The sequence below is a fragment of the Vipera ursinii genome (genome assembly GCF_947247035.1).
Source record: "Vipera ursinii genome assembly, chromosome: 4".
NCBI classification, from domain to species: domain Eukaryota; kingdom Metazoa; phylum Chordata; class Lepidosauria; order Squamata; family Viperidae; genus Vipera; species Vipera ursinii.
The window spans coordinates 12815006-12959184 of record NC_139514.1 but is presented as its reverse complement, the minus strand read 5'-3'; the positions used below and the strand labels follow the sequence as shown (position 1 = coordinate 12959184).

Genomic DNA, 144179 nt, shown 5'->3' with positions numbered 1-144179 from the left:
CAGATGTGGAAAATATGTTGATTAAAAACAAAGAGCACCCGTGTGGTTATTATGAGGTTCTGTTCTGGACACTCATTTGTCTGAAATGGTATAGGGTTTTTTGCCTTAGCAGGGGGTTGGACTAGATGACCTCCAAGGTCCCTTCCAACTTATTATTATTATTACTTGACAAGATAGCAAAAGAATTTCTGTTGGTGTGTGTGTATGTCTCTTGCTCTGTGTATGTCTCTGTGTGTGTATCATATCACAGAACTTCACTTGGAATCTTTACTAAAAACTCTGCACCCTTAGCTGAAATCTGAAATTGTTTTCTTAATAGAGGTCAATTGTCTGGCTCCAGAAACTTTGGTAGCAAAGCACACTGTTAAAGATTAATAGCAATATAAAAAAATGACTTCACCTTGCCTTAAATGTCCTATCCATGCACTACCATCGTAACTATGATGATCAAAGGCCTGGAGACTAAAATGTACGAAGAACGGTTGCAGGACTTGGGTTTGGCTAGTCTAAAGAAAAGAAGAAACAGGGGCAACATGATAGCAGTATTCCAATATTTGAGGGGCTGCCACAAAGAAGAGGGGGTCACGTTGTTTTCCAAAACACCAGAAGGCAGGACAAAAAACAATGGTTGGAAACAGAGGGAAGCAATCTGGAATTAAGGAGAAACTTCCTGACAGTGAGGACAATTAACCAGTGGAATAGCTTGCCTCTAGAAATCGTGGGCACTCCATCACTGGAGATTTTTAAGAAGAGGCCAGACAGTCACTTATCTGAGATGGTATAGGTTCGCCTGCTTAAGCGGAGGGGGAGGGGGGGTTGGACTAGAAGACCTCCAAGGTCCCTTCCAGCTCTATTCTAATGGTCATGCAATAAAGCAATTGCCCATTCCTGAGAACCCAAGTGGAAAATAAAAGTGGGGGCATATTTTCAATGGAAAATTTAAATTTTCTTCCAGGCTCTCTATCCCTATTAGACCCACATGTATATTTTGAATCAGGATTAAGACTGGTGGGAAAAAAAATAAATCCTTCAGGCATAAATCTTCAGTGTGGACTGAGTTGGTTGAGAAAATCATGGGTGATTTATTGGAGATTAGCAGATCAGAGTTGAGGAAGGTAAAGAGCTTTATGCCAATATCCCTCCATGAAAATTTGGTTCAGACTTATGCCTGCTCAATTACATGCATACAAGAAAAGAAATGGAAAATGAGACACTCACATTGCTTCTCCCTTTTTACAGGAATGAAAACAGATGTAAGGAATGAGGCATGGAAAGCATCTCCTTTCCATACGTTAGTTCTGATCTCGTTAGTTTAAAAGGAGTGGGCAGCAAATGCTTAAAATATATCTAGGTTAGAGAAAGCATTATTGTAGCTAAGTATTCCTTGTGGACGTTGTGCTCGAAACACTGCACATTGGTCTTTCATAATCTCAGATGAAGTCCTATAGACCAGAGGTCCCCAACCTTTTGGGCACCAGGGGCCGGTTACGTGGAGAGAGGTTTTTCTGCAGCCCGGAGGGACATGGTGTTGTGTGCTGCCTGCATCCTGCAGATGGGGCTTTCCTTGTTTGTGCGGACCAGTTGCTGGCATGCTGCGGACCGATACTGGCCCACAGACTGGGGGTTGGGGACCCCTGCTATAGACAGAATGGCTTGGCTTGGCAATCATGGAACCACCATGTCTGGATGGATTCTGGAGCAAATGACATTGGATGAGATCTAGGATTGTAAACAATGTGGCCCTTTAGTCAGGCCTGATTTAGGTTACAATTATAAGAAAGGAAGGGCAGGTGAGATATTAGGAGTAAGTTTCCTAAGAATAAGAGCTATTGGCAAGTGGAATCAGCTGCCACATTAAGTGCTGAATTCTCATTCACTAGAGCAGGGGTGTCAAACTGCCGGTCCGCGGGCCGTATGTGTCATGGCGAAACCGTGCCCACCCCATTGCCAGCAATGGGGAAAAAAGTCACGATACGTCATGTCGCGACATGTCACGTCACGCTGAGAGTTTGATACCCCTGCGCTAGAGATAGTCCTCAACATACAACTGATCACTTAGTAGCCATTCAAGGTTACTGCGGACCTACCAGGAGGGCTAATTATGATCCAGATTCAAAATTATAACAGCTAGTCTCCTCCATGCTCATACATCTACAGCTCTTGGCAATGTACCATGATCACATGACTGCATTTTATAATAGTTTTGCCCAAAATCTTCATTTATTTCTGATTCAGGGGAAAAACTCACCCAGCATTGTCCGAAAACATTTTCTGTGATCATGTGGGCAGCACGACTATAAGCCAAAGGCGTACAGAATCCTACTGCCTTCCCACCAAAGTGATACTTATTTATCTATTCGCATTTGTATGCTTTTGAACTACTAGGTGAGCAGGAGCTGGGGCAAGGAACGGGAACTCACTCCCTTGTGCTGCACTCCGGTCTCAAACCTCAGCTGTCAGCTTTGCAGCTGACCAGCTCAACATCTTTAACCTTTGAGCCATTGAACTCTCTCTTTTTTTCCCACGATCTCCAATTAAATTGGAGACCACTTTGGAGTGCCTGAAAGGCAAATGCAATTATATTAATTGCAATCACTTTTAAAACGATAGCCACGATCTAGAGGCAGTCCTGTGTGCAAACACATTATTGTCCAAAAAGGCTAGGAATATATCAGTGTTGAGAAGAGGGCAATGGAAATTTGACTGTCCCAATGTGAGTGCTCTTACCTTTTACAACCAGTTTGGCTGGTTTATTCCTTGTCGTGCACTTTCTAATTAAAACCAATTGCTGAGCATTCATAAAATATACAATCGGGATTCTGATGACTGCAGGCAGATGCATAGCCTGGTTTTTTTTTTCTTTCCGGTGAAAGGAGCTTCAGCAAACACAGCCACGTCTGGTCTCGTTTCTTTCTTCACATTTCACTACAGGCCTTTGTCAGGTCAATGACTCTTTTAAAAATAAGGAAAACATGGATCCGTGCCCAGCTCAGATCTTGCTGACAATGCAGTTCCTTTAAGTAGGTATGGAACACTGCTACAACCCAGCGGAAGAGAGAAAGAGAGATTAAGTTCTGCAATCCATTATGTTGCATTTAACGGTACATTTAAACCTATAACCTTATCCAGACATTTGTGAATGGTAAAACACGTGGGACATGCCATATAAGCAACAAGCTTTTTAACTACATCAATGTGGATTTGTTTTTTGACTGTTAATTAAAATTTAAAAAAATATTTTCCCAGTCTGGCTGTGGTTGCCTTTACTTCCTCGTCTGCCTCTCCATTCTTCGTCATTTTAACAATTCTGAATCTAATTATTGACAGACAAATATGATGGTTCATCATACAATCTTTTTTTTAAAAAAAAGTATTTTATTAGTTTTTTTATCATTACAGTTCATTTGGGCTTAATAAACAACGTGTTGTCTGGGTTAATTTTTGCTTAGTCATAAATGTTAAGTTCTTACTCTCTGTCTCATTTTTCCAACCATTGATAAAATAAGTTCCCTGTTTGAAAGTATTCTGCATCTTCTTTTCCTTTAATTCTCAATGTGAGTCTATCCATTTTTGCACACTCCAGTATTTTTTTAATTATCACTTCCTCCGATGGTATTCTCTCATTTTTCCAGTGCTGCGCAAATACAATTCTCGCTGCTGTTAATACATGTAATGTTAAATATACATTTTGTTTATCAATTTTTTCTGGCATTAAAAGTTCAGGTTTAAAATCTACACGTTTCCCTAACATCTTTTCTAACAAAGTGTGTGTTTTTTGTCCTTTTTTTTTTGCTTTAATACATGTCCACCACAAGTGATAATATGTGCTGGGATTTTGATTACATTTCCAACATTTACTAGACATATTTTTAAACATTTTTGCTAATCTAAGAGGTGGAAAATGCCATCTATAAAACATTTTATATAAGTTTTCTTTATACGAAGTATAAATTGTCAATTTATAATTTGTTTCCCAAAGATTTTGCCATTTCTCTAATTCTATATTATATCCAAAGTTTTTTGCCCATACAATCCTTGTTTCTTTCACTTGTTCGTCTTGCATTTTTAAATTCAATAAAAAATTATACATTTTTTTAAATCATATTTTCATCAGACGTCAAACATTGATCAAACATTGTCCGGTCTTTATAAAACCCATATGTTTTAACATCTTTGTCATACTTTGATTGCATTTGTAATTGGGGCCACCATGATAAGTCAACACCTTGGTCTTCTAGCTCTCGTTTAGATTTTAATTTTCCATCTGTATTCAAAATATCCTTATATGTTAAAAAAATTTCAAATTTAACTAGGTTTAGGTGAGCAAAAGCTTCCATCGTTGATAGCTATCCTGGGATAAATTTTTGGTTTTATCTTTTCCCATACAGATAATAATCCATTTCTTATATCATGGTTTTGAAAATATCTATGAGTTTTATTCCTTTCATACCACAAAAATGTGTGCCACCCACGTTGTAAGTCATGTCCTTCTAAATATAAGAACCTTTTGTTTCTGAGGGTTATCCATTCTTTTAGCACATGCTTGGTAGTATAGAACCCAATTTGGAAAGTCCAAATCCTCCATTTTCTTTGGTTTCTTATAGCATTTTCAGTTTGATTCTAGCTTTCCTTGCTTGCCAAATAATTTCAAGATCATTCTATTCAAATCATCGAAAAACTTTTTTTTCTATTTTTATAGGTACTGTTTGGAATAAAAAAAAGTTTTGGTAAAATATTCATTTTTACATTAGCTATTCTTCCTAGCACTGATAATTGTAGGTGTTTCCATTTTTCCAAGTCTATTTTTATTTGGCTTAGTAGTTTTATGTAATTATCTTCTTTTATCGTTGCACATCTTGCTGTTAAATATATTTCCAAGTATTTAACTTTCTTAACTATTTGTAGGTCTATTTTTCTGACAATTGTGTTTTTTGCTTATCTGTGAGTTTTTTAACGGTAACTTTGGTTTTTTTCTCTGTTTATTTTCAATCCTGCTGTTTCTCCAAATTCTTCTATCTTTTTCAATAATTTGGACGTTGCCTCCAATGGTTCTTCTAAAATAAATACCAAGTCATCAGCAAATGCTTGTAGTTTTTAGTGCATGGGCACTAGCCCTGCCCCATTTTCACTGCATGGGTGCTACCACTGCCCCATTTTTGCTATGCACCACCCTGTCTTTGCCGCAGCAGCAGCGCTAGGGCAAGTGGGGTGAATGCACACACATACGTGTGCATACTGGCCAGCCTGTTCTGCAGCCCGGTGGCCAACAGGCCATGGCCCAGGAGTGGACCCACAAGTTGGGGACCCCTGATCTAGTCATTAGCATTCTGAAGATTGGTTGGTGGTTAGGTCTCTGAGAGTCGTTGAGGCTGTCTTTAAAAGAATGACCTTTGTCTTTCAGATGTAGATGGACTACTGAATCTTGTCCTCATGAGAAGGAGGTTTTCAAGGAAAAAAAGTCAAGAAAGTCCAGTTACATACATACATACATACATACATACATACATACATACATACATACATTCATACATACATAAATGGATTGTCATGGAATCTTAAACGAAGCTAAAATGACCAAGCTATGAAATATAGAAAGGGTACTTGCATAGCAAGTGAAAATCTACATATAGATTCCATTCAGAACTTTACAGACAAAACTTTTCACAGCTTCCCCTTTTCCATGGATTGGAGTGAAGCCATTTCATACATCAGTGGACCCAAACCAAAACATGTCTGACTGGCGCTTGTTATGCCAGCATCAAGCTCCTTTTAAAATATATTTTGGATTTTAATTTCCCTATCATTTGCCTGTATTTATATTAGGCTGCAATTCTGCACTTCCATCGTTGATGCAATTCATTTTTTTAATTACATAAAGATAAGATAATATTTTTACTAATAAAGCCCAGGCTACATAACTCAGGGTTCTCAGCTGAAGCGTCTTAAACACTTTAAAGACAGCCCTGCACAAAAGGCTTTGTTATAAGCCCTTTTCCTTCTTCTTACTCCCTTTGGAGCCCACCAAGATTAAATTATTGTAATGGAGCTTTCCCCCTTATACTGAATTTTGGTAGTGCAATTTTCTGATTTACTATATAAAAATATGCAATATAACTGCTAATGTGCTTAATAAAATCATGCCTCTGGAAACAAAAATGGGGGAAATGGGGGGGGGAAAGTGTCACAGCAATTCTTACCATATTCCATGGCAAACTTTTAAGGTGTAAAGAAAAGAAAATGTTTACTTTCTTAAGTACTGGGCCTATTATTCTCCATGGAGGATGATACCAAAATATCTATAATTGTATTCTGTTCTAGACTTCTAAAGCTAAAGAGATTAAGATAGAGATAAATAGATAAAGATAGACAGAAGGAGAGATAATAGAAAGGGACAGAAAAGTACAGGATGATAGATAGATAGATAGATAGATAGATAGATAGATAGATAGATAGATAGATAGATAGATGGATGGATGGATGGATGGATGGATGGATGGATGGATGGATGGATGGATGGATAGATAGATAGATAGATAGATAGATAGATAGATAGATAGATAGATAGATAGATAGATAGATAGATAGATGGATGGATGGATGGATGGATGGATGGATGGATGGATGGATAGATAGATAGATAGATGATAGATAGATGGATGGATAGATAGATAGATAGATAGATAGATAGATAGATAGATAGATGGATGGATGGATGGATAGATAGATAGATAGATAGATAGAAATATAGATAGATAGATAGATAGATAGATAGATAGATAGATAGATAGATAGATACATGATAGATAGATAGATAGATAGATAGATAGATAGATAGATAGATAGATAGATAGATAGACAGACAGACAGACAGACAGACAGGATGATAGATGATAGACATGGAGAGTCTAGAGAGCAAGCGAGCGAGAAACAGAGAAAGAGACAGAACCAAAGCAAGATAAAGAGAGACAGAGAGAGAGATCAGCTGCCTGATCTCATAAAAGCTAAGCTGGGTCAGGCCTACTTAATACTTGGATGGGAGATGACCAGGAAATCCTGAAACAGGCCAGGCCATGAAGCTGAACAGAGTACCCCAGAAGAATATTATGTCAAGCCACTTTCACACTGCTTCCAAGAAAACACGAATGTATTGATTTAACCACTACCTAAAATTCTTTATCTTTTATCTGAAAGTAGATTTGTTTTGATCCAATGAGGTTAATTCATGGTAAAATCAGACAGTCCATAAGCTGCTGAAAAACATGTGCTATCTCCATTGCTGGTCTGTCTCGGTATCCAGGCTGGGGAATAATTCTGTTCACACAGTTTCAGTGAGGGACAACTTAAAGAAAGCAATGGGTGAGATCCATAGTTTTGTTTTTCTTTCGATTGGGCATTACCTGCCAGTGGTGAAAAAAAAGTTCATATCACTCTCCTTAATGGGGGAATGAGGTAAGGTTGGGTAAATGTAGATAGGTTCTTGGAACACCTGGTTTAGTTACCTGACAAACAGGACAACTAACAAGTTCCAGGCTCAGAGGTGATATGAACTTGCAATTTAAACCCAGTTTCAGCACTTTTTTAAAAAATGCTAGACTTGCATAAGAGCTCACCAGCCAATAAGATAGCTCTGTGAAAGCCAGGTGTTTGGTCTTTCTCCAAGCCAAGTCAAAACACATGGAGGATAGATTCCCAGAAGGGATGGGGTGTGCCTGCAGCAGCAGAAAGTGACCCATAAGAGCTAAGGAGCTCAGAAGATCTCCTGACTACTTTAACGCTTTTGCTTCAACAGCCAAAGAATAATTGACATTGTTTATTAGATTATTTGCTACCCATCACTCTAGGTGGCAGAGTCATTGCAAGTGCTGGTCTGGGCTGTGTCAAAAGTAACAACATGTGGACATATCATATGAAAATAGCTGTTAGGGGCACATTTGACCTCTATTTAGAAGGACAGTTAAATGGACAAGGCTCTTCCTGGAGGCCATCAAGACATTAAATCGGGTAGAGAAGGCAAAGTTCCCTCCAATATTTTTTCTTCCTTGCCAATTTCTCCCATTATTTTCCCTGCCTTCCAGTCTGATGAAAAGTTGAAGACAATGAAGTCTGCCCTTCTTACAGTTTTCATAAGATATTATGATCGGTTATGATCATAATCCAACTTACAATCAGATCAAACCTATGATCGCGTAAGTTTGAGAAATACTGATCTAGGCTGCAAGCCCTGTTGATGAGCTGATCCTCGGAATACGTAATTTGGTTTTTAGTAAAATATGAAGGCTGTCTTGCCACTGACATCCATTTGCCAAAATTTAAGGAGGATTGCTCCAGCCAATCAAAGACTGCTTTATATATTCCATTTCATTGGTTGCTCTGTTGCTGAGATCTTTCCTCTTCCTCCTCCTCCTCTTTCATCTATTTATATTTTAGCTCCCTGTGCTGCTATCACTAAAGCCTATTTATCAAATGCCTGATCTGTATAACAAGTCTCTTTTGCTAACCATGAAAAGCTCAAGGGGCACATTGAAATTCCAGATGTGTGCAACCAATCTACAACTGGAAACTCAAGCACTGATTTTCGAAAGAGAATTGAGCCCTACCCAGATTTATAACCCAATTCTAGTAGCTCTTGTTATAATCTTTGAGATCAGAATCCGAAAGAACAGCCCTACATGTTTGCACGTTTGGCATAATTTCAACTAATACAAAAAAAAAAGATGTATAAAGGATTCCTTGCAACTGCAGATCTGTTCCTTTAATGTTTAATTCCCACCTTTTGTCAGAAAATGGGACATTATCTGAATGTCTTTTTACACAGACTGGACAGAAAATGTTGGCACCAAAGTTCTACTGTTGCAATTATTGCGTGCCTGCAACTGAGGAACTCCGAAATCTGGTGAGAGTGGATTTTTGCCAACCCAATTCACAGTGGGATAAAAACTAGTCAAAACAAAATTTGCCTGGTGTTCATCCTTCTCCAGGGGGAGAGGGGGGAATCTGGTTCAGATTTGGAAAGTGACTAGATTTTGTCTTTCCTTGTAGAAAGAAAATGTCCTACATTCTCACTCAAGTGTTGGGTTATCTTGTTTCTGCTGCTTCTTGGAATAGAATAGAATAGAATAGAATAGAATAGAATAGAATAGAATAGAATAGAATAGAATAGAATAGAATAGAATAGAATAGAGTAGAGTAGAGTAGAGTAGAGTAGAGTAGAGTAGAGTAGAGTAGAGTAGAGTAGAGTAGAGTAGAGTAGAGTAGAATAGAATGGGTTGGAAGGGACCTTGTAGGTCTTCAACCCTCTGCTCAGGCAGGAAATCCTATACCATTTCAGGCAAATGGTTGTCCAGTCTCTTCTTAAAAACTTCCAGTGTTGGAGCACCCAGAACTTCTGGAGGCAGGTTGTTCCACTGATTAATTGTTTAACTGTCAAGAAATTTCTCCTTAGTTCTAAGTTGGATCTCCTTGATTAGTTTCCATTCATTGCTTCTTGTCCTGCCTTCAGGCGCTTTGGAAAAATAGCTTGACTCCCTCCTCTTTGTGGCAGCCCCTGAGATATTGGAATGTTTCTTGCAATGTTTATGTGCATGTGGCCAAAATACAGGTCAGGACATGCTTTGCAGGAAAAGAAATGGCCATGGTGCAGAGTTCACTATTGCTTAGGAGTGCATTTAGGAGCATTTTCTTTCTAAAAACAAATGGAAAAAGCTGAAAACACCTTGAACATCTAGAGTACAAGTAAACCTTCCCCTTCCTCCTAAGTAGACAACGCAATCATTGTCTGGATATTTTAAGATGTCCTCCCTGGAGAAGGCTCTGATGCTGGAAAAGGTGGAAGGAAAGAGAAAAAGAGGACGATCAGCAGCAAGGTGGTTGGACTCTGTTACAAGGGCAACGAGTGCACTGTTGAAAGGGCTGAGGGACTAAATCATTGTGGAGAAAAATCTAGGGGGTCACTAGAAGTTGAAAGCCACTTGATGGCATTTGTCATGCACAAGAAACCAGGAGCCAGGATAGAATTCAGAAATCACTGTGAGTTTATTCCAAGCAACCTATACACAAGAATCTGATCTACTAAAGGTCAAAAGAGCCTTGGTGGAGCAGTGGGCTAATGCCTCCTTAAGTAACACCAGCTGCCTGCAATTAGTGCAGGTTCGCATTCCACCAGGCTCAAGGTTGACTCAGCCTTCCATCCTTCCGAGGTAGGTAAAATGAGGACCCAGATTGTTGGGGGCAATTAAGCTGACTTTGTTATAATGCCGCTTGGGGGTGTGTGTGAAAGCCCTAATAAGCAGGCATATACATAGAATGAAGGCTACTGCTAAGCTTGTAAGCCGCCCTGAGTCTTCGGAGAAGGGCGGGATATAAATGGAATTTTTAAAAAAAAATCTGAGGGAACACCTGCTGCCGGCATCAAGCTCCCTTCGTCCAGTGCGCTCCCACAGGGAGGGTCTTCTCAGGGTGCCGCCGGTAAAAGATTGCCGGCGGACAATACCCAGGGGGAGGGCCTTCTCTGTGGGTGCGCCGGCCCTTTGGAACCAGCTGCCTGTAGAGCTTAGGACTGCCCCTGACCTTCGCTCATTCCGCCGGGACCTGAAGACCTGGCTCTTTGAGCTCTCTGGCCTGGTCTGAGCATATTAATTGGGATTTTAACTGTTTTTTAACTGGGGTTTTATAGCAAGGTTTATATAATTCTTTTTAATTGATTTTAAGTTTTGTAATTGCTGTATCTGTTTTTAAAAACCTTGTGAACCGCCCTGAGTCCTACGGGAGAAAGGTGGTATATAAATTGAATGAATAAATAAATAAATAAAATAAATAAAGGCAAATTGGTGCCAGATAAGAGTCAACGGACTTTAAGGGGGCTGGACTTAGGTCTCTTTCAGGGGCATAGAGACTCCAACTGATGATGCTTTTGACCCCACCCTCAGGGTCAGCCTGATCATCTTCTACAGCAGCAACCCCCAACCTTTTGGGCACCAGGGACTGGTTCCATGGAGAGCAGTTTTTCTACAGACCAGGGAGGGTGTGGTTTCGTGTGCTGCCTGGATCCTCCCCATGCACAGATGGGGCTTCACTTGCTTGTGCAGACCAGTTCCTGGTGGGCTGCATATCAGTACCAGTGCATGGAGCAGGGATTGGGGACCCAATTACTACAGCATGTAATCAATCAATCAATCAGTCAATGTACCTAGAAAAATTTTGGGGATTCATGAGGAAGTTAGTCCTAATGAGGAAGTTTACCTCTAGTCAAACCAACTTTATTGTCAGGATGCAAAAGAGCATAGCACAGATAAACAAATGCCATTGTGCTTATGTGGATGCAAGGATGCAATTTGGGTGTGATGGAACCGCACACCACACCACGAAACATTGCCTGTAGATAAACAGAACAAACCCTACATTAGGTTGCTGTGGAAATGCCACTGATATGATATGTCTTTGCAAAAATAAACTGGGGTGCGGAGAGGAGATTTTCCATTTGCTTAGAAATGTTCAAGTGGCCTGTGTCAGCCAGTGTGATTGCACCCTTTGAAATGTCTTCTGTGACACTCACTATATACTTTTTTGTGGATCCAGGGTCTTTCACCTGGGAACGTTTCTTAATGGGTCCTTGCGTGTCTGACCAGATTCTGAAGGTGTTTCATCCAAGTCCTCAAGGGCTGGAATGGGTCCAGATCTCCTTGCCCGTTGGCACTGAAGGGAGAAAGACAGAGTTTCTCAGGGTATTTCTCCAAAAATATTTTCTTTAAATGGAGACATAAACCATCTGAACAAATTTATTCCTTAGGCACAATAGGACTAAACAATGCCTCTTTTGTCTGTAGCAGGTTTTTCTCAATCTTGCCAATTTTAAGATTTAATGAAGAGAAGGGCAAGGGGTGACATGATAGCAGTGTTCCAATATCTCAGGGGCTGCCACAAAGAAGAGGGAGTCAAGTGCATGGGGCATAGTTGGAAGGGACCTTAGAGGTCTTCTGTCTAGTCCCAACTAGCTGCCCAACTAGCTATTCTCCAGAGCACCCGAAGGCAGGAGAAGAAGCAACGGATGGAAACTAATCAAGGAGAGAAGCAACCTAGAACTAAGGGGAAACTTCCTGACAGTGAGAACAATTAACCAGTGGAACAACCTGCCTCCAGAAGCGGTGAATGCTCCAACACTGGAAGTTTTTAAGAAAAGACTGGACAGCCATTTGTCCAAAATGGTATAGGGTTTCCTGCCTGAGCAGAGGGTTGGGCTAGATGACCTTCAAGGTCCCTTCCAACTTCTTCTTCTTCTTCTTCTTCTTCTTCTTCTTCTTCTTCTTCTTCTTCTTCTTCTTCTTCTTCTTCTTCTTCTTCTTCTTCTTCTTCTTCTTCTTCTTCTTGCTGTTGCTGTTGCTGTTGTTATTATTATTAGTAGTAGCCATGAGAGTTTTGGCATGTATGCAAAGCATGCAATCCAGCATGCATTAAAATCAGCTTTGACAAGTGTTCCTCAAACTGCCTGTAGACAGAATACAGCATCTTTACCAGAGAATTGACCATCTCTGAATAGGTGAAGGAAATGTAACAAACTCTGTGCCAATTATGGTTGAAAATCTTTTGTACCAGTTTATACTGCTGCCTCCAAAATAATAATAATAATAATAATAATAATAATAATAATAATAATAATAATAATAATAATAATAATAATGGATGGAAACTAATCAAGGAGAGAAGCAACCTGGAATTAAAGAGAAACTTTCTAACAGTGAGGACAATTAACCACTGAAATAGATTGCCATCAGAAGTTGTGAGTGCTTCATCAATGGAAGTTTTTAAGAAGAAGACTGGACAGCCCCTTGTCTGAAATGGTATAGGGTCTCCTGCTTGAGCAGGGGGTTGGACTAGAAGACCTCCAAGGTCCCTTCCAACTCTATCCTGATTTGATTAAGCCTTGAATTTTTCCACTCCTCATCCTCTCCACTGGAGACAGTTGTGTGTTAACATTTTCTGTCTCCCAGTCTAGATAGCTACTATAATTTAGGCTGTGATTTCCCTACCAATAGCAGAACCCTGGCATCATGTCTGTCAATTGATGAACAAAAGACAGAATATTATGGTCAAATATAATGGTAGAATCTGTCAACAAAATGGAACAAACAGAAATCCAGTCTTTAAAAGGTAGGCTACCCTTTTCAGAGAAACAGGTCTAAGTCATAATGTTCTCAGGCATTCCAACTTGTTGTTGTTGTTGTTGTTGTTGTTGTTGTTGTTGTTGTTGTTATTATTATTATTATTATTATTATTATTATTATTATTATTATTATTATTATTATGCATTTCAACACCCAGAATTCCCTAGCCAGCCCTGGATCTGCATTATACAAGTGTTCATAGCAGAATCATCTGGAGTAGAAGCTAGAAAATAAAGCTGTGTTCTTCCTAGGGAACTAATTAATGTTTGACCTGAGCTTCACATGAAGTAGAACATTAGTTCCTAGTGTTTTTGATAATCTTTTGAGATTGCCAAATGCTATTATTAAACTCCTGCTAAACCAGTGTATCTAATTCGTTGAGGTGCAGGTTGGACTCCCAGTTGGGGTTTCAAGTTTCTAACACAAATATCCACACAAGTATTTTAGTTCTACCTTTAGCACTGCCTTTTTCTGTATTTCAACTTGAGATGCCCTGGGATCTTTTAAACAAGGATAAATACAAGGTAGGCACGCACACATTGCTAAATATAAAATGGAGAGAAAAAATGTATAAAATATGCACATAACAGTTTTCAGGCAGACAGGAAAATTTCATCCCGAGTCAGTTTTCTATTTTTTATGCCATTCTTATTCTATTTGATAGGAAATAAAATTAGTTGGTTTTTTTTCACTCCCAAAGAAATGATATGTTGTGGTGTAATTGTCATACGTGGAGTAAATAATTTTTTTTTTTGTTGAAATATGAGAATATCATGTTTTTCACCACTCAGTCATCTTCCCAACATTCTACTGTTTTATGGAGAATCCCAGCAACAGTGGAAAGTGTTTTTTGTTCTTTTTTAAAAAAAGATAAGATGACCTTTATTGACACTTTTTTCTGTGAACACATTAATATACATTAACACATCTCTCTCTTTTTTTACCTGAAATTAAATTCCACACTGCCTTATTAGTTCCCTATCCCTTGCCTTCAATGTTGCTGTTACTTTCCTATCATTTTTTTTATTTTTCAGAAAGATAATGCAGTCTCCAGAAGCCCTTGAGAAAAGGCAGTAGAAGATTGAAGCTAGCATTTTCCTCTGCAGTACGTTGTGACTTTCTAATCAATCTGTATAAAATTGAATGAGAAAATATACAACCCAAACAGGTGGATAAGGGACCTGCCTTACACCATTAAATGTATCCATGGTACATTGGCATCCCACTGGAGATCCATTCATCACTATCTGAATAGAAGACTCTGTGACCAGACTAAGCTCTTATTTCTACCCTTTTTTCTTGTCGAAATTAGCCTCTTTACAAGCTGCAGTCTTTGACTCTAGATGAGTCTCTTCAGGTCATCTAGAGTTCAATCAATACCAATTGGAAAGCAGATGTAGACGTCCCTGCACTCAAACAAGGAAAAAAGCACACTAGAAAGTGAGCCATAGTTAGGAGGACCAACTATTCTTGCATACCAATGGAGTTTTCAATCACTGTGTTATAACAGTTGAAAGATAGGTGACCTCTTGGGCCAAATGCAGAACTGCAAGGGCACTGTGATCCAGGAAAGCTAATTCCAGGGCAGCTTGGGAAGACAACATTTCTGAAAAATGTTAGTGATGGTGTGGAAGAATTAACTGTCACTGTTTTCATTTCAAATCAGTATCTTGTTTATAGCCTTTGTTGGCTCAAAACCTATGAATCTCAGCAGCAAAATGACCAAATTTGAGGGCCATAATTGTTCCATTTTTTTTTAATTTAAGAAATAAGGGTGGGAATGAAAGCAAGAGAATCCTGCCCTCAGTTCTCCTCTCAAAGCTCAAAAATAGCCAGATTTTGGAGGGAAATTTTTGGCAGCTCATGGGGAGAACGTTAAAGGTTGCAAGAGGCAATTTACCCATAGAAGCCCTTATTCATGGATAGGAATTGTCTGGTTCTTTGTGAGAATTTGAGTACTTTGAGTACCCTATTGCAATAATTCATATCGTAATACAAGTCAATAATGATAAAACTTGCTTTACAAGACCCATCGAATTTCAGTCGTGTTTTGATGAGAGCTGCAGTCCATTTCAGCACTGAACTGATCCTGAAAGCCATCCACCTACCTTATTTCTCCTCTCTCTTGCTGTAACTCAGCTTTCATTCTTTTACGGGTGTCAAAAAGACAAACTCCATGTTATATAAGAAAAGTATCTGGATTTTAGATGCAAAGATTTTACTTCAATTACTGTGTGTTTCACTCTGTATCTATTTGATATATGTGTGTATATATAGTGCGCATAGATTGCAATGCAAGGAACAGATGGCCACGGTTTGTTAAGACAAAACTTGGAAAAATTCTTTTTTTAAATTAAAGCTAACATGACTCCAAGATAGATGGAGGGACTTTTGAAATTGTTTTCTTTTCTTTACCTTTATCCAAGTAAAGCAGAACAGATGCTCTGAGGCTAAAAGGTGTAATAGCCTGTTTGTTAGTCACTGGGTGTTACATATTAATATTCTGTATTGATTCATTCGGTGAGATGCATTTTATCTGACTTATAAAAGTTACTCTCTTCAAACTGAACTTCTGATTAGACAATTTGCTTCTTCTTTTGTGCATGTTCAATAAATACTTTGCAAACTATTCTCCCTTTACAAAAATATTTAAAACAGAAGGAGAAACCATTAAAAAAGAATGAAAGAAAGATAGTAGATGGCTATTTTTGAAATCTGATTTGACTTAGACTTCTAGAAATAATGAGAACTCTGGTTTTCTGTGAGTGTGTATGTACTGTATATGTGGTGTGTGTGTGTGTGTGTGTGTGTGTGTGTACATATATGCATACAAACACAAATATAAAAATTCCCTTCCCACATTTATGGGGGGTATGTGTCTTTATATTATTTGCTGTTGTAGCATGCAGAAACCTTTTCAAAAGAGTAATCAGTTCAGAAAAGTGATCTAGATGTTGATAAATAACATGCCAATTACTTAAATTACCTGAAGGGATTACAAGGGATTATTAAAATATTTAAAACAATAACTATTATGTAATAGAACATATTAATAACACAGTGGGGAAATATGAAAATGAAAGTATCCAAAAAGCCGATAGCCCAGTTTAAGGGTGGGCATTTAAAATCAAAACCAAAACTATATTAAACATTAAAATTAAAATAAAAACTGAAAACCAATTATGGAAAATTGTGAATTATTCACATCTGTGAATAAGACTCCAGTTTCAAATTAAAGCATCAGTGCCACTGATAGGGCTGGGCCATAAGATACATTTCTGAGCTCCTACACTTGGAGAACATTTCTGTCAAAGGATATTTGCACATCAAAGCCTTGAAACACTTGGGGATCAGCTCTGAATCCAATTTATCTCACATTTATCTTTGTTTTGGAAAGCCACAATTTATTTTTGTCTTGGCTTCAGTCTACTGGAAACTGCAACAATACTGGCATTTTCTTCTAAACCACATACTTGGTGAACAGTCCATTTTTCTACTGCAATGAGAGAATAGAATAGAATAGAATAGAATAGAATAGAATAGAATAGAATAGAATAGAATAGAATAGAATAGAATAGAATAGAATAGAATAGAATAGAATAGGACAGTGATGGCGAACCTTTTAGAGACCGAGTGCCCAAACTGCAACCCATAACCCACTTATGTATCGTCAGGTGCCAGGTGGATGTGGCCCATTGGGTGGGTGTGGCCAATTGGGCGGGCATGGCTGCGGTGGTAACAGCAGATTGGGTGGGACTAAAAAGTTCAATCAATTCCAAATTTGTGAGATCTTTTTTTCCCCACGAGAAGTTGAAATTGATTGATTGATTGAACCTTTTTTTTTTTTGCACACAGCGGCGGAGGCCTAAAGTGAAAAGGTTTTATAAAACCCAGCTGAAGGCCTAGGACTGGAGCGATGGCGCGCGTCCCCACAGAGAGGACTCTGTGTGCCACCTGTGGCACGTGTGCCATAGGTTCGCCACCATGGGAATTGGACCTTGGAGGTCTCTAGTCCACCACCCTGTTGAAGCAGGAGAACCTACACCATCTCAGACAAGTGACTGTCTAGCCTCTTCTTAAAAATCTCCAGTGATGGAGCACCCACGATTTCTTGAGGGAAACTGTTCCACTGGTTAATTGTCCTCTCTGTCAGGAAGTTTCTCCTTAATTCCAGATTGTTTCTCCCTTTGATCAGTTTCCAACTATGGTTTCTTGTCCTGCCCTCTGGTGCTTTGGAGAATAACGTGACCCTCCCCCTCTTCTTTGTGGCAGCCCCTCAAATACTGGAATACTGCTATCAAGTCTCCCCTATTTCTTCTTTTCTTTAGACTAGCCAAACCCAAGTCCTGCAGCCGTTCTTCATATCTTTTAGTCTCCAGGCCTTGTATCATCTTAGTTGGTCTTCTCTGCACTTTTTCCAAACTCTCAACATCTTTTTTTTGATATGGTGACCAAAACTGGCTGCAGTATTCCAGGTGTAGTCATACTAGGCTTTTATAAAGTGGTACTAATACTTCACGTGATCTGGATTCTATGCTCCTGTTTATATAACCCAAGATTGAATTAGCTTTTTTGGTTGCTGCTGCACACTGCTGGCTCATAGTCAAGTGATCGTCCACTAGGACTCCAAGGTCCCTCTCACAGTTACTGTTTTTAAACCAGGTCTCGCCCAATCTGTATTTGTACCTTTGGTTTTTCTTTGAAGATGTTTCACTTGTCACCCAAGAAGCTTCTTCAGCTCAAGATCAAAACACAGGAATTGGAAGCATTCACCAAACATATCAAAAAGAGTTGAAGAAGCTTCTTGGATGAGAAGTGAAATGTCTTCAAAGAAAAACAAGAAAGTCCAGTTGCTTTTTGAAAGAGCACCTTTGGGACAACCATGACCTGGATGATTGAGAATCTCCATACTTTTTCTTCTGATTCCTTTTCCAGGAAAAATGCAAGGAATTTTTGCAGCCCCTTCTATGCCCAACCGCATCTCATCTCATAGTAGACCTTTATGTCAACAGCTATTGATTTATCATTGTACTTCTTTGACTAAGCAAAATGGTCAGGTCAGTTGCTCGCAGTGGTAATAAATAATCTGCAGGATTGCCACCTGGCTGGTTTTAACCTTGTGTGTGTGTCCTATCTATTCCTGAAGTCTTCAGGATGTTTTTATTTTGAGTTCAGGTTCACAGCAAGCCAATGAGGAAGTTAAATTTACTGTCTGTGTGTGCAGGCAGGCATGTGCCTGCACACCCTAAAATGTTCATTTGATTGCTCAGCTTGCCTACAAATGTAGTTCTCCAGAAGATTTCCTTATCATTGAGCCAGCCCTCCATCACCTTGGTTGGCAATAATGCAACAAAGATGATGCTGGAAGTTGGCTTTTATAGCTGAAGGACATCCAGGTTGGAGAAGATAAGGCGCTCTTTTAAAAGATGCTGTCCGTTATTTTGTTCACACAAGAAAAGAATGCCTCTGTGTCTTCGTAGCAGCAGTGGTAAATCCATGGGTTGTTTTCGAAGAAGGAGCTCAAGATATGTACTTCAGCAACTTTGCTAAAACTCAGCAGGTCTGGAGTGTCAATGCTTTATTGGTAGAATACTTAGGATGCCTATGTTTCTGGCTCCTTCCAGAGGCAATGATTATTCTGTTAAACATTTTATTATTGTTCAGGCAGTTCTTAAGTTATGCAAGCCATGACTGGCCAAAAAAACGACTTTAAGGAACATAGTAGCCATGAGAGTTTTGGCATGTATGCAAAGCATGCAATCCAGCATGCATTAAAATCAGCTTTGACAAGTGTTCCTCAAACTGCCTGTAGACAGAATACAGCATCTTTACCAGAGAATTGACCATCTCTGAATAGGTGAAGGAAATGTAACAAACTCTGTGCCAATTATGGTTGAAAATCTTTTGTACCAGTTTATACTGCTGCCTCCAAAATAATAATAATAATAATAATAATAATAATAATAATAATAATAATAATAATAATAATAATAATAATAATAATAATAATAATAATAGATGGAAACTAATCAAGGAGAGAAGCAACCTGGAATTAAGGAGAAACTTTCTAACAGTGAGGACAATTAACCACTGAAATAGATTGCCATCAGAAGTTGTGAGTGCTTCATCAATGGAAGTTTTTAAGAAGAAGACTGGACAGCCACTTGTCTGAAATGGTATGGTCTCCTGCTTGAGCAGGGGGTTGGACTAGAAGACCTCCAAAGAGCCTTGGTGGAGCAGTGGGCTAATGCCTCCTTAAGTAACACCAGCTGCCTGCAATTAGTGCAGGTTCGAGTCCCACCAGGCTCAAGGTTGACTCAGCCTTGCATCCTTCCGAGGTAGGTAAAATGAGGACCCAGTTTGTTGGGGGCAATTAAGCTGACTTTGTAATAATGCCGCTGGGGGGGGGGGCGAAAGCCCTAATAAGCAGGCGTATACATAGAATGAAGGCTACTGCTAAGCTTGTAAGCCGCCCTGAGTCTTTGGAGAAGGGTGGGATATAAATGGAATTAAAATAAAATAAAAATAAAAATAAAGGTCCCTTCCAACTCTATCCTGATTTGATTAAGCCTTGAATTTCCTTTTCCCACTCCTCATCCTCTCCACTGGAGACAGTTGTGTGTTAACATTTTCTGTCTCCCAGTCTAGATAGCTACTATAATTTAGGCTGTGATTTCCCTACCAATAGCAGAACCCTGGCATCATGTCTGTCAATTGATGAACAAAAGACAGAATATTATGGTCAAATATTTATTTATTTATTTATATTTATATTTAAATTTATATACCGCCCTATTCCCGTAGGACTCAGGGCGGTTTACAGGGAAAATTAAAAGTTAAAATACATCATATACAATTAAAAATGATTAAAACTAAGATTAAATTAATCCCTGAACTTAACTAAAACCCCATTAATTAAAAATTAAAACCCCTCAGTCTGGGCCAGACAACTCAAAAAACCAAGTTTTCAAGTCCCTACGAAATGAGCGAAGGTCGGGGGCGGTCCTAAGCTCCGTGGGAAGCTGGTTCCAAAGGGCCGGCGCGCCCACAGAGAACGCCCTTCCCCTGGGGATAACCCGCCATCTGTCAACAAAATGGAACAAACAGAAATCCAGTCTTTAAAAGGTAGGCTACCTTTTCAGAGAAACAGGTCTAAGTCATAATGTTCTCAGGCATTCTCTAGCAGCCTGTTTTTTTTTCCCCCAAGCAGATGTGTTGGATATTCAGTTGGTCTTGATCATGGTGGCTTTTAGAAAATCTGCAGAGACTTGGGTCTTTCTCTGGGCTTTTCCTGATTGCATGATGGCGGTCCCCATTTTATTATTTTATTGTTTCATTATATTGTTTATATTGGTGGGGAGGTTTGATTGTTTTTGTAAGTCACCATGGGTGGCCACCTAGATGTTTGAAATAAATGAAAAATATTCTAAGGTTTAGAAGATTACTTATTTAATCTTGAAGTAAAGAATGCCTATCTGGATTAGACTACCTAGTCAAGATGGCTTTGAGCCATGTTCTGGAAATCATAGCCCCAAAACATGTGGTAGACACCAAGTTTAATGAAGGTTGACTTGTGATTACCCATACCACTTTTTTAAAAAAAATAAACAAACAATAGTGCCTGACTACTGAAAGAAAATCGAATTTGTGTGTGTGTGTGTGTGTGGAGAGAGAGAGAGAGAGAGAGAAAGAGATAGAGATGCTCACATTATACATACACACAGACTGAATGCAGAACCCTAAATTTTGTGATAGCAAATTCTACAGTTTAACAGAAGTTGTGAATGCTCCAGAAGTTGTGAATGCTCCAACACTGGAAGATTTTAAGAAGAGATTAGACAACCATTTGTCTGAAATGGTATAGGGTTTCCTGCCTAAGCAGGGGGTTGGACTAGAAGACCCCCAAGGTCCGTCCCAACTCATTCTATTCTAAGACAGAAGACACATAGGGAAAACAAGAAATTCAAGGAAACACAAGGAACACCATGCAACAATTTTCTCCCAGGTTCATCAAAGAATACATGGTTACTTCTTCTAGCAAATGAGTAAAGTGCCTGAGCCATCTGAAAGGGTCCAAAGATAGCAGACACCATGGGAGGCAATATATGAATACACAGACCCATATATAGATAATCGTCGACTTACAACAGTTAACATCTAAAAACTTATTTATTTGAGCAATCCGGCCTGGTTTGATGGGTTAGGGCTTGGGGTTTTAACATGGTTTTTTAATTACTGTATATATCGGGCATAATATTTAATTGTTTTTTAATTTTTGTACTTCGTTTTTAATATTTATTGCCATGTACACCGCCCTGAGTCCTTCGGGAGAAGGGCGGTATAAAAATTTAATAAATAAATAAATAAATAAACATTTAGTGACAGTTCAAAGTTGCAACAGCACTGAAAAAAGTGACATGACCGTTTTTCACACTTATGACCATTGCAGCATTCCTCGTGGTCAGGGGATCAAAATTCAGACACTTGTCAACTGGCTCCTATTTAGGACGGTTACAGTGCCCTGCTGTCACGTGATCACCTTTTGCAACCTTCTGACAAGCAAAGTCAATGGGTAAGCCAGGTTCACTTCACAATCGTTTCACCAGCTTAACAACCGCAGTGGTTCACTTGAACAACTGTGGCAAGAAAGGTCATAACAAATGTCTCACATACGGTAGCAACAGAAATGTTGGGTTCCATTATGGTCATAAGTCGAGAACGACCTGTACGTATACATTTGATTTGTAAAGAAGAATGTGGATTCCTTCAAAACCTTTTTTCCATTTTCTTAGTCCATTAAAATCTTCTGTTCTTCCTCATCTTCCTCATCATCATCCATAGCATGCCTGTACTGTGGCCATTTAATAATTTTGCTTTTGCCAGGGCAAAAGCATTTTTCTAAATTGCTATGGTTAATGCGGTTCTTAACCTAGTTTTGAAAGCAGGGCTGAATTGCCAATTATAAGAAAGGGGGAAAGAGATCCCATTTTTCATAGGTGTAAGCCATGAAAGGGACGCGGTGGCTCAGAAGGGACGCGGTGGCTCGGTGGGTTAGGACGCTGAACTTGTTGATCGGAAGGTCGGCAGTTTGGCGGGTCGAATCCCGAGTGCCCCATAGCAGAGTGAGCGCCTGTTACTCGTCCCAGCTTCTGCCCACCTAGCAGTTCGAAAGCACGTAAAAACGCAAGTAGAAAAATAGGGACCACTCCGGTGGGAAGGTAACAGCGTTCCGTGCGCCTTTGGCGTCTAGTCATGCTGGCCACATGACCACGGAGACGTCCTCGGACAAGTGCTGGCTCTTCGGCTTTGAAACGGAGATGAGCACCGGCCCCTAGAGTCGGAAACGACTAGCACGCATGTGCGGGGGAACCTTTACCTTACCTTTTAAGCCATGTGGTGGTTAAAAAAACCTTTTCCCCCCCCATATACGTATATACACAAAAAGAGGGGGAGAAAAAAGAGAGCAAGAGAAACCAGATGTTTGCTTTAGTGATTAAGGAGAATGTGTCTCTTCCATTGAAAAACATATTTAAATCCTGAGGTTGTGCTATTGGGAGTTTGTTGTTGAATAAACAGCATATCTGCATTTTTGCATACATATTACCAAAGCCAGATCAAGACATTTTACTTCCTAAGACAAACAGGGTGGTGACCAACTCCCATTTAAAAATTGCATTGCAACAAAGCTTGAACAATTACACTCAGATAAAGAAGGGGGAAAGAGAAAAGTCTATTTGAATTGCCAGAGGGAAGTGAAAATCAGCATTGGCTTTGCATTGAACACTCTTTCTCTGTAATAGGATGTGAGAATGACCTTGAGAGACAGAAGGAAGATTCACAGCCTACATAACACTCTGAAAAAGAGACCCTCAAGGGACCTTCCCTAGGTGTCTGGAAAGTAAAGGCGAGGGAGGGAAATGCTTTCAGATCTGCTGTATTTCTGTTACTGTAACTGTACAGTAAAGGTAGCCAATCTGGTCTAGCACCATGCTGGAAACCAGGAGATTGTGAATTCTAGTCCCATCTTAAGCATGAAAGCCAGCTGGGTGACTTTGAGCAGCCCCTCTCTTTCAGTCCAATCCACCTTACAGTGTTGTTGTTGTTGTTGTTGTTGCTGTGGGGAAAATAGGAGGAAGAAAGAGATTAGATATGTTTGCCACTTTGGGTTGTTTATAAAAATAATGAAGGCAGGATATAAAATAAATTAAAATAATCATCATAATAATAATAAAGTTGGAAGGGACCTTGGAGGTCATCTAGTCCAACCCCCTGCTCAGGCAGCAAACCCTATACCATTTCAGATAAATGGCTGTCCAGTCTCTTCTTAAAAACTTCCAGTGTTGGAGCATTCACCACTTCTGGAGGCAGGTTGTTCCACTGGTTAATTGTTCTAACTGTCAGGAAGTTTCTCCTTAGTTCTAGGTTGCTTCTCTCCTTGATTAGTTTCCATCCGTTGCTTCTTGTCCTGTCTTCAGGTGCTTTGGAGAATAGCTTGACTCCCTGTTCTTTGGGGCAGACCCTGAGATATTGGAACACTGCTATCACATCCCCCCTCGTCCTTCTCTTCATTAAACTAGACATACCCAATTCCAGCAGCCGTTCCTTATATGTTTTAGCCTCCAGACCTCTAATCATCTTTGTTGCTCTTCTCCGCACTCTTTCTAGAGTCTCAACATCTTTTTACATCGTGGTGACCAAAACTGGATGCAGTATTCCAAGTGTGGCCTTACCAAGGCATTGTAAAGTGGTATTAGTACTTCATGTGATATTGATTCTATCCCTCTGCTAATGCAGCCTAGCACCGTCTTGGCTTTTTTGGCAGTCGCAGCGCACTGCTGGCTCATATTTAAGTGATTGTCCACTAGAACTCCGAGATCCCTCTCACAGTTACTATAAATAAATAAATTAGTTTTCATAGTTTTGGTTTCCTGTCTGAATTACCTTGAAGGGTTGACTGTCCCATCCTTTTCTATGTGTGAACATTTCTCTCTCTTTTTAATCTCTCCATCTCCATATCTATCTATCTATCTATCTATCTATCTATCTATCTCTATCTCTCCATCTATCTCTGTCTCTCCATCTATCTCTGTCTCTATCCATCCATCCATCCATCCATCCATCCATCCATCCATCCATCCATCCATTCACCTGATGGAGGGGAAAAATCCAGGAAACCAAGCAAAAGGAAATATTGAGATAATCTCCCTGCCTATCAGCTCTGGAGCAACTTGGCTTTCCAACCTCTATACAAGCCTGACATTGTGAGCAAACTGGGGTTAAGGTGATATTCTCACATGTGGAAGAGACCTTACTTTGACATTTGTATGGAGTTAGTTATTTTAGTTGTGCACATGAAAGATACCTGTCACACCCCTGGCAGCCACTTACAATTAAAAAAAGCAAGAATTGTCAAGTCTTCTTCAATCAGATTTCTTGAAAGATAACCGGAATTAGGTTACAGAAATTTTGGCAACTGAGCAATTTTGAGCACCCGATTTTTTCCTTCAAATTAATTAGGATAGAACTTCTTTTATCTTCTTGCTAATTGATTGCTTGATATAGTGTGGAGATGAATACCCATTTTCTTGAGGCAGAATACACTGTGCTTGTAATAGTTTGCAAACTGTCATCCCTTTCCCAGGCTCAAGGCAGCCCACTGAAGTACCATTTCTAAATTTTGGTTCATTACTGGAAAGAAGTCAGCTAAATAGATCAATATTTTTTCTCATTCAAGCATAACATTAAGATATAATCTGTTGTAAAAATTGGGGAATCCTATTAGGTCAGAAAAAAAAGGAGGGGGACATCTGAAATGAATGTATCTTCTGTAGGGATTTTGGATTCTTAGGAATTTAAACACTTTACTTGCACTATAAAATAAAATGTGATCCTAGGCTGCACCAACACGAAGTGCAGTATTAAGGTCATGTGAAGTGTTAGTAGCACTCTGAGTAGCACACTTGGAATATTGCATCCAGTTTTGTTCACCACAATACAAAAAGTATGTTGAGACTCTAGAACAGACATGTCAAACACAAGGCCCGGGGGACTGGATCTGGCCCACGAAGTGGTTTCATGCGGCCCACGAAGCCATCCTGGAAGCCATCCATGAAGCCATCCAAGGCAGTGAGGGAATGGCCCCCACTGCCTTGGCCCTGGCCCAGAGACCCTCCTCCTGCCAGTGACCCTCAGATCTGACCCACTTCTGCCCAGGCCCCCATAGGCACCCTTGATGTGAACGATGTAGAGCTGGCCACGCCCACCTAGTAGGCCACACGGACTCTAGCCATGCCCACCCAGTAGGCCACGCCCACCCTGGCCATACCCACCCGGCCCCCTGAGGGCAACCACAATGCTGATGCGGCCCTCAATGAAATTGAGTTTGACACCCCTGCTCTAGAAAGAATGCAGAAAAGAGCAAGAAAGATAATTAGGGAGCTGGAGGCTAAAATATACAATGAATGTTTGTAAGAATTGGGTATGTCCAGTCAGAATGGGACAACTCATTGCAGCCAAGTCACCATGACCAACTGACCACAGGACAACTAACTATAGCCAACTCACTGTGGGACAGCTTGCTACAGGACAATATAACAATTTAGTTATTTAAAATAAATAAAGTATGCTAATTTTTGTCATTGTCATTTGATTCTATTCCACCACTTCTTTGATATTAGTATAATTTTTGTCCTGCTGCAAGTTTGTCCCATGGCAAGTTGGCTGAGGTGAGTTGTCCCACAGCGAGTTGGCCACAACCAGTTGGCGGTGGCGAGTTGGCCGTGGTGAGATGGCTGCGGCAAATTGTCATAGAGCCATGTCCAGTCTAATGAAGAGAAGGACTAAGGGGTCACATGATAGCAGCCTTCCAATATTTGAGGGGCTGTCATAGAGTAGTGTGTGGGGGGGGTCAACCTATTCTCCAAAAGCACCAGAGGGCAGGTCAAGAAGTAACAAATGAAAAGGAGACATCCAACCTAGAACTAAGGAGATACTTCCTGACAGCAAAAACAATGAATCAGGCTTGCCACCAGAAGTTGTGCGTGCTCCATACTGGAAGTTTTTAAGAAGAGATTGGACACCCATTTGTCAGAAATGGTATATAGGGTCTCCTGCTTGAGCAGGGGGGGTGGACTAGAAGACCTCCAAAGTCCCTTCAAATTCTGTTATTCTGTACTCTGTCTTCATGCTAATTTAGAAACCCAAAAGGAAATGAGGGGCAGTTGTATCTCCAGGCATTTCCCAAACATTTGTGATCTTAAGGAAATCACTTCAACCTTCCCAATAATGCAAACAGGCCTTCCTGCAACATTTCTTTACTTCCAACACCATAAACAAAAGTGTTGCTGCTTGATAGCAATTTTTCATTATTTGGGAGATTGTATAGCTCATTTAATGTGGACATTCTTGACCAGCTAATAACAGAGTGTCCAAAGTGTGTTCTGCAAGGTGTGACACCGGCTCAAAGGGCTTGCTATATTTGTGTGATGAATTTTCAGTGGTGTGTCTATCACTTCTTTTAAAAAAAAAAATACCTATGAGAGTGCAGATGAATTTGCTATTTTGCTATTTGCCACTTGCTATTTAGCATGCATTTATTCAGTTATTACATAACTTGTTTTTGTATCCTGTGGCTATATTGTCACATGGGTCTCAGTGGTGGAACCAAATAAGATTAGAAAAACGTGACTACTGTACTTTGATGTTTGTTCTGAAGAAAGAATAAATCCCTAGTTGCAGACACACAATGTAGAAAATGCAGTTTGGGGTTTTGTCTCTTCCATTACTTTTTTTAAAAAGAGGGGGTGGTGGCTTTGGTACACCCACGGGGTCTCAAAAAATCAAGAGGGCATCTGTTGAAAGTTTTTCTCTTCCTTTTCATAAATTGCCTCAGTGTGGTGGAATGTAGTCTGGATTCCCAGGAGGGAGGGGCTGCATTCCAGAGGACCAAGAGACAGCAAAACTTAAATATTTGGGTTAGGAGAGAGAGAGAGAGAGAGAGAGAGAGAGAGAGAGAGAGAGAGAGAGAGAGAGAGAGAGAGAGAGAGACCCTAGCAATTCTCAGAGTATATCTTTTAGTGATGTAAATGGTTGCTTTAGTTTGATAAGATTTCTGTCTATAGATGAGGAAAAATGCTCAGAAGTAACTTTACACGTCTCACTTCGTTCCTGGGGCCTGACAACTTGTAACACATGTAAAAAAGGAACAAGGCTTCAGTCATGTGATCGCAGACATCATTTTGATTTGTTGATGTCCCTGGATATACCATCAATGCTCAAGAAGAAATCTGGGCCACAAAACGTTGTGCCACCTGCTGTGAGAGAAAGCTCTTCTTAAAATTTGAAATCATAACAAAATGGACCAAACCACCGAAAGATTTCTAAATAAACTACTGAAAGAAACTCCTGACTTATTCCCGATATTATTATCCACAATTTGTATATGTTTTGCAGACAGTCAGATGGTATACAGGAAGTCCTCAACTTACGACCACAATTGAGCCCAACATTTCCGTTGCTAAGCAAGACAGTTATTGAGTGAATGTCACCCATTTTATGACCTTTCTTGCCACAGCTGTTAAGTTAGTAACATGGTTGTCAAGTAAATCTGGCTTCCCTACTGACTTTGCTTGTCAGAAGGTCGCAACAGGTGATCACATGACCCCAGGACACTGCAACCGTCATAAATACACACCAGTTGCCAAGCATCTGAATTTTAATCACCTCACCATGCGGATGCTACAACTGGGCCGCGCTCGGCGGTGGTGGCGATGGCGGCGGCGGCCCGGCTTTGGTGGCGACAGGGACGACGATATGCTCCGGACGCTCGGGGATTCATCAGTTGGCTTTAGGGCCATTTTTGTTTGTGCCGGCGTTTCTGAGACTGTCGCCCCGTTCGCGGGGGCCGGCTGCTGACTCTGGTGCCTTTGGGCTTTTGATCTTTTCGCCGGCGGCGGGACTTCCATGTGGCCCCAAGCCACCTTGGCCCGCTTTGGTGGTGGTGTCGCCCTCGGGCCGTTTTGGCGGTGGAGAGGGTGACTATTATTACTCACCTTGGCGACGATGGTGGACCTATTCCCTTGCTTCAGGCCGCCTCTTATGGCGACGGCGTCTTCGGACCGCTTGGCTGGCGAAGAAGACGACCAGGAGTCATCTTACCGGAGCAAGGACGACATGGGGCTCCTGCATCGTGTATCATCTTTGGACTGCTCTTGCAGTGACGCCGGTGATTTAGACTACTTTTACTCTGGCCTGCCTATCCTCCTTGCCTTGGACACACTTTTTACCATCTGCCTACCTATCCTCTCCCCTCTCCCTTTGGACTTTCCACATACCTGGGTATCGGCCACGGTGGGAGAGTGGCTGGACTTTTCCATCTGCAACCTCATAGAGGTGGGAGCTCTATGGGGTTTGCCTACCCATAGGATATCTGGTCCACCCCCAGGAACGGAGTCTCTACCCGTTGTGAGAGAACGGGCTGCGGCCTGTCTTGGGGGCCACCCAACTGAGTGGCAGTGAAGTTGGGTGGATCCAGACTTCTGTCATGTTCAATCCTCCCATGGACAACTAAGGGATGCCTATCCTGGACTGTTTGGACTTTTTATACTTATGCGGCAATATACGAGTACGCGTTTGTACGCCCTCAGGGGTGCCCCCCTCTCCTGGGTGCGACCTGCCTCCTTAAACGTTGATGACCTTGATGACGGGCCCGAGTTTTGGGTCTCTGAGAGATGGCTGGGCAGGGGCAGGGGCTATCCATGTAAATCTAGAAAGCCTCTGATTATTTTTTTATCCAAATTTTTTATAAGGTTAGGGAGCGGGGTGGGAGATAGCGGTGGTTTGGCTATGGGGGGTGGCCGATCTACCATGGTTCAGACCAGCCTTGGGTCTGATAGCACGGGGGGAGAACGGGGTGGCGTTGTCGCCGGGGCTCATGAGCGGGTCGTGGGATTATCAATTCCCACGACGGGGAATGGCAGCAGGCGGATAGACAGGGGGCCGTATCATTACCGGGAGGGCCGTCCCCGCTATTTGCAAGCGGTGAGGCGCTCCGACCCTCTGCTTCTTCCCCGAGATCCCGGGAGCGAGGATGTGCAGCCTCCTGAGCTCCGGCTGGTGTACCTGAATGCCAGGTCCGTGGTTAATAAAGCTCCCCTCGTTAGGGATTTAGTTGAGGGTGAGCAGGCGGACCTGGCTTGCATCACGGAGACTTGGTTGGGCCCAGAGGGTGGGGTCCCTTTGGTTGACCTCTGCCCACCAGGCTTCCGGGTGCTACACCGGCCACGAGCTCATGGTAGGGGTGGGGGAGTGGCGGTTACCATTAGGGAGACCTTATGTCCGCGGGAGACCACCGTTTCTCAGATAGTCGGGTGTGAGTCTCTCTTTATGAGATTTGGTCCTGGGGCGCAGCTGGGCTTGCTGCTGGTGTACATTTCGCCTAGTCGCACAGCGGCAGCCCTGCCCGAGCTGCTCGATATCCTCTCGGGCTTGGTGGTTGAGTTTCCCAAACTTATAGTTTTGGGAGACTTCAATCTACCATCCCTGGGAGGTTCATCTGAGCTAGCTCGGGAGTTCATGGCTTCCATGGCGGCCATGGACCTGACGCAAGTAATTTCAGAGCCAACTCATGAGGGAGGCCACACCCTTGACCTGATTTTTTTATCTAGACGGTGGTTGGATGATCTTGGTGGGGGCTCTCCATTTATTATGCCCCTGTCATGGACCGATCATCATCTCCTGCGGCTGGTCTTCCGTTTTGCCACCCCCTGCCGTGGGGACACGGAGCCAATTAGATGGTACCGCCCCAGACGCTTAATGGATCCTGATAGATTCCAAGCGGCGCTGGGGTCCCCACCTGCCTCCATTTCTCACAGCTCGGCGGATGCCTTAGTGGAAGCCTGGGAAAGGGCAGCCACTGAGGCTCTTGACCGGGTTGTACTCTTGCGGCCCCTGACCCGGCGCAGATCCCAGCGAGCTCCATGGTTTTCCGCGGAGCTCCGGGAGATGAAGCGTCGGAAACAGGGCCTAGAGAGCAGCTGGAGGTCTAGCCGATCCGAACCCGACCGGTTGCGGTTAAGAACCTATATTAGGTCTTATCTCGCAGCGATGAGGGTGGCGAGGTGCAATTACTTCTCCACCCTCATCGCGTCCGCAGATAACCGCCCGGCCGCCTTGTTTAGGGTGACTCGCTCGCTTCTTAATCAGGAGGTGAGGGAGGATCCCTTGCAGGGTCGTGCCGAGGAATTTAGTCAACATCTGACGGATAAAATCACTCGGATTCGGACCGGTTTGGACTCCAGCTGGGCAGAGTCTGGCGATCAGGACATGGGCGGTCCTGTCAATGTTATCTGGGAGGAGTTTGATTCTGTGACCCCTGATGAAGTGGACAGGATTGTGGGGAAGCTGAGTTCCACCACATGTTTATTGGATCCGTGCCCTTCTTGGCTGGTTTATGCAGCTAGGGAGAGACACGAGGCTGGCTCCAGGCGGTTATATCTGCTTCTTTGAGTGAGGGTTATTTCCCCACCGTCTTGAAGGAGGCGGTGGTGAGACCTCTCCTCAAGAAGCCTGCCCTGGACCCAGCTGTATTGAACAACTTTCGTCCAGTCTCCAACCTTCGCTTTCTTGCGAAGGTTGTTGAGAGTGTGGTGGCGCATCAGCTCCCTTTGGTCCTGGATGAAGCAGATTATCTGGACCCTTACCAATCGGGTTTCAGGCCCGGGCACAGCACGGAGACGGCATTGGTCGTTCTGGTGAATGATCTCTGGAGGGCTCGGGATAGGGGATATTCCTCTGTCCTAGTCCTATTAGACCTCTCGGCGGCTTTCGATACCATCGACCATGGTATCTTGCTGCGGCGTCTCAGGGGATTGGGAGTGGGAGGCACAGTTTTTCAGTGGTTCTCCTCCTATCTCCTGGGACGCTCGCAGTCGGTGTTGGCAGGGGGGCAGAGGTCGACCCCTAGGACTCTCGCTTGTGGAGTTCCTCAGGGGTCGGTCCTCTCGCCCCTCCTGTTCAACATCTATATGAAACCGCTGGGTGAGATCATTCGTGGTTTTGGAGTTGGGTATCATCAATATGCCGATGATACCCAACTTTTTATTTCTACCCCAAACCACCCCAGTGATGCCCTCGCTGTGATGTCCCGTTGCCTGGAGGCGGTTCGGGTCTGGATGGGGAGGAACAGACTTCAACTCAACCCTGACAAGACTGAGTGGCTGTACATTCCGGCATCCCGGGACATTCAAAACGTTCCATCTCTTTCTATGGGGGGTGAGCTCTTACCCCCCGTGGATAGGGCTCGCAACCTGGGAGTCCTCCTAGATTCACGGCTCACCCTGGAAGATCATATAGTGGCCGTGACTAGGGGGGCTTTCGCCCAGGTTCGCCTGGTGCGCCAGTTGCGACCCTATCTGAACCGGGATGCCCTGTGTACGGTCACTCATGCGCTCGTGACCTCTCGCCTTGACTACTGTAATGCTCTCTACATGGGGCTTCCCTTGAAGACCACTCGGAGGCTCCAACTGGTACAGAATGCGGCCGCAAGAGTTGTCTTGGGAGTTTCCCGGTACTCCCATGTTACACCTTTGCTCCGCGAGCTGCATTGGTTACCAGTTGTCTTTCGGGTGAGGTTCAAGGTTTTGGTTACGATCTTTAAGTCCTTACATGGCATGGGTCCGGGATACCTCAGGGACCACCTGCTGCCGGCATCAACTCCCCTCCGCCCTGTGCGTTCCCACAGAGAAGGCCTCCTCAGGGTGCCGCCAGTCAAGGAATGCCGACTGGTGGCCCCCAGGGGGAGGGCCTTCTCTGTGGGCACTCCGGCATTATGGAACCAACTGCCGGTGGAGCTCCGGACGGCATCAGACCTCCGAACTTTCCGTCGGGGCCTGAAGACCCACCTATTTGAAATGGCTGGTCTGGCCTGACAGGGGATTATGGGTTTTAATTCGTCGTTTTAGATTTGTATTACTGTTTTTAACTGGGCATGGGTTTAATCTTTTTTAATTTTTGTATTGTCTTTTTTATATATGCCCTGTGAACCGCCCTGAGTCCTTACCAAGGAGAAGGGCGGTATACAAATTAAATAAAACTTAAACTTAAACTTAAACTGTTGTGTGAAAAATATTCATAAGTCATCTTTTTCAGTGCCATTGTAACTTCAATCACTAAATCAATGTTTGTAAGTTGAGAACTACCTCTTTTTATTTATTTATTCGATTTCTGTTGCCAGCTAACTCAGTCAAGACATTTTCCCAATTTGGGAATTACATCCATCTTTTAACTGAATAGCTTTTTGGCAGGTTGAATGAAAAGTGGGCAGCACATAGGATCAGTAAGGAGGAGCTATGAAGATATGGCTCTTAAAACCAATTGGCCTTTTGTCTTAGGGCAGGGGCAGGCAACCTTGGCTCTTTTATGACACGTGGACTTCAACTCCCAGAATTCCTGAGCCAGCATGGCTCAGGTTGGAAACCTCTCCCTTTCCCCTCAGCATGGCTGGCTCAGGAATTCTGGGAGCTGAAGTCCACGAGTCATAAAAGAGCCAAAGCTGCTTACCCCTGTTAGGTGATTCAGTTCTGAAGCAGCATTTACTCCTTCCTCCAGAGAAGTGTAAGAAGTCATAGTGGAGAAAGTGGATGCTGTCGTTTCCTTAACCTAAAAAGCACAATCCATGCTGCATTTGCTGGATGGAACATCCTTTAATGCCTCAGCATGTAGGAGATGTGATGTGTGCCCCAGATGGCACAACAGTGATTCAGCCACCAGATGGGTACACCTTATGGATGGTTTGTTTTTCAGCATAACAAGGCAGTATTAAATGCAGATATCAGTGTTTAGGTCAACCACAAGTACATGCAGTCCTCAACTTACGACCGCAACTGAGCCCAAAATTTCTGTTATTAAATGAGTCGGGTTTTGCCCCATTTTACAACTTTTCTTGCCACCCTTGTTAAGTGAACCACTGTAGACATTCAGTTAGTAACATGGTTGTTAAGTGAATCTGTCTTCCCCATTGGCTTTGCTTGTCAGAAGTTCTCACATGACCCCCAGGACATAAGTAAACCCAGGGACTGTCATAAGTATGAGTCAATGGGCATGTGTCTGGATTTTGATCACATGACCATGGGGACACTGCAATGGTCATATGCGTGAAAAACAGTCATAAGTCAGTTTTTTCCATTGTCGTTGTAACTTTGAATGGTTACTTTTGTAAGTCTAGGACTACCTGTATTCAAAAAAGCTGCCTAGAGTTTAATATGTAAATAAATAAAGCTCAAAAGTACTTCAGGTACTATGGCTGGAATAATATACTGCTCACAAAAATAAAGGGAACACTTAAACAACACAGTGAATAGTTTTGTGTTCCCTTTATTTTTTTAAGCAGTATATATTTCATCAGATTTCTACATCCTCAGATAAAATGGTGTCTGAAATTATTTTTTTCTAGATGGAATAGTCAGTGGCCTACTTGAAAGCTGATGCGTGATTTGAACTAATTTTCAGTAGCATGACTCAGCCATCATCTAAAGGAAGACCTTTTAAAAAAAATAAAAGTCAAAGAGGAGCTAATGAACAACATTCATTTAAAAAAATCCAAGTTCCAGAACCTTCTGAAAGTATAGGTCACTGATTCATAACGTCACCACTTTTATCCAGGGATATTAGCTTGCCCTTGACGCAGGAATTCTTTTTCAATTTCAATACACCTTTTTTTTTAAAAAAAACAGTTGGTTTTGTCTCCAGAAATGGCTTTATAGGGGTTCTTAGAAAATAAAAATTGAGCTGTTGAGATTAACAACAGTTGTGTGTATGCTCTCATTAGAGCCCTCTTGAAATCTTAATTTTAAAGGGGGCAAACAATATAGAACTCCTGAAATAAAATCTTGGGAAGAAATACCATAACCTAGGGTGTTGGCTATTCCTCCCAGCTTAGTATCATCTGCAAATTTAATAAGTTTTTTTTTTTGCCGGCTCCAAAGATGGCGGACGTGCTGGGGAGAGCTCCGTAACCCCCAGTGGAAAGGCGTCCCCCCAGGAGCCCCCCAGGGATGTCAACAGACCCCTGGGGTGGGGTCAGAAGTTGGGCAGCTGAGATGGGCAATGTGCCGTCCGCTGCCGCCCCGAATCAGCTGTAGGGGTGCCGGGACATCTCCGCCCCACTGCCTGGGCCGTTGGCGGCCGTTTTAAATGGGGCCAACATCCTCGCTCTGCCTCAGCCGCCTGATCTACTCCGGGTGGCGTCGTCGTCTCCGAAGGATCAAAGGAGACGCCGCAGATCATCTGTGAGGCGGAGGCGGCAAAAGCGAAAGCAAGTACAACAACAGTGGCGGTGAGAGCGCTCCAAGCCCAAAGCCGATCATCTTCCCCAGGGGGCTGGAAACAGCGGTGGCGGTTGGCGGTGACATCTTCGGCCCACCCCCTGAGCCGCTGCGGCTGTACAGCCAGCTGAATTGAGGCCGACGCCTCCGCTCTACCTCGGCTCCCCTGGCCCGCTCCCGGGCAGCGGCGGCGTCTCCGAGGATCAGAGGAGGCGCTGCGGATCAGCTGGGTGGTGGAAGAGGCGGCAGCGGAGACGACGGCGGCCGGGACTGCTTCTCCAGGCCCAGTCGTTCGCCTCCCAGGGGCCTTGACAGCGGCGGTAGCGCTGGCGGCGTGGCATCTCCGGCCCGCCCCCTGAGCCGCTGCTGCCGTTGCAACCATCCTGAGCGGGGCCGGAGTTGCTGTTCTGCCTCGGCTGCCTAATCTGCTCCCGGATAGCGGCGGCGTCTCCGAGTGATCAAGGAGACGCCGCAGACCAGCTTTACGACGGTAGCGGCAGCAACGAAGACGCGGGCGGTGAGACAGCTTCTCTGGGCCCCGGTCGACCGTCCTCCGAGGGGCCTTGACAGAGGCCTTGACAGAGGTGCTAGCAGCAGCGGTGTGGCGTCTCCGGCCCGCCCCCTGAACCGATACAGTCTTCTTGAGTGGGGCTGCTGCCTTGTTCTTCCTCGACCACCTTGGGCTGCTCCTAGGTGGCGGTGCCTCCGAAAGATTCACACCAAAGGAGACGCTGGGCAATGGAGGCGACGGCGACGTGGGCCACAGCAGCAGCGAAGGCTTCTCCAGGCCCCGGCCGACCACTCTCACCAGGATCCTTTGACGCCGGCAAAAATGGACACGGCGTAGCGTCTCCGGCCTGTACTCTGAGCCATTTGCAGCCGCCCCGAATGGGTGCCAATGACTCCTCTATGCCCTGTACGGCGGAAGCGGTGGCAACGAAGGCGAGGGCGGCGGTGACAGCCTCTCCGGGCCCCGGTCGACCATTTTTGCCCAGGGGCCTCTGACAGCGGCGGTAGCGGCGGCGGCGAGGCATCTACGGCCCACACCCTGAGCCACCTCTTCGAGGCACCTTGAACGGAGACGGCAACAGCAGCGACATAACACCAGGGACTCCCATACCTCTGGGAGGCCATGCTCCGGACGGTCCCCAACCAATAGGGGCCTATGGAGCTGCGGCCGGGAACAACGCCCAGAGGATCAGGGAGGAGACTGTTTGGGCGGCTGAACCACCAGAGCTGACGCCAATTAATGAATCCCTCCACCTTGCCTTCTGCCCACTCTCAACCATCCTTGCCCATTCTCTCCCCACAGGACATAACGGGCCTGGGTGCAAGCCACGGTGGCAGAGTGGCTTGGCCTTACACCTGCAACCCCATAGAGGTGAGAGCTCTATGGGGTATGCTTCACCCAGAGTACGTTCTGGACCACCTCCGGAAGCAGAGACACAACCCATCGTGAGGATGAGGAGTAGCCTGCTTCTGGGGGTTCGCCCGGCCAAGTGGCAGTGGCAGGGTGACGATCCAGAAACCCACCTACCCGACTCGACCCTCCTGCAAATTCACCATCCAGGGGACTGCCTTCCCGGAACCCCTTGTGACTATGCTCCTTCAATACTCCAGCACAGTACTGCACGCCCTCAGGGGTTCCCCCCTCTCCTGGGTGCGACCCGCCTGCACTACATCCAATCTCGATGACGGGCCCAACCACTGGGCCTCTGAGAGATGGCCGGGCAGGGTCAGGGGCCTCCAGCATAAGCCCAACAAGAGGCCCCTGATTAAGTTCTTAGTTAAGTTTTTTGTGGGGTTAGGGAGGGGGGGTGGGAGAAGACTATGGTTGCGCGGGAAAGGCACACCTTCCAGCCACCATAACGCATGCCAGGCCTACAACCATTCGCGACGGTGTACAACGAGGACCAGTCGCCGATAATACCCAGTGGCGTACTGACAAACAGCCCATTCCCAGGATGGTGGGGAACGGCAGAAGGTGCACAGACAGAGGGCCGTATTGTCACTGGGAGTGTCATCTCCGCTCTGTACAAGCGGTGAGACGCTCTGACCCTCTGTACTCCCCCGGAGGACCCGGGAGCGAAGGTGTGCAGCCTCCCATGCTAAGGCTGGTCTACCTGAATGCAAGGTCCGTAGCTAACAAAGCTCACCTCATTCGTGACCTAGTGGAGAGCGAGCATGCGGACCTGGCTTGCATCACGGAAACCTGGCTGGGCCCAGAGGGTGGTGTCCCTCTGGTTGACCTCTGCCCGCCAGGTTTCCAGGTGCTGCACCAGCCTCGGGCCCATGGGAGGGGTGGGGGAGTGGCAGTTATCATCAGGGAATCCCTTAGCCCGCGAGAGACCACCATCCCTCAGATAGTCGGGTGTGAGTCTCTCCTACTGAGATACGGCCCAGGGGCACAGTTGGGCCTGCTGCTGGCGTACCTACCACCTAATCGTGCAGCGGCGGCCCTGCCCGAGCTACTTGATGTCCTCTCAGGGTTGGTGGTTGAATTCCCAAGACTCATGGTCTTGGGCGACTTTAACCTACCGTCCCTGGGAGGATCGTCCGAACTGGCTCGGGAGTTCATGGCTTCCATGGCGGCCATGGACCTGTTGCAAATAATTTCTGGACCGACTCATGAGAGAGGCCACACCCCAGACTTGGTGTTCTTGTCTGGACGGTGGCGTGATGATATCGGTGGGGGTGCCACAACTGTTACGCCCCTGTCATGGACCGATCACCACCTCCTGCGGCTAGACTTCCCCTTTGCCACCCCCCACTGTGGGTGCACGGTGCCAGTCAGATGGTACTGCCCTAGGCGCCTAATGGACCCTGATAAGTTCCAGGCAGCGCTTAGGGACACACATGCACTCCCTGCTCACAGCTCGGCGGATGCCTTAGTGGAAGCCTGGGAAAAGGCAGCCACGGAGGCTCTGGACCGAGTTGTACCCTTGCGGCCTCTGACCCGGCGCAGATCCCAGCGAGCCCCATGGTTCACCGCGGAGCTCCGGGAGATGAAGCGTCAGAGACGGGGCCTAGAGAGCCGTTGGAGATCCAGTCGATCCGAATCCGACCGATTGCGATTAAGAATCCTCACCAGGTCTTATCTCGCTGCGATAAGGGTGGCAAAATCCAACTACTTTTCCACCCTCATCGCGTCCGCAGATAATCGCCCGGCTGCCTTGTTCAGGGTGACTCGCTCCCTATTGAACCAAGAGGTGAGGGAGGAACCCTTGCAGGGTCGAGCCGAGGAATTCGGTCAATATCTGCTGGATAAAATTGCTCGGATTCGAACTGGCCTGGACTCCAACTGGGCTGAGCTGGAAGAACAAGACATGGACAGTCTTGTCGACGTCATCTGGGAGGAGTTTGATCCTGTAACTCCTAAGGAAGTGGACAGGATTATGAGAAGGTTGAGCGCCTCCACATGCTTACTGGACCCGTGCCCTTCCTGGCTGGCCTATGCAGCTCGAGAGGGGACACGAGGCTGGTTCCTAGCGGTCATCTCTGCTTCTCTGAGTGAGGGTCACTTCCCCACCGCCTTGAAGGAGGCGGTGATGAGACCTCTCCTCAAGAAGCCCACCTTGGACCCATCCTCTTTGAATAACTTTCATCCTGTCTCCAATCTTCGCTTCCTTGCGAAGGTTGTTGAGAGCGTGGTGGCGCACCAACTTCCTCAGATCCTGGATGAAGCGGTTTATCTAGACCCGTACCAATCGGGTTTCAGGCTGGGCTACAGCACGGAGACGGCATTGGTCGCTCTGATGAATGATCTCTGGAGAGCCCGGGACAAGGGCCATTCCTCTGTCCTAGTCTTATTAGACCACTCAGCGGCTTTCGCTACCATCGACCATGGTATCTTGCTGCGACGCCTCAGGGGACTGGGAGTGGGAGGCACGGTTCTGCGTTGGTTCTCCTCCTTTCTCCAGGGTCGCTCGCAGTCGGTGCTGGCAGGGGGACAGAGGTCGACCCCGAGGCCTCTCGCTTGCGGAGTCCCTCAGGGGTCGGTCCTCTCGCCTCTCCTGTTCAACATCTACATGAAACCGCTGGGTGAGATCATTCGCAGCTTTGGAGTAGGGTACCATCAGTATGCTGATGACACCCAGCTTTTCATCTCAACTCCAAACAATATCAGTGATGCCCTCGACGTGATGTCCCGCTGCCTGAAAGCGGTCCGGGAATGGATGGGGAGGAACAGGCTTCAACTGAACCCGGACAAGACTGAATGGCTGTACGTACCGGCAAGCCAGGATATTCAGAACGTCCCATCCCTTAACATCGGGGACAAGTTACTACCCCCTGTTGATAGGGCCCACAACCTGGGTGTCCTCCTAGACTCGCAGCTCTCCCTGGAAGATCACATAGGAGCTGTGACCAAGGGGGCCTTCTCCCGGGTTTGACTAGTTCGCCAACTACGGCCTTATCTGGACCTGGATGCCTTACGTACAGTCACCCATGCCCTTGTGACCTCTCGCCTAGAATACTGTAACGCTCTCTACATGGGGCTGCCCTTGAGATCCACTCGGAAGCTTCAACTGGTGCAAAGTGCAGCGGCACGTACACTCTTGGGAGCCTCCCGATACTCCCATATCACACCTCTCCTCCGTGCGCTGCACTGGCTTCCGGTTGCCTTCCGTGTGAAGTTCAAGGTGCTAACAATAACATACAAAGCCCTACATGGCATGGGTCCGGACTACCTACGGGAGCACCTTCTGCCAATGTCAGCACCCCACCGTCCTGTGCGCTCCCACAGAGAGGGCCTCCTCAGGGTGCCACCGCTCAAGGAATGTCGGCTGGTGGCCCCCAGGGGGAGGGCATTCTCAGTGGGTGCGCCAGCCCTCTGGAACAGCTTACCAACCGAAATCCGGATGGCCCCCGACCTCCGCACCTTCCGGCGCGACTTAAAAACTTACCTGTTCCAGCAGTCCGGCCTGGCCTGATAGCTTTAATTGGGGTCCCAGTTTGTTTTTACTATTGTTTTTTATTGTTCAATCTGTATACCTTCCTTCCTCTGTACACCGCCCCGAGTCCCTCGGGAGAAGGGCGGTTTATAAAAACAAACAAATAAATAAACAAATAAATAAATAAGTTCCCCTTCTATTCTCTCATCTAAGTCATTTATGAAAATATTGAAGAGTACTGTGCCTAACAGAGAACCTTGTGCTACCCTATTTGATAAGTAAATAAAATCATGTCACTCTAGGGAAGCATCTTTCAAACTGTTACCATTTTCCAAACACTTGGAAAATGTATGACCAGTTAAATATCCTTTCTCATACATTTTTGTGTTTGTTTTTAAAGACCAGGGGAGGTGACAAATAAGATCATTGTGGTTGCATTTAAGCAACACCTTCCCATTCCCTCCATTAAAAAAAAGCCTTTTAAAACTAAATTTCACACCAAACCATTTAATCCAGAATTATTTCCTTACCAATGGAATCATGTTATGTTTCCCAATGCCATAATAACAATCCTAATAACACACATTTGCCAGTCAGGAATATTTCAGTAGAAACTTTTGGACAATAAAGGGCTGGAGAACAGTAGATCTCCACTCCGTGAAATACCATGTTTACATTTTCATTGCCATCTTGCCTATTTGCACTTGTCTTTGGAGAATGCTTGGGCAGATTGCTGTTGCACTTTGCACAACACACACTGGGTAACGTACACTTGAGAACACTCTCTGTTGTCAATTTTCTGCATGTCAAGACTCATGTTATTGCTTGTCTTTTCGTTTCTATGCTTCAGTGAACCAGTTTCTCAACCACTGGTCCATTGTTGCAAGACAGGGACTGAGTCAGAAACTGGGGCAACAAGCAGGATCTTGTGCGAAGCCCAAGACACAAACAAGTCAGAATAACACCAACTTAGACCATGGAACATAGAATCATATAGATGGAAGGGAACTTGGAGGTCTTCTAGGAGGTCTTCCAGTCCAACCCCCCGCTTAAGGAAGGAAACCTTATACCCGTGGTGGCGAACCTATGGCACGTGTGCCACAGGTGGCATGCAAGGCCCTATCTGTGGGCACGTGTGTCGTCATCCCAGTCCTAGGCCTTCAAGCTGGGTTTTATAAAACCTTTTCGCTTTAGGCCTCCGCCGCCGTGTGCAAAAAAAGGTTCAATCAATCAATCAATTTCAATTTCTTGCGGGGGAAAAAAAGATCTTGCAAAGTTGGAATTGATTGATTGAACTTTTTAGTCCCACCTAGTCTGCCATTACCACCACAGCCATGCCTACCCAATGGGCCACGCCCACCTGGCACCCAACGATACATAAGCGGGGTTTGGGTTGCAATTTGGGCACTTGGTCTTCAAAAGGTTCGCCATCACTGCCTTATACCATCCTGGTCAAATGGATGCCCAGTGTATTTTTGAAACCTTCCAGTGATGGAGCACCAACAAGTGTGAGAGGCAAGCTATTCCATTAATTAATTGTCACTATCAGAAAATTCCTCCTTACTTCTAGGTTGGATCTCTCTTTAGCAAGCCTCCACCTATTACTTCTTGTCCTGCTCTCTGGTGCTTTGGAGAATGAGTCAATCCCTTTCTTTCTGTGTCAGTTTCTCAGGTACTGGAAGATGGTTATCATGTCCCCCCTAATCCTCCTCATCAATTAGCGACATACCTAGCTGTAATTTCCATTAGATGTTTTTAACGAAGGGGTGAGGTTTCCAACATTTTGGAAAGCGTGAAGAGGAACTTACAACCTTTGTTTCCAAGTGAGTTTGCTACAGCAGAGTCTCTGAATAATTTGAACCACATTTTCTTGATATTTTTTTTCCTTTTTCCCCAGCTTGGACTGATCTATCATTTAGGACAGGGGTCCCCAACCTGTGGGCTGCAGCCCACTACTGGTCCGTGGCCTATTGGCTACCGGACCATGGAAATGGCTGGCCACTGCATGCACATGTGTGAATGCACTCCCCCCCACTCATGCTAGCCACAAGCATCATGCAGACACTAGAGGCCCCATTTGTGCATGCGTGCAGGCCCTAGCACCACTGCAAGTATAACGCAGGTGTGTGCAGCTCCGTTTGCACATGTGTGCGGGCACTAGTGCCGCCACAAGCATCATGTGGGTGTGTGCTGCCCCATTTGCGCATGTGTGCTCATGCACAAATTTGCCTGCTCCTCCCTTTCCTCCAGGCTGCCAGCGCAGAAAGGTTGGGGACCTCTGATTTAGGCGGGACCAATAAATTCCTTATCTTTCAGCTATTTTTGTCCAACATTTTTGCCTATTACTTTTCCAGCCTCCTGCCAATCTCTCACATGGAGTTAGCTGTTGGCATATGCGGGGAGTTAAGGCTGAAACTGGCCTGTGAAAATGGAAACATTGCAGTGCAGGGGTCCCCAACCTTTCTGGGTTGGTGGCCCAGTGGGAGAGGGAGGGGCATGCCCAAACGTGAATGTGGCCACATGTGCACATGCATGTACAAACAGGCCACAAACATGTGCACCACAAAATGGGGGTGCTACCATGCGCATGAGACTCTTCGAGATGCCAGCACCTGTGTGAGGCTTGTGGTGCTGTTCTCTGTGGGTGCACCAACCTTCTGGAATGAGCTGCCTCCGGAGCTGCGGACGGCCCCTGACCTTTGGTCCTTCCGCCGTGACCTGAAGACCTGGTTGTTCCAACAAGCGGGCCTGGACTGACTACGATTTTTAATTAGGCTTTTACTGGGTTAAATTGTTTTGTAATTTTGTATTTATTGTTTAATTCTCTTTTAAATTTTTTACTCTATGTTTTTTAAATTTTTATTGTTGTGAGCCGCCCTGAGTCCTCAGGGAGAAGGGCGGCATATAAATTTAATAAAATGAAATGAAATGAAATGAACGATGATGCTACCACTGGCGCGAGGATTGCACTGCCATCCCTGCTTGAGGCTCGTGCCATAGCCCGCAGTGATGCCACCACCAGCGCGATGATTGCACTTCCAGTCCCGCGCAGGTATTGCACTGCAGCCTGCCTGCCATTTGTGGCGCTTCCCCCTCCTGTACAAGGTTTGTGGCAACACCACTGCCCGCACAATACTAGCGGTGCTGCCGCCACCTGCACAACACTAGCAGCAATGGTGACACGAAGGTGGGTTGAGCATGTGCACATGTGTGCTTGCACTGCTCAGCTATTCACGTGGCCCGGTGGCCAAGAGGCCACAGCCCAGTAGAGGGCCATGGCCCATAGATTGGGAACCTCTGTTGTAGTGGATCACTTGCACATCACCAGCAATTTATAAGCTATACTTTGAGAATCACTGCATCAGTCTGAACTAAGAAGCAGAATCCAGAATGGGGGTTACGCAGATGTGACTTGCAGCAGTTGGGATCAACTACAGAGGCCAAGGAGAAGTTTTCCCTAAAGATTTTACAAGTGAACTTTTGCAAAAACAATCTATTTACAAATCAAGGTACCCCGTTTTTTTTATAAAAATGTCATTTGAGCAGTTATAAATTCAGTGAGTTGCCATGCCAATTTCAATATAAGCCTTCTCTACATTTTCACTTAGCTAGACAACAGTTGTTTTCTTTTTTAAAAATAATTAAGTATTTTGAAGAAAAGGAGAAGAAAAAAGATTAAAAAGGGGGAGAAAATAGGCCCAAAGAGAAAAGGAATACACAAAAGTGGATAAACAACAATTCTACAAGTTATCTAAAGTTAGGTTAACATTTTCAGTATTTTATTCATCAGTTTTAAATAAATTTCAAAACTTATGAATCACTGGTAAAATCCAACATACCGGTATGCAAATATCAGGAACAATAATCAATGCATATAAATCATAAAATGAGATTAAGAATTATAGAAATTTCAATCCAAGCAGCTGTTTATGTTGAAAGAAATGCAAATTCAGAGAACAAGACACCAGCAATTTTCCTGCTTATCCATACAATTTTATTATTAACTATTCTTAATTCATTATTAACTGTCATCATTAGTTTATGAATGAGCTATTTATTCATTATTAACCAATTCCATCATTAATGGTTCCAATGTTTAAACAGCACATTCCCCTTATTCTAGCACCATCTAACAATGAGGTCTTTTGTAGACCATTTAGTCCAATACCCTGCTCAGAGCATGGGAATTAAATGTGGCTTTCTTCCCTGAAAATTCCTGAAATTCTGGGAATTGTAGTCCCCACAAATCTGGAAGTCTTCAGGCTGCGGAATCATCTATATGCCACTAAAACTCTCATTATAATGACTTTTAATTCGGCAAAAGAGTGCATCATAGGGCACAATTTATCAACCAAGGTACTCAAATGGGCTAACTTAAAGAATGTGTCCAAAATCCAGGACTCCTAAGGAATGACACTTAAGGAAGTTGTGTCTACTTCAGTGCTTCTGGCTGTTGCTGGACTTCTGCTGTGTGCTGGACCAATATGTAACCATTTGGCCAGAGCTTATACTTAAGAACTGTGTTAGTATACAGTATTTAGCATTTACAGGGTTAATACAGCATCTTTAGCAGCATTGTATGTAAGAACATGTAGCATTTACCGGGTTAAACGCTATTTCCTCAGGAGATGGCTTATGGAAATTGTAGTCTACCTGTTTAGTGAATACCATGCTTTTTAGTTAAGTGGGTGTTCTTACATACAATGCTGCTAAAGATGCTGTATTAACCCTGCAAATGCTGAATATACTGACACAGTTCTTAAGTATAAGCTCTGGCCAAATGGTTACATATTGGTCCAGCACATGCTGCAAACACATGATCTTCATTTTCAGTGTTCTGTGATTCCATGACAGTTTCCCAGCCACTCTCTCGATCCCTCCCCCACGCAGTAGCAGTCATTGACCTGTCTGAAGGAAAGGGGATAATTCTAGAATGATGGGAAGGGAGGGAGGGTTGATTTCTGATGCTCCCTACCAGCTTCTTATAAGGAAACTCAGTGGGGAAGCCAGCAGGAAGTCAGAAGTTGCTCTTATTTCCTTTGCTTTTTTGCCCACCTGTGATCATTCTGTTTCTCTTCTTAGGTAAGAAAAATTCTCTGAAACAATAACCCAACAGGTAAGGGTTGTCTAGTGTTATTCTATAGCTTGAATGTAATGGATTGACAGTGATGGACTTGGAAAACCATTTCATTTCCTTTATATGGAGTAAAGCCCTGGACATCTGTATGTCTTAGCATTCTGCAATTATGGTTCCATCAAAGCTTACAAAGATAGGCAACTCACAAGAATGGTCTTGGCAAATAAGATTAATCTATTGGAGCATAAGAAGTTATTTTTGCTTTCCAGGAAACACTTCAATTTAGACTCATGATAACTCTGAGTATCCATCTAGTCATCGTTTATAAAATGTATAATTCCATGAAGAGCTGACTAAGATTGTGCTTACCTAGGAATAAAATAGGGAAGAAAGCAATGGTTCTGAACAAAGTTTCTGTGTCACCTGATGCAAAGCCAATCTTGCACAGTTTATCAAGTAGTGGCCAGAGACTTCCCGTTTGTGCAGCAAGGGCAAAGGAAGTGTGGAGATCCCTTTTTACAATGTACAAAGCTGCTGCTGAGTTTGCTAGGAAACAGCTTAAGCAAAAATCTCAATAATATCTGATGTATTCGTCCTCCTGATTGGTGACTTTCCTGTATAACTTGACATCATCTTGTTACCAGGCAAAAATCATCTGAAGCTCAAGCTTTGATGATATTGCACAATGAGCCAGTTGGGGAAAAGTAATATTTTTTCATTGAAACAAAACAAAACAAAAAGTCGTCTTGTGCAGACTAATTAAAGGTTAGTCAATAAAATGCTCTTTTTAAACCTATAGTTTAATATTAGCAGATCACTATTACATGAAGAGGAATTGGGGCGCAACTTTGGTATTTTTTGTTCTTTAGGAAAGTAGATAATCACACTTCACATGTGTTGGACAATAAACACCATAATCCTTACAAGGTAGCCAAGAGTTTTGGGATGATGAATATTGTAGTTTACACTTCCATCTGTTGCCAAAGAGTTAAACTCTAATGAGCTAAAATATACTATCAGTGTCATAATTGCTAAACAAACTTTGAGAAACAGATCATATACCTCAAAATTAACCCCTGCATATGCAGAAATACTCAAATTATTTTATTCATATACCCCCATGGTGTATATGGATGCATAAAAGGATACACTACAGACCAAAATAAGCATAACAGCAATATGGAGATAACAGGCACTGAATTGATAGGAACTGCTGCTTGAACTAGATCAGTGTTTTTCAAACTTTGCAACTTTAAAATGTGTGGACTTCAACTCCAAGAGTAGCCCCACCCACCAGGATGCAAGTTGGTAATGTTGAAAAGGAGTAATACTCTTTCTAGAAATATCACTGGAGCAGAGAGGAAAAAAGCTAGATGTTTTTCGACAAAGAATAATTAAATTACTGTATGCTGGGAGTTAATTTCAGTTTCTTCTTTTCCAATTCAAATCCTTATGAAGTCTCAATGCCAGGTCAGGACTTCTATCACACCAGTGGCTAAACCCACAAAATATATCTGGGTATCTTAGCATAGTGAAGTTCTATTCCCACTCACTGCCCCCAGCCAAAATAATGGATCATTTCTTCCACCGGCATCAGGTAAATGTTAAGCAACCCACCATATGGTGCCCACATTGGAAGGGCTAACCGATAGACTTCTCTTATCCAACACCACCAATTGGACCCATTAACTCAGGAAAAGAGTGCAGTTTCTAAATAATAGAATAACAGAGGTGGAAGGGACCTTGGAGGTCTTCTAGTTCAACCCCCTGCTCAAGCAGGAAACCTATACCATTTCGGACAAATGGTTGTCCAATCTCTTCTTAAAAACTGCCACAACGTCTGGAGTTAAGTCGTTCCACTGGTTTATTGTTCTTGTTGTTAGTTCTAGGTTGGTTCTCACCTTGATTAGTTTCCATCCATTGCTTCTTGTCCTGCCTTCTGGTGCTTTGGAAGATAGGTTGACCCCCCCCCCCCTCTTTGTTTGCGGCAGACCCTTAGATATTGGAACGCTGGTATCATGTCACCCCTAGTCCTTCTTTTCATTAAATTAGACATCCCCAGTTCCTGCAGCCATTCTTCATATGTTTTTTAGCCTTCAGTCCCTGAATCATCTTCATTGCTCTTCTCTGCAGTCTTTCTAGAGTCTGAACATCTTTTTTATATTGTGGAGACCAACGTTGGATGTAATATTCCAAGTGTGGTCTTACCAAGGCATTACAAAGTGGTATTAACATGCTCATGAAGGCTTTAGAAAGATATCTTAGTCAGGGGTACTGAGTGCCAAGATCTAAGGGAACTAGAGGCAGTGGACCTCCCTCAACCAAGCCCCATATCAGAACATCGACTAGCATAACCAATGAAGTTTCCATCCCACATCCATGTCTGCACTCTAATTAAAAAGCATCCAAAGAGGATTTGAATTGGCAACTAACCTCAGACAAATTAGAGAATTATCTGACCATGGCCTACTACCAATCATGTTCTCTTTTTCCAGATCATTATGCAACTGTTCTGAGACGAAGACTAGATCTCACATACTGATAACCATTGATCTGGGCAAACCCATGATTGCCGCCTGATAGCCACCAAAGTTACTTAGAGGATTATCACTATTCACCCTGCTCTGCAGAACCCAGGAGAGCAGATTTGCTAAACAGTATCACTCTTGCTCAATCAGGTTTTGCTAATAGAGGCTCAGCCAGGACATTCTGGATCAACATGGTCTTATTTCATACTAATCTAGCAATTACCAGCAGCACTCTGAGGTCAAGACTGTCTGTAGTTTCATAAACCTGCCCCAGAATGAGATTACTGGACCAGAAATACATACTGGTACCAAAATAAAGATCTTCTTTCCCCTGGAATTGCCTACCTAGAACCTTACATTTTCCCCTATCCATCCTGCAAGATCCATCAGCCATCAGCCTGTGGACTCTTATAATACCACCAGATCTTCTGATTTTTTCCTGTCTTAATTTGTACATAACAAAGCTGTTTCTATGCCTAATTCCAATCCTCTGGGTGCCTTTTTTCTTCCATCTCCTTATCTCAAACTCACTTTACACTTTTCTGGAGGGCCTGATCTTCTGCCTAACAGTCCTTGTCACATGTCTTTCCCACATACAGTCTACACATTCATTTTGCTATCCTGCTAGGAAGCTCCGGCTCCTAAGCAGACCGCCCAATATTGTTTGGTGCTTCTTCAATGACTATGGTCCCAGTGACAATCTGACTGATGTGCCTGGTCTCTGAAGCGATCCATTCTCAGTAGGACCTGTGGACTGCTCTAACCTCCTGCTTGGATGTTTGGTTGCCAAGTCCTTCAACAAGATGACGGTTTGCTTTTCTTGTGACCATTCTGTTTGTCCAGGCCAGGGGGTCCCCAAACTTGGGAACTTTAAGATTTGTGGACTTCAGCTCCCAGAATTCCCCAGCCAGCTTTGCTCATCCAAGAAGCTTGGAGAACTTCATCCCAGAAGCGGTCAGAACTGAAGAAGCTTCTTGGATGAGAAGCGAAATGTCTTCAAGAAAAAGCAAAGGAAGTCCAGTTGCCTTTTGAAAAACCTTTGGGGCTATCAGTTTGCAGTGTCCATTGACATAAACTGTAGGAACCAGATTCTTTTTTTTAACCTGGCTGTGTAGTATATGTATATGTGTATGTGTATCTTGTCTATGTGTATTTTGTTTTTCAGGAAGCCATTCTTGATCCATCTCCATTACACTCCTTGGGAGGAGTGTAGATTTAGATCACATCCATCCTGGTCATTTATAGTCTAATCCATATCCAGCTATTACTGTCCTCATTACAGTCCTGAAATATTGGCAGACAGATGGCTGGATGACACTAGAAGTTACTATACATTAAAGGTAAAGGTAAAGGTTCCCTGGCACATGCGTGCTAGTCGTTTCCGACTCTAGGGGCCAGTGCTCATCTCTGTTTCAAAGCCGAAGAGCCAGCGCTGGTCCAAGGATGTCTCCGTGGTCATGTAGCCAGCATGACTAGATGCCAAAGGCGCACGGAACACTGTTACCTTCCCACCGTAGTGGTCCCTATTTTTCTACTTGCATTTTTACGTGCTTTCAAACTGCTAGGTTGGCAGAAGCTGGGACGAGTAACAGGCACTCACTCTGTTACGTGGCACTCGGGATTTGACCCGCCAAACTGCTGACCTTCTGATCGACAAGCTCAGCATCCTAACCCACTGAGCCACTGCGTCCCTAATTATTATACATTAGTAGTGTGGAAAAGACCCAGTGACTCTTCCAATGTCCTGCCAACCTTTCCTCCCTTCCCTCTAGTTTATGCAGGCACTTTCAACTCTTAGTCTCTGGCTTCAGTTCAAGAGATCCTACTTGCTTTACTACCGATCAACTCTCCCTAAGCCAGCAGTTTTCGAATGCGTTGGGCTACAATTTCCAGTATACCAGTACACCAGCACAGACACACAAACAGCCCAGCCTCTGAGTTTGCAATTATTGATCCTGACAATTTGTGCATGGTCTCTAACGCACTTATTTTCCAAAATGCAGACAGATCAATGGCTCAAAACCTTGAATTAAGAACCACTCACATCCTTCTCAGAGGGTGGGGCTATACTTCCTCTCATTCCTGGTCTGCATGGCTAATGATTTGTTGAATTTGAATTATGGAAGCTGTAGTTCAAGAAATATAGGCCTGGGGACAGCTGAGCAGGTAGAATATTACTGTGGTAGTCTCATCACCATGACCACCAGTTCGTACCAAAAAACTCAGCTGCTCAGGAAAAATAACTTTTTATACTAAAGAACACAATGATTTTATATGCTCATGAGCTCCATCTTGCTTTTTCTCCAACAAAATCTTAAAAACCTATACTGGCTATTGGAGTTCTTCTATTTCAATTCCTATTTTTCCTCAGTTCTGCTTCTCTCCTGCACCACTTCCTCATCTACACTTTCCATGGTACCAGTCATTTTTAGATTGCGAGCCCAGAGGCAAAAAAATACTTTTAATAGAGCATGCCTCTGGGGAATTAAAGCAGCTTTTTGGGGGGGGAACAAAAAACAGTGATTGCTGTGGCAGCCACTGAAAGCTATTTCTGTTTTCAGATTTCCATACCCTGTATTGGGCATCAGTTAGCTGCATTGCCTTGCTTTCCTGACTGAGTACCCAGCGCTTTGAAAAACAAATAAAAATAATAAATTGTACCTAATCATTGGAAGTCAAGACTGACTTGAAAGGCCATGAAAACAACAATCAATACTGAAATGTTCATGTAGTCAAAAGTCAGCTCTAGAACCAAAGAGACTTATCGATAGTTCTCTTTGTTCAAATGAGCTGTCGAATGATGTACCCTATTAGACAAACTTTTTTGCTATTCCATTTTCAGGGCTGGGTGTGATTACAAAAGCGGTTGGTGATATTTTGTTTACCTTTGTTAACTTTTAATCGGTCTTGCTCCAAGGCAACTGGACTACTGCATAATGTTCTTTCCCTCCCCTGCCCTTTGCAGTGTTTGTCTCACAAGGGTCCTGTGATATTCATCTGAGAAGCTGTCATTGTGTTCACACAATAGAATCAGAAACAAGTCAATGCAGATTTTAGTTTCTCACATGTTCAGTTGTGATATGCGCAGCATTTTGTATGAGCCTAGAGAGTCAGGATTCTCAGCCAATTAAGATTGGTCAGACATGGGTGTTTGATTTGTGCAAACACAGTTAGATTTATAGTCTGCCTTTCTTCCAAAAGCACAAGGTGGCTTAGATTTAGATCTTCTTTAATTTTAGTCAGTGGTGGGATTCAGCCAGTTCGCACCACTTTGGCAGAAACCGGTAGCTAATTTTTTGTTGCCCAGGCCCAGAATGGACTTCCGGAAGCAGCATCCACACAGAGAACCAGTTGTTCACATATCTAAATCCCACCACTGATTTTAGTCCCCAATATTTTTAACAAATAGACGATGATCGAGGGAGGGAGGGAGGGAGGGAGGAAGGAAGGGAAGGTTATAGAACTTGAATGTATTGGAGGAAATAGATTATCTGGACACTTCTTTAGTCATAATTCAGTCTAGATTTATTACCAGAACAGCACTAACTTCATTTTTCAATGACCTCTGGTGGGAACAGAATGAGGATGATATATCCATCACAGTTGTCCTCGATCTCTCTGCAGCTTTTTGCCTTATTGATCAAGGTGTCCAGGTTCTGGACAGGCTTTGAGGTTAGTAGACACAGTATTATGGTGGTTCTCTTCCTTCCTTTGGGCCCAATTTCAACCAGTCTCAGAGGGAGCAGAAATCTAATCCAAGCCAAACAAAAAAGACAAACAGGAAGAAAACAAGGAACACCAGAGTGCTGTTAGAAGAAACAAAAAGCAGTGTTACAACATCTGCAAAAAATGATGATAGAAACTGAAACAGAAAAAGCGGATAAGTCTTCCAAAAGAAGAAGTTTCCAACCTCAATTGGTACACTAAAAAAACACACAGAGACATATGTATAATGATTTAAAGAAAATTGAACAAATCGAACAAAGGTGGAAAATGAATACTGAATACTGAAATTCCATAAGAAATTCCAAAGAACTTCTAGCACTGGATAATGAAGTTTGATTAGCTGTCTAGTCACTAGACCAGGGGTAGGCAACCTCGGCTCTTTTATGACTCATGGACTTCAACTTCCAGAATTCCTGAGCCAGCCAAGCTGGCTCAGGAATTCTGGGAGTTGAAGTCCATGAGTCATAAAAGAGCCGAGGTTGCCTACCCCTGCACTAGACTCTAGTGACTAGTCACTACCACATTGGAAGGCTACAGCAACTTGATGGTATATTTACAGAAACGTGGCAAGTAGCAGAAGAATTTGTAGAAATTCCAGCTAAGCTACACCTGGAAAATTATACTGCTTGATCCATTAGGTCTTTTTTTTTAATTTATAAAAGCAGCAAATAATTAAATAATTATGTAGCTAATATAAAACATTGATCGATGGTTGACCAGCCTTTCCTAAAAGCAGCCCGAGCATTTGTTAAAAGTTTCTCAAGGTAAGAGGCTGTTTCCCAGAACTAATTACAAACTAACTGGCCTATTATTGACAGGGTCTTCAATTTCTCCCTTCTTATATAGGGGAATTATTATAGCCCTATTCCAGCGTAAAGGGATTAAATCAGAACTATCATTTGGGTAACCCGGGCTGTTAATAAAGGGCACCACCCATCTGGATTTTATTTAATGAGTTCAAAGGATATATTATCCTAGCCAGGAACCTTATCAGATTTTTACTTTGAAATACGGTCAACAATCTTTTTGTCTGACACTGGTGTGGACGGTAAACAACTTTGATTTCATCTTCTTTGTCATATTTACAAAAGGCTGTCCCTGCTCCATAAAAATTGATTGGAAATATTTTTCCCAGTTCTTAGATGGCATACAGCAATCTGGGACACAGGGAGCAGTGAAAGCTCTGGAAATTAAATTCCAAAAGGTTTCAAATTCTTTGTACAGAGAAGCATTTATTAATAATAATCAGGATTTTCTCTCTGTTTTCTGTTTCTTCTGGAGTATTAGCGTCTTTATAATTTTTCTTCATAATATCTCATAGGAAGCTGTTGTAAATTAGACATTCTCTATGCTAAATATAAAGTTCTTAGTTTCTTTTTAGAAGTGGCACAAGCCACATCAAACCAGTTAATACCCAGCCAAATATTTCTCTGATTTGATGTAGTAGATGTTTCAGATACTACAATGCTGTCTGCTTGCAATCAGAAATAAACCACAAGGATTTATGGACATATAATCTCTAATGAGAAAAAATTACTGTGTTGGAACTAGAGAAGCAAAAGGGAAAGTGAGTAGATTCTTAAACTGGTATTTGAGTTTCTGTCTGGAAATATATTGCACACATATCTTTCTACAAAATATTACCAAAAGTGTACATCCTACCACAAACTTTGGGGAATTTGGACTAGAACATGCTTTTTTTAGCTACCTAAGAATCAACAAATGGAGAACCAATTCTCTTAGTATAAAGAACTTGATGCCCATAAGCTAAAAGGGGAAAAAAATCAATGAAATGAAAACAAATTATAGAATTGCAAACATAGGAGAAAATATTTCCCCAGTCAAGATATGTTCTACTTGTATGGATTTCAAGTTCTAGAATTCTTAACATAGACTATTTAAGCTAGAGAAGTCTGGAAAGTTAAGTCAATACATCTGGAAGGCAGACAAATTGAGCAAGTTAAGTTAGACTGTAATTCTCATCATGTCTCACCATTGGCATGCTGGCTGGGGAATTCTGGGAAATTGAAGGTCACACATCACTGAGATTGAGAACCACCAGCCTAGAACATGTGAGCAGTGGATAATAATAATAATGATAATGATAATAATGATAATGATAATAATAATAATAATAATAATAATAATAATAATAATAATAATAATAATAATAATTTGGAAGGGACCTTGGAGGTCATCTGCCCTGCTCAGGCAGGAAACCTTATACCATTTCAGGCAAATGGCTGTCCAGTTTCTTCTTAAAAACTTCCAGTGTTGGAGCATTCACACCTTCTGGAGGCAGGTTGTTCCACCGATTAATTGTTCTCACTGTCAAGAAATTTCTCCTTAGTTCTAGGTTGCTTCTCTCCTTGGTTAGTTTCCATCCATTGCTTCTTGCCCTGACTTCAGGTGCTTTGGAGAATAGCTTGACTCCCTCTTCTTTGTGGCAGCCCCATGTTGACCACTTAGGCATTAGAACAGGATAATAACCACAACCTCCCATAGCAGGTTTTGTGTGGAAATACCTGTGGTCTGAGATTCTGGCTGCTATCTGTTGGATGGTATCATATAACTTCCAGCCTCTTGGAAAAAAAATCTGAATGTCTTTCAGCTACAGGAAGTTTCATTTGCACAAAATTAATTAGAAGCTTCTCTGGCTGTAAAACAGCTTGGCATGCTGAAATTAGGAATTGTGACTCAGCACACGCCCCATTCTTGAACTTGGAGTAATCTGAAAGACTTCTGAAGCTGCTGCCAGACAGTTAGAGCAATTGCCCCTTTGCCAAGATGAGTTGCTTAAGAATGGAGCATGATTGATTGGGATTGTTCAAGATCTCCCTGAATTAGTTTCTAGATCAGATGAAAGGAAAAATGCGTGATAACAGCATTTTGTAGCTTATGCCCTGCTGTTAAATTTATCTGACACAATTCTGCAGTTTTCTGGAATGTTCACTCAGATATTTATTTACTTTAGAAAATTCATCTGGCCGCCCCCACTCACTCTCAGTAACTCCAGGCAGTTTATCAATAGGACCTTATCTGTGAATGCAGATAGTCTTCTATTTATGACCACAATTGAGCCCAAAATTTCTGTTGTTAAGTGAGACATTTGTTAAGTGAGTTTTGCCCCATTTTACAACATTTCTCACTACAGTTGTTAAGGGAATCGTTGAAGTTGTTAAGTTAGTAACCTGGCTGTTAAGTGGAACTGACTTCCCCATTGACTTGGCTTGTCAGAAGAGTGCAAAAGGGGATCACATGACCCTGGGACACTGCAACCATCATAAATATGAGTCACTTGCCAGGCCTCTGAATTTTGATCACGTGACCGTGGGTGTTAAATAGCGGGTTCTTTGGCGCAGGAATGAAGACGCAGAACGGAGTACAGGGTAACTCATCGTTTTATTCGTGCTGTGACTGTACTGAGGAAATGGCTGCAACTAGCCGCAATATATAGTCTAGCCCCTAGGCGGCAGCCAATAGGATTGAACCAATCGTTGCCGCCTGGAGCTAGCCAATTGCAGCACAGGAGACTTGTAGTCTGGGTTGCTGGAGAGCCATTAGCTGCTCCAGCAACCCACGTGGTATTCCCTCAAAAGCCCAGTACATAACACTGGGGATGCTGCAAAAGCTGTAACTGTAAAAAATGGCCATAAGTCACTTTATTCAGTACCGTTGTAACTCTGAATGGTCACTAAAGGAACTGTTGTAAGTCAGGCTGTATTCTATTTCATTACAGGCAGTCCTCGACTTATAACCAGAACTGAGTTATAAGAATTTCCGTTGCTAAGCAAGGCAGTTGTTCAGAGAGCCACTCCCACTTTTACAACTTTTTTGCCACAATGGATAGTGAATCATATGGTTATTAAGCAAATCCAACTTCCCCTACTGACTATGTTGGAAGTTGGCTGGGAAGATCACAAACAACGATCACATGACCCCTGAACACTGCAACTATTATAAATACATACAGTATGCCCCTTGCCAAGTGACCAAATTTTGATCATGTAACTGTGGGGATGCTGTGACATTTGCAAGGCCCAGTTGTAAGGCACTTTTTTCTGTGCCGCTGTAAATCCAAGCAATGTCTAAATAAATAGGTATAAGTTGAGGACTATCTGTATTCTCATTTTTCATCTTCTATTCTTATATTGGAAAATAAAACAGTGTAAAATATATGTTTGCTTCTTGCTCTGTCTATAAGAGCAGGAAAGAGGCAGAGAATTTTTAAGTTTTTTAAAAGGTGGGCTTTAGTATTACCTTACTGGTTCAAGGAAGTTTGGGGGATAGAGAGTGGGGTGCAGGATGATTGCAAAAACTGGTATCCATTCCCCTATATTTGAAAGATAGTCTGTCCAAGCAATATCTTTGGTTCCTGTACTATTTCATTTAAATAATCAGATGCAGTTTTAAAATACTTGTGTCAGCATTTCTCTGTCTTTTCACAGACAGGCCTTACGGAGAGTTTCATCATTTTAACTTGTTTTAACTTCTCCATTCTTGCTGAAAACAATGTTAATTGGGGAGGGGAAGCAGCAAGATTATCCTTACTGGCCCATTTTTTTAATTTTTTAGCAAGAGGTTGAAATCCAATCAAAATAAAGCTTTTTATTTATGTGTAAACCTCCTCATGGATAAAACTTATATACGCACACACACGCACACACACACACACACACACACACACACAATAACAACTGCTGCATTTTGCTGGTAGCTTTATCAGATGTTTAGATCTGCTTGGTTTAGCCATTTCTCATTCCTGTCTGCACCAAGTATGAAAACAATTAATTTCTACTCAAATCTTGAAAATATTATACTCAATGCAGATTGGTGTGAAATGGCTAAAATAAACCAGTAAAGTCCACAGAGCCAAACACAGTAAAGTTGGTGGGTGATGACTATGGCCATAGCACAATCTATCAAGACATCAATCAGAAAAATGTTTTAGCTTTTCAGACCTCAATTAACTTGGCAAGGAAGGTGTTGACCGGTGCTCAAAACCAATAATATAGTGAACAGCTTCCTCCCACAGAAGTGATTGATTCTATCCAGGAAACAAGGTACAGTCTTTGTTTAAATCAGCCCTGATAGCAGCTTTGTGCAGACTTGAATTTCAAAAGCTACCCTCTGCCTGCTCTAGGGATAAACAGGAATCTCAAACAGGCAAAAATGAGTCTTGAAGAGATCAATTTAAATTGTAAATTGGGTCAGCCCAATTGTAAATTGGGTCAGCCCGTGCCAGTCAAAATCATATTGTGTCCTTTGACATTGATATAAAAATCAGAAGAGACGATGTTCATCCTGGTTCTCACTTCTCACATGAGAATATCATAAAAAGGCATAAAAATTTGATAAATAAATAAATGTCAAATAATACTTCCCTTTTCTATATTTCATTCTGTTCCAGCTTCACAAAGAAGAATAAGACAGAGGTGTAGGACAGATCAAAACACATTTTTGCAGAGGGAAGTCAGCTCATTAACTTGACAGATTCTACCCTACTGAAAACTCTTAATATCCAGGTCACAATTTATTGTTACCCACTTTCAAATGCCTAGGTCTTGATTTGGAGGCAAGGTTTTTCTACCCTATAAATAACCCACTCTATTGCATTCCCTATGGAACAGAGAAGGCTGGGATCGATAGGAAAGTAGGCAGTTGTGAGAAAATGCCTTTTGGCTTGTGTCTATGGAGATTCTCAATCATCCAGATCATGGCTGTCCCAAAGGTGCTTTTCAAAAGGCAACTGGACATTCTTATTTTTTTTTCCTCCTTGAAAATGTTTTGCTTTTCATCCAAGAACTGAAGAAGCTTCTTGGGTGAGAAGCAAAACATTTTTAAGGAGGAAAAAAAAAACCAAGGAAGACCGGTTGCTTTTTGAAAAACACCTTTGGGATTTTTTTGGGTTGTACTTCTACACTACACATTCTAAGCCAGGGGTATCAAACTTGCAATGTCACATGATGTGTCATGACCTTTGCTTCTTACCACTCAAGTTGTAATCTAGACTTCAATGAAACTACACAAGTTTGTGATTCACCCACTCAATAGCATCCTCTAAGGCAATATTTCTCAACCTTAGCAACTTTTAAGATGTGTGAACTTCAACTCCCCACATGCTGGCTGAGGAATTCTGGGAGTTGAAGTCCATACAACTTATAAAGGTTGGGAAACAATGTTCCTGGGGAAATGGAAAAGGCTGACATGATAGCAGTGTTCCAATATCTAAGGGGTTGCTGCAAAGAAGATGCGGTCAACCTATTTTCCAAAGCACCTGAAGGCAGAACAAGAAGCAATGAATGGAAACTAATCAAGGAGAGAACTAGCCTAGAACAAAGGACGCATTTCCTGACAGTTAGAACAATTAATCAGTGGAACAACTTGCCTCCAGAAGTTGTGGATTCTCCAACACTGGATGTTTTAAAGAAGAGATTGGACAACCATTAGTCTGAAATGGTATGGGGTTTCCTGCTTGAGCAAGGGGTTGGACTTGATGACCTCCAAGGTCCCTTCCAACTTTGTTATGCTGTATTCTGCAATCAATAGGTAAGTAAGCAATTGTGAATTAGCTCTGTTAGGCCTGCCATCTCTGTTAAAGACCGGACAATGATTACTGATGATTGCAGTTTCTTCCCAAATCAAAACACAATTTAAATCTTACCAAATCTGAGGATGAATTGCCACAAAAACTCAAAACAGAGAGAAAATAACTTTCTCTTGATATTTTACTGTGCGATTAGCCTGTCCGGGAGGTATTGTGAGGTGGCTCTTCAGCATTAAAAAACAAGTCCCCATCAGCTTTGTCCTAATTATATCTTCTCACTGATTAGTACAGAGACCAGGTCCTCTGACTAAGGATTTTCACTAACCCTACAACCTGAGGCAAACAGCCCTCACATCCACTCTCCAACTTTTTCAACTTCCCCCAAAGCCAATATCTAATCTCCTGCTGCCTTGCAGCACATCTATCTTGTTTCTACATGTGCAAGCAAGCTAGGCTGTAGCTGTGGTTATTAATTCTTTTATTCTTTTGCCAAAGGCAATGGCTGTTCCTAAAGAAGTAACATGAGGCTCACTTGTGCAGTGCATGGTTATCTTCTCTAACCTGCTCCCTAATGTTATTTGTTACTGTCTGCGTCTTCACAAATTCACTCTACAATAGGACTAGATTGTCGACATTCCACAAATCAATTTTTTTTCTGTTCTAGTGGGATATTAACTTTTGCCAAAGGGAGTGATTGTAAAGTTACAGAAAAAGATGTGGGTAATTAAGGATTACCTCCAATGCCTTTCCTGAAAGGCAAAGGTGACAGGAATAGGCAACGAAATGGAATTTTCTATTTTTAACTGGATTTCGTTATTTATTTATTTATTTATTTATTCGGTTTATATACCGCCCTACTCCCGAAGGATTCAGGACGGTTTACAAGGCAAAATTTAAAAACAATACAATATAAAATTAAAATAAAATAAAATTAAGTCTAGCCGCAAAAAATTAAAATCACAATTTAAAAACATTAAAACCCCTCAGTCCAGACCAGATAGCTCAAAGATCCAGGTTTTTAGGTCACGGCGAAATGAACGAAGGTCGGGGGCAGTCCGGAGTTCCGTTGGCAGTTGATTCCATAGGGCAGGCGCACCCACAGAGAACGCCCTCCCCCTGGGGATCGCCTGTCGGCAATCCTTGACCGGCGGTACCCTGAGGAGGCCCTCCCTGTGGGAGCACACAGGACGATGGGAAATTGATGCTGGCAGCAGGTGCTCCCTCAGATAATCCGGACCCATGCCATTTAGGGCTTTATAGGTCATCACCAGCACCTTTGAGGAAAATGCTTATTTCTTCATGGGTGTTTAACTACAAGTAGTCCTCGGCTTACAACAGCTCGTTTAGTAATTTAGTAATTCCATTCGGAATTAAAACAGCATTGAAAAAAGTGACTTATGAACCATTTTCATACTTACAACCATTACAACAGCATCCTCATGGGCACACAATCATATTGACTCATATTTATGACGGTTGCAATGGCATGTGATCACCTTTTTATGCAGTGTTCTGGGGTCATGTGATCACCTTTTGCAACCTTCTGACAAACAAAGTGAATGAGGAGGCCAGATTCACTTAACAACCATGTTATTAATTTAATAATTGCAGTGATTTACTTAACAACTGTGGCAAAAAAGATCATAAAATAGAGCAAAACACACTTAACCAATGTCTTACTTAGCAACTTACAATTTGGGCTCAGATGTGGGTGTAAGTCAAGGCTGTATATCAAGCCTGTATGGGTTTATAAAACAGTTTTTATGTATTTTCTGCCTCAGAATAAGACACTTAATGGAAGAAAATACAAGAAAAGAAATTTTGTGATATATTTAATGCTACATTTGGAAAGAGCTATAGCAGTGGACACAAAGCTGGATTTAGAGAGATGCAAATTGCCAACTTCCATTATATAACTTTTTTTGCAGTATTTCCTGTCCTTTTCATTTAATCTCAGGCAGGGGAGAAAGGATTTGCAAGCAGGAAATAATGGGTTATTTTCTTCTTCTTTTTTTGAAGCTGCTTTTCATGTTCACCTATGCAGCTGCATAACTGTGAATAACCACACGCTGTTTTCTGACTCTGTATCCTGCACACATCGTACAAATATGTAGCTGGTTGTCAGACCGAAAATGAGAACCACTTCACTTACAGTGCTTTAATAGGACTTAGTGAAAGTACATAAAATATCAACCAGACATGACTTTAAACTCACTACAACTACCATCATAGGTATTATTGTGGTTCTTGACTGAGCGATAATCACAGAGGATACTGTATTTATGCCCTTTTTAACCTATACTTTTATTTTACTCAAGACAAGGTTAAAATGCAAAACTCTGAATAAAACATTCCACAGAAAACAAAAAAGAAACAGCAAGACAAAAAAACACAGATCAATGCATGTGCATCAAAAAACAAGAACAACACATATGCATTTATTATCGCCTCTGGTTGAAGACTGATTAATACATTACTACATTAGTTCCCAGCCCTTGCAAAAAAATAAATAAATAAGCGGCTAAATCTATTTGCAAATAGGTCTTCTATATGTTAGATTAGTAACAAAGTAGTTAACAGGAAGAAAAACAATACTGAAAAAAAACAAAATTAAAGTTTCAAAATTCTCTGTTAACAAACTGTAAATTGTAATCCACTCGTAGAAAATATAACCAACCCAAGTCATCCCAAAAGTTACAAATAGTATTTATGCCTTTGGAGGACCCATAACATTTGGGGAAAATACCTATGCAGAAAGAATCCCAGAAATAAAAAGAAATTTAGCATAGCAGATGTTTATCCAGCTGCATATTCATTTTATCTTACTTTATACTTTAATTAGTCATTGCAACTGCACAGTTGATGATAGGATCTTGAAGAGACACAGAGTACATAAAATTGTCTGAATCTACAAGTTCTTGCATGGTCCCATGGCCATGCAACAGATGGAGAGTCTGAATTGTTCAGCATTCTCATGTAAAGATCCCACCTGTATTCTGAAGTGATACAGTCCAGAAAGCATTGAGCAGACTGTAAAGCATTACCCAGGCCAGCTGCTACTGTTTCATTGCTTTAAGGTGCTGGTACTTACCTTTAAAGCCCTAACTTTAAAGCCCTACCTTTAAAGCCCTACCTTTAAAGCCCTACATGGCTTAGGCCCGGGATACTTGCAGGACCGTCTGCTACCGGGGACGACTTCCCATCGCCCAGTGTGCTCACACAGAGAGGGCCTCCTCAGGGTGCCGTTGGCCAGACAATGTCGGCTGGCGACCCCCAGGGGGAGGGCCTTCTCTGTGGGAGCACCAGCCCTTTGGAACCAACTCCCCCTTGAGCTTCGGATGGCCCCGGACCTCCGGTCCTTTCGCCGCGACCTCAAAACTTTTTTCTTCCATCTGGCTGACCTGGATTGATGATGGGTTTTTAAATATGTTTTAATTTTTAACTGCAGTTAATTTATTTTGGGGCTGTTATTTAATTCTTTTTTAATTTTTGTATTCTTGTTTTTTATTGTTGTAACCCGCCCTGAGTCCTTCGGGAGATAGGGCGGCATATAAGTCCCAAAAATAAATAAATAAATAATAAATTGCTAGAAGAAAAAGCTTTCAACAAAAATGAGATTTATGTCATTGCGATATTAATACAAGAGTTGCATCAAGTATACCAATGCTCTTTGATGTGTCATCCAAAGCACCCACACTGGGTTTATGCTCAGGCTGTGCTGCCAAGGACATGTAAATTCTTTCTTCTGTACCCCAATATGTTTTGGGTTAAATTAGGCCCTCAGGGCACAGCATTTGTGAATCTCAGCTTTATTCCAATGGCAACTGGATTCTCAATCTCTTGATTTTGTTTATTGTTCTTCCTGGTTTCCTCCAGCATTCATTGACCCAGCATTGCTAATGGCAGTGATTGGGTTAAACACACTCAGTTAAGCCCAGTCTTTGTGATCAGAAAAGCCCTGTCATTGTCTGCCTCCTCTTTAGCATTACAGGGTTCCTCTTTGTTTTTCTCAAGAGACACCGGGAATTTCCCCATGAGTACCTTTGAGTTCGCTCCTTTTATTTGAGCAAACATGCTCGAGCATTTTAAAGGTAGATAGACTGTAGAATCATCCTACACACTGGCATTGTTCCTGGATTTCAATGGCTTCAGTAAAGTCAGGTGTTGGTTGTTGTTTTTTTTAAGATCTTTCAATAATCTTCCTTGAAAGACTCGAATGTGTGCTTCTGTAACAAACATCGTACTGTATTTCTTTCTTGGGATCATTTTTGTCCAGCCCTTCAGGAGTGCAAGTCCAACACAACTGGCGACAAGAACAACAAAAAATAATAAAAAGAAACTCATGCAAATCCACGCAATCTACCTATAAGTGGAACCTTCTTCATGGGGGTTCTTGCATTCAATGGGCCTTACCACCAAGATAGCAATCTCAATTTAGCTGGCCTCAGCGAGACAAACCCAAGGTAATTCACGCATTTTATTCGGCTATGACATGGTTTGGGGTTTGTTTGTTTGTTTTTTAGTTTAGAGCACTGCATTCTAGTTTGTAAATCACGGTTTGCAGCTTCCCTTTGTTTTATTAAAGCCTGCTACGGATTAGCAAACTGTCAACCCAAGGATAGGGTTTTGCAAGCGCCAAAGAGAGAGAGAGAGAGAGAGAGAGAGAGAGAGAGAGAGAGAGAGAGAGAGAGAGAGAGAGAGAGAGAGAGAGAGAGAGAGAGAGAGAGAGAGGAGCTTTTCACAACTTTGTGTCTTCTAGCTGCATCTGACTTCAGTTCCCCCCCTTAACTAAAGCTAGAAAGCTGAATTGATTGGGAATATTCGGAGTTGGAATCTGAATAGTTTAGACCAGGGGTCGGCAACCTTGGCTCTTTTATGACTCGCGGACTTCAACTCCCAGAATTCCCGAGCCAGCATAGCTGGCTCGGGAATTCTGGGAGTTGAAGTCAGCGAGTCATAAAAGAGCCAAGGTTGCCTACCCCTGGTTTAGACGATTTGCGGAAGAATGGAACAAAGCATCGCGCATTTAACACACACACACACACACACACACACACACACACACACACAATCCGAGATTGGACTTCAACAATTTTCTGCCCCCTTTTCTGGAAGCAGCAAAACTAAGGATGATCCGTTCCCGCAGTTTTGCTTTAGGATTTCGACAGTTTCGTAAACAAAGCTTCGCCTTCCCTCCTCCTCCTTCCCGGGAGCTGCTGCAAAAGGGGGGCGTAACCGCCTCGTGCGCTCTCTCTCTTTCCCCCCCCCCGTCTCCTTGACCGCCTCTGATTGGTGGGCGGAAGCCCAGCCTCCAACCCTCCAGCTGGACGTCCGCCTCCTCTTCGTCCCGCCCCTCTACCCTCTGGGTTCCCGCCCCTCACTCGGAGACTGCCCGGAGATGAGGACGAGAGAGAAGCGCCTGGATTGGTTTGCCCTCTTGCAGCGTTTCTACTGGCCGGTCGGGTAGAGAGGGGGCGTGGTCGGAGAGCGGCGATTGGCCGCGGCAGAGGGGTGTGCGCGAGGGGGAATGGAAGCGGCTGTTCCTGGGCTGGAGAAGCCAAGCGGGGCTGGAAGGGGCGGGGGAGGGGGGCGGCGGCCCGAGGCGCTTCTGCTGGGGCTGCAGTCGCCGCCGCCGCCGCCGCCGGGCTCCGAAGCCAGCCGGACGCTGAGCCCGCCGCCGCTTCCCTCCTCTGCCCGCCGCTCGCCGGCTGCACCATGAACAGAAGCGGCGGCGCCACGTCGTGCCCTCCGGCGGTGCCCGGCGACGGCCACAGCAGCGGGCACGGGCGCAGCAGCGAGTGCCGCCGGGTCTGTAGCAACTGCCGGAAAGTCCTCAGGCAGGTGGGTCTGCCTTTTCTCCCCGACACGGCGAGGGGCTGCTCCGCCTGGGTTCGGCTGCCTTTCTCGGCGCCCTTCCGGAAACGCGGGACGACAGCATCCATCATCCGCGGCACTGGCTGAGGATGACGGGTTCTAGTTTGGCACCCGGGGGTGGGGTGGGGGTGGGGGTGGGTTAGGGGAAATCCGGCTGAGGGAAGGCTATTGGGCTGCTTGCTCCGGCCACACCTCCTCAGAAGGGCTTTGAGAGGGGGCTGGGTAGAAATCTTCTCTTTAAAAAAATAAAAATCTGCGGGTTGTTATTGTTTGGGTAGGGGAGGTTGTTCCTTGGGAGGGTTTTGCAATGATTTCCTCAAAAAAATCTATAAATAGATGCACATGAGCATATATAAAATTTATTGCAACTGCTTCTCTGCTGCTTCATTCAGATATATGTACACCCAGACATACAAGAAATATATAGACATGTATGTATTAGCTTGCTAGGTTTATCTGATTTTTTTTATGGCAATAAATGTACACTCACGTTTCCCTATATCTCTTCTCATGGTTCGAGGGATATAAAATAAGACACAGGTAATAAAAACACCTAATAATTTTGTGTTGAATTATGTGCTGATTGCGTGTTGTGTGAATATCTGTACTGTTTGGTAATGTTGCATTCCCATTGTGCCTTTCCTGTATGTGGCGCTTCTGGTTTTGCCTTTTCTCAAAATGTGTTCAAGGGGCTTTTTTATTAAGACCTCACTTCTTTAAAGGAAAAGAGTTTGGGGTAATGCATAAGAGAAATGGCTTTGAATAAAACAGTGCATGATATTCAGGATCAAATATAGTAGATAATCATGTTCATTAAAATCAGAAATTGAGTGGAGGAGATATTCTTTTGATCACCTCTAAGTGATAACTTGATATCCAGGAATTGAGTCTTTGTGAATGCTAGTAATCCTTGCCCTAGTAATAAAATACAAGTAATGCAAATAATCCTTTCTAGTAATGTTTATACTGCAATAAAATACAAAAATAGATAATGCCTAAATAACTCTGAGCACTGCAGTGTTTTCTGTACTTCCATCACAAAAAGATAAATGGTATTTGTTGTGTCATAGATCCAAGTGCCAAAACAGCAGATTCATGATTATCAGGTTTTTTAAATCATACTGTGAATCATTTTATATCTTAAAATCAATCTTCACCAATCTGGTGCCTTCCAGATGGACCACAGTTTTTATAATCACCTTATATGGGTTAAGATGGGGAAGGCTGTATTAAAAATTATCCATACATATCTATATTTCATTATTATAAGCACATAAATCCCACTGATTTCAGTGAGAGACTAAACTGGCATGTGTTCATATTTTAATAATAATGTTTGTATTGCTGCATTTCTATTGTTTTTTGATACTATTGCTTTTCTTCCTAATATTTCAACTCTGCCCTATTGACCCTGAAGATTCAAGCTTGGAAAATTTGTTTGGATTGTGTATTCCCCCTTTCAAAGCTTTGACCTCTGTAGATATTGTCTCCTATATCAAATTCTCCCTAGCATAATTGTATATGTCTGAAAATTTCACTGTATTTTTTCTCATCTCAGCCTTCATTATATAGTTATTGCTAATGAAAATGCTTTTGGACAATATTAAGATTTTTCATCTGATGAACTTTTAACAAAGGACCCTAACGGACTAACACAGTCTTCAGTATTGATTGTTCCTGTATTATCCATCACAATAATAAATTCCTTCTGATGAAAGAATGAAATTGAAAAAGTGAGGAATAGCTGGGTAGTGGGTACAATCAGGCTGAGTGATATGTGTCTTCCAAATATTGTTTTCAACACAAGTCTTGGGGGAAAAGGATATGTTTGTGCAGCTGACTGGTTATGCTCCATCAATGTTTTGTGAGATCTTTATTGTGTTGAAGTATATAATTAGGGGAACATTCCTTGCTCCCTGCATATCATTGGCTGGGTATATGCATTGTACTGGACCACAATGATGCAAACCATATTATACTCTATCTTGTTGTCTAAACCGGGCATTACATCATATAGTATATGAATCCAGTTGTTTGTTCAGTAAACTATAGTTTAGCAGACTGTGGCTTAGTTGATATATAAATATGCTTATTGTATTAATAGCAGTACAGGTGAGTATTTCCTCTGTCCAAATAAATGTACTATAATTACTGGAGAAAATCTATGCTATTGGAAAAAGTCAACACTATCTTGATGGCACATACAGTAATCAGTTTAATAAAAACTTCTACACTATAATTGATTGGACAAGAGAAATCTATGCATACTGTCCATATTTGGGTTTTTATGTAATCACAGAAATACATATCTAAGACATATGTAGATTTGTCTTATCCAATTAATAAAAGTTGCCCTGAATTTAAATAGATCTATTATTTTAAATATATGGAAGACGTTAAAAACTATAAATTGTTAATATCTTGAGAGACATTTTCCACTTTTTTCCAAAGGAAATGAGTCAAAAGACATGCCTGCTATTGTCCACGTAGATGGCACCTAACAACTTATTTAATTTGCATTTTTAAACAATCTGGTTCTAAATGTGAGCAAAGCCACAATGTGATTGGTTTTTCACTTAGCATGGTTGTATCATCCAAGTCCCTAATGCCTTGGGGAAATCATGATTGTCAGTATGTTGTGTGAATTAACCCAGTTCAATAAACCTTGGTAAACAAAATCAAGTCTAAGCACAGAAGGCTTCAAATTTGGGGGGATGGTGATTACAACTGGAATTTCAAGAATATGGCAGGCATTCTTCCAAAGTAACTGCTTGTGAGTAGAGTTTTCTGTTCATAAAATACGTTGTGTAAATCCCTGATTTAACAAACACCTTGCTACCACTTCATAGAAGTACCATCTATATGGCTTCTAGTTTATGCAACATTTATTCTTTTCAAGCAAGGGTGTGTACCTGCATCAAATCACTTCACAATGTTTATTTTACATCCAAGAAAATTTCTGGGGCCCATTTCAATTACAAAGGCATTTTATAAGTAAAAAGTCATGATGGAGGTTGACATTTTGTTTTCAGTATGTCAGCTTTTAATTGTTGGTAAAGCCATTTCCCTAGGTGGGTGCCAAGGAAAGGAACTTTGAATCATTGTGTCTACCCATGTGCAGATTTCTTCAAAAGAATGACATATTTGGATTGCATCCTTTTTGTGTGATAGAATATATACTGAGGAAAAGAGAACACTGTGCCCGCCCTGAGCTTCTGACAAGGTGGGACAAAAATCAGATAAATAAAATACAGTTTAATTTGTTTACCAGGTGAAGCTCAGTAAAAGTCCTTGCAACTGCATCCACACTGTATTCCATTAGTTGGCAATAGGTGCTATTGCAGTAAGTGGAATATGAGTTGTACACAGGAGGAACTTTGGTTCAAATCTTTGTTCAGCAATGAAAAATTCACTGGTGATTCTTCAACCACCTTTCTCCTAATTAACCTTATCTTCCACTTCTCTCTGGAAAACAGGCAGGGTGGAAAAAAAATGATAAGAACCCTGGCTAGCTTGTAAACTGGCATGAAGCTGAAACACTCCAATTAAACTTCTACAGGGTCTGTTAACACAAGTAAGAATCTAAGCTAAGCAGTGATTGAGCACACGAGGGAAGGAGGAGTACTTGGCTGTAATGCTTGTTCCCAGCTCTGTAAGTGACATTGAAAACTTATAAACAATAAACCAAACCCTGCTAATATCTGCTTCCCTCCCCCTCCCCCCTTGCTCACCCGCCCCAGCCCCAACCCACTGGAAAAACCAAATTTCTTACAGCACATTCTTAACAATGTTAACATCCTGACCATCTACAGGTTAGCAATATTCTGATCTCTTAGTACATGTGGCTAACTGAATGCATTAGCTGAGATGTTTTTTATTTGTCTAGTGCAAATGAATTAAAACTGCTGAGCTGTGCAAAAGCATCAACTTACAGCAAAAGTTTTGTTTGTCTTTGTTCTGCTCTGTGTGTGTGTGTGAGAGAGAGAGGGAGAGGGAGAGGGGAGGGAGGGAGGAAAAAAAACCTCAAGTCTTGCTTTGGCAACCTCTTTCTAATTATATCTTTGCATCATGATTTCTCTTGTAAATATGAAGAAACATGTAAGTCAATGAGCTCAAATATTTGTGCTCTTTGTCCCAAAGCTGTTTTTCTTTTTTCCTTCCTCTGTGAGGCCAAGTGCCAATCAAAGTTGTTTTTCAAGCCGCGAAATTGTAGAATTCTCTCTTCCGTTCTCCCAAAGGGTTTGGCTCTGGAAAGCAGGCATGGGGGTAGGGATAAAACATTTTTTAAAAAGCTGTACTGTAAGTGCCTTAGACTCATAAAAACTGTATCCTGTGCTAACAAATGTCTATGTTTGCTACATGTATTTACTTCTAGCTCTCCATACACTCATGAACTCTTGGATCATATTACACATCCAACTTGATCTTTCCCCCTCACCCCTTTGCAACTTGTGAGAAATATCATGAACTTGACAAGCACAGAAATGTACAGCTGAATTTCTAACTTGGCTGACTTCTCCCTTCACTAGAGGTCTTCTGTCTTGGATAAGCTCCACTGCACAGAATATGGAATAGACCTGCAAATCCGATAATCCCTGATTCAGATTTTATTTTAAAAAACAATCTGCAGATAAGGGTAGGAAACCTGAACTATTGCTGCATGACAAATCCCTGCAATCTTCAAAAGTGGCTGACGCTTTCTGGGAGTTGTAGTTCATAAATATCTTTGTGTCACAATTTGCCTATTCCAGTGTAGATGTTCTTCAACACTTCCCCACACCAGTGTATTGTGGGAAATACAGTTAGTTCACAACTTTCGACATCAATTGAGCCCAAAATTTCTGTTGCTAAGTGAGACAATTGTTAAGCGAGTTTTGCCTGATTTTAACAACCTTTCTTGCCAAAGTTGTTAATTGAATCACTGCAGTTGTTACGTTAGTAACACTGTTGTTAAGTGTTACTGGCTTCCCCATACACTTTCCTCAGGAGCATTTTAGAATTGGTTTGTCATTGTTTTGTTCCAGATTTTTTTTAATTCTTCAGGTTAGCCAATATTCCTGGAATTTCAGGTGATCATATACTAACCAGGATCAACCTGCTTAATTTCCAAAATTAGACTACTGCTTAGATCAGGGAGAAGAAATCTATGATCTTCCAGGTGTTATAGGTAGTCCGCAACTTACAACAGTTCATTTAGTGTTCATTCAAAGTTACAATGGCATTGAAAAAAGTGATTTATGACTGTTTTTCATAGTTATGACCATTGCAGTATCCTCATGGTCGTGATCAAAATTAAGACACTTGGCAATTGCTTCATGTTAATGACGGTTGCAGTGTCATGTGATCATCCTTTATGAATTTATAACACAAAATCAATGGGGAAGCCAGTTTCACTTAACAGCTATGTTACTAACTTAACAACTGCAGTTATTCACTTAACAGCTGTGGCAAGAAAGGTCATAAAGTGGGGCAAACTCACTTAACAAATATCTCACTTAGCAACAGAAATGTTGGGCTCAATTGTGGTCATATGTCAAGGACTACCTATACCAGGGGTGTCAAACTCAATTTCATTGAGGGCCGCATCAGCATTGCGGTTGCCCTCAAGGGGCCGGGTGGGTATGGCCAGGGTGGGCGTGGCCTACTGGGTGGGCGTGGCTAGAGTGCATATAGCCTACTGGGTGGGCATGGCCAGCTCTACATCGTTCACATCAAGGGTGCCTATGGGGGCCTGGGCAGGAGTGGGACAGATCTGAGGGTCTCTGGCAGAAGGAGGGTCTCTGGGCCAGGGCCAAGGCAGTTGGAGCTGTTCCCTCACTGTTTCTAGGATGGCTTTGCGGGCCACATGAAACCACTTTGCGGGCCGGATCTGGCCCCTGGGCCTTGTGTTTGACATGTCTGACCTATACTAAAGTAAAAAAATTTACAGCCAGCCAATATGGCCACTGATAAAACATAAAGAGTTATAATATAGAGGACCAGATTCTCCAGTGCGCTCCCACAGGGAGAGCCTTTTCAGGGTGCCGCCTGTTAAAGATTGCCGGCGGGTAACACCCAGGGGGAGGGCCTTCTCTGTGGGTGCGCCTGCCATCTGGAACCAGCTGCCAACGGAGCTCAGGACCACCCCCGACCTTCGTTCATTTCGCCGGGACCTGAAGACCTGGCTCTTTGAGCTCTCCGGCCCAGGCTGAGAGTTTTTAATTGGGGTTTTATATTTTTTCAGGGATTAAATTTAATTCTTTTTAATTGTTTTAAATTTTTGTATCAATGTTTTAATTACCCTGTAAACCGCCCTGAGTCCTTTGGGAAAGGGCAGTATATAAATAAAAATAATAATAAATATACTTGAACATTAGTCAAGTTTATAATTACATTCACTTTGCAGCTTTGAGATAGCTATTCCCTTTATCATTGTATCACAAAGGGAACTTTAGAAATCATACTATCCTTGCCAACATTATTTTGAGTTTAAGGGCAGCTGGACTGCATCCATAGCTTATCAGAGCCAAAAGCTACCAGACCAATCCTGGTAATCTTTTAAAACATAGAATAGGTAAAAGACGTGCATCAATTAGAGGTAATATCAATCTCTACAACAATAGAACTTGGTCTTCCAGCTAAACTATATCTTACATACTTTACATGTTAGCACTTGTTTGCCTTCTTTTTAAAAGCTTTATTATATTTTTTTTAAAAATAAGCAAACAGTAAACAAGAGATTTTAAAATATTATTGGTATTGTTTTTTCCTGCCTTCCATTAACAAGGAAGATAATAGCAAGAAAAATGTAAAGAATCATTATTCCCAGATTTGGGAATTATAATGGTAAATATTCTAAGAAGGGAAAAGCTAAAACTGCCATAATTTGGAGGAACTGCTATGGGAAAAATAAATATTTTGCCAAGGCTAAACCTTCTTATATATGGTCTCTAATAAAAAATTGAAGGCAAGATATTAAATGCTAGACACAAATAACTATCTTAATATGACCTAATAAAAGGCTGAGGATCAAGCTTTTTACAAGGCTTAAAAGAACAAAGTGGACTGGCAGTATCCAGTTTTAAATATTAGCAAGATATCTGCTTAACTTGGACCACATCTGAATGAAATCTCTTTAGGGCTAGATTGCTTCTACAGTATTAAGGGAGCAGGATTCTCAAATGGTTTACACAAATAATTTTGTACATAGAAGTTTTACCAGTTAAGAGACAATAACTTACAGAGAGTCCAAGATCTAATTAATAAGGCAACGATGATGAAATCTTTTGAGATGTTTTGTTTGGAAAGATCATAATCACCTCACTTGTTTCAGTATCTTCAAATAAACAGTATAGTTGTAAATGAAATATGAATGTGTTAGTAGACATAGACTTGTGGTTATGTTTGTTTAATATTCTCTCATTCTGGAAACATTTATGGGGCTGTCAGTATCTAGCTTTTCCCACAGTTTCCAGTACTTTAAGCAGCAGCAGTAGAGCCTAGCCAGAGCAGATACTTGACTCTCGATGATCTTAAAAATTGTCTAGAGTTGAACATGTTTAGTATTTAGTAGAAGACCACCAAAGTACCAAGTCATAAAATCATCCTGGGTGAAGGCAATGGCAAACTATCTCAGTATTGTTGCCCCAAAAAGTATATGGACGATATGGAGAAACGTATGAGAAGTTGAGGTCATTTTATCTATACAGCTGTTGCTGCTACTGTTATCTTAACAGAGGCTGTATCTACTGTTATCTTTAACAGAAGCTGTATCATCCACACTTCATTAGCTTTTACAAGTGGACCATCAGAGGAACAAATGGGGATTCATACTGAATGACTAGTGAGTTACAAGTGTAGGCTTACCTGTCAACCATTTCCAGTTGTCTTGAAAAAGTTGCTCATTTCTTTGGTGGTTATATGTAAAATAATAGTAATACTGTCCTGCCACAGAGGATTACTGTGAGCATTTAAAAAATGATGGTACCTCTCTGTTTTGCTTTAAGGATAAAGTGGACTGTGAATCTAATTATTGAATGGGTTTATTTGCTTCATAAAATAGGTTATGAAGACTGGTATAGACATCAGGCGACACTCATTCTAATAAGGTAATGTTTGGCTCCTGCCCAACATTAACTGTATTAAATATATTTTTTGGCCAATGGGATTTGTATATTAACTAGTATATCATCAATACCATATGTCTATTTAGTTATGTTAACATTTAGAATGACTTCATGTATAATTTTAGCAGTCATTGGTTTCCCATTTGGACACTACGATTGCAGACTAGATAGAAGAGTGAAGTATGTAGGTACAGTAGTAACTTTAGATTCAGGATTTAATGACATCATATGAGTTCAATTCCAGTAAGCAAAACCTACTGTTTTTGGGTAGGACTTTGGTCTTCCCTAAAGTTTTTGCACTGTAGCACCACTGTGTGTTTGTAATTGATAACAGTTGCATAAGATAAATCTGGTACAAATTATTCATAGCTATGCTGAATTGCCAATTTGATTTCTGTGGTTCTCATACTAGGTTCATCTATAATTCTACTAAGTTCCAGAAGCAGGGTAGCTTATATATTACCTAATTTTTGCACAGTGTGCATATACAAAATGGAATTAGAGTCTTGTGCCTCTAATTAGTATATCTCACTAGAACACAGATGTATTTTCTGATACTAATGTCTCACTTCCATACTTTATATTTTTTATTGGGAAGTGTTGGGTATGTATCTTAAATGTGATCTGAACAACTTCTATTTCTACCTTCTAAGGCAGACTGAAAAAAAAGCAAGGATAGATAGATGTTTTCCCTAACTCTGTCACCCCCCCCCCCGGGGAAAGTTGAGCTTCTTTTACTATAATCTTGCCATTCTAGGCAAAGGGTAAACCAGTGTGAGCTAGTGATTCTTATTCTGTCACTTTTCTCATCCCCCCCCCCAACAATCCAGAGCCCAACAGTCTTTGAAGGACACTGAATTATTTTTTTTTAGCAAAATTCTCCAAAAAGAAGTTTTATTGAAGCAATTAGACATGTTCTCTTCAGACTCTTTGGAAAATGGATGGCTTTTTAAAAGTATTGACCAAGTGAATGCCACCCCCAGTTTGCCACAATGCAGTCGAACCAATTAAATTGTTATTGGCGAGAACCAAGCAATTTGAAAAGATCAAGTAGGTAGGGTGGAAGAGATATGTTGGCATTCTTTTATTTTACAAGAAGCCTTTTGAGTGGTTGATCAAGGAAGATAAGAAATTCCATCTTGTTTAACTGATTAAATAGTAGCAGTTAAGAGAAGGCTGTGGTTTTGATGGGGATTTTAAGAACACCGCCAAATATTTTACTTTGTAGACTTCATATTTGACTTGAAGGAGTCATGATGTATTTTGCTATAGGAGTGTTTTAAGTACAGAACTCTAAAAGAAGCTTAAATGTTTAAGTATTTGCCACTAATTTGCTGCTTGTTTTCATTTTACATTCCTGCCGAAACATTTTGACAGCTGTAACTAGAAAATTATTTGTGAAAGTTGTTGGAATGATTTTAAAAAAAAAACTATTAAATTAGATTAGCCTTGTTTAATTCCGCATATAGATGAAAGCAGAATTATAAGAAAACAATAAATAAAAAAGTAATCAGTGGTATAGATGCAATCCCTCATTATATGCAGTGGGTAGGTGTTTCACCAGTCTTCATTCCCTCAGTGTTTATAGAATCATAAAAATAGAAAGATTATATAGCCCACTAAGTCAGATGAATATCCTGGCTCAGGTTGTAATGGAGTTTGAAATTCAGAAATTCTTCTACTGGTGAACCTCTGTTATTGTCAAGATGATTTTCATAGCATTTAACTGCTACTTTTAATAGTGTTATTCGTTTCCTATTCCTTCCATTTGTTTTCATTTCATTTCCTTACCCTTGAATGTTCCCATTGCTCTTCTCCGAATATTTGGATCCTTAAAGTGTGGTCTAACCAATGCAAAATAAAGTGCAACTCCTTGTTCCCTTGATTTAGAAACTTATGTTCAGCTGGCAACTGCGTTTCTGTATTTGACAGCCAAACTCGGTATTCAGCTTCTGATCCTCTATAACTCCAAGATCACTTTTTTACAGATATGCCTTGATATCCTACATCAGACATGTCAAACACAAGGCCCGGGGGCCGAATCTGGCCCACGAAGTGGTTTCATGTGGCCCCTGAAGCCATCCTGGAAACAGTGAGGAAACGGCCCCCACTGCCTTGGCCCTGGCCCAGAGACCCTCCTTCTGCCCAGAGACCCCCAGATCTGTCCCACTCCTGCCCAGGCTCCCATAGGCACCCTTGATGCGAATGATGTAGAGCTGGCCACGCCCACCTAGTAGGCCATACGCACTCTAGCCACGCCCACCCAGTAGGCCACGCCCCCCAGGCCACGCCCCCCCAAGGGCAACTGCAATGGTGATGTGGCCCTCAATGAAATTGAGTTTGACACCCCTGTCCTACCTACATTGTATATTTGTGCCTTGATGGCTCGCCCTAGCATGAAAACATTTACATGTATCTCTATTAAATTTAAATTCAGTCTTGTTTTCCAAGCTATCAGAACATCTGCGTGTTTCATTTTTGCCTTCAAGACTACGACCACAAATTGAGGCCAGAATTTCTGCTGCTGAGGGAGACATTTGTTTCGGTGAATTTTGCTCCGTTTTACGACCGTTCTTTCCACAGTTGTTAAGTGAATCAGCGCAGCTCTTAACCTAGTAACATGGTTGTTAAGTGGAACTGGCTTCCCCATTGACCTCGTTTGTCAAAAAGTCACAAGAGGGGATCACATGAGCCCGGGACACAGCAGTTGTCATAAATATAAGCCAGTTGCCAAGCATCTGAATTTTGATCATGTGACCGTGGGGATGCCGCAATGATTGTGTGAAAAATGGTGAAAGTCACGTTTTTCAGTGCCAGTGTAACTTCAGACAGTCACTAAACGAGCTGTTGTAAGTCAAGGACTACTTGTACTCCTGGACGACCAGCATCTTATCTTTGGGAGTGTGCCTCTCATCCCACATAGATTTGAGTATACAAATACACTATAACAGAGTTGGAAGGGACCTTGGAGGTCTTCTAGTCCAACCCCCTGCTCAAGCAGGAGACCGTGTTCAGTTCCAGACAAATGGCTGTCCAGTCTCTTGATATGACTTCTTATAACCATACTATTTATCCTCCCAATGTGCTTATAATATTTGCTTGGATATGCTGGTTTCACTCCCCTCTGGCAAGGGGAAATGGAATTCCCCATAAATTTGCCACATATAGCACCAGATTTTTCTAGCTTTCAGTATTAAATAAAACTTTGGGAAAACAGAGAGAAGGGAGTTGCCATGGAAAACCAGTGTATAGAAATTAATGAGCGCATGTGCAAACATATGCCAATTTTCTGTTAAATAATAACTTAAGTTAATGCTAAACATAAATATGAACACATTAGCTGTGTAGTCTCTAAAATGAGTCAGTGCAGCCTAACATGTAGATTACCCAATATGTGCTTTTTAAAACTTTTCTCTATATTATGTACCCTACATGTTAAGTAGTTGTAAAGAATCTCTATGTAGAATTATTTAACAGACATTCTATACTTTTAAAATAAGACGTATATACAGTATACATTGTCACAAAGATTCAAGACTTGGTTGTTAAAAAATGAAAAATAATATGTCCTCATAAACATTTTTAGTGGTGACATTGGCTCCATTGTTTAGAAAAGAGATGGTGAATATTTTTGGTCAGGTTAGTTTCAAGCAATGCAGAATTAGTTATATTAGGGGTTTTGTTTTTGTTTTTAAAAAGTACTAATTTTTAATCATGGTTTTAAATTCGCTTGATTTAAATTTATCAGCCTTAGAAGATAGGAGATTCAGCATGTTGCTTCTCTGCTGAAAAATCATTTCCACCTTTTTTTATTAACAGAAATGAGCCTTTAAAGTTTGTTGCCCATGTCTTCATATTTTGTAGCCAGCATTACGTAGCTGTGATCACTCCTAGTCCAACATAATGTATATCTGAATGCCCAAAAGGTGATACAGTTCAGAAAGATTGCCTTTTATTGAATTCATACCTGGCTTGAAAACTTCTCAGTGACATTTAACAAGTCATAATGGTGTGCTCTTATTTCTTAACCACTAAGCAGCTCTAAAACACAGCTAAAAGGTTTGGAATCAGATTAGTTTGGAAACCCCCATCTTCGAGTGGAGAACCCATAATTTGTCTTTTGCTGACCACGTGCCCAGGCCCCCAAGAAGGACAAGCCCTGAGAGCTATTAAGTAATTGCAAAAGAACGAACCTTTTTTTTAAATACTAAAGGCAAACAGATATGTGTGTTTTTATGCTTTATTCAGTCCTCTTTCTTCAATAATCCCTCACTTCATACATTTCTGAGCACTGCAAGCAAAACGTCCATTGTGATGTGGAGGAAGAATGCGGCATGCTTCCTTCTGCAAATTTTCTCAAAATGGTGTGTGTAAACCACCTTCCCTTAGGCTCTCAGGGACACAGATGTTACGATATACCCACCTCCTAGCTCCATACCCTCTTGGAGCTGAGGAGAAATTCTCTGTTTTTACGCAAAATATATCCTTTGTGGAATCTTCAGTTACTCTGATCACCAGGAGGCACTGCATGACAGATTTTATTGGAGCTCTCTAGATGAGGCTGGCCAGATTTTATTCTAATCTATGTGGTTCAAATCCTCTTCTACAAATTAAAAAAGAGATTTTTAATGTTTTGTGAAAAGCAGACAAGTGGCAGCACGGAGGAACCTGTGTAGTTATATTAAAAAGAGCAGCTTGCTGTTGTTAGCTGCAACGGTGTTGTTGCCTCTGTGCAGTGGTGGGATTCAAATATGTGAACAACCTTTTCTCTGTGTGGATGTCGCTTCCGGAAGTCCGTTCTCGGCCTGGGTAACAAAAAATTAGCTACCGGTTCTGCCAAAGTGGTGCGAACTGGCTGAATCCCACCACTGCCTATGTGTGTTAATTATTTGAAGTCATGAACTACGTGCAACCTTGTTTCTATTAAACAAATATTAAAAGAGTAATAATATCACTGCACTTCTGTCTTGGACAGTCCCTTCGTACATTATTTTTAACTTTCTTCTTTGCATTTTTTTAAACTTGCATATTATGAAGCCAAGCTTTTATGCAGCCTTTATATGATTCTATATCCACTGTTATTGTATTAACCTTTGCTGTCGCTATCGTGTTATCCACTTCATTAGATTCAAAAGAAGAGTATCCATGTCAACACAGTTAGGCAATGTTAACATAATCAGGATTTGTTGAAATGCCAAGAATTGTAAAGGTACATAAAGATGCTAGATTTAGGCACACTCCTTAATAGCTTCATTTTTGCTAGCTGACCTAGGCCTGATAATACATCCTCTGATTCTGAAGACACGGTTGACTGCTGTTGTATAGTTGAAGCTTCCTTATATAAAAGTAGTCCTGAACTTATGACCACAATTGAGCCCAAAATTTATGTTGTTAAGGGAGAGATTTGTTAAGTGAGGTTTGGCCCATTTTATGACCTCTCCTGCCACAGTTGTTAAGTGAATCACTTTAGTTGATAAGTTAGTAACCTGTTTGTATGTGAATCTGGCTTCCCCATTGACTTGTGAGAAGGTCACAAAAGGTGATCACGTGATCCTGGGACACAGCAGCAGTCATAAATATGAACCAGTTGCCAAGCAACTGAATTTTGATTGCATAATCATGGAGATGCTGCAAAGGTCGTAACTCTGAAAAAAGGTCATAAGTCACATTTTTCAGTGCCGTTGTAACTTTGAACGGTCACTAAACAAACTGTTGCAAGTCAAGGATTACATCTGTACAAAATGGTCTATTTTGTCTGATGAAGATAGACTTGAATTAATTCAAGGTAAGATCCATTAAAAATATTCCAAAACAGGATTAAGTCATTTTGTCTATTGCTCAGTCATCCTTAACGTTACTTGATATGTTTTTGATTTCCCTCAGTATTTGCATTGACTATTTTTTCTAGTCTAGCCTAAGAGTTTGTTGGGTGCTTTCCAATTTTAAGTTCGTTACCCAAGAGCCAATATCACCCATGAACCATCCACATGCCTACTGGACCAAATATTTTCCTTCCAAATATTATATGAAAATAAGCCAGCACAAGTGTGGCTGCATCCTTAAGAAATCGCTTGGAAGGTGAAAGTAGGGATCGTTTAAACTATTAGCACAAGGAACACTAGTTGTTAGCAGGGAGCTCCATTTGGCTCTTTATTACTGCGTGAATTTAGAATATACCCCATCATGTAATTTAAGACTGTCTAACCCCCCCCCCTTTTTTTTTAAAGAATGGTGGCCATTTTGAAATGTGCCATTTTGTTTTGATACAAAACATATGTCTTTCAAGTTGCCAGGCACAGTCAGTCTTTCTTTATCCAAACAAGCTGGGGGTGGGGGTGGGGAGAGGGATTGGACTCCAACTTCTGCTTCTCATTCCCACTGGGGATAAGAGTAAAGAAGGAAAGGGACGCTGTTATTCTACTTGCTGAGCTGAAAATCTGGCTCTGAATGGGTGGGTCAGCATACTTTGTCTGGAAGGCTGCCAGGCTTGAGCGCAAACCACAGTTCAAAGTCGTTTCTCCTGTCTTCCCTTTTCTTGCTTGTAAAACTGGGAAGTCAAGCAGAGGTTTTGGAAAACTCTTCTGACCTTCCTAATACTGAAATAATAATAATAATAATAATAATAATAATAATAATAATAATAATAATAATAATAATAATAATAATAATATAATATAATAATAATAATAATAATAATAATAATAATAATAATATAATAATAATAATAATAATAATAATAATAATAATAATAATAATAATAATAATAATAATAATAATAATAATAATAATAATAATTTTATTTGTATACCGCCCTTCTCCCGAAGGACTCAGGGCGGTGAACAGGGCAAACATATAAAAGTACACAACATCCTTCACCTTGCGTTCTGGCTGAGCTGAATACAGGTAGTCCTCGACTTACAACAGTTCATTTAGTGACCATTCAAAGTTGCAATAGAGCTGAAAGAAGCGAGTTATGATGATTTTTCACACTTAATGGCCATTGCAGCATCCCCATGGTCACGTGAACAAAACTCAGGTGCTTGTCAACTGACTCATGACGGCTTCAATGTCCCCGGGGTCATGCGATCACCTCTTGCAACCTTCTGACCAGCAAAGTCAATGCAGAAGCCAGATTCATTTAACAACCATGAAACTAACTTAACTGCAGTGTTTCATTTAACAACTGTGGTAAGAAAGGTCGTAAAGCGGGGCAAAACAACAAATGTTTCACTTAGCAACAGAAATGTTGGGCTCAATTGTGGTCGTACGTTGAGGACTACCTGTAATGCATACCATCTTCTAGATCTATCGGGCATTCCAATTGTCTAGTGTTTTAAAGTATAATACCTACAACTGCTTATGCCTGAATCTTTGCTAGGTGCAGTTTAAGAGATCACTAATTGCATTCATAAAAATAAATTATAAATACAATCTAAAGGGCCACACAGCAGGTTGTGGTGGGGAGGGAAGAATTCTGCATTGCCATTCCACAGTATAACTAAATGCCCAGCAATTTAAAAGTATTGCAATTCAGACTATTCATTCGGAGAGTGGTTTTGCACATCATGTGGTTATCTGGCTTTAGCTTAGTGTGCTATGGAAACCAAGATCTTTTTTGTTTTATGGTTAATCAAACTATGACTTAATGCCATCTCTGAACCCAGCTTGGCTCATTGTCCTGACTTTGTGATAATAGTGAATCAGCTCTTCAGCATTGATTTAAATAAGCACAGGCAATTCTTACTGAACTCTGAGATTAACATATGAATATTCATCCAAGTGTGCAATGCTGGATGAAATAAAGTGTTTTACTTAGGATTTGGTGTCCCCAAACCTCAGGTTTATTATTCTAAACTCCTTCCAAAAGTCCAGGACAAATAATAGTAATTTCAGATTAAAGCAGACTCGTTATTCTTTGTACATTCTAGCAGAATAACTTGGGAGCCCTTGCTAGTCTCCTAATTATTCTGTAAATTGCTGTCTTGAAATCACAGATGTAATGTCTTAATTCAACCCATTCTACCAAAAGATTGAAAACTGTCTGCTTTAATTGTGTTGTTTGTATAATTGTTTTGTGTTTCCATGGAGATGAGTGCTGCTTTGCTCTTTTATGTCTTACCTATCCCAGATCTTTCAAGCCAGATGTTTATTCTTAATATCCCTGAAAACTATTGGGAATTCAGTGATATTCCTGGAGACACATTGCTTAGAAGAAGCATGCATTGTTTACATGTATTTTTAGCATTCACATGTATAAATATTGAGAAATAAGAGGAAAAAAGGAGTGTGTGTGTGTGTGTGTGTGTGTGTGTGTGTGTGTGTAAATCAAAGCAAGAACTGTCATGCATATGAACATGAAAAAAAAATGCCTGAAGTAAGATGAAGGAAGCCTTTTTCCACACAGTCTACTGAGGATCAAAGTTACAATTTCTGGTGCTCGAGGAGACAAGCAACATGGCATCTTGGTCCCATTGGATATAAAAAAATCCCCATATACACAGATAGCCTAGTAACAGGCAAGCATCTTCATTCATAGTGGACGATCACTTGACTATGAGCCAACAACGTGCAGCAGCAGCCAAAAAAGCTAATACAATCCTGGGTTGCATAAACAGAGACATAGAATCAAGATCACGCAAAGTATTAGTACCACTTTATAAAACCCTAGTAAGACCACAACTGAAATACTGCAGCCAATTTTGCTCAACGTGCTGCAAAAAAAAGATATTGGGACCTTGGAAAAAGTTCAGAGAAGAGCAACTAAGATGATCCAAGGCCTAGAGACTAAAACATATGAAGAACGGCTGCAGGACTTGGGTTTGGCTAGTGACTAGTCTAAAGAAAAGAAGAAATAGGGGTGACTTGATAGCAGTATTCCAGTATTTGAGAGGCTGCCACAAAGAAAAGGGGGTCAAATTATTCTCCAAAGCACCAGAGGGCAAGACAAGAAACAATGGTTGGAAACTGACCAAAGAGAGAAGCAACCTGGAATTAAGGAGAAACTTCCTAACAGTGAGGACAATTAACCAGTGGAACAGCTTGCTTTCAGAAATCGTGGGAGCTCCATCAGTGGAGGTTTTTAAGAAGAGACTGGACAGTCACTTGTCTGAGATGGTGTACATTCTCCTGCTTGAGCGGGGGGTTGGACTAGAAGACCTCCAAGGTCCCTTCCATCTCTATTCTATTCTAATTCTGCTCAAGAAAAATAGAATTGTTCAAGAAGTGTTGGCCAAGCCAGGCACCTTAGTCCTCCTGGTACTTTGATGTCATTCACTCACTTTTGGTTTGCTGCCTATTTAGACAAATGGTGCAGTACAATATGCAATCATGCACATTACAATGCATGCATTATGGGCAAAGCAACACACGCCGGGTAGTTGTTTTGAATGCATGGTATGAAATGTCTGCTTCCTTGTCTGTCTGCTCATTGAATTAGGCTGCTTTCTCAACAGTGGTGTCTATCATTAGTCGGGAGGAAGTGAGTTAATGAAGTGCAATTCAGCAACAAACCAGCATTGCTAACCATAGAGACATTAGCTCACGAATTTGGATTGAACGGGGGTTCTCCAACAGTAATACCATCTACTTGTGGCTTCTGCTGACTAGGTTGGTCCTAGAACCTGCCCTTGTCCTGCTTTAAAAGGCACTCTAGGTCCGTCATTAATAATAATGCTGTGCTATAAAAAGAAATAGCTTGGTGTTTAAGAAGTGCTTCTGATATGTTGACTTTCAGTCTGTTGAGAAGCAGAAGTATGTCTTTATGGCAGGGGTCTTCAAACTTGGCCCTTTTATGACTTGTGGACTTCAACTCCCAGAATTCCTCAGCCAGGCACACGTGCCTGGCTGAGGGATTCTGGGAGTTGAAGTCCACAAGTCATAAAAAGGCCAAGTTTGAAGACCCATGGTTTACGGCAGACATGTCAAACACAAGGCCAGGGGGCCGGATCCGGCCCGTGAAGTGGTTTCATGCGGCCCACGAAGCCATCCTGGAAACAGTGAGGGAACGGCCCCCACTGCCTTGGCCCTGGCCCAGAGACCCTCCTTCTGCCCAGAGACCCCCAGATCTGTCCCACTCCTGCCCAGGCCCCCATAGGCACCCTTGATGCGAACGATGTAGAGCTGGCCACGCCCACCCAGTAGGCCATACGCACTCTAGCCATGCCCACCCAGTAGGCCACACCCACCCAGTAGGCCACACCCACCCAGTAGGCCACACCCACCCAGGCCACACCCACCCGGCCCCCTGAGGGCCACCGCAATGCTGATGCGGCCCTCAATGAAATTGAGTTTGACACCCCTGGTTTACGGGATCTATAAAGGACTACAGGGAGGAAATAAAATTGGAGTCAGCTGAGGCCGGACAAGCAAAAGTGGTGAAAAGCACTGGCAACAAGGCCTGCAGACCCTGGGAACACCATTTGGAATCCATCCTTCCATGACGTATTAGTCACTGGGCAGCACCGGCTCTGAAGCAGCCAGCAAAGTGTATGCTAGTCAGAATATTGGCAGCAGCCCTCTATAAAACCAGGGTAGTTTTGAAGCTGGAAATTACAGTATGGCACCCAGCGATTCTGTGGATTAGCAAGTCTTATCTCCATCTACTTCGTTGAGAGCATAACAGAGGGAGATAGCATATAATGGAGGAGGGAGATGTTCATCGAAGTCTAAATTTATCTACAAAGAACTTTTGTGTTTCAAGTCACTTACCTTTACCTGCCTCTCCCGAGTGATGCAACCTGCAGAGCTGACTAACATGTAAATCCTGAAACCAGCTCATGAACAATGGAGGCCATCAGGTAGGAAGAGAGGGAAATCTGCTGCCCTTATTTCCATAATCCTATTCTTCATTTTCTTTCTAGTTCATGAAAAACAAGGTGGACAGTACACGGTTCAGTGTGCTGCTGTCATGTGCACAGTCCGATTTATATCAGCTGAAAATCGTGGCTCTGCACTCTGGACTAATTGAGGTTTTCAGGTGGTCTTCACTAGCAGCCTTATTCCCCTTGTTGTGTGATAAGTCAGCAAAGATGTTGAGCCTAGAACCAGGCCCAGCAACCCTATTCTGTGTCTCTTAAAGCAGGGCTTTTCAACCAGTGGTACGGGTACCACCTGTGGTACATTGGCACCTGGCAGGTGGTACGCAACCATCCTAGCAAAGTGGTAGCCGGGGAGGGGAATGAGCTGAACCGGTGGCAGCACCGCACAAGCCTGAGCGAGAGATGGCTGGAGCTGCAGGGCTGTCAGGGCTTAGCGGAAGCGCCAGGATCAGCGCCAGGCTCTAGCTGAAGCTCGGTGCTGGTCCTGGCACTTCTGCTGAGCCCAAAAGAAGCACCGATCAGCTGGAATGTTGCAGCATCTCCAGGGTCTTGTGATTTACATACAGATGCTTGGCAACTGATTCATATTTATGACGGTCACAGTGTCCCAGGGTCATGTGAAGTGACCAAAACCTGCGGCAACCACCCAGAAGATGGGGGAAATAAAAAAACAAACACCCCCCCACCCCCATGCCAATCCTCAACAATGATAACCTCGGAGAGGAGGAAGAGCACCGCCGGGCAGGCGGGCAGGCAGGTGTCTTGCTCGGCTGTGGATTGGGGGGCACTTTTTTCAGTGCCATTGAACTCTGAACAGTCACTGAGCGAACTGTTGTAAGTCGAGGACTACCTGTACTTCATCACTTTTTTCCTTTTTTTTTTTTGGTCATCAAGTTTTTGACACCTTGCTAGGCGACTGGTGGTACTCGGATGTTGCCATATCCTAAAAGTGGTACAATGGGTGAAAAGGTTGAAAAGCCCTATCTTAAAGGATTGCAAGGACTGTATTCTCTTCAGATTGTAACATGGATTTCAAGAGTGTTCTTTCCAGATTATTTCACAGAGATCCTCCAGAAGGAAGGGATGGAACCAGCCAAGCCCACGGCACCCTCCACACTAAAGGCCTCCTCCAACTCTGTTATTCTATTCCGTTGCTGCTGAACAATCCCTTTCTCCTACCCAAAGAGATCGTGAAATAGTTAACTATCCCTAGGATTTACAAGCCAACAGCACAACCAGTGGCGTAGCGTGGGGGGTGCAGGGGGGGCCGGGCGCACCGGGCGCAACATCTGGAGGGGGCGCGCTCGCACTGAGCTGCTCAGGGAGCCCCAAGGGCTGCACAGAGTTGGCTTGGCTCCGCTCTCGAGCTGCTCTTTCTTGCAAAGCGAAATGAGTCCGGCAGGTGAGATGGGCGGCCACATAAACTGAATAAAATAAATAGAAGCGGCCAACTCTCCGCCCAGGCTCAGGCCAGCCGCAAGTGCCCCGCAGGCGCCCTGGCAGGTTTGGCCGAGCGAAGACGGACCCGCTGGCCAGCCCGCCTAGCTTCGTGCGCATGCGTGGCTTTATTTAGCGGGGCTCACGTGCGAGCTTGAATGCAGCGGCTCTTGCAGGTCGGAGCCCTGCCCAGCCGCCCTCAAGAGGGACCCGGAAGCATCCCGCATGCGCGCGACTCTTCTTGGAAAGTCTACGCCGCTGCGGGGCGTGTCTTTTCAGCAGTGCCGTGACGTCACCGCCCGCCCGCCCCTCTATTTCCGCTTCCGGTTGCCTTGCCCCGGGTGCTGACAACCCACGCTACGCCACTGAGCACAACTTATTTTTAGTGACATGGAGGAAGGGTCATAGACCCAGGAGAATATAGAACAGACCACAGTCCCATGAAGCAGCTATGCTGGGAGCCAGGACTGTAGCTGTATCTCCCATTGCCCAGACTTTGATGATATACCGTACACTTATGACCAACTCACAGAATCTGAACAAAACCCAGATGACTGAGGCTGGCACAAACTAGATAAAGAGGCAGAGTTTGAAGCATTATAGCATCCACGTATAATGTACAACCGGATTTTTGGCTTCTGGAGTACAGGTAGTCTTCGACTTACGGCCACAATTGAGCCCAGAATTTATGTTGCTAAGGGAGACATTTGTTAAGTGAGTTTTACTCCATTTTACAACTTTTCTTGCCACAGTCATTAAGTGAATCACTGCAGCTGTCGAATTAGTAACACTTTTGTTTAAATGAAGCCGGATTCCCCGTTGATTTTGCTTGTCAGAAGGTTGCAAAAAGATGATCACGTGACCCTGGGACACAGCAACTGTCATAAGTATGAACCCAGTTGTCAAGTATCCGAATGTAAATCACGTGACCATGGGGATGCTGTTGTCAATTTGAATGGTCACTAAATGAAGTATTGTAAGTCGAAGCCTACCTAAAGTAGCACGGCAAGGTCTGTGTGAGTCTCAAAGTAATTGAGACTCTTGCAACAAAGTCCTTCGGAAGTCCTTCTCTATAACTATTTGAATGTTGTTGCCGGGGTGACGGGTGTATTGGATTTTGTATTTGGGCTTTTGTTTTTGTAAGCTGCCTGGAATCACCATGAGTGAGACTGGCAGCCATATAAATTTCTTTAATACGTAAATAAACATAACATTGGGTGAGTTAACAAACTCAGAACAACTAGAAAGTAAGAATGACAGAAGGGTGGGGGGGAACCCTTCTCTTCAGCCTTGAAGGAGAAAAACAGGTACAGACAATTGTTGTTCTTTTGTTCTAGGGATTATAACATTTGGGGGGGGGCAAAAACTTTGCCAAAAACACACTCATGCCCTTGAAGTAGATTCTGTACCTGAAGCTGGTTCAGAGTATAGCAGCTGGATTAAGTGCTTCCTTTGCTGCTAATTATCTTTTTGTCTGAAGGCAGGGCATAGAATTTGGTCTTTAAAGCTTCAGGGTGAAAGGCTGGCTTCTCTCCAAGTAATCTGTCTGTGGTTTTAAAACTCTGATCTCAAACAAATTGTGTCTGCTCCAATAGTGGGGACTAGAACACCCTTGCAGAAATAAGACGTTTCCTTCTAGTCATCTCTAGGTGAGATCTAGGCCAGGGCATTGCCACCTAGTCTTCACCTGCACTTTGATTCTCATTGTTTCATTTAAAAAAATGTATTCTGTGTATTCTTTTTTTTCTTCTCTGACACTGTTGTTCCTCTCTTCCTACTTCTCAAAGCTGGCATCACCAATTCTTGAGTGTTCCTTGGCCTCAAAGGTCTGTCACTGTCTAGATTTTAAAAGGTAAAGTTTCCCCCGCACATGTGTGCTAGTCATTTCCGACTCTAGGGGCCGGTGCTCATCTCCGTTTCAAAGCCAAAGAGCCAGCGCTTGTCCGAGGACGTCTTCCGTGGTCATGTAGCCGGCAATGACTAGACGCCAAAGGCGCACGGAACGCTGTTACCTTCCCACTGTAGTGGTCCCTATTTTTCTACTTGCATTTTTATGTGCTTTCGAACTGCTAGGTTGGCAGAAGCTGGGACGAGTAAGAGGTGCTCGGGATTCGACCCGCCAAACTGCCGACCTTCTGATCGACAAGCTCAGCCTCCTAACCCACTGAGCCACCGCGTCCCTCCTGTCTAGATTTAGGCACCTTTAAAGCCAGCGCTGTGTGTGAGTTTAGGTGCAGTTGTTGTCTTTTTTGCGTGTTTACACACACACAAATACACACACACACACAGAGAGCTCTCATGTACTTGTTTCACAGCTCAATCATAATTCTTCCTTTCATTGCTCTCATTATATTACTTGAAGAAAGTTGCATCTTCTCCCCATGTTTCTTACTTTATCTCCTGAGAAACTGGAACTTCCTGAAGTCAGATGGCTATTTAGCACATCACCAAATTTTAGAACTTTTGCACGGGAATCTAGATGGGGCTAGGGGTGGGGATAACGTGGAGAAAAACCATGCAGGTTTAGAAATAATTACTGCCATTCAAATATAAATGTGGGAAAATCTATAAAGGGAAAGTCTGTAAATGAGTCTTGGATGCTTCTCCCGAGTTGACTATTCAAGAGTTAACATCTGATGATGAGATTTCAGCTTTCTGCTCTGCCCTGTAAAGGTTGCTGGACCTCAACACTTCAAAGTGAAAAATGTTTCAAACCAGGAGAGTCCCTAATAATAGGTCTGTTGAACATTGTGTGGGGAGCACTGAAGGCAGATCTGTGGGATAGGGCGATGAGCAGGTCACTTGCAAAATATTTTTTTTTCAAAAATAGTCCACTGATTATGAAATGTTCCCGACTGCCTGCCTGCCTGCCTGCCCTTTGGGAAAATTGTCACTGTTTATTCATTCTTCTTTTCTGACAAAAATAGAACTCAAGTTCGCTTCTCGGGAATTGGGGAGAATCTAGTTCTTGAATTTCAGGCTTATGAAGTACAGTATTATTATTTTTTTGCACACCTTGAATTGCAAGATGGTCCTAACTGGTGATGAATTTGTACCATCGCTTCTCATTGAAGTTCCAACACTGAGAAAAGAGGTTACTTTTTACTTGATACGTCTATGACTTTCACATTGTATCCTTTAGTACAGAGGCCCAGAACCTTTTGGGGCACCAGGGACCACTTCTGTGGAGAGAGGTTTTTCCGCGTACTGGAAGGGGCGTGGTTTCACCTGCTGCTGGCATCCTGCGGGTGGGGCTTTGCTTGTTTGCGCAACTCAGTTTCTGGCATGCCATGGACCGGTGCCGGTCCGTGGACCGGGGGTTGAGGACCCCTGCTTTAGTGTAAACATAATTAACATGTTGGAAACTAATAGACAGAGCACCGCTACAAATTATAAATGTGACCTACAAGAGAAAAGCAGAAAATGGTAACATCCTAGATCCCCGCAATCTGTGCATTGAGTATAAATACAGAGAGTCCTCAACTTACGCCAGTTCGTTTAGTGACCGTTCGAAGTTACAGCAGGATTGAAAATTGTGACTGACGACTGTTTTTCACACTTATGATCATTGCAGCATCCCACATGATCCAAATTGAGACACTTAGCAACTGACTCATATTTATGACAGTTGCAGTGTCCTGGGATCACGTGATCACCTTCTGACAAGCAAAGTCAATGGGGGAACCCGATTCACTTAACAACCATGCTACTAACTTAACTTCAGTGGCAACAAAAGTTGTAAAACGAGGCAAAAGTCATTTAACAACCATTTCACTTAACAACAGAAATGTGAGGCTCAATTGTGGTTGTAAGTAAAGCTTGCTTAAAGAACACTGATTTGTTTTTCAGAAAAAAAACGTTACAACTTTAGAATATCCTTATTTAGCTGTGAAATTAAGTTTATATCGGTGTTCAAGAGATGAAGTCACGCAGTTCAAATTTTGGGCATTTAGGGATGCATATATTAAATTACTTGTTTGAACTAAATCAAATTATGTAAAGAAATACACAGATGGACAACCACCACTATAGAGTGAGCTAAAAACCCAGTAAAATAGAACAGATCCAACCTTTACTTCGGGCATTCTGGGTGATCTAAATAGCATTCCCTCTTCTGTGTGCCCATCCCAAGGCCATAATAACCACCCTGTGCAGTGGGTTGATCTGAGAGAGAATGACTGGCCCACTAAACCAGTGAGCTTCCATGACTGATATTGGCTCTTCCAGTTTCTAGCCTGACACCACAATTGCCATACCATCCTGGCTCTCCAGAGTGTATGCTAAGCATTTTTCCTAACTAACTTATTTTTAAATATATATATATATATCATTGATCCATTTTGGGAAAAAAGAAACTTACTATTAAAATATTTTCTTCTTAAAATGGTGCCTTTTTAAAATAAATGTATTCTGGGCCAGATTGTCAGAAGTTATTCTGCGCTGTGATTTAAAAAATTATACAATATCATATACACTCAGAGTATTTTTTTTGAGGGGGGGGTTCATCTGTGGTATGGGATAAAAGGTTGGAATAATATATATTGTATAAGGATTGTCTAGCTAAAGAAGAGAGGCAAAACGCCAAGGTTTAAAACAGTGTAGCTAAATTACATCTTAATTCTGTAAAATGGAATATTTGGATAGTTACTTCTTAATTCCTATCAGTTTCAGCAGAAGATGCCAAACAGAGCTCAAGAGCTCTCTGAGTAAAATGAAAGCCATCTGCAGCAATTAATATGGAATTCTGTCCCTACTCTTCATTATGAGAATACAGCTTTTAAAGATAATTTTACCACTGTGAGACTTTTGTTTCTTTGGCTTCTGTCTGATGCAGATTGTTCTAAAATTTTCAGGTAGGGCACGTATTTTTACCCAAAAGCTCTTAAATTTTTATTTTAATATTTAAATCCAGGCCATTTCAGATATATTCAGCAGCAAAACTCTTGGGACTTTTGGTGGATTTGAATACTTTGAATATCTCCCTTGTACTTTCTATATTCAATCTGTTCGCTTAAAGTTTCCTTTCCTCCTAATACTGTGAGGGGAAACCTAAAACTAGCTTCCTTCTTTTGAATGAGAAATACATTTTTGCATGTTCTTTAGGGCACAATGGAAGGATATTTCCATTCATGTGGTTGGCGGGTGGGGGGCAAGTCCAAATAATAATATAATGATAGAAAACCTGCCTGTTTCATGGCTCCAGCTGTTGAAAGTTTTATAAAAGGCAAGCAGTACAGCTTGCATATCCATTGCCATTAAGTTATGGTAGACAGTAATAGCAGTAGTAGTAGTAGTAGTAGTAGTAGTAGTAGTAGTAGTAGTGGTGGTGGTGGTGGTGGTGGTGGTGGTGGGAAATTATCAATAATAAAGACAAAAAAGTCTGGATAGTGGATGTGACAGTGTCTGGAGACAGCAGAATAGATGAGAAAGAACTGGAGAAGATAACAAAATACAAAGACCTACAAATAGAAATAGAAAGACTGTGGCAAAGGCAAGCAAGAGTAGTACCAATAGTAATAGGCGCCTTGGGTGCAATCCCAAAACAACTGGAGCACCACTTGAACACCATTGGCACTGACAAATTCGCCATTAGTCAATTGCAAAAGGCGGCCTTACTAGGAACTGCTTCCATCCTGCGACGATATCTGTAATACCATCAAACATCCACATCTACCTATCCCAGGTCCTTGGTAAGGCCTTGATAGGTAGACAAAAATGCCAAATCTAGTCTGAACATCTGGCTGACTGTGCGAACAACAACAACAACAACAACATGATAATGATAATGATAATAATAATTAATAATAAAAATAAAAATTGGAAGGGATCTTGGAGGTCATCTAGTCTAACCCCCTGCTCAGTAGTAGAACATGTCACTGTATTTATCTGCTCATTAGAAGTTGGCTTTGAACTGCAGCTATGGGAAGTTGTCTTTTCTTGAGCAGAGGAATAGTGGTCAGCAGGCAGTTTTTAGATGTGACTGGAACACATGTTCTTACTTGGATATCGGCTGGGAAGTAAAAGGCTATCTTAAAGCATCTTAGATATCAAGTGTCCTTTTGATGAAAAGAAATGGATAAACAAAGATTACGATTAGAACACAGAGGGCATTTTTGCAGAATAAACTTATCAATTTCTGTTTTCAGCTTTGTAAGAATCATTTCATATATCACACGGAGGGACTCCTGAGTTTGTCAACAAATTCCCAGTCCATAGGGAGATGCAGCAAACTGAAAAGTTTTTGATAATGGTAGCATAGTTATGTTTATCTTCATAAATGCATGATGAAAGATGGTTTTGGAAGGGATCTTGTTCCAGTCTACTTAACTCAATGCAGGATTTGCAGTTCAGGTTGCAGTACTTGGCTAATGGGTCTCTATTTAAATACCTTCCTTGAAAGAAACCCCATCAATCTCCATGATGTATTATGAGGCTTTTTCTCCCAAGGTTTAATTGAATGCTGCTTTCTTGCAATCAGTTCTGTCCTGCCTCTGGATCAGAAAAAAGAACAAACTGTCTTCTTCCTTACAGTATATTTAGATATATAAAGATTTACATTGTATCTTGCCTGCAGGCTAAATTTGCACAACTTTTCTAGATTCCTCCTACATCAGCCAAGGCAAGTGGATCAATGCCATTCTTAAAATATGGTGCCACTTCTATGTGAGTACTTTTGCTCTACATTGTTATCTGCACACCTAAAAAATGAAAGGTTAAAGTGGAGTCCATGTTGGCTCAGTTTTCTTCACCAAAAGGAAGCAATGTGTTAATTATTTCTCCATCTTAAGCAGAAATGCTTTGAGACAAAGGGCCACCCACTCAAACCAATTTTTTTTTAAAAAAAATGCAATTAACGAAGCAGGATGATTGCATGGTAGAAGTTTCAGCTGAAAACAACCCGTGTTTTCTGGAAAATAAATCGCATTAACTTAATGCATTTAAATTCTTCAAATTAGAAAGCTTTAATAAATAAGCTTACTATAGTTTTATTCTTTATTAAACTTGTTTATGAGAAAAGCCTTAGGATCAACTCGATGGCAATGATTTAGTTCCATGCACCTCTATTCATTTTTTTTTGTTTTAAAGTTTATACAAGTGGAAAACTACAAACTACAGTTTGAAAAAGAAGACTTGAAAGGAAAGTTGTACCTTTTTGCTTTATCCTATTCTTCTGAAATTCACAGAGAAAAGAACCATGAGTCAACCATGCAGCCTCAGCAACTGTGCTGACCAAAGGGAAACCCATCCCTGCTTGCAGAATTAACGTATAACAAACATGAAGTTAAGTTCTTCCTATGGCAGTTTAATCAAGCTTTTTCTTGTTGAAATGAAATAGATTTTGTATATTAGGGGAAACAGTCTTAATTGCTTATAATGTATATGTTTTTTTGGAAGGTCTAAAATTACTTTCCAGGAAATCCACCTGTGGCATTCAAGATTTATTGAACTATTCTGTGGGGCACTGATATTTGCTTTAGAAACTCTTAAATGTGATTCATGTCAAGGTTTATGTTGCAGCATTTGTGCCAAGATGCAAAGCTGATTTCTTAATCTGTGAAATAGAGAATTGTTTAATGAGTGAAGTATCCTAGGATTCCTTTCAATTTGGAGCTGGGGGGGAGGGCAGGGGGGTGGGTGGAGGTGGAAGTGGAACAGCAGGCTAGTGTTCTCAAAGGTTTGTCAAAACCATGAACTTCAGTTAGTCTTCTAAACTTGACTTCTCCTAAAGAATCCTAGTTTTCTACCAATTTCAACTTTTGTGAATGTATGCCGAGGATTCTCAGCTGGAGAGAGAGATGCATACATTCCCCAATCAGCACTATAGAATAAATTCTTAGAAGTGGTGCAAAAAAGCCTTAAGAATTCATCCTTTGTCTATAACTGCTCCCAGGTTACTTACTGAGCCTTACAAAGATGGCTTGGTGATAGCACAGCATATGGTGAGGTATAATGTCGGTAGAACACAGAACAGAGTTGGAAGGGACCTTAGAGGTCTTCTAGCCCAACCCCCTACCATTTCAGACAAAAGGTTGTCCAATCTCTTCTTTAAAATTTCCAGTGTTGGAGCATCCACAAGTACTGAAGGCAAATCGTTCCACTGATTAATTGTTCTGTCAGGAAATTTGTCCTTAGTCCTAGGTTGCTTCTCTCCTTGATTAGTTTCCATCCGTCGCTTCTTGTCCTGCCTTCAGGTGCTTTGGAGAATAGCTTGACTCCCTCTTCTTTGGGGCAGCCCCTGAGATATTGGAAGACTGCTATCATGTTCCCCCCTCGTCCTTCTCTTCATTAAACTAGACATACCCAATTCCAGCAACCGTTCCCTATATGTTTTAGCCTCCAGTCCCCTAATCATCTTTGTTGCCCTTCTCTGCACTCTTTCCAGAGTCTCAACATCATTTTTACATTGTGGCAACCAAAACTGGATGCACTTTTCACAAAACATCACCAGCACTGTTCGATAGTTCTGGAAATAGGCTGAGATGTATTGAAAGATACGATGTTTAATATTCTGTTGTGTTTGTCAGTTTAAATTCTGGAAGCATTTTTTGGACTAATTTAAGAAATACATATCCAGAGGTCATGTGTGGAGTTTCAGTTCATTATAAAGAGAGGAAAGGGAAGGGAGAGAGAGTGGGCGAAAGAGAACACAAATTCTGGTCTTTGTCACTCCTCATCACAATCAACTAGTGTTTTTTTTTAAAATAAAAAATAAAAATAGGAAAGTACAGTATACCCAGTTAATTTGTCTCAACTACTATTCATTTTGTGGTATGCATATCTTGTACCTATTTGCACAGTTAGCCTGAGTTAGAAAAATGAAATTTTTTTGTTTAAAGTATATCATCCTTGTCCAGTCTCCATGTTGTTCTAGTTTCTACACACAAAGAAATTTTCTTTTAAAGAAATGTGGAGATATATTAAACATAGTATTTCTATGTATTTATACCCGTGCAGACAGAAATCCATGGTAATTTTTTCATTTTGTTTCATCTGTTGATCATGCCCAGCTGATTAGCGCTTAAAAAAAGAAAAAGAGCACACTCACCCAGAACCAATTCTCCTATTTTGTTTACTTGGTTCCCAGTAGATGCAAGTTAAAAAGTACCTAGAGAGAAATGTAATGAACCCTAACCAGGAGAACTTTATATATTATCCAATGAGTTCATAGCAATAGCTCATATTGAAAGAGCTATTGGATCGTCTGCTGTTCAGTACTAGGCATGTTTTACATTTTTTTAATGGCCTTCAGAGAGATAAGATGTGGTATGATATTGAGACGTCTGTTCAGTTTCCTGGAACATATGGCAAGAACAATTTGTGAACTCTGATCCATATAAAAATAATCCTCCCAGGTTGGTGGCCCTCTAGTCAGCTTCACGAAGCTTTGCGTGGCACCCGTCTGTGGCAGTCAGGACCCACACTGTGGAAATGATTGAACGTGGAGTGGCCTGACTCTCCTACGTAGTCTTGAAGTGCCTGTCCTATTTCCTGCTCTGGTTAATGTAAAAACAAAAAAAGATTACATGGAGTTTCGTTATTAGAATTACTTTATTATCTGCCAGAGGCAGGAAATGGCTTTGCACTGTTGCCTTTGGTTCTACTGCTGAACTGGAGTTTTGTTATGGGCAAGGTTAACTACCGTAAATACATTTTCCTCCTTGGTCAATATTAACTCTTCATATACTGCTGGCCTTTTTCCCCCCTCTAATCTACCAATATGAAGTCTTGAATTGTATAACTGGTTTATAGATAACCCTCTGAGATTCCAGGCCTTTCCAATGTACACATGCTTACTTACAGATTAGGAATTATTTGCCTGTGCTCTTACCATCTACTTACAACCAGTTGCTTAGTCACCATTCAAAGTTACGATGGGAAACCCAAAAGATACTTACAACCCAATTCCGAAGTTTCAAAGGCTGCCCCCTCCATGGTCACATGATTGTATTTGGGCATTTAGAAAATGTCCTGCATTTACTGGCCATTTGCAGTGTTCCACAGTCACATGACTGTGATTTATGATGTTTTTACCGAAAACTGGCCTTCCACTTTTTGGCAAAAATGCCCCATAGCAAACAATGAGTTTGCTTAATGACTACTGTGAGTCACTTAACCACTTCAAAAAAGAAAACTGGGTAGGTGACCCACTTTACAACTATCACGATTTATGACCATAATGGGCACACTCCAATACAGACACAAGTTGAAAACTAGCCGATGTATGCTGCTGCACACAAACATTTTTTTAAATAAAGCATTCATCTCATGGCGTCTATAACAATTTAATTATGTATGACTTTTTGCATAAACACAAATGGAATTCAGTAAATATAAAGTACTGCTTTTTGTGAAATAAAAATAATTGGAGATTTACTGAACTTTTTGATTCCCAAAACATCTTTCCACCACTTAATCAAAAGCAGAAAATAGGAATCTCTGATTATTTCATTTGGAAATTAAAATCTCTGTATGTAAAATCTGTCGCCATCAACATTTTATAGAATAAGTTTGGAGAGGTCTGTTCTAGGATTTGTTGTCTCTTTTAGTAGATTTAGGTGCTTCCAGAAATAAAAATGCAATACTGTAGTTCCAAATCAGTATGTCGGTGGATGTGACTACACGTATGCCGTACTGTTTGCCCCTTAGAGTAACATGTGATTTTAAAAAGCATTTCATTCTACTAATTGTTCCAAAGTAAACATCCCAACATCCATCAGTTTAGTATGAAAAAGATAAAAATGCCATATACTACAAATAATATACCTGAATATTTGAATCATTTTCATTATAAGAGGAACTGTTTTGCTTCCAAGAGAATCCAGCTAAATGAAAAATATAGTGTATGAATATGCTAAACATTAGCCCTTTGGGGCACCAGGAAGTGGTTCCGAGGAGAGAGGTTTTTCCATGAAATGGAGGGGGCATAGTTTGGCATGCTCTCTGCATCCCACAGAGGGGGCTTCGCTTGTTTGGGTGGCCCAGTTTCTGGCATGCTGTGGACCGGTGCTGGACTATGGACCAGGGGTTGAGGACCCCTTGTCTAAAGGGATTCAGGAGCACTTTTCACTAAGAAAAATCATCCCAAATGTGTTAGTAGCCAACAGATATAAAGAAATGGTGTAATTGAAAATTTGAAAAATGAATTCCACCTTTTAATAGACAATTACCTCTTTTTTAAGGACTGAAGATCCCCACAAAATAATAGAAAGATTGTATTCAATTTTTGAAAATAGTTTACAAATATATGTTTAGGTTTCCACAAAATACATTCTGTGTGGTTCTAAGAAAGAAGCTTAACTTTGTCCCCAAGTGTTAATGTTTACTGCATATCGTTGTATTTAACGTGAAGAATTAATAAAATAATAAAAGTATTTAAAACTATTATCTATTTAAAACCTCTTTAATGTTACAAGAAAAAATACTTTATTTCCTAAAAGTATATATTACATTGTTTTGAATCACTGTTACAATAGTAAGAGGAACTATTTTGATTTCAAGACAGTCCAGCTGATGAAAAATTGAATATATGAATATTTGGCATCAGTGCCAAGTTAAATACTAAAACACATATTTCCATGTTTCTTCTAGTCTCTTCTCTGTCTTGAAAAGACTGTAGAGTGATAGGCTGGCTAGGTTTAAAGCCATGTGAACCACTGTGTAGGATTTTACTTTTAAGATTAATCAAAATTCTGACTATAAGCAAAATTTGGAAATTAAGAAAGAGTAATACATATTTTTTTGGAAATTTATATGCACTATTTTGTAGAAATGTTGGATACCTTATAGACTACTTTTGCTTTTAAAAAAACTGATTCCTTTGAAAATTTACATCAATAAACATTTGGTCTATGTTACAGGATAGGTTTCTGGTCCAATGTTTAAATAAAGCACTCATTTCTCTGTTGAGTTTTTCCCCCCTCTCCCCTATTCACCCTGCTGTACAGAATATTGTCTCCCACACCCATTAAGCTATGCCAAATGTATACTTGAACTGGCAGAACAACTTTCCAAAATGCTTGAATTCACAAAGGTTAATGGAAGAATGCTATCCTATAGCCCATCATTTAGTTGTATGTTTAATTCTAAAAGGATTTTATGAAAGCCTGCAGGGTGCCTAACTGAATACTTTAAAACTGAAAAAAGAGAAAGAAATTACAGATTAATCTTGAGAGTTGCAAATGAAATATAGGTCATGCTTTCAAAAATAAGTTATTTTAATTTAACAAATGTTTTTTTTTTGATTGAAAAGTTTTAACATACAATTTTTCTTTAAAAATCCCCCCTCCCCCTCCCTTCTCCCTCCCCCCCTACCTCTCCCCCCTCCCCCCCCCGACTTCCCAGAGCTAAATACAAGGTATATATAAAAAAAAAAACAATCATAAACAACCATATACTAACAACTATAAACTCTAAAATCCATCACTCTCTAGCTTATATAGGATAAAACAAACCTTAGTAATATTAAATATATATAAAGAAACTAAAATAGAAAAAGAAAAAAAAGAAAGAAGACTTATTCAAATGCTACATGAAACTTCTTAACCCTATACTTGTTCTGGATAAACTCAATCCATTTTCTCCATTCCATAATATAGCGTTCTTGCGAGTGATCTTTCAAATAGGCCGAAATCTTCGCCATCTCTGCCAGGTCGGAAACCTTTAAAGTCCACTCTTCTATGGTCGGCAGTTCCTCTTTCTTCCAATACTGACCTATCAAAAGTCTTGCTGCCGTAATTAAATTCAACATCAACTTGGTGTCCACAACTGTAACATCTGTAATTATTCCCAACAAAAAAAGTTGCGGACAAAACTTTATCCTCTGTTTAAAAATCTTCTGCATGTTCCACCAGACTTTTATCCAAAAAGCCTTAACCTTTTTACAAGTCCACCATATGTGAAAATATGTTGCGTCTTCATCCCCGCACCTCCAACATTTAGGCTGATAATTCGGATACATACTTGCAAGCTTTTTAGGATCTAAATGCCATCTATAAAACATTTTGTAAAAATTCTCTCTTAGATTTTGAGCTTGTGTAAATTTTACGTTCCTCACCCAAATCTTTTCCCACATGTCCATTGTGATAACTTCCTGGATGTTTTGGGCCCATTTTATCATACAATCCTTAACAAGTTCTGTTTCTGAATCAATCTCTATCAATGCAAGATATATCCGTTTAATATGTGCTGGTCCCTGATTTCTAATTTGCTTTATCAAATGTTCATCAGTCATTGTAAAACCATTTTTCTGGTCTTCTTTCCACCTGGCCCGTAACTGAGTATATTGAAACCAGTTTTGAACAACCTCCTCTTCTCGCAAGAGGCTATATGATTTCAAACACCAGACATTTCTTTCCAAGCTTAGGATCTCCTTGTACGTAGTCACATCATGTTTGAAACCAGCATGTATATTTTCTATTGCGTGTTTTGGAATTGCCCACAGTGGTATCTTGCAATCTAACTTATGTCTATACTTCTTCCAAACTCTCAACAATGCCTGTCTTAAAATATGCACTCTAAACACATTGTCTACCTTCTTGTCATACAACAAATATGCATGCCAGCCAAACAACAAATCGTGGCCCTCAAGATTTAATAATCTCTCTTGTGTCAAATTAATCCAATCACTTATTCCTACTAATGCAGCAGCTTCATAATATAGTTTAAAATTGGGCATTTTAAGACCACCTCTCTCACGAGTATCCTGCATAATCTTAAGTTTAACTCGTGGCTTTTTCCCTGCCCAAACAAATTTATTGATACCTCGCTGCCATTCCTCCAAATTAGAATCTTTCTTAAGAATCGGTATCATTTGAAATAAAAATAAAAATTTAGGCAGGACATTCATTTTCACTGCTGCGATCCGTCCCAACAAAGACAATTGCAATTTTTCCCAACTCTCCAATTCTTTTTGAATTTTCCCCCATAGTTTTTCATAATTATTTTTATATAACTTTGTATTAGAGGGCGACAAAAGCACCCCCAAATATTTAACCCTTTTAACAATCTCAAATCCAGTTAATCCTTCTAAGAGAGCCTTTTGCGAAACTGTCATATTTTTGGCCAGAATTTTGGTTTTCTGTATATTAACTTTAAATCCAGAAACCTTCCCATATTGTGTTATTATCTCCATCAGGTCCACAACAGAGTTCTCTGGCTGGGTCACTGTAACAACCAGATCATCTGCGAATGCTCTCAATCTATAATCCTGATCTCTAATTTGTATCCCCTTAATTTTTTCCGAATTCCGTATTTTAACCAATAATATCTCTAATGTTAACACAAATAAAAGTGGGTACACACGTACACATACACACGTTTCACTTTTCTTGTAAGTGAACCATAGCCTAGGCAGATCAAAGTAGATGAAGACAAAGGTGTTCTTATACCTCTGGCTGACTTTGCAACAGTAGATGAAAACACACGTTTGTGTTCTTTCACCTCTGGACCTTTGCAACAGTAAGAACTTTTCTATATTTAAATCAGTGGCCCCAGTTTTTAGGATGACTTGATTCATTTGGAATTTCAAAGCATATTGTCCATGTTCTCACAAAATGGCTGCCACAGTGGGCATGGCCCATAACAGAATATCCATTTCCTGCAAAGAAGACTGATGAGGATGCTCTCCACACCTTCCTTTAGCCTCCCTAGATACTCTTTATATTTACAAGCTTACCTTTGCTTAGGTAGACACTGAGCTATAGTTTTCCACCATTCTTTTTTGTAAGAATGCTTACGGGACTATGAGGAATTACATTATACCTGATCTTAGCCCAAAAACTGAGAAGAAATTAAAAAGCTGAATGAAAATTTGAAAGATGCTACAGGCTGAAATTTGGCAAGCATGCTTGCTTCCTATTTTATTTTAATTAAAGGAATTTTTAAAAAATTGTAAATCAAGTAGTTCTGAGCATAATGAACCCCAAAGGAGAAATCTGTTGTTAGCTGCGAAGTCGTGTCCGACCCATCGCGACCCAATGGACAACGTTCCTCCAGGCCTTCCTGTCCTCTACCATCTTCTGGAGTCCCTTTAAGCTCATGCCTACTGCTTCAGTGACTCCATCCAGCCACCTCATTCTATGTCGTCCCCTTCTTCTATTGCCCTCAATCTTTCTCAGCATTAGGCTCTTCTCCAGTGAGTCCTTCCTTCTCATTAGGTGGCCAAAGTATTTGAGTTTCAACTTCAGGATCTGGCCTTCTAAAGAGCAGTCAGGGTTAATCTCCTCTAGGACTGACCGGTTTGATTGCCTTGCAGTCCAAGGGACTCACAGGAGTCTTCTCCAGCACCATAGTTCAAAGGCCTCAATTCTTTGGCGCTCAGCCTTTCTTATGGTCCAACTTTCACTGCCATACATTGTAACCGGGAAGACCATAGCCTTGACTATACACACTTTTGTTGGCAGGGTGATGTCTCTGCTTTTTAGTGTGCTGTCTAGGTTTGCCATGGCTTTCCTCCCCAGGAGCAAAGCGTCTTTTAATTTCTTGGCTACAACCCCCATCTGCAGTGATCTTGGAGCCCAGGAAAATAAAATCTGTCACTATGTCCATTTCTTCCCCATCTATTTGCCAGGAATTGAGAGAGCCGGATGCCATGATCTTGGTTTTCTTAATGTTAAGTTTCAAATCTACATATATGTTAATGCTTATAGGCACCACCACTCTCCAGATCCAGCATGGAAGATGGCAAAATTCAAGCTATATCAAAACAATCTAGAAATGGGAAGAGTGTGCTTTGTTTATTTTTAATTAGTTACATATTAAGTAATATAATTATTGTAACAACAGCTTTGTTGGTGAAGAACATAAACTGGTGTTGTCATCCAAATTCTGCAATCATCCAGTCCAGAATTCTGTGATGTCTCACTCTGCAATAAATAGGATTATTTCTCTGTTTCGGAGCTTGCTTTCGTTTTGTGATGTGCAGTTCATCTCCACATCACGCCCCTTGAAAAACATGAGATATCCTAAAGCACATGGGAGGAGCTCAGGATTGTAAATCCTGCCTAAGTTAGTTTATCTCCTTGAAGCTCGGCTGAGGCTAGAGTGATAAATTATGCTGATTACTAGGCTGTTTATGGTTCTTCTTTATGAGATCAACATGCTCCACACATTACAATCTTTCCTGCATAGTTAACAGAAACATCATTGCTACGATTATCCCAAAGTCTTGAAGAAAATCTCTTAAGCAGAGAGAAGTTGAATTATAATTCAACATTCATAGCTACTTACCAAGCACAAGAAAAACAAGTAGATCATAATACTTTTAAAGCAGATCTTTTCAGATTATTTATATGAAGCAAAAAGTTACATTGGAATATCTAGTGAAAGCTAGATAATAAATCAGGGCGGAAATAGGTTTTGTAGGAGTTAAGTATGCATAATGTGCCAAAAAAATGTTGACTGCAATACCAACCTTCAGAGTTTTCTCATATGATAAATTTGTTTATTACTTAAGATTACACAAAGCCCTTTGGGCTAACAATTGAGTTAGATTTCAAAGTTACTTGTTTTCAGCAGCATTTCATAGCAAAAGAAGTTCATTCTATTACAGCAGCCTCTTGCCATGCTGCTTTCAAGAAAAGGTCAACTTAAAACCACAACTGACCCCAATATTTCAGTTGCTAAGCGAGACAGTTAAGTGAGTTTTGCCCCATTTTATGACCTTTCTTGCCACGGTTGTTAAATGAATCACTGCAGTTGTTACTTAATAACACGGTTGTTAAATGAATCTGGCTACCTCATTGACCTTGCTTGTCAGAAGGTCACAAAAGATGATCACATGATTCCAGGACATCATAACTGTCATAACTATGAACCAGTTGTCAAGTGTCTGAATTTTGATCATGTGACCATGGGGATACTGGAATGGTCATAAGTGTGAAAATGGTGATAAGTCACTTTTGTCAGTGCCCTTGTAACTTTAAATGGTGACTAAATGAACTGTTGTAAGTCGAGAGCTACCTGTATGTGTATAAAATTATAACTTTAGAACTGGTTTTCAAACTACTGAAAAGCAATACTACAAAGATCAACAGAATTCATTTGGTTAGAAATTCCATCTCATTGCTTTAAGCTGTATGTGTATTTTTTTTGTTTATGCAGTTATTATACAAACCAAGTATATGTAATTGGCATTACACCCACTTTTATGAGCTAGTGAGTTTGTTTGTGTAGAGAAAGATGTCTTGATAGTTACAAAGGGGTAGAGGGTAGACATGCCTGTACATAACCATCAGGTGGTTGCCACTAGAATAGATGACAAGATACTGGAACATTTTTATTTGTCCAAGTGTTTCTGCACATGTTTTTCCCCCATATATAACCTTAAAAAGGTAAAGGTAAAGGTCCCCCCCGCACATGCGTGCTAGTCGTTTCCAACTCTAGGGGCCGGTGTTCATCTCCGTTTCAAAGCCAAAAAGCTAGCGCTTGTCCACGGACGTCCCCGTAGTCATGTGGCTGGCATGACTAGATGCCAAAGGCGCACGGAACGCTGTTACCTTCCCACTGTAGTGGTCCCTATTTTTCTACTTGCATTTTTACATGCTTTCGAACTGCTAGGTTGGCAGAAGCTGGGACGAATAACAGGTGCTCACTCTGTTACGCGGCACTCGGGATTCGACCCGCCAAACTGCCGACCATCTGATCGACAAGCTCAGCCTCCTAACCCACTGAGCCACCGCGTCCCTAATTATAACCTTGCAGTTATATAAAAAAAGGAAAAGGATACTGTTAGCTTGCTCAGAATTAAATCTTCTCTTTGCCCATGACTCCAGCAAGCATGTTTCTGTTTGAATATATCTCCATTCTGGATCCTTTGGAGAGCTTTGGAGACATGAGAACAGGCTCTTACAGGGAGATCAGTGACACCTGCAACAGTATGTAGTGTGGAGTTTTGTTGTTGTTTTTTTTTGCAGGATGCCAGGAGGATGCCTTGGTGGAGCAGTGGGCTAATGCCTCCTTAAGTAACACCAGCTGCCTGCAATTAGTGCAGGTTCGCATCCCACCAGGCTCAAGGTTGACTCAGCCTTCCATCCTTCCGAGGTAGGTAAAATGAGGACCCAGATTGTTGGGGGCAATAAGCTGACTTTGTAATAATGCCGCTTGGGGTGGAGGGAAAGCCCTAATAAGCAGGCATATACATAGAATGAAGGCTATTGCTAAGCACATTTAATTTGTGCTTAGATTGTAAGCCGCCCTGAGTCTTCGGAGAAGGGCGGGATATAAATGAGATTAAAATAAAAAATAAATAAATAAATAAGTTTGCTTCATCTTAGGATTCTGTGCCCCATATCCCATTTCTCCAGTTTCTATTTTATTACACAACCCATGAACCATTGGGTTATTCTTCTTTCCAGACATAATATAGGCTTGAGCTGTTTCCTCTCCCCTCTCAGCCTTCACAATCTTCAGGATACCCTGGGTAAAGTAACCTCCTCCTCTTCCTTCTCTGACCTGGAACCATCTGCCACTTAGTTGGAGATAGCGGAACAAAGAGAGCCACGTGTGGGGCTGTGAAGAAAAGTGCACACTGGTTTCTCCAGGGAGGAAGAGGGATTACCCATCAACTGTTGGACACGCCGGACCACCACCACCACCATCAGCCCTACCTTGCCGGCAAGCATCCAAGTCGTTTCCTTATCCTCCCCTCACCAGCCAGCATTTAAAAAATTCCAATCTTCACCTTGGTTCCAAAGTGGCTAATGGCCACTCACCTATGGGGCCTTGCTGACAGCCAACTGGGCACAGGGGCTAGAGGGAGGCGGGAAAGTGGGTGGAAGTATGCCCCTCCCATCTTCTCTTGCATCATGCAACCTACAGGTTTCTAGGAAGTATAATCGGAAAAGGGGTGGTGCTGAGGCCCCAACTTCCCCAAATTTCATTTCCATGGGAGTCGTGAGTCCCGGTGCTCCCTAATTTAGCCCATTTAAGTTACCTTGGCTCAGAAACTGTTGCTCTATACTTTTCATTTTTGACCAGTTGAAGGTTACAAACACAAGATTTTTTTTTAAAAAAAGGATTTTATTGAATTTTATAGGGTTAGGGATAAAATAGGATCGGGTTAGGGATTAAGGTTTAGGGTGGGGTTAGGATCAGGACTGGGATTGGGATTGGGACTGGGACAGGGTTGGGATCAACATTGGGGTTATCCCTCAATAACACTTTCATTCTTTAGCAAACAGGCTATTGTCCGGGTACATATGTTCAATTAACAATAGTTAATATAGTAATAGATAACTGTAGTAAATGTAATAAATGATAATCAAAACCAGTATCAGTTAGTCCAGGGGTGTCAAACTGCCGGCCCGTGAACCAGACGCATCATCTGGAAGCTGCGCCCACCCCATTGCTGGTAATGGCAAAACTGTTCCGATACGTTGCGTGATGTCACGTGATGTTGCGAGTTTGACATGTCTGAGTTAGTCAATACATATCATTCTTGGTATGATTTTTGATAGATACACCAAAAGATATATAGATACACCTTTGGTATATAGATTGATTTGCAATCTCTCTCCTTACAACAATACCAACTGTTAGTCAACACTTTATACACTTCTTAATTATTGTTTGGAAGCCCAACCATTTTTAACAAGGGGTTGTTGTTGTTGTTTGCATATATCTCTTTTTATATGATCCCAATTTCACTACATAGTAAACACTGATTCTATCTTAGGTACTATAAGTTGCATATTGTCCAAATAAATATTTATTTTTACTCTGCCTTGTTGGCTGCCCATCTCTGGCTTCATCTCTCTCTCCCGTTTATCCATGTCTCCTTGCTATGTATACAGTATAAATTACTCTCTGCAATTACTTAGCCACCATATAGTGAACACTCTGTAGTAACCACATTTAACTGTCTAATAAATAGTTCAATGGATCCAGTTCAGAGTTAAGCACTATTTATAAGTGGTGGGGGGGAACCCTTTTGTTTATTAGTGTCACTCAAAAGGGGGAAAATCATAAAAAGGGAACATCTTTCTTGGCTCCTAACTGTATCGATATTTCCAAAAAGTACATTTATTCCAGTTTATCATTATTATTTTTTAAAAACACTTGTTTTCTATTTATAGGTCATGCCTCTTTCTTTGTTATTTTGAATCAAAGAATTGTTTTATAATTTCTACACAGCTGGCATAGCCTTGTAAAGAGCTTGTCTCCAAAATAGCAGTTTGGCTAACTAGAAAGCTACTATTCAGATTACCTGAAATGGGATGAGATGGGAAATATACAATATTTCTGGATTACTGCTAAAGTTTTGGGAATAAACAGCATCTAGCAAAATTATGAACCTCTTAGATTTTTACTTGTCATGAAGATTCAGTTCATTGTGTCAGGAATTTTATTTTGCAGGTGGATATGTCCATGGAAAATATAGCCAACAGACAGATGCCATTAATTTACCAAATGTATGCAAAAGTTATTTTTAACTATGTGCATTGTTAGATTCAAATGTAACTCATAGATTCAAATGGGCTCATAGTTTTCTAATCCATTTCTTTGTGGCAAAACAGTGTCAATCATGCCTACTGTTTTGGTTTTGAATCTGTGGTTAGGCAGTGTCATTACTGAGACTAAACCAAGTGTGCCAAAAAAAAAAGTTTGTGAGCTTTTGATTTCATGCAGTATGAACAAAGCAGGGAACATCAGATTAATCCAGATGTTACAATTTTAAAGCCTGTATTTTAGAACTGTATCAGGGAGAAATAATGTCTTCTAACTGCAGAAGTGAGAAAAGCTGCAGACACCAAATTACCATTCAGAATTCTGGAGCACAGAAGGAATTATGGATCCCCATTTCTGAAGATATAGGAAAAACAGAGGTTACATGCTGTATGTAATCTGAACTTCATACATCTCTTCAACTTTAAGGATAAGAAACATATTTCTAGATAAGCTGAGAAGAGTAAAGAAAACCGTGACATCTTCATAGAGTATTAACACAGCTGGAGATTAACCCTGGGAGCTATTTACGGGAAGGGGGGGGAGGCAGTTAAAGCTAAATTGTTTAGAACTATTGAACAGTTTATAGACAGAACTCTCAAAGTACAAACTTCCCCTCAGTCTTGTGGTAACACTGTAGATTATTCCACTTGAAGAAAAAAAATAAAGTTCTTGAAAACACAACTCACACTGATCCATTAAAAAAAATCCTCTCAGATCTCTCCCTTCCCCCAATTATTATTTACAAATGAGGACATTAGATCTGCCATATTGATAGCGGTATTCCAGCTATGAGTAACCAGACGCCTCCAGATGTAGTGGTTATCACAAGCCTGGATCTGGAGACAACAGTTCCCTCACATTGATCCAAACATCAGATAGATTGAAGGTTCCATTTCAGCTGTTGTGACTTCAAATTATTGACAGGCTGAGTCTAATCCTTTCAAGTACTATGTTAACCGAAAGTTCTCAAGAGGAACTTATCCTGAGGTAGCAAACCTCAGATGTTAATGATAAAAGTTACTCTGAACAAATCTTTTTTGTGTGTGACAGCTTCTCTCCTCTCTTGCAAAAGAAAGAAAGAAAAAAAGGTCCAGATGAACCACCTTAGTAGCTCTTTTTTGTTCATTTGTTCACATTTATGAATGGTAACTGTCCACCTGCCCTTTTAAAGCAGCAATTTTTGTTCTATTTTGAGGAAAGTATGAATAGGAGGGTGTTTCCATCGACATGCCTGTGGTTGTGATCAGCCTTTGATCTTTTTACTTGATATGCTATTCCACACTTGTGGCAGAGGTAGAAAATGTGTTCATCTGTTTTACATAGCATCTAATTTTATCTCATCAGTGGTACAAACCATACTTCTCTGGAGATTATTAAGATTTTTTTTTTATGTAGGGGCACTACTTGCCTCTATATTGGGACAACCCAATATATGTATGTGGCTGGCCTCAACGGGGAGCAGATTGATTTAAAAACACTCCAGAGAAATATGGTTTGTACCACTGATGAGATAAAATTAGATGCTATGTAAAACAGATAAACACATTTTCTACCTCTTTTTTTTTAAAAAAAAAAAAAAGATTAATAGCTACATTTGAGCTACAAGGATTGGGAATTTAACACTTCAGTACTTCATGAAAATCTCCCCCCAGCTGCAAAACTGATTTGTGCAAGATGGGAGGAGAAATAAAGGTGACTTCCTATGTGGAGTCACTCTTTGGAAGAGGTGGATTTAATCAAAGGGGTAGCATTAGGGGAGATAGTTGCACAATCCATTTGTTCAGATTTCCTTTGTGATCTAATTGGGCTGAAGCAGTGGTTCTCAAATTTTTCACCCAATTATCCCCATTTCCTGATACAGAATACCGTCATTAGTCCCCCCCCCAAAAAAATAATCCTTTTTTATACACATCTCAATAGCAAAAGTCCCAAACTAGATCCTTCACTCACAAACAAGCAATTACAAATTCTCTGCTACCACCAGGATATGGCTAAATTATTCATTTGGGGACAATTATCCACAATTTAAGAACCTCTGGGTTTAGCAACCATTAAAAAATAAATAAAGCTCAGCCATGTGAAATATGCTCATACTATTCCGGATTTTTTCCTGTTCTGATCATTTCCTAAATATTCAGTAGAAGTACATTTTTGAAATAGGCATCTTCCTCTGGTGTTTTTTTTCTCCCATAAATGCCCTGGATGTGCAAACATGTTACCATTCTAACTGGCCTGGCCAGGAAAGTCTGAAGTTCCTATTTGACTTACAGCAATTGGCTGCACTCAAAAGACCAGTTCACCCTCCTGTGTGCATAAATCAGACATGTCAAACACAAGGCCCGGGGGCCAGATGTGGCCCGCAAAGTGGTTTCATGTGGCCCACGAAGCCATCCTGGAAACAGTGAGGGAACGGCCCCCACTGCCTTGGCCCTGGCCCAGAGACCCTCCTTCTGCCAGAGACCCTCAGATCTGTCCCACTCCTGCCCGGCCCCCCCTTGATGCAAACAATGTAGAGCTGGCCACACCCACCCAGTAGGCCATACGCACTCTAGCCACGCCCACCCAGTAGGCCATGCCCACTCTGGCCATACCCACCCGGCCCCCTGAGGGCAACCACAATGCTGATGCGGCCCTCAATGAAATTGAGTTTGACACCCCTGGCATAAATAGTATTAAATGTGGATGCAACCGAGAGCACCATCTCTTGCATGCGAGTGCATTTATGCTTACCTTTGCAGCATCTCTCAGGTGAATTTCCCTGCAGCTGAACTGCTATGTTGTAAGCAATAACTTGCTTAGTGCTGCCATCTAATGAGTTCCCCTTTGACTGATTTGAGACTCATATGTTCCAGCTGCTCAGAAATACTGTACAGAATAAATGTTGTTTTAATATTCTGAAATGCCATATAACAAACAATTTTATGGTTCTGGTTTGTGCTTGACATGGTGTGTTATATGTTTGGTCTGACTTTAAACTGCAATAAAATGTGGGAAGCTGGCCCTTCTTGGATTAATAGTTTGAAGAAATGCTTGCACCTTTATTTGTTTCTTCCCTCCAAAATGGAAACAATTATCTCAAGTGATTTAATATTTTATATAGAAAAAACAACTTGGAGAAAGAAGTTGAGAGATTCACAATTGCTAGCCCTGGGACCACACTTAGCCTCTTTGGACTAACCTATCCAAGAATGTAATATTTTTGTTGGCTGTCTCTAGATATGTTTCTTTATCATCCTGTCTGGTGTTCATGGGAGGAGAGCCAAATATCACTGCACCATCACTTCCTCAAGGGAAGTCTCCTAAAATGATTCTTGATGAGGAGGAAATGCCAACCATATAGATAGTAGTTATTCCTGCAAACCTAGCAGTTCGAAAACATGCAAGTGTGAGTAGATAAATAGGTACCACTTCAATGGGAAGATAGCAACTTTCCATGCAACCTCAACATATAGTTATGATGGCCACATGACCGCAAAGTGTTTTCGGGCAACGCTAAGATGAGCATAACCCCATAGAGTTGGACATGACTAGACAGGGGAAACCTTCACTTTTACAGATAGTAGTTAACTTCTGATAGTAGTTAACTTCTGAACACTGTCCAAGAATAAACAAGTGAGACTTCTAATTTTTCCCCTTTTCAATTATTTGTTGTCTGGTATCTTTTTTAAAAAGTGAATCAGTGTTTGTGTTTCACATAGAAGGATGTTGGAATTCTGACAGCTCTTTATGGTGTTCTTTGATTTTTTTTTATCAAAAGCTGTATTTTATTGGAAAAACCTCTTTCCCCTTCAAAACCTTCACTTCACCCACACCAATTTAATGTTTTCCTGGAACCAAATTAGCAAGTAAAGAATGTCCCAGGCTCAGAGAACAATTGGCTCCATAATATAGTTCCATCTCTGAAAGTATACAGGTCTGGACTTGTTTAGTACCTGGGTGGAATCATGTCTTGTGGAAGAGTGGGTGATATGAGGAATAATTTAAAATCCCAAAAATGCATATACACATCCTTCAAATATTCAAATATTTCCTGTTTGATAAGGCTAGTATTTTTGCTGGAAGTTTAAGTAGGGTTTTGAGAAGGTGGCTTCTCCAAAGTGACCTTCATGAAAGATGCTATCTTACTGCCAAGTTGGAATTAAGCGGAGAGGAGAAATAAATCTACACTCTTCCTATAACTTACCTATGGTCTAGCAGCTTGATGTTGACCTTCAGCTACAGTTCTTTTGGCTAATACCGTAACCTAAATGATGGAATTGGCTACTGTATTTTAGATGACTCTTTTTTTTTAAAAAAAAAAGAAGATTGTAAAGAAGAAGATTGTCAGTGGCTGCTAGTTATAAAAGCTGTAGAGTATTGCTGTTATCTGAAGCACTATGCCACTGAACATCAGCTGTCTGAGAAGTAAAAGTATTTGGAAAACCACTTTTCAGCAAAATGATGTTGTTGCTGTGGGGAAAAGTATGAGGACTAAGTGCAGTTTGTGCACCGTCTTGAGCACCTGCATGAAAAGCAAGACATAAATTAATCAATGACTAGTGACATTAAGTCTGCCTCATTAAGGTATTTTAATAAATTAATCCCAGGATCTTGAGATGTTTATGTTCACTCCCATGTTCCTAGATCCTGATGAATAACTCTGTAAACACTTGACTATTTTCATGTTGCAATTAATTTATTAAATTGTATTTCATATTAGTGACACACAAACACATATGTTTTTATACCTCCATCTCCTACTTTTTTTTTTAAATGATGCTGATTGATAGGAGCTTCAACGAATTTCAAGTTTAGATCCATCATTTTTAGGACACTAGGTTTTTGAAAACTCAGATAGAAGCTCTTGATTCTGTTCTGGGGATATAGCATTGAAGGAACAGTACAGGAGTTAGAAACAACTTCCTACCAGGATGAATTTAGACCGGGAGGGCACTTAAACTTTGTTTTGGAGTAGTGTTTCTCAAATTTTGCAATTTCATGTGTGGACATGCTGCTAAGGAATTCTGGGAATTGAAATCCACACATCTTCAGGTTGCTGAGGTTTAGAGAGAACAGAACTAAAATGAATTTCTCCATCTCATAGAACTACAGTAGTTCAGGAATTACAGGCAAAATGGCCAGTGATTCTGTAGGTTGAAGATATGGGGAGTTCTGGAAGGCATCCTGTTAGGAAAATCTTCCATCGAGGGAAGGTCGAGATTGAGAAGGTGCTACATTACAAAAAAAATGTTGTTTTTGAACTTGAGAGTAAAGTGACAGAAAAAGAGAACAAAATACCAAAACATGGGAAATTTAAAATTAATAAACAGCCATCTTATGGAATAAGCATGCTGTTCTTTATATCTTCATTTCTAGTCCAAAGTCTTCAAGAGTTGGAAACAATTTGCATTAATTCTTTACATGTCTGCTTTTTCTGCTCAGCAAGCTTGACAGAAGCATTTTGACTTGGCAGTTCTTCATTTTCTTTTCTTTTTTCTTGTTGGAACTTGCTACAGCTTATTTTCTGATACCTTCCAAGAACTGACTGACATATTGTTCAGCTGCCTTGGAGCATGTATTCATATTGTTGAGATGTCAGATTCATTTTTGTGCCCACCTGGAATAAAACACACTAATCTTACAGCAGTCTTAGAAACGGTTTGCCTGTGGTTAGTGAAAATTGCTATCAGACCCAGAAGAGTTTTCAAATATCTTGTTTATATTTTGTCATATTACTGACATAGCAATCTGTAGGCGGTAGATTTCGATGTGAAATAAATCTGACTTGTTTGGAAGGCTTCGGTTGGGAACCTTTTGAATTTTCGGGCTGTTTGCTGTTGCTTCCAGAATATGTTCATGTCAAAGAATGCTTTAAAAAAATAATAGCTTCATACCCAGTGGTGGGATTCAAATATGTGAACAACCAGTTCTCTGTGTGGACACTGCTTCCAAAAGTCCATTCTGGGCCTCGGCAGCAAAAAATTAGCTACCAGTTCTGCCAAACTCGTGCGAACTGGCTGAATCCCACCACTGTTCATATCTAAGTACGCTGTCCAATCATCACAACTAAATAGCATTTGTCTCTGGGTTTATGGCAGGTGGTTGTAGTAACAGACATGCTTTATATTAGGCACATCAGACTCTCTATCCTTAAATAAGAACTAGATAAGAGGATGGGATAAACCACCTTTCTGACCTGTGTTCATTCTGTTGGCAGAGGAGATTTCGCTCTTCAGTGCTGCTCAGTTTGAACTGCCAAAATCCCTCATCATTGATCATGCAAACTGGAGTTATAACAATGATAGTTAAGCAACATCTGGAGGATTACAGTTGACTCACTTCTTATGATATTATGTCGTGGGCTCTGATGAGCAGGAACGAGAACACGCAGATGAGTATAGACTCATACTTTAAGCAGAAACTATACTGAGAGATTGGAGTCACCCTGCTTCAATATATAGCCAGGCCCTATGGTATTAACCAATCGGATTGAAGCTATACTTGCCGCCCAAAGTTAACCAATGGCAGGACCGGAGACGTTAGTTCTCCAGCAATGCACGTGATGATATTCCAAAAGCCCAGTACATAACAATATACATAGAACTTTTTGTTGTTATTGTTAGCTGCGAAGTCGTGTCTGACCCATCGCGACCCCATGGACAACATTCCTCCAGGCCTTCCTGTCCTCTACCATCTTCTGAAGTCCGTTTAAGCTCACGCCTACTGCTTCAGTGACTCCATCCAGCCACCTCATTCTCTGTCATCCCCTTCTTCTATTGCCCGCAATCTTTCCCAGCATTAGGCTCTTTTCCAGTGAGTCCTTCCTTCTCATAAGGTGGCCAAAGTATTTGAGTTTCAACTTCAGGATCTGGCCTTCTAAAAAGCAGTCAGGGTTGATCTCCTCTAGGACTGACTGGTTTGATCACCTTGCAGTCCAAGGGACTCGCAGGAGTCTTCTCCAGCACCATAGTTCAAAGGCCTCAATTCTTTGGCACTCAGCCTTTCTTATGGTCCAACTTTCACAGCCATATATTGCAACTGGGAAGACCATAGCCTTGACTATACGCACTTTTGTTGGCAGGGTGATGTCTAGATTTGCCATGGCTTTCCTCCCCAGGAGCAAAGCGTCTTTTAATTTCTTGGCTGCAGTCCCCATCTGCGGTGATCTTGGAGCCCAGGAAAATAAAATCTGTAAAATAGAACTTTTACAGATGCCTAATTTTGAGTGAAACAGGCTTAGAAGCCCAATCTCTTTCAAACATAAGGTCCCTTTTGGCCTTGAGAAGCATGGAGTAAGGGAGCACATTGTAAACTGTGATCTGATCAGGACAAGGGGAAAGAAGCTTTTAATTGAATCGAATACAGTTAATGGGATTATTCATCATATTTTAAATAATTTCCCCTTTCAATCATATTAACAATCACAATTGGTGTAGAGATCTTACCCAAGTCTAGGGGACAATTTTGATAAAGGGTCTCCAACCCCCAGTCCAATGGACTGACACCAGTCTGCAGGATACCAGAAGCCAGTCCACGCAAACAAACGAAGCCCCATCCACGGTATACAGGCAGCACACAAATAACATTATAGGGAAGGTTGGGAATGAAAGATTGAATAGAAAAGGTGATTGATAAGACATTGCTAAGCAGATTGATTTGTGCTTTAGATTGTAAGCCACCCTGAGTCTTCAGAGAAGGGCGGGATATAAATGGGATTAATAATGATAATAATAATTGAAGGATATTATTGTAACTGAAGATGGTGGTTAAGGAAGTAAGTCAAAGATTTTATGAAAGCAGTGAATATTGAACGGGTGGTATGTGTCATGGAAATGAATTTTAAACATAAGAAGCACCAAGGAAAAGTTGATAGAATTGTTTGAGAGTAGACAACCAGGAACCTGAGGCTACAGGCTAGAGATGACATCGATGATTGTAATGAGAAATAAACCAAAAGTGAACCCAGATCTGGAATTTGGGGTGGGTGGAGTACAAAGGAATGGCTTATTCAGAGTCGCCTTGTACCATGAGATGGGGAGCAAATAAATTTGATAATAATTTGATAATAATGTTGTTGACTCATTCTGCTACCTGATCCTTCTCTGGCAATAAGTTACCTCGGTGTCATCCATTCTATCCAGCATGCCATCTCTGCAATTGGGTTGGAACAATGGAAGTTGAGCTGGAAAGTGGCATTTATAAAATGTTTTTTTTTCCAAATTGTAGAAGGGTTTGTGGGACATGCCGTGGACATATACTGACCTCTTAGTCATGAGATAAGATATTAAAATATAGTCATAGGTTTCGTAAACATCTGGCAGTCAACTTCAATTGATGCATTACCACCTGGAAATCTTAATATTAAAGATGACACAAATAAAGTTATGCTAAAAACTGCATCTGTTACTTTCTTTTACAGGAAAAGAAAATCAGAGTGTCTCTGCCTTTAACAAGAGGACCAAGTGCCTTTGTACCAGAGAAGGAAGTAAGTTTTTTTCTTTCTTTTAAGAAATAAACGTTAAGCAGCAAAGCAATACAAAGACATTATGGACCCATTGAACAATTTCCACCATGGCCATTTCAATTTCTGGAATGTTCCAACAGTTTAAAATCCCAAGTTTTGAATCAAGCTATTGAGGCAGTGGCTTAGTCTGATGTGCAGGAAATTCAAAAGTTTAATCTCTGATAACAAAACTTACTAAAAAAATCTATTTTTCCCCTCTTGTGAATTAAAATAATTATTTTGAACCTGGATATTTATGTATTTGACTTTAAATGAGTTGAATGCTCTTGGTTGTTAAGAATGTATCAGCTAGAGTGCATTGCATATTATGAATATTTATGCCATATTAAATTTTGTATTTTAATAATGGTCTAAGCTTCTTTAGCTTTTGAAAAAAACTGTCAAAGAGGAAGAATATCAGGATAGATTTGAAAATAATATGAATCTGGTGCTGAGTAGTAATAGATCTTTATTTGTGCCTGTTGTACCGGAATGTCCCCATATTGTGTCCCCATATGGCACTGTTAAAATTAAAGGTTTTAGGGATGGGGGGCTGTTAAGGAAGAATTATGATAACCCTGTAGCTAAATAGTCAGGATATGGGGAGATAATACACAGAGCAGTACTTTCTTAGCAATGACAGAATGGTTGGGGAAAACTTGTCTGACCATTTCACTAATGGATTTGAACAATTCTAACCACCTATATAAGCCATAATATAATTGTTTACCTAGACCAGTGATGGCAAACCTTTTAGAGACTGAGTGCCCAAACTGCAACTGAAAACCCACTTGTGTATCGTCGGGTACCGGGTAGGTGTGGCCCATTGGGTAGGCGTGGCTGCAGTGATAACAGAAGACTGGGTGGGACTAAAAAGTTCCATCAGTCAATTCCAACTTTGCGAGATCTTTTTTTTCCCCGCAAGAAGTTGAAATTGATTGATTGATTGAACCTTTTTTTTTTGCACATGGTGGTGGAGGCCTAAAGTGAAAAGGTTTTATAAAACCTAGCTGAAGGCCTAGGACTGGGGCAACAGTGTGCGTGCCTGTCAAAACTCGTCCTGCAACGAACAGGGTAGATATCGAAAACAGGAACGAGAGACTCCTGCTGCAGTCTAGAAGCACTTTATTCCACAGAGCTTTAGCCGCAACGAGAAACAAAGCCAGCGTTGGCTGCTATCTGCATCCAACGCTGCTATATACACATCCAAAAACCCCACCCAAACTCCACCCAAACAAGCCTCCGCCCTCCCAGTCCCTATAACTTCCCCACCCCTCCCTTACAAAGCCTTTCGCCCGACGCTCAGGCAGGTAAGGCTCCCCCAACGTGTCACCACCAACGCGCCCTTTCCCTTCACCCTCACCCACTCCCTGCTGCACCCACCCCCGAAGCCCCCTGTCACCCAGCCACCCGGACACCGCAGGGGGGAAGGACCCGTCCCCTGACAGCGTCGCCACACTGCGCCGCGCAGCCAGGAAGTCCCCCCAGGCCGCACAGTTAGGAAGTCGGCTCAGGCCTCCGCCAGGCTGGCTGCAGTCCGGGGCCCGTTGCTCCCGAGCCGGGGAACCGCGCGTCGTCGCGTCGGCGGGCGAGGCCTGCAGCTGCGGCGCGTCCAGAAGCGCCAGAAGAGACGGCCCGGGATTCGGAGCCTCCCACGCCGGGGAGCCCCTGGATGACGCGCCGCCGGGCGCAGGAAGCAGCCGCGGCGCGTCCGGAAGCGCCGAGACGAACGCCGCGGGCCGTTGGACTCCCCGGGCCGTGCTGCAGTTTGGCGGGGCCGGGAGGAGCCGCGGCGCGTCCGGGAGCGGCGAGGGGAGCGTCGCGGGCCTCCGAGCTCTCCGGGCCATGCCGTCTCCAGGTGGGTTCGGAGGGAGGGTAGCCGGGTGTGCCGGGGGGGTGGAGGGGCCCCCCCTCGTGTGTCGGGCTGCCGAGGCCCGACAGTGCCCACAGAGAGGGCTCTGCGTGCCACCTGTGGCACGCGTGCCATAGGTTTGCTACCACGGACCTAGACCGATCCTAAAAAAGAACCATAAGGACTTGGTCTTCTGTTTTTCAAATCCTGTCTTATTTTATTTTGCTGTATCTGGACTTAGAATATTGCATCTCCCTCCGGCTAGACTTTCCAAAATGTTCCCCGGATTGTCGGCTGATTGTTGGAAGTGTGGTAAAGGGATTGGCACATACTATCACTTATGGTGGACATGTCCGGAAGTGGTTAGATATTGGATGAGGATCCAAAAATGGATAGAGGAAATCACAGGGTGTTTAGTTGATCTTAAACCAGAGACGTATCTGCTTGGCTCCAGGCCTGGAAATATTAAGAAGGAAATATGGTATTTGGTTTTACATATCTTAATGGCGGCAAGGATGGGGTATGCTCAATTTTGGAAGGCAAATCATACCCCGCCGGATGAAGTTATAATTAGGAGAATACTTGATTGTGCAGAAGCAGACACATTGACCAAGAAGTTGAAGGGTAAAGAAGAGACACCAGCATTTCTATCATGGAATAAATGGTATATTTGGATGGATAAAAGATTAAAGAAATGAGGGTGGCTTGGAGGTTGGTCAAAAATGAAGTGATATAGTTTTTGTTAATGAATAAGCTTTGGAGTTGGATGGCTATAAGAGACTTAATGAGTGGAATATAATTGTTAGTTTAGAAGTAGATATAACGTGAAATTTTTGAAATGGTTTTCAATTTTTTGATTTCATTTTTTGTATATATTGTAAATGTTTTTTTTTGTCTTTGTTGGTTTATGGTGTGTTTTTAACACGAAATGTAAATAAAGATTCATTTTAAAAAAAGCTTAGTTTTTGTTCTTTGCTCTACCTACTTTTTCTGGTATCGGGCAAAAAACAAAAAGAACAGACTACTTACATTAGAACTACTACCTCACACCTGCGCTCTGCAATCATTTTGGTTCCAGTCTGCCATGAAACCAGGGAGGGGAAAGGAGGGGGAGCACTTAAGGGTAACGTGAAAGTGAAGAAAGAAAGTGAAGGTCTCTGCCTGAGACAGTGTTTCAAGGTCGCTCCATGATGAGAAGAACATAGCTGCAAGCCAGCCTACAATCAGAGGGGTGGTTTCTAAAAGATCTTCTTTGAAATTGATTAGACGGTGGGGGGACCGGCGGTGGGAAGTATCTAAGCAGGAAAAAGTTTTCACTTGGAGTTTTGGCACACAAATTTCAATTCTGGCTTTGCGCTACTGTAATTCACTTGACTTCTAGTAAACTATACCTTTCTCACCAAGAGGAGTTAAGGATCGTTTTTACTTAGAAAATCAAGCTGAGACAGGTCTGACATGAAGCCAGAATTGCATTACCAACCCACCCAGAGAAATACTCTACCGTGGGGTTTTTGCAAACCATACCTTTCTCAACCCGATGGTGTTAAGGATCATTTTTACTTAGAAGCAAGCCTAAGTTGAGGCAGGTCTGACAACTTATCTTCAAGACTGACACTAGCTTTGTTCAACAAATTTTACCTCAGCATTATGCTAAACCTCTTAGGATAAACTACTAGGTTTCTTCAGATGGCCTTCAGTTCACCTGAAATTCTGTCATACTATGGCTGATATTCTATGTATGTTTTATTATTATTATTTTATCATTGTTATGGTGTAATCGTTTTTTGTTTTTTTTAAAGTTCTCTCACTTAATCTTCTTTAAACTTCCAGACATGCTTCTTCTTAAAGCATGTCTTGGAATAATTATTTATGCCATATAAAACTGAATCAGATCAATGATGTCTTCCTTGCTTTTGAACCTTCTCTAAAGGTTATGCAAGCCAATAGTTTGAATGAACGTATGCATCTGCTTGTGGAAGAATATTCTACATCTGGTCGCCTAGACAACATCACTCAGGTCATGAGTTTACACATTCAGTACCTGGAGTCTTTTCTCCGCAGTCAATTTTATATGTTGCGTGTGGATGGTCCTCTTCCTTTGCCCTACCGGCACTACATAGCAATCATGGTAAGCCCTGAAAAAGTCTGATATCTCTTCTTGATTCGTCTCCCATCATAATTACATTAGTATATTTTCCACTAGTGTTGCAAGTTGAAGCAAGTGTCACCTTCTTTTGAACTGAAAGGGGATAACACTGTCACCCACACCTAATTGATCCAGCAGCTGGACATGAGACACACACGTGCACACAAACTGTATATATATATATATATATATATATATATATATATATATATATATATATATATATATATATATATATATATATATATATATATATTATACATTCATGCAATGGGTACACATAGACTTAGCCGTTTTAGGCTTGGCTACTCTCCCATTCTGCGTCAACAATATACAGGTAGTACTCGACTTGCGACCAGATTTGAGCCCCAAATTTCTATTGCTAAGCGAGACATTTGTTAAGTGAATTTTGCCCAATTTTAGGACATTTCTTGCCCCAGTTGTACAGTGAATCACTGCAGTTAAGTTAGTAATACAGTTGTTAAGTGAATCTGGCTTCCCCATTGACTTGGTTTGTGGGAAGGTCGCAAAAAGGGATCTCGTGACCCCGGGATGCTGCAATTGTCATAAATATGAACCAGCTGCCAAGCATCCAAATTTTCATCACGTGACACATGCTGCGCAAGTGTGAAAAATGATCATGAATCACTTTTTTTTAGAGCTGTTGTAACTTTGAACAGTCACTAAACAAACAGTTGTAAGTCGAGGACTAGCTGAATATATTTCACACATCTTTTCTGTTAAAACAATTGCAGTGAAGTTTCTTGTAAGCTTTTCCTGTAGAAACACTTGAATGCAAGTTTCTCTCTTCCTTATTGTAAAGCTATTTTTTCCTCTTACATCTGCCTACCCGTTTTCCAACCTCTTATCATAAGCTCATCTGCCTCTTCGGCTTTATCTTTAGGCTGCTGCCAGGCACCAGTGTTCCTATCTAATAAATATACATGTGGAAGAGTTCCTGAAGACTGGAGGGATACCAGAATGGCTGAATGGCTTAGAATACATTCCTCAAAGGCTGAAAAATCTGAACGAAATCAACAAACTGCTTGCACACCGACCTTGGCTGGTTTCCAAAGAGCACATTCAGGTATATACTTATATATACAGGGCTTTTTTTCTCATAGAACGGTCAGAACGGAGTTCCGGCACCTTTTTTGGATGGAACCTTGTAGGGTAGGCAAGGCGGGTTATATGACATGTGTGAGTTCCGGCACCTTTTTCTTTTACAAAAAACCACTGTGTATATATATATATATATATATATATATATATATATATATATATATATATATATATATATATATATATATATATATATATATATATATATATATATATACATACATACATATATATATATATATATATATATATATATATATATATATATATATATATATATATTAGAATTGGCTAGAGTGGCAAGCCAGATGTTCAAGCATTTACATGTGCCAAAATTTTACAGCATTTGCTAGGATTTGATGGTCTCCTTACAACTTTATTTGAGCTCTGTGTCAACTTTCTGGAAATCAGACATCACCAAGTCAAGGAATAGAAAAGCAGTTAGAATATTTATAAATCTGGCTTCTCTCCTGTTGATACTGCCTCCTGAAGCTGTTTTTCCTGTTTGGTTGTGGGGGTTTGGGGGCTTTTTTTATTAAAAGATCTGTCAGGCCATTGGGAAGTGTGTTTGTTTACTTCTTTTCAAAGGAGGAAAAGATTTTGCAGGTCCGGTTTGTCATACAGGTGAACAAAACTGCACCTACGGAAACTCCTCTTTGCATATCTAAGTCATGTTGTAATGCCTGGGAAAGGATAAGTTACCCCTTCTAGAGGGAGTGAGACAGAGCTAAACAGAAAAGGTTGTGTTTTTTTTTAAATGCTTTTGGCTTTTTTAAGAAAGGAACTGATTCAGGTTAACAGTTTGGCATAGAGCAAATATGGCTTGCCTTCCTGACATTCCACTTTGAAATTTAATACGATTAAACTGTAAAATACCTTAAAGCAGGCGTGCACAAGGCTAGGGACCACCCTTGCCTTTTCAATAGCACACAGAGGCAAGATTCCAGTAATTGGCAAGGCTAGAGTACAGTCACCTTTGATTTAAATTAATTTACTTTTTAAAAGTAACCTCTCTAAATGAGTTAAATATAATTAATATGATTACTGCCTCTTTATTTACGATGCTTCCCTTTCATATAAAAAAATACATATCTTTCACCTTTGGAAGGACTCTGGCTTTGTGGATGAAATGTAACTGAGGAACCTTTATCTGTAAATAGGAAACATGGCCAACATGCAGTGTTTGAGATTTGTAATCCTCATTTTTATTCTAAATTTGGGGAACGAGAATCCCCGAGGTTTTTCACTTAAAAAAGAATCTGCCTGAGATATTATAATCAAACGAATTATAATCCTGGTTAAACACCAAAGGGTCCCGTCTTTCCATTTTGATTTATATTTTACAGTGGAAAGGTTGGGGAAAATGCAGTATCTCTAAATTAAAAAGGTAAAGGTAAAGGTTCCCCTGCACATGCGTGCTAGTCGTTTCCGACTCTAGGGGCCGGTGCTCATCTCCGTTTCAAAGCCGAAGAGCCAGCGCTTGTCCGAGGACGTCTCCGTGGTCATGTGGCCGGCATGACTAGATGCCAAAGGCGCACGGAACGCTGTTACCTTCCCACCGTAGTGGTCCCTATTTTTCTACTTGCATTTTTACGTGCTTTCGAACTGCTAGGTTGGCAGAAGCTGGGACAAGTAACAGGCGCTTACTCTGTTACGTGGCACTCGGGATTCGACCTGCCAAACTGCCGACCTTCCGATCGACAAGCTCAGCGTCCTAACCCACTGAGCCAAATTAGGCTGTAACAATTCAAGGAGATTAGGCTAGAAAGCTTTCTGGCGTGCTTTGGCTTTGCTGCTTCCAACTCAGAAATTAAAACTTAACCGAGGACTCTGCCTGTTTCTTGTGCCCATATATGAAACGTTAATTCATATGTGTAGTGTTTTTCCTTCTTGTTTTGTTTCAGAAACTTGTGAAGACAGGGGAAAACAATTGGTCTCTTCCTGAACTAGTGCATGCCGTGGTCCTTTTGGCACATTATCACTCCCTGGCAAGTTTTGTTTTTGGCAGTGGCATCAATCCAGAGAGAGATTTTGGGACCTCAAACGGCTACCGACTCATATCAGTTAACAACTTCTGTGTCTGTGATCTTGCCAATGACAACAACATTGAAAACGCAGCCCTCAAAAGTAACAGCTTTGGGGTGAGTTGTTCTTTTCTTGTCTCTCCTCTCACTTTTGTTAATGTTATAAAAGCTGGCTTGGAAAGGGAGATCATTTCGGCTTGCGGTTTTCTCTGGAGTCTATCAATGCTCGGAATGCGGGAACCAAAACGTGGGAACCAAATCCCAGCAGAACTAGGATCAAGTGTTGGGTGGAGAACAGGGATGTTAGTTGTAGGGCAGGGCCAGTTCTCAGGGGTTCAGGGGCAGGCAGTTGGTAAAGATCCTGAAAAAAATGACCCATAGGAAGTGCCAGGAAATGGAGGGGACAACATTTCCCAACAATTTGGTGGAGCAGTGGGCTAATGCCTCCTTAAGTAACACCAGCTGCCTGCAATTAGTGCAGGTTCGAGTCCCACCAGGCTCAAGGTTGACTCAGCCTTCCATCCTTCCGAGGTAGGTAAAATGAGGACCCAGATTGTTGGGGGCAATAAGCTGACTTTGTAATAATGCCGCTTGGGGGGGGGGTGAAAGCCCTAATAAGCAGGCATATACATAGAATGAAGGCTACTGCTAAGCTTGTAAGCCGCCCTGAGTCTTCGGAGAAGGGCGGGATATAAATGGAATTAAAAAAATTTTTTTTTCTTTTAAATTGCTGGGCAATAGTGATTTCCTTCTTCTATAGAAAATATAATTGAGTCCCAAACTGGAAAGAAAAATAATTTTTTCCCTAAAACTTCAGAAAATTTCATTAATACAGGTAAATACGTAAATAAACTGCAAAAGAGAAAAAGAAAAGAAAAAATAGAAAGTGCAGAAAGGAAAAAAAGAAGAAGAAAGAGAAGAAAGAGAAAATAAAAATAAAATATAGTAAAGAAAAAATATATAAAGAAAGGAATTCCCTTTCACAACAAGTATAAACAATTTTAGTAATTTATCACCATCTCTTAAAATACAAGAAACAATGTCTTTATTTGCAGCTCATTCCTTATCTATAAACAAATTCTTACACTCCTCATTCAGTCCTGGTCAGCAAAAGTCTATTAATGGGTTACCAGAAATAACAACGTACCTGTTTTAAGCTTGATTTTAAAAACCATTTTAAATTCATTCCTTTTATTTGTAACAATCTTGATCTTTAATTCTTTCAAACTATAATTCTGGAGCTTTCCATTTTTTCTTGGGCCCTTCTCACAAAATCTTTCAGAACTTTAAAAAGTGTCTTTTGTAAATTCAGTATAAGAGAGTTATTGCTCTTTTGGTTTACCATTTATGCATCCCCTATTATTATTTAAGACATTGGCTGGTTTCATTTGTAAATCCAGTCTAGCATCTTTTTCCATATCATTCTTGTAGCTTATCATTTTAAATCCACTTTCAGATTTGTGTCAGTCTTATCCAGTAAAACTTGTTCTTCTTCCATAACATCTTTTAAACACAGTCTATTTACAGAGGCAGACACTCTTAAAATTAACTTCTGGATCCATTGTTCAAAAATATCCTCCAAAACATCCAGTGTTCAAATATTTTGTTCCATTCTGTGGTAACAAATGTAAGTGTTCTTCTCTTATAATTGTAATCTTTAATTTCTTTTGGTTCCCTCTAGCAAGGCTTTTCAACCAGTGGTACGGGTACCACCTGTGGTACATTGGCACCTGGCAGGTGGTACGCGACCATCCTAGAAAAGTGGTAGCCAGGGAGGGGAATGAGCTGAACCAGTGGCAGCACTGCACAAGCCTGAGCGAGAGACGGCTGGAGCTGGACCGATCAGCTGGAATGTTGCAGCATCTCCAGGGTCTTGTGATTTACATTCAGATGCTTGGCAACTGATTCATATTTACGATGGTCACATGTCCCAGGGTCATGTGAAGTGACCAAAACCTGCTGCAACCACCCAGCAGACGGGGGGGAGGGGGGGATAGAAACCAAACACCCCCCACCCCACCCCCACTGCCAATCCTCAGTGCCATTGAACTTCAAACAGTCACTAAGCGAACTGTTGTAAGTCGAGGACTACCTGTACTTCATCACTTTTTTCCTTTTTTTTTTGGTCATCAAGTTTTTGACACCTTGCTAGGCGACTGGTGGTACTCAGATGTTGCCATATCCTAAAAGTGGTACAATGGGTGAAAAGGTTGAAAAGCCCTGCCCTCTAGTGTCCAAGATTCAATTTGCCATCTTATCATTTCTTTTAAGACAGCTTTTTCTAATAAGGATTGTAACGATAATTTGAAAAAAAATATTTCAAATCATCTGGACCCTTTGTCCATTTATTGAAACTTTCTGAAATCAATATTCTCATCACCATTAAACTTGTTTTGAAACTTCTTTCAATAAGGATTAAAGTAGACTCACCTTGTCATGACATCAAATTTGTTGTTCAGAAGGTTCTTAAGAGTTGAATAACAGCTAAGGAGCAATTTCAAAAGGTGATTAAGAAATACATTTCCACAGAACTTTGTGTCCATAAGGCTATATTATGGCTGTGAACTTGATGGAAATCCCCCGACTCCCAGCCATTCCAATCATGAGCGGTCTACTCATGAGGAGCTGCTGTCTGGAGTGCAAGTGGATGATCCCATAATCTCTCCTTTATCAGGAGAAGCTTGGTTAGCCAGAAAAAAAAACCCATCTGGTCACCAATCTGTTCTAGTTGCTTTAATTTGAATTTTTGCATGAAGCAGGAATTTGAATTCAATAGCCTAAATGGTATTTTCAGCTCTATGGTGTATTTTAACTATTTTCTTAATAATTATCCACGATGGCTAGGGAAGAATACAATTGCTTCCTCTCCAATTTGATGAAAAATTATTCATAAACATCCTTGGAATATAATGTTTGAGCCAGCTGGGTGTTGTCATTTTTGAAAAATAATACATAAAGTTTCAGATGGATCCACAGCTAGGTCTTTCTGTCTTTTTGTACAATATACATGGTTTGAAGATTTCACTCATTCAAAATACATAGGCATACCCTGAAAACATTTCTCTTTTGACCCTGACCATTCATCATGTTGTTCATAATTTTTATTGACTAGATATTGACTAGATTTTTTACCTCGGGCATTATGATTAATTCCTTTTAACTTTTGTATTTTTTGTATTTTATACATCTGCCCTGTTCACTGCCCTGAGTCCTTCGGGAGAAGGGCAGTATATAAATAAAATTAATAATAATAATAATAATAATAATAATAATAATAATAATAATAATAATAATAATAATAATAATAACAACAACAACAACATCTTGGATATCTGATTTGAAGAGGATTGCTTTTTTTTGTCAGCTGTTAGCATTTTGCTGTTGCATTTTCGCCTATTTTGTGATCCCACCAGTTATCATACTCTCATTCACTGGGTTTGCTTCTTTGTTTGATTCTCCTCCTTGAGGAGAGGTGTTTTCTCTGTCAGCTGTGCTTATAGTGTCTCTGTTGTTGTGATCACTGAATCTTCCCCACTTTCGAACTGGTTTGGCTACTTGCATTTGTGATCTTCATTCTTCTAAGCACTGCTGCACATTTGCAGCTGCTACACAGAAATGCCAGGCTGTTGTAGAGACAAAAATCAGAATGCAAATTGCAAATTGTGACTGAAGATCAAGGGTCATTTGTTTTCATTTTTGTTTTTTAAGGCAATGCCAGTAAAAAGCTTTCATTTAAAATATAGTAAATGTGTAATTCCCTTACCTACTACTTCCACTTCCATATCAAGCCCCTATCAATTTTTGCATAATCGTGACATAGGGAGTGTTTGTAATTGAAAGAATTGCAGACAAGTTCCAGTAATCATTTTAATGTTTTTTTCTATAATTTTATTAAAAGGTTTTTTGGGAGAAAAGATTAAAAACTAATACAGGCCATCCCATTGAATTCAATTGATGTTGTTCCCTCACTTTTTCATACAATCCACATTCATCATCCACTGATGTTATTTCAGCTTCTCATATGACACACACTTCCTCAATATCCTGTTTTCACTACATCCAACTTGGTTTTATGTTTCTTCTGACATATTCAGCTGTTGCTTCTAGTAATAGGCAGAAGCATGGTTTTATTCGCGGCCACCACAGGTAGCGGGAAAGGATGGATTGTTGTTATTGTTATTGTTTTGACATAACCTAGCCCAGAATAGAACATGAGTATCCCTCTTCCCTCCCTCCAAAAAATTTGAGTATAAAATATAAAAAGTAGAATGGTGCTATAGAATAGAATAGAGCAGGCATGTCAAACTCGCAATGTCACGTGATGCCGCACGACGTATCGTGACTTTTTTCCCATTGCCAGCAACGGGGTGGATGCGGTTTCGGCGTGACACATCCGGCCCGCGGGCCAGCAGTTTGACATGCCTGGAATAGAGTATAGAATAGGGATGAGCTCCCATCACATGCTCCAACTCCTGCTGACCTAGCAGTTTGAAAGCAGGCAACCGTGAGTAGATAAACAGGTACCACTTCAGTGGGCAAGTTTAATGGGAACGTGGAAGGAGCCGCCAATTGGGCATCCCCTGGGCTAAAGTGGAGTCACTGTTGAAGCCTTTCCACCCCGCTTCCCTGCTCCCGACCTGAATGCAGTACAAGTAGAATAGTGAGCAAAAATTAATTTCATCTCAGAAGAGCGTCAATAACTTGTAACATTCTTCCTACTTGTGGTCTGTTCTAGCTCTCCAATTCATTAAGTGAGCTGGAAGCCTTGATGGACAGAATGAAGAGACTGCAGGAGGATGATGAGGCTTCCCCAGAAGAAATGGATACACGCTTTGAGAAAGAAAAATCAGAGAGCCTACTAGTTGTTACTGAAGGTATTGCCCTCTGTGTGCTCCAGGGGAGCTCCTTTCATAATTCAGATCAGTCCCCTGAATTAAAAAAAAAATCCAGTAAACTACAAAAAGTGGTTCTCACGTGCTGGAGGATTGTTCTGAGCCAGTTTATGCATGCAGGGAAATCTGCTTTCTTCGGACTCAGTCATTTCAGAGTATTCTAAGTGGGACACCCTTTACATCTTCCTCTACTCTGGTAATAAATCTTTAATGATAAAAAGTCTGGAAGGCTTTTAGCTCCTCTCTCTCTGACATGCTAACTTTGCAAAAAGAAAATGAAAACGAAAATTAAAAGGTGTATAAAGAGTTCTGGAGCGTTCAAATGCCTAATTCATCACTGGGAATATGAAATGACATATTCCAAAAAAAAAAAAAAGAGCTGTGCCCCAGGTAGCTGAGTAAAATCTTGGGAGCCTTTAGAGCAGAATTTCTCAACCTCAGCAACTTGGAGATGTCTGAACTTCCAACACCTGGAGTTCCCCAGCCAGCCATGCGGTAACAGGGGCCACATGTAACACTTTTGCTCTGCGAACTGCATTGGGTGCCAGTTTGCTTCCAGGCCCAATTCAAGGTGTTGGTTATGATCTTTAAAGCCATACATGTCATGGGCACAGGCTACTTAGGGAAACATCTTGATCCCATTGCATCAGCCTGTCCCACCCCGGTCAGGGAGAAAAGGTATCTTGCTAAGTTTCAGCATTCTGACTGGCGAGGTCCAAGAAGAAAGCCTTCTTTGCCATCACCCCTGCTCTGTAGATTATTATTCCTTTGGGAGGTGAGGCAGGCCCTTACTGTTCTGGAATTCCGAAAAGGAGTAAAACATGCAGCCTTGGGTGAGGAGCACAGAGGAGCAGGCAGTCGCGGGGCTGGTTAGCAGCCTGAAAGCACTTCCTTTGCCTTTTAATAAAGTATAAGTTTTTTAATCAGCCTTGATTTTTTTTTAAAAAAAAAAACTTCTACTAGGACTGTGAGAGGGATCTCGGAGTCCTAGTAAGTAGACAATCACTTCAATATGAGCCAGTAGTGTGCTGCAGCTGCCAAAAAAGCCAACACAGTGCTAGGCTGCATTAACAGAGGGATAGAATCAAGATCACGTGAAGTACTAATACCACTTTACAATGCCTTGGTAAGGCCACACTTGGAATACTGCATCCAGTTTTGGTCATCATGATGTAAAAAAGATGTTGAGACTCTAGAAAGAGTACAGAGAAGAGCAACAAAGATGATTGGGGGACTGGAGGCTAAAACATATAGGGAACGGTTGCTGGAATTGGGTATGTGTAGTTTAATGAAGAGAAGAGTGAGGGGTGACATGATAGCAGTGTTCCAATATCTCAGGGGTTGCCACAAAGAAGAGGGAGTCAAGCTATTCTCCATAGCACCTGAAAGCAGGACAAGAAGCAATGGATGGAAACTAGTCAGAGAAGCAACCTAGAACTAAGGAGAAACTTCCTGACAGTTAGAACAATTAAGCAGTGGAACAACCTGCCTCCAGAAGTGGTGAATGCTACAACACTGGAAGTTTTTAAGAGGAGACTGGACAGCCATTTGCCTGAAATGGTATAGGGTTTCCTGCCTGAACAGGGGGTTGGACTAGATGACCTCCAAGGTCCCTTCCAACTTACTTACTTCATCATCATCATCATCATCATTATTTATTTATTTATTTATTTATTTATTTATTTATTTATTTATTTATTTATTTATTTATTTATTATTTTGCTCTGCAAGGGAGATGAACACTTCCGAAATGTGGTAAATAAATAAATTCACAGCAAAGCTAGAAATCCCCCCTCCCCCCAGTGAAATGGTACGTGTTATGCTCTCAGCCCCCAGGCACTTGCTGGGTAGGGACCTTGGCCTGGCATTTTATTTGAATGTGAAGTCACTTCACTTCCTCCAACAGAGTTCTGTGCCAGTTCTTCAGCCTAGACATCCACCCAATGTTTAAACATCAACTCCCTTAATCTCTTAACAAGCATGTTCAGTGTTGAGAATTCTGGGAGATAACATTTACATATGCGGAAGATGCCTCAGATGGAGAAAGCTGGATTGGTGGGAAGAAGGAGAAAGTTGCCTCTAGAACAGACATGTCAAACACAAGGCCCGGGGGCCGGATCCGGTCCGCGAAGTGGTTTCATGCGGCCCGTGAAGCCATCCTGGAAACAGTGAGGGAACGGCCCCCACTGCCTTGGCCCTGGCCCAGAGACCCTCCTCCTGCCAGAGACCCTCAGATCTGTCCCACTCCTGCCCAGGCCCCCATAGGCACCCTTGATGCGAACGATGTAGAGCTGGCCACGCCCACCCAGTAGGCCATACGCACTTTAGCCATGCCCACCCAGTAGGCCACGCCCACCCAGTAGGCCACACCCACCCAGCCCCCTGAGGGCAACCACAATGCTGATGCGGCCCTCAATGAAATTGAGTTTGACACCCCTGCTCTAGAAGTTGGGGATGCTCCAACACGGGAGGTTTTTTAAGAAGAGAACCATTTATTTGAAATGGTATAGGGTTTCCTGCCTGAGCAGAGGGTTGGACTAGAAGACCTCCAAGGTCTCTTCCAACTCTGTTATTTTGTTAAACCCAAAATCTAGGCTTTAAATTATTGTAGAATAAAAGTTACTGCGTGCTTCCTAGGATAGCACAGAAATCCCCATGAAGGAATTACGTATGTTGGTATCTTTGTGATGCACAAGTTATTACAATGTCTTAAAAAAGGCTGCATTTCATACCCTTCTATTATTTTTAAAAATAATATTTTTGAAGCAAATTATCTCAGGCAGCAAACATTTTCTTATGTCACTCAAAATGGAAAAGGCAAAGGATACAGGCTGTAAAGATAAGGCAGGTAAAGACTTTTTTTTACTGCTTAGTTTCTGCTTTTAATAATCTGTTCATTTTTTTAAAAAAATGCTGTCACAGACTTCCAGAAAAGAGATGACAGGAATCGGTCACAAAACAAAGAGTAATTCAAGGCTTGACAACTTTAATTTCTTAAACTGCATTAAGAAACTATTTGGATGCTGGCCAATTAGATTTCTTCCCACATAGTTATGTTTTAATTGGCTAATGAGCCAGAATAAAAATAAAGGTATCTTTGTGATAGTTGGGTGGTGAACTCAAGGGTTTCTTTTTAATGGGGCTAGTAATAGACCCAGAGCAGGTTCCCCACCCAATTTCATTAGGATGATTGGGAGTCAGCCCAGATGGGGAATCGAGATAATTTGCAAACAACTTTGTAGCAGTCAACCTTCAAAAAGGATAGTTAGTGAACTTAAATCCTTTGAACATTGAGTTGGCAGAGAGTAGCAAATGGATGGAGGCTTTCTGGATAAGAGAAATACCCTGCCTTTATTGGTACTGATAGTCCTCTACTTATAACCCTTTCCTTAATTGTTGTTTGAAGTTACAGCAGCACTGACAAAGTGACTTACAACTGGTCCTTGCGCTTACAACCATTGCAACATTCTCATAGTCATGTGATCAAAATAAGGGTGCTTGGCAATTGGCATGTATTGACAATAGTTGCACTGTCCAGAGGTCGTGTGATCACCATTTGTGACCTGCACTGGCTTCCACCAAGCAAACTCAGTGGGCCAAGCTCAATTTGCTTACCAACCATATGCCTTACAGGCAAAAAAATTGGGCACGACTCACTTAATGACCGTATCACTTAGCAATGGAAGGTCTGGTCTGGTCCAAACTGTAGTTGTAAGTCAAGGACTACTTGTATTGCTGGATCTTTTCCATATTGCTCAGGAAATTGAAGAATTTGGCTTTTATCCAGATATCTTTTTTCATCAGCTTTACTCAAATGGCACTAAGGTAGAATCAAACTTGCTTGATCTTGTTTTTCTTCTCCTGAGCTGTGGACGAATCTTTATTTGCCCCTGTTGATCTAGTGGGGATATGACCACACGAGCCCAGGCTATGGCATTCATTAGATTGACATTCTATTTCAAAACCAGGGGTATCTCTCTTGGCACGATCCCTATAGTTTGCGTGGACTTTTCCTTAGTAACAGCTAAACGCTAAAAATTTGCAATACTGCATTCTAATGGCCCCTGAAGATCCCTTTATATAGAGATCCTAAAACCTTGAATATCTCCAGTACTCACCCAGTGAATTGGAAATGATTCGTGGAAGCTCAGCTGACTGGTGTTCTGAACTGAATGGTCCATCATCATTCAGAAGCATTTCAGGAATAATTGGAGTTTAATACCGTGGTGAAAGACTTAGTTTACAAAAATATATATGTTTAAAATGAATCCCTCACTGTTACCTGCAAATTCTCTTTCAGGTTGTCTTTTTTTTTTTTTTTTTTGCTAGGCATGGACCCACGGTTGCATTTTGAACTTCCTGTTTCTTTAGTTCATTGCGGTCTCTCTTAAAATTGTCCAACTTTGGGCCACATGTCAAAACAACATCTCCAACTGAGAACGAACCAACTCTGTTTTTGCCTTCAACTGAATTTCATAATGTTTGATGTAGCTCAGACAATAACAGTTCCCTTTTTAAATTCAGAAGTAAAATTAGGTTGGGAGAAGCCAATGGGGGACCCAGGGCTTTTTTTCTCATAGAACGCTCAGAACGGAGTTCCGGCACCTTTTTTGGATGGAACCTTGTAGGGTAGTCAAGGCGGGTTGTATGACATGTGTGAGTTCCGGCACCTTTTTCTTTTACAAAAAAAGCACTGGGGGGACCAGTCCGGGCTTATGCCCCATTTGGCATCACATAATTGTTTTGAGATGAATCTGAGAAGGAAAAAAAAGGTACATTTTACTATCTTTTCCTTTTCTTTAACAGCTTTTGACGACGAATTAGTTTCCACGGCTGATGTTTCCTGCTACGTTGAAGACCCTGGGTTTGGTTACAAAGATTTTGCAAGACGGGGGGAAGATCATCTTCCGACATTTCGAGCCCAGGTTAGTTACATGAATAACTTATTGATGGAGAACCAAAATAAGAAGCAGAGCTGCCTTTTGGAGTGAGCCTCCTGGCTTTTGTTCAAAATTAACTCTTTTTTCCGTTACACCTCTGAACACAGGAATAACGTTCTGTCCAGTCCACAATTGAAAGCGTGACCTGGTTGCTACTTTCTGACAGTCGCACCAGGAATCTTCCAAGCCTTACCTAGAGAGGCCTGGGATTGTCCTTGTGACCTTTGGGCATGCAAAGCACATTCTCTGCCATTGAGTTATGATCTTTGTCCATGATTAATACATTCCTAAAGAAGCAGTATTGTTGGAGAAAAGATAGCTCAAAAGATTCTACACTTATATGAATCTAAGGCAGGGGTAGGCAACCTTGGCTCTTTGATGACTCGTGGACTTCAACTCCCAGAATTCCTGAGCCAGCATGGCTCAGCTTGGAAACTTCTCTCTTTCCCCTCAGCACAGCTGGCTCAGGAATTCTGGGAGTTGAAGTCCACGAGTCCTAAAAGAGCCAAGGTTGCCTACCCCTGGTTTAGTTGTAGAAAAAGAACTGCTGGACTATAAATAAATTTGTGGAATTAATTTCTTTTATAGGACTATACTTGGGAAAATCATGGATTCTCCCTTGTGAACAGACTGTATTCTGACATTGGACATCTCCTGGATGAGAAATTTCGGATGGTCTACAACCTCACCTATAACACCATGGCCAGCCATGAAGATGTTGACACCAGAATGTTAAGAAGAGCTTTATTTAATTACGTTCACTGTATGTTTGGCATCAGGTATGTTATACACTGGCTGGATAATGGCTGTATTCAGTGGATTCCCGACTTGTAGTTGTCACACACTATAATCAGTGGATGTTATGTACTGTAGTTACTTTATGTTGGTAAAATTAAATATGATGCAATAGAGGAGAGATAAATATTACCCTCTGAGTGAGAGAACCTCAGTATATGTTAACTTGTATTTCCCCCGAGTACAACCAGATAGAAGTGCATTAATGAGTATGCATTTTTAATTAAAGAACAGAAATAAACACAGTCAAAAGTAATATGATGGCATCCGCTCTAGGTTAATAATCAGTCACTGTTTGTTTTTTCCCAAGAACCGAAATGCTGTAGGATCAGCAGGTGTTTTTTTTTTTCCTTTTAGGGGCAGAGTAAATATGTTGTTAAGGGACGTGGTGGCTCAGTGGGTTAAGACGCTGAGCTTGTCGATCAGAAGGTCAGCAGTTTGGTGGATCAAATCCCGAGTGCCGCATAACAGAGTGAGCGCCTGTTACTCGTCCCAGCTTCTGCCAACCTAGCAGTTCGAAAGCACGTAAAAATGCAAGTAGAAAAATAGGGACCACTACTGTGGGAAGGTAACAGCGTTCTGTGCACCTTTGGCATCTAGTCATGCCGGCCACATGACCACGTAGACGTCCTCGGACAAACGCTGGCTCTTCGGCTTTGAAACGGAGATGAGCACCGGCCCCTAGAGTTGGAAATGACTAGCACGCATGTGCAGGGGAACCTTTACTTTTACCTAAATATGTTGTTAAGTATGCCTTGTTATTTAAGACAGGCAGTTCTTGACATATGACCCCTACTGAACTCCAAATTTCTGTTGCTAAGTGAGACACTTAATAAGTGACTTTTCCACATTTCACGACCTTTCTGGACCCAGTTGTTAAATGAATCGCTGCAGTTGTTAAGTAAGTAACACAGTCACACAAGGTGATCACTTGACCCAGGGACTCTGCAACCGTCATAAATATGAGCCAGTTGCCAAGTGCCTGAATTTTGATCACATGACCCAGAGGATGCTGTAGTGGTCGTAAGTGCAAAAAAGGGGTCATAAGTCACTTTTTTCAGTAACGTCAAATGGTCACTAAATGAATAGTTGTAAATCAAGGACTACCAGTATTCTTTTAATAGTTAACTCTACTTTTCCTTCCCTGCTGAAGTCCTAATGAAAATTTCTAAAAATGCTGCAAATTGGGGACAAAATAATTGGAAGAAATCTCACTTCATTATTTCCGTTAGGTAGTTAACTGAGATGTCAGGACATTCCAGTACCTGGACTTGACCAAATGCAAACCATCAAAAAGCAAATAATTCAAAACAAAACCCGTTAATAATCTTAAAACTACTTCATATCAGTTTAATGAAATAGATTCAGGAAACTCAGATTGCTCTAGTACAGGGCTAGGAAACCTTGGCTCTTTTATGACTCATGGACTTCAACTCCCAGAATTACTGAGGCAGCTGGCTCAGGAATTCTGGGAGTTGAAGTCCACGAGTCATAAAAGAGCCAAGGTTTGCCTACCCCTGCGCTAGTACAATGCCCCTTCTTATGTTTTCTAGTGAAAAGGCTAAGTTAAACCAGAAAAGTCTTACCCACAATGACCTACACAGCTTTGACTCAGGACATGTGAAAGACATAGATACACCTCCTGGAAAAGCATTTGTTTAGTGGAACACAAGATAGGTGAGATTAGGCCTTTCTTGGATAATACTTAGGTGGGTGAAGAGACTCTGCTTAGCTTTGCTGTGCTTTTAAATATAGGGTAGAAGGTTTGAACTACTTAATTTAAAAAAAATGGATTTCATTTAATGTAATTTTAAAAATGTGTCTTTTAGTTTTGTTTTGTTTTCTAGTTTTTTGGCAACCTTAGCAGGCATAACAAAAACCTACTACATTGGGCACAATCATTTAACTTTAAATCTTGTATCCTGTATTCTTATTTTTGTTGCCCTGTACACCGCCCTGAGTCCTACGGGAGAAGGGCGGTATATAAATTAAATAAATAAATAAATAAATAAATAAATAAATAAATAAATAAATAAATAAATAAATAAATAGAATAGAATAGAATTAAAATATATTGGTAAATAGTCAAAATCTAAATAATCAAAATCAAATGATGGGTCAGCTAGTTTGGCCCTTATTCTTTCATACTCAGAAGAACAATTGTCCATGGTGAGTGAAACTCTCTTTGCCTATTCAGGATTGTTTAGCAACTTACATTCCTGGCTCAGGCATCACTCAGCATCCAGCCTGACTTTATTAAGTGGTTGTTCATTGCACAGAGAAGGGAGCCCCAAAAAGTCACATTAAAAAATTGCAAGGCTTCAGGTGGTGGCCATCCTGATTTGTTTGACACCTCCTGTGGATTTCTTTGATGGAGGCTAAACACTTATAACAGGGGTGTCAAACTCGCAATGTCATGTGACATGTCGCAACCTATCGTGACTTTTTTTGCCATTTCCAGCAATGGGGTGGGCGCGATTTCGCTACGCTGCATCCAGCCCATGGGGCCGGCAGTTTGACACCCCTGACTTATAACATATATTTTGAATGGAAGGTGAGAGAAGGACAGCTACTTTCTCTTTGCTTACTAATTTTTTTTCTGTTCTGCATGAATTCTGGAGTATAGTTTATTCAGGGACATTCCTATACACACACACACACACATACAGTGCAAAATACAATCATATGTTTGCAATATCTCTTCAACCCCACTTTTGCAGTATTCTTCACAGAACCTTTAAGATGGATGACTGTTACCGAACTGTGGGTGAAATTTTGCTGACTAAATGACCTGAGATTCTTGTGAATCTGATTCCACAAAAATCTTAAAAATCATTTCCATGAAACAAATTCTTCTAAGAGGTTTCAACTCACAACTGAAATTGTGAATTCAGCTCCTAATGATATTTTCTCCATCCTAACAACAACAACAACAACAACAACAACAACAACAACAACAACAATAATAATAATAATAATAATAATAATAATAATAATAATAAAAGTTGGAAGGGACCTTGGAGGTCACCTAGTCCAACCCCCTGCTCAGGTAGGAAACCCTATACCAGTCCAGTCTCTTCTTAAAAACTTCCAGTGTCGGAGGATTCACCACTCCTGGAGGCAGGTTGTTCTACTGGTTAATTGTTCTGTCAGGAAGTTTCTCCTGTCGTAAATACGCTAGGTGAATTTGGTCCTAAGATTTTTTAATGAAAATTGGCTCTTTTCAGATGCATTTCAGGTTAAAAGTTTGACAAAGCTAACTGAACTACATCATACTGAAATGGTAAGATTTACAATCAGGCATTTTTATCCTGATGCACAGTTTTAAGGGATTTTTCAAACCACCACCACCACCACCCGCAAAAAAGGAAAGGAATTGCTTTTTAAAAATATCTCATGCTCAGCAAAGCTTTTCTCATTTAGATATGATGACTATGATTATGGGGAAGTTAATCAACTACTTGAACGGAACCTGAAGATTTACATTAAGACAGTGACCTGCTACCCAGAGAGAACTACCAAGCGCATGTACGACAGCTACTGGCGCCAGTTCAAGCACTCAGAAAAGGTGAGTCCCTCAAACACATTAGCACACATCCTTTTTGTACCTAACCTGGGAAATTGCATTTCTGCAGAAGCAAACTGTCACATCCATATGCTAAGTACATCCTTCCATTGCATTGATATTCTGCGCGACGACACGAGTGAAGCATTGGAGTGATCACCCTTCTTCAAAACCGGTGGGTGGAATGGTTGGTCTACGTTTAAAAGAAAGGAGATGGGGTGGAAATTCTGCTTTAAGGCAGTGGCAGATGACAAGGATTCCGTAACATCTGGCTCTGAACTAATTCTGTGACCGTTTCTTCTCACATTTTAACATTCCAGGTCATGCTGCAAGTGATGTAAACTGAGCTGGCACTGCTGAACTTTTTATTTATTTGTAAAAATTATCTAGGCACCTTGAAACCATCTAGATCAGGGGTAGGCAACCTTGGCTCTTTTATGACTCGGGGACTTCAACTCCCAGAATTCCTGAGCCAGGATAGCTCAGCTTGGAAACCTCTCCATTTCTCCTCAGCATGGCAGGCTCAGGAATTCTGGGAGTTGAAGTCCACGAGTCATAAAAGAGCCAAGGTTGCCTACCCCTGATCTAGATTCTAGGCACCTTCTAGAAATTAAGCATTAAAAACATGAGAGCAATAAAAAAACTAATCACGGCTAGAATGAAATGTTCTAAAAATGAGATGTAGTATTATGATTGTCCCTCAAAGGCCTCTCCAAAGAGCCGTGTTTTCACTAGCTCCCAGAAGGCCATGAGTGCGGGGGAGGACACAGGCACTTCAGGATTCCAGAGGAGGGGGCGGCCATAGACGATGCTTACCAACAGATCTCCTGGTAGCTGGGGACACTCAACAGGTGCTCCTTCATTTTCTGGGGAAGACAGGTGGAAAGCATTTGGGAAAGGCTATTTCTAAGACACTCAAGCTCTGAGGCAGGTTGAGGCCTTCTAAGTCGTGTCCTACACCTTATTATAGTCACAACCAGCATCTTGAATTGCACACAGAAACCTGTTGGTACCCAAAGTATAAAGTGGCATTATTTTAGACCAATCACTAAAGGTGTAATGTGGCTGCACTGGGACCAAGCCCTAATTTGACAGGCTGCTACATTCTGGACCCTCTGAAGTTTCCAGGTGGTCGTCGAGGGTTACCGTAATCTCATTCCTTTAAACCTCACCACCCCACCTCTTGAAAGATCAAGCCGCTCTTTGAAAAAAGATCTTAATACTACGAGCGGCTCTCTCCGTCCATGTATTACCAATTTGTTTGTCTCAAAAGTGCTTTTTTTTTCAAAAGGCAACTGGGCTGTTCTTTTGAGGAGGAAGAAGAAGACGACATTTTACTTCTCATCCAAGAAGCTTCATCAGTTGTGATGGTGTGTGTGTGTGTGTGTGTGTGTGTGTGTGTGTGTGTGTAAATGGAAGCCGCCTTTACACACAAACCCCACCATCCCAACTGAGGAAGCCTCCTCCTCCTCCTCCTCCTCCAAAAACAAAAACCAGTCCAGTTACCTTTTGAAAAAGCACCTTTGAGACAGCCATGGCCTAGATGCCTAAGAATCTCCACAGGCATTCACCAGTTTGGTTCAATGTTCCCTTAGGTCCACGTGAATCTTCTTCTGATGGAGGCTCGCATGCAGGCTGAACTGCTCTACGCCTTTCGTGCCATCACCCGTCACTTGACCTGATGGGCCCAGTGCAGTCGTACGAGCGAAGCTTCCAAATAAGACGAGCAGTAAACTGCTGCCCTATTGGGTGGCATCAGGCCTATTGGATTCCGAGGTTGGAAAGCCGAAGCTGTATACTGTATCTGGCAGCTGTTACCGTGCAATCATCCCTCGCTCTTTTCTCTGTCCGTCTAGCTATTTCTTGATGCTTAACTCGACTAGCGATAGCAAACATAACACTGTGGAACGCTTCTGCTGAAGTGGCTCCCCATCGAAGTATTGCTCGCAAACCCTAACCCAGTTTGCTATCCCTGATTCTTTGCTGTGTTTCCCCCCCCCGCCCCCCTTGAGCTCAGAATTTAAAGGGTATCTTTTGAAGTTCCAATTATCGTACTCGGTCTGTCCTGTAGACAGTATCGTGCACAGGATTGTCTGTCTCTTCTCTCTCTTTCCTTTAGCTCTTTCTGGAATATTAACATGCCATTTTCCTTAATACGGTGTATGATATGTTTTAAGCTGAATTGCTCAGTTAGCTTGTTCTTACATAACTCCAAGAAATGTAATTCTTCAGCAGTAGTTTGGAGGTCATGTGGAATGAATGCAACTATTGTGTCTGCCTTTTTCCTTTTTTTAAAAATGAAAAATGTGAAAGCAACTGCTGCAAACCTCGCGGCATGCTACTGACACACAGCATTGGAAAAACGTGTTTCCTGAATGCAGTGGTTCTTCCCCCTATCCATTTCAACTGTGCAGGTTCAGGGATTGCCTTACCCTCTTTGGCCTATGATTGTGTCACTTTCTGCCTCTCCCAGTGCACAGAGGTTCTTGGCAACCCCAAGTCAGCAACTCAGTTTTAACTTGGCATATGGGGATTTTATTTTATTTTTTACCAAGTCACATTGTATAACTTTAATCGGATCAGGCAGCAGTGCGCCATGTGCAAGTTCAACACACGTTGCCTGATCAAAAGGGGGAAAAAAATCTGCACAAATAGGTTGGTAGCTTTTTTTTTTTTGGTCCAAATAGAAAAATTTGGGTTTGTGCTAACTCGTATCACCGGGAAATTGTGACCTGTCCTATTTTTGCTCTTCAGCTTCTCCAACCTTGCACATTGAAGCATGGATTCTCTTGCTGACCTGTAGCTGCTTCTCTGGAGGTTTTATACCGGGTGAGATTATTGTTCCACCTTGCCCATTATTATGAGTTCTGGCTGGCAGTTGTTCTCAGGCAAGCCTCTTTAATTCCCTTGTAACTTGAGATCCTGTTGCTTGAGATGCCACTGACCCCTTCCACAAGCAGAAAAAGTGTTTTCCCCGTAAAGTTACATCTTCTTCCATTGCTGTTTCTTTTTTAAAAAAATATATAGAATAGTAATTACAGTGGTGTTAATTCAAACTTTAAGAAATTTGATTCCTCTTGTGTTTCCCTGAAGTGATAGTGTCAGAGCAGGTTTTATATGTGTGTGTGTGTGTGTGTGTGTGTGTGTGTGTGTATATGTATATATATATATATGTATGTATATACATACATATATACACATACATACATACATATTCTATATTTTAAAGCTATGAATCATGTTTCTGTCATGAGTGAACAAAGGAAGTGCAATATTTGAGCAAAAAGGCAAGTTTTTCCCCTAACCAACTTCTTGCTGAAAAGTCCTGTTCAGAAGGGCTGGGGAACAGCTGTTTGTTCTTTCCCAAACATTGTTCGGAACCTCGGCTTGCTTGCCTTGAACAATCAGCTATTCCCACATTGCCAAAGCATCTATTAAGCAAAATTGGGGCGGAGCACAGATCCCCATACGTTTCCGTGAAGCCTCGGTTCCTTCCAATGGAGACGCCAGGTTGAGTTTCCTGAGAAGTGACTGGCAAACGTGCCACGGTCACTTTGAATAGATGAGACCCGTTGACGGCTGGCCTTTTTGAGGAAAATATGTGAATTGCCAAAAAAAAAAAAAAACAAAGTTCCCTCCTCCGTGGTGCTTGAGCACACTCTTGCAGTTTTAGAGCACAAGATCTCCGTGTTTTTAATAGCTTTAAGTGTGTTATTTGCATTTCAGCAAAGTGCCTGAATACTGAACACTGGCCCACTGAAACAGTGACTTTTCAATGATGGGCTTATTCCAGTTATGAACATGAGTCATAACTAAGTCCCATTGAAATCTAAGCTGCTTTTGCCCAGTTGTGACTCTCTTGTCAGAGTTGATGACAACTTGCCCGCTGCCTTTGAGTGGATTTAATCTACCAATAAATCTAAGCACCGACCAACATTTTGGCAACAAGAGCTGGGCCTGTTTTGATGTAGACTCTTCCCTCACCCACCCACCGACCTACTTACCTACCTCCTTTCCTGGCTTAAGACTGACTCCAGTTTGTTTTTCTGTGCTTTGGAAATGAACGAAATGGGTTTTCTAAACGAGCTGTAGAAAACAAAATAGAATCATTCAAAAACAAAAAAGCGGAAGGATTTTCACAATGGCTTGTTTTTATAAGAGTGATTTTGAAAGTCTTTCCATGAAAGAGAGCAGACCCAAGGGTATTTTGTTGAACTTTTCAAAACTCACTTAACGCCCTTTGTGACAGGATGTTGTTCCCCCACCCCTCTCCCTCCACTCAGAGGTGGAAGTGATTGTGTTCACTTCCCCCCCCCCCGTACAGAGTTCTCTTCTATATATGTTGAACTATAAGCTATTTTTGATATCGGCATTCTCTTGAGCATACATTTACTATACACTACAGATTTCTAACAGCTGCGTCAGTTGCACAATTGTGGCTTCTCTTCAACAAAACTAGACATTAAATTATAAAAACCAATATTTTTTTTTTAAAAAAAAGATAGTATTCCCCTTCCACTCAAAACATTATCTCCCTCCTGCTGTTATACTTTCTGCAGTTCCGCATCGTGGGGAGACATTCAGTTGAATGGAGACAGCTGTAAAATTAAACTGTGGCAGGAATGGGGACTGGTGCAGGCACTAACCACACGTCAACCTAAGCTAAGTTAGTTGTTGCTGCTGCTTGACATACTTCCGGCCCTCCTTCCTTGTGTTGTGATTCAGGGTCAGCCTGTGGGTTCGGCAGTTGGGTCGGACGACTCAGAGATGGAGGAGGAGGGGGGTGTTGAAGAGCTTGCTGAGGGGGTTGGACAGCTTGATGAGAGCCCTCAGCCAGGCCCCTCTCACCTGGTCAATGACGCAGACCCAGCTGTGTGAGCCTGACAGCGTGGATGAAGATGACCCACAGCTGGCCCTGTTCAAGGACGCCCGATGCAGGAGGCAGTCAATCAGGAGTAAACAGAGGAAGGCAATGGGGCTCCTCGGAAGGAGGCAGAGAGAAGCCACGCCCTGAACTGTATTTAAGGGGGAATGCGTAGGAGGGCTGGTTTGCTGAAGGCAACCGCTTGAAAAGCTCCTGTTTCTTGGTTCGTGTCTTGTTCTATTTGTTTTTGTAGCAATAAATTTGGCAGGCGTAATTCCAGCCTCTTGCCTTCTTGTAAAAGGGGTTGTCCCTGCCTTTTCTGCAGGGCCGGTAGCAGGCTGGTACAGAACACCTTGTAGGAGCAAGATAGCACAGGAATTCCACCAGGCAAAGGGAGAGGTCTGCCAATTGTTTTGCTCTGGCAGAACCTGGGCACCTCTTCTTCGCTCAGCATTGGGTTGCTGTGTCCAGAATCACGCGGAACCTGTGCACAAGAGTTGAGTACAGTTAGGAGGGTCGGTAGCAGTATTAGTTCTGAGTGGGCTCTGGCTTTGAACTAGAGTCACGACGAAGGTGGAGAAGAAGCTGGTGAAGACTGGTCTTCCAACACAGAGTGACAGACCAACTACTGGAGAGAAATCTCTTTCCTTATATCCGTCTCTCTTGGCTCTGTGTCCACTCCTCTATTCTCTCCTCTTTGTCACTAGATAAGAAGGGACCTCAGGAGGAACAGCAAGTGATGGAAGTTCAGCCTTCCGTCACTTGCCATTCCTCCTGAGAGCCCTTCAAGAGGATACTACTGTCCTACTGTTCGGTAGATAATCTGGTTTGTCTTAACCGGGATAGTTGCAAATGTGATCCGGTTCGTGTTTTATATTGCAAGAGCTTTGTATTTTTTTTTCTTTCAGGGAGAGATGGGTTGTTGTTGTTGTTGTTTTAACCTTTTTAAAAGAAACCAGTGTTCAGAAGCAGTAATGTCTTTTTCTTCTAAAAGATTCCTTTTATTATAACAAAAGATTCGTCTCACCAAGAGACAAACAGACGTCACATTTCTAAGACCTTGTTTGGCTTTCTTTTCTTTTCTTTTAGTGAAGTATCTCAGTTCTGATATCGTTAGCGGAAGCAAAATTTCACTTAGTAGCTGATCTTCTTTTGGCATTCAAGGTTGGATGGACTCTCTTGAGAATGAGGAATTTTCCTTAGAAATAGAATGGCAAGTCTAAATGGTACAAAGAATTTCCATGTATGATCTGGTGAGGTCTAGCAGAGCAGTTAGATTTATCTACTTTAATAAGTTGGAGTTGTGACATTGTTTTTACATTGTGAACATTCAGAATAAACATCCATTTTTTTTACTTTGCTTTTTATTTGATGTATTGCTTAACCTGACAAATGTGCCAAACTGTTAAGTGTGTGCAAGAAGAGAGGGGAGGAGAAAAGCAAATGAGAGAGAATCAACTTTTAACAATTAAAATCTAACACAATCGTTTGTTGCATAGATGTAGTTTTCCATTTGTCTTCTGTTGCTGTGGTTGTAGCCATCGGCAGCTGGCAGCCCATGGATCAAATTCTGTTCTGTTATCAGCCAAGGGGTAAACAAGAGCTGCAGGTCAGACTGTCAGCAGTAGACTGTCACTCTAGAGAGGAGGGTTGGGGAACCTGGGGCCTTCCAGATGTTTCCAGTATTGTGCATGACTGGCTATGTAGCTGGAGCTAGAAGTAACATCTGAACAGCATCTGGAGATTGATGTTTCCTTCCATTGTGGTAGAGTTAGGTAGTCCAGTAAACTTCTCCAAGTGTAGGGAGGACAAAGGTTGGGACTTTGGTTCCGGATAGGACATACTAAGGCCCTTAAGCATTTGTTCATAACTTCTGCTATATTCTTTGGGCAAAAAACCTAAACTGAATTACTTCATAACTTCTCTCCCACAGCTGTACTGAGTTTATTTGCAGGAGTGGGAGAGATCGGTTCACAATTACACTTGGCCAGGAGATAGTATTTCAGTAAGTGGAGAGGATTATAATCTGAATTTGCACATTTAGCTTATCTCTGCATCATAAAAAGACAGATTCTGCAACTTAAGGAAGATCTTCCAATGCCATACTTACATTAAATAATGGGCTTCGTGGGAATGCTCTACTCTTGGAATAGCTGACACATCAGAGGAGATGCCAAGTTTCACACTGAACAATTCAGGGGCCTGAATATAGCCACGTAGATTTCCAGACCTCTTACCTATCTCTATTCCACAACTAGATTCTGTTTCAGCTTAGAAAGAAAGGGCTAGAGTGCAGTTCTGGCCCACTCATTCCTCCTGCTGGCTGGGGAATTCTGGGAGTTGAAGTCCACACATCTTAAATTTGCCAAGGTTGAAAAAAAGAGAGATTCTGGATTGAGGTCTTTAGAATCAAATAAGATTAAATAATAACTATTTCTTTAAACCAACTGACCACAGTTGGAACCCTTTAATTTGTAAACAATGAACAAATTTGCTCTGCAATTCCATTTGATTTTTCAACCTTTTTTTTGTAGAATGGGGCGGGGGGGGGTCATTTTAATGCAATGTCGTTTATGTGCTTTTTCTTTCTGCATATATAAAGAGGCCGGTAGGCACATAAACGTGGGAGAGGTTTAGATGGATAGGATTTTTGATTCAAGATCTTTTTTTTTCTCCACCCCAAGGAATGAGAATATTTTTTTAACCTCCATCCTTTGAACTGAAAAGGAGAATCCCAGGAATTCTTTGTTCTACGATCTGTGGAAAAAAATTCAAAGCAAAGTTCCAGTGCACATGAGCTATTCTTAAGCGTTGTCGTTCAGGTGTGCTTTGATCACAAAAGGTGCAGCTTGCTTTAAAAGTGCACACATTATGGCAAGAAATTACTTATAGGATCCGATTTGTCCCTGCAAGAATTTTGCACAGAACTGTACAACAGATCTTCCACTTTGCCAGATCAGTGGTGCATATATTTCCCTCTTGAAGAGAAGACATGGCAACTGTCAAGAGACTGTATGTCTGTGAAGATTCTCAATCATCCAGGTCATGGTTGTCCCAAAGTTGCTTTTTCCAAAAGGCAGCTGGATTTCTTGGTTTGTTTTTTTTCTTTGAAAACGTTTCGCCAAAGAGGTTTCTTGGATGAGAAGCGAAATGTTTCCAAAGGAAAAATACCAAGAAAGTCCAGTTGCCTTTTTTGGAAAAGTACCTTTGGGACAACTGTCAAAAGATGTTTCTGATCAGGTGGAGAAATCTGTATGTGGAAATAGTTCCTTTTTGGGCAAAAAGCTACATAATTCTTAGTTTCGGTAAAAATTTCTTCTCTCTGTGCTTTTGTTTTTAAACCTTCTCTGTATACATGCATGCTTCAGGGTGCTTTGAATTAAGAGTGATCAGTTCTTTGGGGAAATGCTGACTGGGGATGATGGTGGTTGAAACCCAGCATGACCAGAAGGGTATCAGAAAAAGAAAGGTTGACTCAACCTTTTGCAGTCTACGCTGCCTCAGAGTGCAAGAACTTGAATGAAGAGGGAGGAACGGATATAAAATATTCTTAAGGCTTCCTGACTAAATCATTCAGGAGAGGTCAGCATAGGGGAAAAAAATGGTTGCTGGATCTAGATTGCCTTTGATATTATGTACTTCTGTGCCTACTTCGGCAGCCTCCAAATAAAACTTCCTTTCTCCCCAAGGGAGAAAGCAAGGGGTTACGATTTGAGGCTCGGGGTTGCTCAAAATTTCAACTAGGGAACACTCAAAGTTTAGATTCCTGTGAGACAGAACTTCAAAAATATTTGATTTCTTTTGTAGACTGGCACCGCAGAGAGCAACACACGAGTCTATACATAATAGATGGACACTGGTTGATCTCCTGAATCATTCAGTTAGCGAACCCTAAAAAAAGGTTTTCATCGCAATTTCTCCCTCTTCTTTCAAGTTCACCACGCATGATTCCTGAACAAGCAGCCTGAATAGGTATAGCATTTGGAATGGCGCTTTGCTCTAAAAACCCGGCTTGTATCAAGTTGTGGTTGGATGAAGACCTGAGACAAGTGGTCAACCATACAAGGGGAGCGAGGTTCACCGAAGCACGCTCTACTTCTCCCACCTCAGCTTCTCCCCCAGAAGCCCTGCCAAATCCTTCCACATCACTGTGAAGCGGGGGGAGGGGGTGTCTTTCCAATTTACTTAAAAGGCAAAGAAGCAAATTGAGTGTTCAGCCATATACGTAAATTCTGCTGAATTCTTCACTTACGAAAAGATAGAAATGGATCAAGAAGGATCCAGCAGAAAGTCCTCATGCTCCTCTGTACCACATCCCCTAATGGCCTTATTACAATCCCAGTGGATGTGGGCCCAGTTTAAAAAAACACACCAAAAATTTATCACAATAAGCAGGTCATCACAATCTGGATTTTTCCCAGACTTCCACTCTCCAAATGTAGGCTGACCACACCTCCAAGCCTGTCTAGAGTGGGGAAGGCTGGTATAGTCCTTCTTGTTGTTATCTAATGGCGCCTGAATGTATGCTGAGTGGCCCAGTCAACAGGCTCTGAGATTGAAGTTGCATCTATAAACATCGAGTTGCACTTGGTGAATACTCCAAAAAAAAAATAATGAAATCACTTTTTTCCAATGGGCTTTTTGGGGAAACATGTCTTCTCCTCCCATTAAATGTAGTGTATTTCTAGAAGCTGTGATAGGCCTTTATGGTCCTTGACTTTGTTACTGTAACTTTTTTTTTTCCTTCACAAGTTGTGAAATGTAGAATTGCAGCCAGAAGTGAGGTGGGATTATGTCCACCTTCAGTTGTGTACTGTGTTACGGCTGTACGTAGATTAAGCTTATATTATTTAGAATTTCCACGGCTGTATTATGTATGTGTATATGGGCTGTCTTTGTGTGTGTTCTGGTTCGTGGGGAGAGAATGAAGATATGTCTGTGGGTTTAAGCTTTTTAGGGTTTGGTGTCTCTGTTTTTTGTTTTGTTTTTTATAAGTGACTGAATAACCCGTAACCATTTAAAACTGTCCTTTCCTATTAATTTGAGATCATGTGTTTAGTATGGGTAATGTGAAATTATGTACATGGAAGAGACAAAATCATTTGTACTGTTCTAAACCTGTGGGAATGGTTGGTTAGCAACATAAGAATCCAGATAAGAGATTTCACATAGGAATGCCTCTTCATGATTGTTCAAAAAAGTATTGGGAAAATGCAGAATTGATACCTAACGCTTAAGAGAAACCACAACACAGGGCAGGCAGAATGTGTGGAAGAATGAACACCCTGGGGAAATATATAGTCCATTTCCCTTTTTCACCTGCTGTCCAAAGTTTATCTCCAAGAAGATTTGTCAGACGTGTGGGAAGAGGAGCTTTGTGTATTTTCACTTTTCCCTGGAGCCAGAAGTAAGGACATAGACAAAAATCAAAATACATCTTTGATTGGCTACAAGGATGCTCCAATAGAGTATCCTCTGAGTGACCCATATTTGGCCCACTCGTTGCTTGCAACTGACCAGCAGGCTTTTTTCCACCAATAATTTAATGCCAGTAAAAAGGGTGAGATTGGGA

General features: G+C 41.5%; 1 protein-coding gene across 2 annotated transcripts; it reads left to right on the top strand.

The window, feature by feature from the left end:
• Window positions 1–62823: 62823 nt before the first annotated feature.
• On the top strand, window positions 62824–135699 carry SESN3 (sestrin 3). 2 transcript variants are annotated; one of them, XM_083361951.1, is made up of 10 exons: window positions 62824–63088; window positions 112324–112389; window positions 116190–116387; window positions 117310–117492; window positions 119432–119668; window positions 124287–124425; window positions 129250–129368; window positions 129972–130162; window positions 133602–133746; window positions 135339–135699. In XM_083361951.1, exons 1-10 carry the CDS (start codon window positions 62963–62965, stop codon window positions 135423–135425), a joined length of 1491 nt encoding a protein of 496 aa, XP_083218077.1. In that variant the 5' UTR covers window positions 62824–62962; the 3' UTR covers window positions 135426–135699. The 2 variants fall into 2 exon arrangements, with proteins under 2 accessions (XP_083218077.1, XP_083218078.1); XM_083361952.1 differs by lacking the exon at window positions 62824–63088 and adding an exon at window positions 81963–82022.
• The last annotated feature ends 8480 nt before the right edge of the window (window positions 135700–144179 follow it).

Excerpts from the sequence above, each read along its gene's own strand:
- SESN3 (XM_083361951.1), top strand. The coding sequence starts at position 62,963 with ATGAACAGAAGCGGCGGCGCCACGTCGTGCCCTCCGGCGGTGCCCGGC. Across the intron at positions 129,369-129,971 it reads TTCCGACATTTCGAGCCCAG|GACTATACTTGGGAAAATCA; the intron begins GTTAGTTACATG and ends TTTCTTTTATAG. Across the intron at positions 130,163-133,601 it reads CACTGTATGTTTGGCATCAG|ATATGATGACTATGATTATG; the intron begins GTATGTTATACA and ends TTTCTCATTTAG.